Source organism: Panthera tigris, chromosome A1, assembly GCF_018350195.1.
Source record: "Panthera tigris isolate Pti1 chromosome A1, P.tigris_Pti1_mat1.1, whole genome shotgun sequence".
Taxonomy (NCBI): domain Eukaryota; kingdom Metazoa; phylum Chordata; class Mammalia; order Carnivora; family Felidae; genus Panthera; species Panthera tigris.
In genome coordinates, this window is record NC_056660.1 from 158009579 (window position 1) to 158153757 (window position 144179).

The 144179-nt window shown below is 36.9% G+C and overlaps 2 protein-coding genes and 1 pseudogene across 3 annotated transcripts; 1 reads left to right on the forward strand and 2 right to left on the reverse strand.

Moving 5' to 3' along the window:
• Window positions 1-12350: 12350 nt before the first annotated feature.
• LIX1 (limb and CNS expressed 1) lies at window positions 12351-72258 on the reverse strand. The gene is made up of 12 exons (XM_015536083.2): window positions 71201-72258; window positions 69614-69679; window positions 69296-69398; window positions 66959-67445; window positions 65913-65961; window positions 64362-64492; window positions 64012-64157; window positions 45344-45507; window positions 27875-28015; window positions 25491-25586; window positions 17129-17206; window positions 12351-15222 (listed from the first exon to the last, which is right to left on the reverse strand). Exons 6-12 carry the CDS (start codon window positions 64472-64474, stop codon window positions 14935-14937), a joined length of 1026 nt encoding a protein of 341 aa, XP_015391569.1. The 5' UTR covers window positions 64475-64492; window positions 65913-65961; window positions 66959-67445; window positions 69296-69398; window positions 69614-69679; window positions 71201-72258; the 3' UTR covers window positions 12351-14934.
• A 1939-nt stretch (window positions 72259-74197) lies between these two features.
• On the reverse strand, window positions 74198-96280 carry RIOK2 (RIO kinase 2). 2 transcript variants are annotated; one of them, XM_042990707.1, is made up of 10 exons: window positions 95830-96280; window positions 93360-93498; window positions 92416-92556; window positions 89934-90109; window positions 86640-86728; window positions 84487-84678; window positions 82087-82179; window positions 80374-80898; window positions 78785-78881; window positions 74198-74484 (listed from the first exon to the last, which is right to left on the reverse strand). In XM_042990707.1, exons 1-10 carry the CDS (start codon window positions 95893-95895, stop codon window positions 74320-74322), a joined length of 1683 nt encoding a protein of 560 aa, XP_042846641.1. In that variant the 5' UTR covers window positions 95896-96280; the 3' UTR covers window positions 74198-74319. The 2 variants fall into 2 exon arrangements, with proteins under 2 accessions (XP_042846641.1, XP_007078954.2); XM_007078892.3 differs by having other exon boundaries at window positions 92416-92532; window positions 95830-96277.
• Window positions 83643-83769, forward strand: LOC122231976 (annotated as a pseudogene).
• Window positions 96281-144179: the final 47899 nt, after the last annotated feature.

Sequence of the window (144179 nt, forward strand, 5' to 3'; positions counted from 1 at the left end):
GCTTTTGTATTTGTGCAAATTAATTCTTTCTCTTGTGTGCAGACTTCAAAAGCACAATTGTTAGCCAACAGCAGTTCGTTGGAAATTGTCTTGAGGATTTGAGGCTGTATCAGTAGCTCTTGAGCTAAAATGTCTCCCAGAGGAGATAAACATATTTTTACACTGGCTTCTAAGTCCCCTAAGTTCTTGAGCACAGCTGTGTGAAATGAACTGAAAAATCCTGAAATTGTTATGTAACCCTGCTTTTCTCCACTGATGATGGGGAGTGGATTTTACAGGACAACAACAATCCAGCAATTCAGACAAATCTTAGGATTCCAAGGAATTTTAGTGGGCAACTAAATGTTGCTAAAAATTGCCAGAGCAAGACTCAGATGATCACATCAAGTTTTCACAGGAATCTTGATGTCATTCCCTGCACACCTTACATAAGTGCTACACAATCAATAGTGTGGCCCATGTGCTACAATGCAGCCCAGAGCCATGAGATCTGACAAGACCATGATTGACAACATTCCTGCCCCAGATGTGATTCTCAGATCAGCACTATCAGCATCACTTAGGAACTTGCTAGATACAGAATCTTGGGTTCCATCCCAGACCTACTAAATCAGAAATTGCATTTCAAAAGATCCCCACAAGATTCTTGTGCTCATTAAAGTCTGAGAACCATTGAATTAGCCACTAATTAGGCGTTTGGGCTCAGATCTAACATGCAATAGAAGATAGTAGGGTGACAATAGATGGTTTAACTTCTTGGCCATGCTGACTTTGAGCCACCTACTTAACCTCTCTGACTCTCCTCCTCCTTTGCAAGCTGGAGAGAATAATAGTTCCTTTATCTCAGGGATGTTAAAGAGTAAATGTGTTAATAATTATAAAGCACTTAGAATAGTACTTGATTCAAAGCAAGGGAGCTAAGTGTTCCTGTATTTCAAATAATGGTGATGATGTGATAATGCTAAACTAAAGTTTCTTAAACTGACCTAAGTCACACAGAGTAGAAATAGAAGACCATAAGCATTAAAAATAAGTTAGGGACCACAAACTTGGGTTCTTGTCAGTGAAGACCTTTGAAGGAGGGGAAATGTTCATATACCAGTGGCTTTGAGTAGATTATCCCCAGGTCAGCCATGACATCTCATCAGATAAATAGAGTAAGTCATCAAGTATCTGGCACACTTATTGAATATCAAAATTTGAGTTAAATTATTGTTTCTTTTATCTTTTATGATCATAAATCTGAGCTTCTGGCCAAGTCTGATTGCTAAGAAAGGCAGAGAAAAGCTCCGAGTAAAACTGAAAGGTCTTTTTTAATAGTTCAAATGACTATTGCTTGGAAGTTTGGGACTAGAATATGTTTGTTATAATATGCCCTTATAAGATATGTGCCATATACAACTCTATTTATTTGCTTATGTTTATCATAGTAATTTGATTTTACTCTCTAACCTGTTGATAATCAACCTACTATTGTATCTCTGATTTGGCCATAAACAACTGGACCAGGATAAAAGGACTGCACAGATATGCTTGAGATTAGGGATCCAGATAAAGGCACATCAGTATTTTACTTTATGTAAAATATATTTTATAACTAACATAAAGTTACTAACCAATTAACTTTAAAATACGTATTGTAGATGTGAAATTTTCCATGATTAACAAGTGTATCATTGTGTGCAATTTAGTTGGGCAGAAGGATAGGTATGTGTAAGGGCTGTCTAAAATAAATTCATATTAGAACTTCCAATTGTTTTGAATTGGGAAAATTTAAATAGATTATGATAAAAGGTACTAAACATTTATATTTCATACATTGAGAATAAGCATGACCTGAGTAGATGTTTTATAAGGTTGTAGTATTAAGCTATTGATGGTCCTTCTTGCCATTTAATCTCATTTTCCTCCCTCATTAGTGGACTATTTGTTTTAAATTTGACCCGAATACATCTTTAAAATCATTTCTACCTTTATAAATACAATTAATTCCCTCGTGTCCAGGTGGTAGAATCTCTTCTGCAAGTATATATACAAATAAGAACAATTTAGATATTGAACAAGGGGAATTACACAGGTTATTGTTCAGAGAGTCTGATGACATTTAGTTTATATGTAGATGATATTTGCCTAAGGTACTGAAATCTGCTTCTGGGAAATAAACTTCCAGTGTGAATAGACAGAAAATCTGCCTCATCAGATTTTCTTATATCAGAGTTTGCTCACTTGAATTGCTCAGGCATCATGATGTTGAAGCTCTCTCTTTTAATTACTTGAGTAAACTGGAATAACTTTCCTAAAAAGAAAAAAAAAAAAACCAACTTTCGTTTTAAACGATCAAGATCTAATTAATCAGAGAAACATAGCTCATTTGTATTGGGGAAGCCAAAAAAGAAGAGGGAGCAAATTCCCACAATGGTCTTTGTTCCTTGGTGTTAACAGATTTAAAACACCTTTACCGCAAACTTTACCTCTGTAACGACAGTGACTCAGCACAGCTGTGTGCCTTGGCCCTCTTGCCGTACCAAGTGGATTTTGTCAAGGCATCTGTGGTGAGGGTGAAGGAGCTCATTCGTTTAATGATACATTGGTTCAAGACGTCATTTGCCAAGTCCACCGAGGAAAATAAGTATGTAACCAGCACATGGGCACCATGTGAGCCTTCCTCTTTTCATATCCCTTTCCTTTATACTTCCAGGCCCCACCTCTTACCTTGGTAAGCAGAGGAGAGGGAAATATAGGGAGAGAGGGAGAGAGAGAGAAAGAGAGAGAGAGAGAGAGAAGAAAGGGCTGTCTAGAATATGGAACATCTGTATTACATTATTCTGAAACAATATAATGGTTTGGTAGGAACCAAAGAATAGAAACAAAAATATTCAGTGGCATAGCCAGAGGGATTGATGCAAAGAACGAAGCCACAGGAAAAAGAAAGGGGAAACTACCAGCACAATTTGAGCTTCAAGTGTTCCTTCTGCTGTAGCCAATTCTATCAGAGGCAGAGTTGTCTTTCAAAGAAGGGGGATCCTCAAAAGTTGCTATGTGCATGTTCTTGATTCTTTCCTTGCGTTTGCTGGGAATAAGCTCTAACTTATAATGATCGGAGGTGAGGGAGACAGTGACTGGTTTGAGTATTTTAAGATAAACTTTTGATAAATAAAGACATAGAATATATCTGTTTGAATTCTCCTTTTGGCAGAAATAGCAGAGACAGGAGATTTACTATAACATATTTATATATGGCCACTTTCTACAAAGAGTATGTCTTCTTTGTCTTTGTATAAAGTTACTAATAATCTTGACTTATTCATCTGAATCACCCACTGTTTACTTTGTATATTTTTATGTTTACCATAGAAAACATTAGTCACTTTGTAAACATATATTTCTATATAATTACTTCCTGTATCTAAACATCTCTGAACAGTCTATATGTTTTTTCTCATTTGATTGAGCAAAAATTTATTATTAAAAATAGAAGAACAGAAGACCAAGAAAGAAAGTTTCTTGCCTGAGTAGATCCTTGGTCAGATTATAGGCCTGGTTTTGAAATCTAACACTGTTTTTTTTTTGTTTGTTTGTTTGTTTTTAACGGAGAGCATTTAGAGGCCTGCAAAGTAGCTTATCTCTTAGCGTAGCAGAACAATAATTCTAATACTTAAAAAGGTGCTATTGTGGGGGAAATTGGACCACATATGTTATAATATGGTAATTGGTTTTCTATTTTGGGAAAGTAATCTGGTAGTGTTGTATTAAATATTTATTATGTGTTAAGGATTTTAAAATATTCAAACCATTTGTCAAGGTAATTCCTTTATAGGTTAAAAAAGTGATAATAAAAAGTGAAAAAAAAGAGTTTATTTATTAGTTGGTTTCAAAAAAGAGTTGAGGTCATTTATATTAAAAATATGTCCTAAAAAAGTACTAAAAATAGAGATTTTTAAGAAAAGAGATGAGAAATACTTCGAGAACTAACCTTACAGCAAATAAATGCATTTAAAGAAGTAATTTGTGTAAATATATTCAGAATAGTACTGCTTAAGATAAAGAACAACAAAAATGCCCCTGAAGAACAAATAAACTTGCACACAAATATGATGAAATACTATTCAAGACAAATTTGGGAAGCACGGTAATTAATATGTGGAAGAAGTTACATGAAACAATGTTAAACGACTAAAACATAACACAGAATAAATAGTATGAACATGTATCAGAAGTATGAAAGTACAGATGTAAATGTGCTGTAAAATGTGAGGGAAAATAGTCTAATGTTTATTAAGTTTTTTCCCCCTAAATTTACTCTCATGTCATATGAGGAGCATCCTCTGCCTGAGTGGTTTTCAACCATGACTTCCTTTTGGCACTTGGGAATACCAGCTGGTTCAAGTGGGGATGGATTTGAAGTCTGGTGTTTGTTGCTGTCAACCCCTCAGGGAGTATTGTAAGAACTAAATTATTGATAGTCTGAAATCTGGTTTGCTATTTCATTACCAGGACAAAAAATTTCGTCTCCTTTTAGTTTTTCCTATTTTCTTTACTGAAATAAAAACGAACAACCAATAATGATAGTAAGAAAATATTTCCATGCTATTAGGGGAAGAACTGCATGATTTTGCAATATGTCCTCAAAAGAGATTGCACTGGCTAATGAATGCCAAGGCAACAAAATATGTGTTTGGATATCAACCAACATGGAATCCTGAGACTATCTGTTTTTTTTTCTCCCATGAGTTTGTTTATAACCCCTAGCTTTAATTTTTATTTTATTTTCCCCTGATGTACATAAGCTGCAGTTTAAAAGACTGATGTAAGAAAATCTTCCTTCTTCACTCCAAATTCCCACCTCCCCAACAATGTTTAGGACATATTCTGCCAAGTTTGTTTTTTACATATGCTTAATTTTTTTTAAAAACAAGGAACAAATGGGTTTGTAGTTTATGTATCACTATGAACATTGTTATTCATTTAATCTATATCTTTTTATAGCTGTACCTAGAGAGCTACCTTCTTTTAATGACTGCAAAGTACAGTGATGTTCAAATACAAGCCACATATGCAATATTAGATATTCTAGTACCCACGTTAAAAGGTAAAATGTAGGAGTGCCTAGGTGACTGAGTTGGTTAAGAACCGACTTTGGATCAGGTCATGATCTCATGTTTGTGAGTTCGAGCCCAGAGTCAGGCTCCGTGCTAACAGCTCAGAGCCTGGAGCCTGCTTCAGATTCTGTCTTTCTCTCTCTTGCTGCCCTTCCCCTACTCATGATCTGTCTCTCTCTCTCTAAAATAATCATTAAAACAATTAAAAAAATAAAAAGGTAAAAAGCACTGATGAAGTTAACTTTTAATAATATATTTAGCCACTATATCCAAAATGTTATCATTTCAACAGGCAATCAATGTAAAACTTATGAGTATTTTCCTTTTTTAAATATGTCTTCAAAATCCAGTGTGTGCCCAAGTCAGACTAGCCACATTCTCTACAGAATGAGTAGAAGTGAAAAATGCTGACCAAAGCGATGGAACATACCAAATTTTAGTAGAGTTGACTGTTTTAATTTAGAAAAAAAGACTGTATTAAATTACATCCTCACCAATAGAATGTGAGAGTGTCTCTTTTCTCACAAACTCACCAATGTTAGATATCATAATTCTTTATATTTGGTCCATCTCATTGGTGGAAAAATTGTTTGATAAACAGTGAGATTGAAAAGAGAATTTCTTGTTTTGTAAACTGTCTTCTGAGCTTAAATTTTTCTCGTAAGTGAATAAATCTGTCTTCATTTTCTGGGTTAAGGGAAGTAGACAACCCTTCGTTCTGTGTGTCTAGATTCCGCAGACTTCCCTCCTCTTACACAGTGGAGCTCCTTACAATTCACATCTGGGAACTGGCAGGAAAGCCGCTGTTGTTCAGCCTGGTGCAGGGAATGAGGGCAGTCCTCAAACTTCTGGTTCGATACACAGAAATTGATGTCGTTTGGCACAGACACTACCATCCCAAGTTCCCCATTTTTGTAAAGGTTAACCAGAAACACACCAGGTAAGTATGTATCTTCTCTATGCCCTTAGGCTATAAGAAGCATGTTTACCATCAAGAAAGTCTGGAGCAAGGAGTTGCTTTATTGTCATTCATTGTAAATGAGAAGGCCTTAATTACCACAAAGCCAATTCCCTTTGATTACTTCTCACAGAATCTTACTTCTCAAGGGTGAATTAAGAATAATTTGAGTAGAATGAATCAAATGTGGATGTAGATGGCAAATGGGGAGGTAACTGAAGACTGAAACCAGGGAAGAAATGCCTCCCGAGGTGAAGAGGAAAAATGAGAGGGAGTCAGAGTTGGAGGGGCAGAAGCAACTTGCTGTTTTCTGATAGGTATTAGTCCCGCGTGGACTTGCTTCCACCCTTCCAAGAGTCCTGTTCTTAACCAAATTCCTTTTTTTTAACTCTGACATTCCCCTTTCTCACTATACTACAAATTGAAATTGAGTTTAGAAATGAATAGTTTTGTGTTCTGTTTTGTTTTGTTGTAGGCCGTTCATTTTAGACCCCGTAAATCCTACTGTCAACGTGTGTGACACCTGCAATGCCTGGGACGAGGTTGCCCTGGTGGCGAGGCATAGCCTGTTGAAGCCTCTTTTCAGCAGAGTAAGAGCTGAGCCCCCTTGGCTTTTCACAAACAACTGGTAAACTGGACAAGGAGCTACTCTCCTCAGATTGTTTTTTTTTAATATTTAAAATGTTTTTTATTTTATTTTTGAGACAGAGGCAGAGACAGAGTGTGAACAGAAAAGAGAGGGAGACAGAATCTGAAGCAGGCTCCAGGCTCTGAGCTGGAAGCACAAAGCCAGATGCAGGGCTCGAACCCATGAATCGTGAGATCAAGACCTGAGCTGAGGTTGGATGCTCAACTGAGTGAGCCATCCAGGCACCCCTGTCCTAGATTTCTATGAAGAAAATATAAAGGACACAAAGCACATTCCCAGTGAGAGTGCTCTGGACGAAAGGCAGCAGGAAGAAAGCTTGTCTTACTCTAATTCACCATATTAGTGACCCAATCTTTAATCAACATACTGATGTAAGTCATCATTTAAGATAAAAGGATCTATTTCAACCTTTAGGAGAATTGAAACATCCTCCCCCATGTTTTGGATTTGTTTGCTTTGGTGGTCTCATGACCAAAAAACATTAAAACAAAATCTAAGTAGCCACAGTGAATAAATAAAACAAAACTCCCAGGTCATTTGAGAGACAATTATCTGAAAGGGTAAAATAACTCCCATTTTTTAGTTTTAATTCACTATCATTTCAGGTTGACTTTTCAATTCTCCTGGTAACCTAGTATTTCATTGGGTCACCTGTGTTTTCAAAATTTCCCTATGAAAACCTGCTTGCATTAAGTATGGTGTATTCGCTTCCAGACATAAACTTACAAATGAATACATGGAAAGATGGAAATATCTGGAAAAAACACAATGGATTGCCTCAAAATAAACTGCTCCCAAATCATTTTATGACTGCCTATGTCACGACTCAGGGGTCAGAGTGGAGCCATTCTTAAGGTTTCAAGGTGCTTAGCCATAAGCAAGGATAAATAAAATACTCGGGCTATTGAACTGTCCAGTTCTGCAACAACTGTTTTCAATTGGTGGTATCAGCTGTTTTCCTTTCTATTAAGTAGCGTTAGCGGCCACTGATAATGAAAGCCAGAGCCCACCAGAAATAGACCAGAGGAAATTTCCTGACTCACTTGCATAGCAACAATTCATCAGCATGGAAGATGTATGAAGTGTGACTTCAGATTAATGCGAGTGATTAGGCTTATCCACATGACAGAACTCTTACATATAAATGAGCACTGGCCCCTTCAGGCGAGTCCTCAGAGAACTTGTATGCTTATATTCCAGTGATGTGATTGGTCTGGAAACACTTTTGGACTTCCCCTCAGGGGAGAATGTTCTTTTGAACATCCTTAATGGTGACAAAATTTGTCCTTTGAGGGTGGATTTGATTTTTGGAAATGGTACAATGTATTCATAGTGGACATCTGTTGTTTTCGTCTACCCAGAATCCTCTTACCCAATTACAGGTTGAAGAGACTGCATTTGTTCTATTGTTCACTCTGCCTCTGAAGACTCTCAAGGAGAAATATTTTTAAAATGTTAGGAGGTGCACTTCGGTGGCTTAGTCGGTTAAGCCTCTGACTCTTGGTTTCAGCTGAGGTCATGATCTTGTGGCTTGTGAGTGTAAGCACTGCCTGGGACTCCACGCTGACAGCGCAGAGCCTGCTTAGGATTCTCTTTCTCCCTCTCTCTCTGCCCTCCCCTACTCATCCTCTCTGTCTCTCTTGAAATAAATAAATACATTTAAAAAAAATAAAAAATAAATAAAATGTCTTGGGAGATGTCCATCTTTCCTCATTTTGGTGACTGCACCCATATCCACCTCAGGTGACTCCTCCCCCTCCTCCACTAGATCTAAGTTGTTTAGATGGGATGACTTAACCACTAGTTCTATGGGGACAGACATGTGATTCGGGCCTGGCACAGTGATTGTTTGAACTGAAACACCACAATAGCGCTCAGTTCTGGGATTTGGGTTTGAACTGCTGGGAAGAGAATTTCTTCTGCTGCTATGAGGGAAGCATGACACTACTGGTCACCATCTTGCCGCTCCAGGGGACAGCAGGCCTAATAATGAGGCCGACACAAAAGAAAGCCGATTTGAGAAATGAGCAATGATACACATGTGCACACTTATGTACATGTCTATATCATGAGAGAGACCAAGTCCCGGTTTGTGCTCCTGGACCCAGATGTACTTGCAGCAAAAACTATCCTGGGACTTTTGTGTCACAAGCCAATAAACTCTCCTTTTGCCTAGTGGTTTCTATTTGGATTTCTACCTTACAATCAAGTGAGTCCTGACTAGTCTAGTAGAAGAGAGAAAGACTGGTGAATGAATTAACTCATCATCAAGGAGTAAGGAAGGCACCAACACACTGTTAACAAATTTCTACTGAAGAGACATTCATTGAGCACCTGCTAAGTAGTTGATCTAAATAGTCCAGTTGCTAAAATAAACTAGTCAGTTCAGGATGGCAAGAAGCTTTCAGCCAACAAAAGAAACTGCTTTTCTTCCTTTGCTTGCATGGATTCAGAGGACCATTTCCAAAGAGGAGTTCATGACAGGAATGTCTTTGCCAAAGACAGCATTCTTGAGGATTGTTAGAGAAGGTAACCAGTTTTTTAAGAAGACAACAGTCATTTGAGATTATGAATTCTGTCTTTTTAAAAATAGAGTTCTATTTTCCCTCTGTGGTCATACCTCCTGTGGAAGGTGAGAACACAGTGCAGCAAGGGCAGGATGATCAGCATAGGATACATAAACTTATTTCAGAGCTGGGAGGACTCCTGGCCACATTGGAGGGGGAAGGGGAGTGAGTGGGGAAAGGTGATCTCTGTCCCAAGTTCTAAATCTACTTTTCTCAGCAGCATGTTTATCATTCGAAGAGGCTCTTTCTGATGTCAGTTTTTTTGGGTCTATGCTGAGGATAAAAAATCCAGAATAATAGAGTATGATTTTGCTCTGAATGGTTTCCTTGGTTGCAAGGTATGTGATCCACTCAGATAAAGAATAAGAAACTTTATTGCAGGGCACTTGAGACACAGCTCTTGCCATCGTCTCATGGGCTTCCTGTGTTCACCTTCTCCTTGCCTCTCCGCCTCTCCCTGCATCTGCTCTCTGCACCAACCAGTGTCCCTTCTTTCTACTGACCAGCTTCCTCTACTGACTCATGGTTCCTTCTCCTCACTTCAGCTTGCACAAACCATCACTTTCATGAACATGACTCTTCCAACTTTACCTCCCAACTCAAACTGGCAAATTCTTTTCATGTTTCTTAGTTCACATTCCTGAGAGGACAGACTGATCAGTCCATTTTGGAGTTTTGAGCCAGATTACTCAGAATCACTGGCTAGTTATGGGGCAGCTGTGATCAGGATGGGGCAGTGTCATGTGGAACCTAATGAGAACACCAAAAAGCAGGAAATCTAGGAGTATGGGGGAATGGGACAGGTTCCATGGCTAGCCTGTCCAAAGCCTGTCCTGCTTTGTGTGTCTATGTTTTTCCCCACCAGCCCTGGTGAAAACAGTCTGCAGAGAAGCTTAGTAACTGACATTTTTAGGTCACAAAAATGTTCCTGTTTCTAGTGATAACACCTCTTAGAAATTTTCAAAGAGTTTGTAAGAGGGCAGTAAAAAGTCACCTCTCTACTTCAGTAAGTCAGAAAGTAGAAGAAACCATGATCATAAGAAGCAGCAAGTGATGGCAGTGGGTGGTGTATTGGCAAGGTAATCTATGGAGGAGCAAGGAGAAAATAAAGAGCCTGGAGAACAAATTTGGGGATGAGAAATATGCCTCGGGAGGTTTTCAATACTATGCCCTAGCCTCAGCTGTCCTTGTTCCACCCTCCCCTGCCCTCTTTCAACCTGGAGAGGTATTAGGTCCAGAGATCAATATTTGGGGTAACCTACTGCTTATGTAGGCTAGTCTGGGAAACTTGCCACCATATATGACATTGCTCCTATAGAAAAATGCGCCTTCAGGGTTGAACAATTGACTTACAAATGTATTTGTGGAACATAATTGCTGCTAAAATGGGAACTGCTAAAAATAGATTGCAATCTGGGATTTTCACTCCTAAACCTCTAGAGACTCAACAGCTTTCAAGAAGCTTCTGCTTGCCTTTCCCACAGCCTACTTTGCTCCAAGGAACAAAGTGCTACCAGGGTTTAGTCAGGTTTAAAGAAGTAGCTTTAACTGTGAGCTAAAAGAGATTTCCACAGTTTCTAGTAAAGGGATTAAAAGTAATTCCAAATGTTAAGGCCAAAGTGATAAAAGAGTGGGAGCTGCTCTTTTGGTAGAGAAAAGGCAGCCATATCTCTGTGCCCCTTCTGTTTTTCTCCATCTTCCTTCCAGAAAGGATAGAGATAACCTTCCCTTCTCTTCTTTATTCCTTTCTGCACTCTACCCCAAGAGGCTAGTTATGTCAGAAGAGGCAGGGCTGTTCTGCCTACTAAAAATGTGTTAGGTAGCTTTAGGCCAAAAGAGCTCAAATTTAAGTGTGATCAGAAACACCTGGTGAAGTGGTAAATAACCCAGACCTTCTCCTGTAATTTGGTCAGCAGGTCCGGGGTGTGGCCCAGCAACTTGAAGTTTTAAATGAGTACCCCCTGATGATTCTGGTGTAGATATTTTACGTACCATATTTGAGAAAGAAAGCCTGGACCCTGGGGCAGAACGTGGATGTACTGCTAAGATACAGTGTATGTGTGTGTGTGTGTGTGTGTGTGTGTGCATGTGTGCGCGTGTGTGTGTACACGCACGCGCATGGATATGCAGGTGCTTGCCCCTCTTTAGTTCTGGGCTCCAGGAGATCCTCTTGCTCAAGCTGAAGGTTTTGGTTCTACCTAGCTCAAAAGAACTCAACATTTGAATTGGGGCCTAGGCCAAGTGGAATAATAGCTTCCACTAGTTAGATCATAGACCTCTGAGCCAGACCTTGGTGGATAGAGCCGTCATTCTCAAACCTCGCTGCACATTGAAACAACCTGGGGAGCTTTAAAAAATACTGATGCCTGGGCCCCACTTCCAGAGAGTTTGATTTCATTGGTCAGGGTATAATCTGGACATTTTGGAATTTTTAAAGCTCCTTGGGTATTTCTAATGTGCAGCCAGAGTTGAGAACCACTGTGGTAGAAAAAAAATGATTTTCTTTTTCCTAGGACCCTGGCTGAAAACAATATTCACTCTTTTACACCATAGACACCATAGAAGAAAACTTGATACTTGCATTTCTGCAAGGCAGAACAAAAAAGTATCAATGATATAAAAGTGATAATATCTTGAATAGTGTTTACTTTTAAATATAGTCAAGGATAATGAAAATATTCTTAGTCTGGCTTCTTTTGTCCATGGCAAGAAAGAAAGACATGGCATGATATAACTCAGAATTCTCTAAAGTATCTTAGAGATGAAGTCAACTATGATAATACTGTTGTCTTCAAAAGCTTCCCCGAAAGAAACAGGGAAGTGTTAAATCTTTATGCTTTCTTTCTCTTTTTCCTGAGACATAGATGATTAGATTCATAGTTGATTATGGTATAGCATTTCAGGACTATCTGTGATTTTATTCTCCTTTTCTAGAGGTAAGTGAATAAATTAAATGGAAAATGTATCAGTGAACTACAGCTTTTGAACAAATGGACAAATTCTGATCATTAGAGGAATACTGTCTTTATTAGATTGACAATATTCTAATAGGTTCACACACTTAGTGACTAGTTTGTTTTAAGCTGTTTTTTCATAGCAATTTGGTATATTTGGACTTTGTGAAGATTAAACCATTCTTGTCAAAATGCAGTACAATTCTGTATTTAAGAATGATAACATTTATCTTAGAAATAGGCTACACAGGGCTGGTCTGAGCTAGTTTGGATCCATGCTTAAAAGTTTGAGACTATAAGTCTGTACTCAAGATTCTAAATTGGAGGTCCTTGGACAGAGCAATCCATGGACGTTGGGGAGGTTCACAAACTCTCTGAAACTGTTTGCATAAATTTGAAGGTATATGCTTCACTCTATTTTCCTAGGAGAAGGTCCATAGCTTTCATCAGATTCTCAAAGGCATTATAACCACAAAAGTTTAGGACCCAGAACTCCATATATTTAAAATAGAGAATCTTCCACTTTAATCCCCTTCAACACAGTGTATCACTGAGAACAAGATACAAAAGAGGAAGAAGAATCTACTTTGCTTTTCAACATGGCTCTTCTTAGGTCTGGAATTATAAATGTTTAAGTGATGTACTGGCAGCCCTTATGTCTTAGCTAAAATTGATTTGCTATAAATGAGCATTAAAAGGCTCCAGCAATGGCAGAGATTCTGAATTTTGTTTCTTTTGCTATAGGTTCCATACCATTCCAGGAAGAGTGGGCAGTTCTGACCAGGTGGGAAAACTGCCATTGGCCAAGGGCAATGCTTTTAGTTCACGTAATAGGTACAGTTTTCTAATTATAGAGCAAAGAATAAATTTTAACATTTTCCTTGCTGATTCCCCTTCTTGGATCTAATTAGATGGTGTCAGCTTTAGGTGGTCATGGTCAAAAGCTGCAAATGCAGCAAAGATGGACCTACCTATAATCACACCCAACATGGGAAATTACGGTTTTATGAAATGATAAAGAGTAATGACTTTATGAAAAAATTGCTTTTAACAGAAAGTTTCCTTAATGTTAAAATTTATTCAACTTGCAAACATTAATTCGAATTTCTTTTTAGGATTATAAGGGAATATAGTTTTAGTTTTATTCTAGGTGACACTTAGCCTCATTTTGGGGAGAAATGTGACATTTGTTAACACAATATTTTTAAATTAAATTTATCTAATATTTATAGTATTACCTTTCATGACAGAGTAAGGCAGTAGGTAAGAAGCTAAATTTTCCCCTGGTGTGAGAAATATGATATCTGAAATTAATTTTTTTATTTTAAAGGCTAATTCCAAAATACATGATCCATATATATAGTTTTCATGGGGACTTAAGGAGTGATAATTACATCTGCACATATTTATATATGAAGTTAAGCTATCATACTTTTGTAAACTTTAATGTAAATATAATGGTTTTAGCCTTCAGGAACGTTAGTTTGCATTCACTTAAACATGAAGAAAAAGAAATCTTACGTAACATTGAAAAAACTGTATCCTTTATTTTGAATTATTGGACTAAATGCAAGATAATCCTTTTTATGTTATAAAGTTGGAAATTCCTACAAATGTCTAAAATTCACACTGCTGCCATTCTTAAATTTGAGTGACCAGAAACCATCTACAGATTGGTCTGTATTTGCTTTTGGTTTTCTAATCAGTTAATTGACCCAAGCCATTTTCAAAGAGAGATGACAATGTCTAATTAAAACTTGGAAATGACACTACATTTGAACTACTCCTGGCTTATGTTCTTGAACAAAAATAAAGACAGTTAAAGACTCCTTCTCTCTAATGCACGAGAAACAATCAAATGCAAGCACTGTTAAAAGCTAATGATTTTTCAAAATCCAGTGACTGTCTCCATGATACATAGATGACTGTGGTGGCAAAAATAAAAACAAATCAACCTGAGTTATCTATTTGCAAGTTAAAAATGAACATCACTGTTTGCAGGACTCATTAAAATTAGATACTAATTCTTCTTGAGGAATAGGAGTACTATTCTAGGTGAAATTTATCCCCATACCGAAGAGTGTGGATTTTTTAAAAATTATCATAACTGGCATTTTAAGCCAAGTTAAATTTATCACGTATTTTCACTATTACCACTTTAGATCTTTGATAGTGGGATGTCCAGATAAAATTGCCACTGGAATTTTGGATTTTACCTAGTAGAGTAGAAGTGTCTCTTAGTTTATAAAGCTTAGGAAGAAATTCTGACCCATGTGTATTTTCTATGTTGTTTATTTAATCCCAACTATTTTTGAAAATTGCTCTCATGCTACTTTCCCCAGTCCCAGCTGGTGTTCTTTTGGGGGATGCTACACTGGCCCATTGTTTAAAACAACATACATAATCTAGGAAGGCACATGTCAACAGGGCTTTAGGTTAGAGCCAAACCTGGGAAATGTTTTTCAAACAATTCTGTCTCCATCCTTTCAGTAAGAGGAGGAACTCTTGAAAGTGTGATGGGAAAATTGTTGGGACCTGTAAGGATCCTATTACTCTGAGAGTCTATGAATGGAATGGGTGGGAAGAATTAGTACAGCCTTCAGGTGGTAGCTGTAGGTGGTAAAGCCTCCAACAACTTCCTTCACTGAGCTTCCTAATGTTAGAGTCCAGCCTCTGCCAACCTCAGGCCAGCTGGAACCTGGCCTTGCTAGTGGTAGCCACAAAGAGCCGTTAGGCTCAGCTGATCATCACTGGGTGAGGAGGTGTCAGGATCGCTGTAGATCTGAGTCAGGGCTAAACTCAGGATTTCTTTCTTTTCTTTGTAAAAACGCAGTTCTTGTCCTGCTTTCCTGGCTTCCTCCAACTCCCTCAGGGCCATCCGTAGCTCTTGAGAGAGAATTCCTGGAGATTCCTTTTCTTTCATGATCCAGTCCAGGGCCATGTGGCTGCGCATCTTTTCATCTAGGGAATACTGTGAATAGTAGGAGATGACTTCCTGGAAGCCAAGAGACAAAGTCCAGAGTGTCAATGAAGAGCAACAAAGGCACCTGTGTTCATGGCTTTCCAACACCTCATTTCCTTTGTCCCTGCCACCCCCCACATCCACATTCATACAGGTTTTACCAATAACTGAACCTCTCTGATGTTTACACATGGAAACAAAATCCCATGATATACTTCTTAAAGCAAATGAAGGGCCAAGCTGGTCAAGCAAAGCAGGGTCACTTCAGGCTAAGTCAAAACACTACCACCAAGAATGACTCAATAATGTTCACAACAGAACTCTGACGTTGCTAGAAAATGTCTTCCTTAGAAAATGCATTCCTTCACACATGGATATTACCTCATTTATTCCTTGAACTCTTCTGCCCAGGATTTTCTCCTTCAGCAAGATGGAGAGATGGAAACAGTTATATGGAAAGATTAGGGTATAATTGGGTTTGGTCTCACCCCCTGCAGAAAGCAGGAGGCTTTGAATCAGGACAAGACTTAGAAACCAGGAGAGCCCACTTCCTAACAAGAGTCAATTTGTTAGCTTAAGGAAGATAGATGACAGTCCAAATGCCTCACAGCAACTACAAATAGAACTTTAAAAGTGTATTGTGGAACATAGGCATTATCATTATTGATATAATGGTAACTTCATGTACAGTATTTCTTCTGCAAACAATTAAAAATTGGCCACTACCTGTCAATTTTCATGTGAAAAAAATTGCCAATACATTGTAACATAATGTATGGGTTTGATGGATACACTTTAAGAAGATCTTGTAGAGTGGATGCTTTGCTTATTTTTATTTTCAAGAACATATGGTATTTATTTATGACCTTAACAAATTAAAAACAACCATGGAAAAGTGTTTATAACTAACCCAGTGAGTTTCAAAGGCCTTTTATAAAATCAAAGGAAAAGAAAAAAAAATAGCCAAAACCATTGTCAGCTACTTATTTCTTTTCCATCTTTGACATTTTGAAAGCCAGACTTTCTAACCAAAGAACAACTAAAAACTCCTGGGGCTGCAGTGCATGGAAAACTCTTATATCCACCCACATCTAGCTGACTAGTAGAGGCTTTATTCCTCATACAAATTCCTGTTAGCAAATTCTCAAAAATAAATGGCCATCTTTCAAAGTCTAATGGTGCATAAAGAAAGCAAAGAAAGCATAAATATTGGAAGATAGCAGGTGAAAGCTGTTCAATACACAGGAGAGGGTTTGCCTTTGCCATTAAAAAAAGGGGGGAAGGGTGCTTCTCATAGGTAACAAAGAAATAGTGAGACCCCATTTCTGAAAAACAAGGAAGAAACTTCCAAACCAAAAAATTGAGGTGACTGAATGCCAGCTTGCCCAGCTTTATAATCATTTCTGTTGCCCTTTGGGGACTTTTAGTGGATAACTTTACCATTCTTCAGTGAAGCAGTTCAGAAACAGTACATTCTCAAATTTCTTTCTGCATTCGAGAACAGAAGAGGGCACAAATTCTTTTTTAATATATATAATTTATTGCCAAGTTGGCTAACATACAGTGTATACAGTGTGCTCTTCGTTTTGGGGGTAGATTCCGGTGAAGGCACAAATTCTAAGGTTGGGCAGGCGTGTAGAGTAGATTTAGCACCTGACTTAGAAATCAAGTCTGTCTTAATGATCCCTCCATTCTGGCATTTAGTACAGGTAGCTAAATGAATCCCATGTCCAGGCAATATTCTCCTTAGCATGCCTAGTTGGTCAGTCCCTGACTCAAATAGATTGTTTTATATATTTTTTTCCTGTATCTTCTGCTCTTAATAAATAAAGTACCAAATTTAAACAGAGAAAAATCCAAATAAAGGAAATCTAGGAAGATGACAAGCCATCTGCTCAGTCTCTATGACATAAACCTGTTCTTGATTGGAAAATCTCACCTGTCGGGAACACTTTGTTTCACGAAGGGCTTTTAGGCTTCCATTCCAGTGCAGTAGTTGGAAAATGGTCATCAGCTCCTACAAAACCCAAACACCTGTCTTTAATCTCAAAGCAGAAATGTGAAAGTGTGAGAGATGGGTAGGGCATAACTCTGATCCCCAACTATCTCAGGAAAATAGAATACACAATATCATCAGAAAATTTTGAGACTTTTCAAACACTAGAGTCTCCAAGATTCTCGAGCATTCTTTCTTCCCTCCTCTGCCACATCCATATTTGCACAATAAAATGACTAAGTAGTTGAAAAATATCTTTCAACATTAAAAATACATATACTGTAACAACTCTACATTCAAGAAGTTATCTAAATATACCAGCATATCTCAGAATGATGTGCAGGCAAAATTATTCATTGTACTGTTTTTGAAATTGCCTGAGGCTGGGAATATGTTAAATGCTCATTTTTAAGGAAATGGTTTTAAAAAGTATGAAACTTAAGGGTAGCAGAATATGCTACTCCAAAATATAAGTTTAGGACATGTCATTCCAAAACATGCCATTTTGGTATATTGATTATTTTAAGCCACTTGAAAAACATCAAATGCAGTGACAGTCTTTCCCTGAACTCCCCTTATCTGCCTAAAGACAAAAGGAACTTGTTTTGATAAATCTCCTCCTGAGGAATTTTATCAACCAGGGAAGACCAACTCTTACTATAGAAAAGGAAACTGGAGGTCCACACCATACCCAAACAAACTCTGTCACAGAGTATTATACATCCTATCTATTCTACTAAGGGCCCATTCATCTTTATTAAAAATCATTTGCTATCCCCTAAGAGGCCTACATCTCCTGCCTCCCCTTTTCCTATCAAGATGGTATTTTATCATAAATTCCAAGCCACCTCAGGAAGATACTTATTTTTCCCTGAGTATCTCTCATATATATGTGAGGTATATATGCTAATAAACTTCTGTTTTTCTTATGTTAATCTGTCTTTGATTGCAGGGGTCTCAGCTAAGAACTCATAAGGGTAGAAGGAAAATTATTTTCCTCCCCTACAATACATTCTTGCTACTGAATACTTTCATTCATGGAGAGAGAATGAGAAGGCACTCCAGGTTCTAGTATAAAGAGTCTTTATGATGTGGTGTTAAAAGAAAAGCAAGATGCATAACACATATACTGTGTGCTGGTATTTGATTTAAAAGAATAGAAAACCCTTATAAATGTTTGCTTGTAAATGCCAGAAGAGTTCTGGCAAGATACAAAAGAACTGGGTAACATAGTTGTCTCTGGGGAGAGAACAGGAATGTCTGGAAGGATGGGGAAGGAGATCTCCCTCTGACATTCTGTGTTACCTATTGAGCTTTGAATCATGTGACAATATTACATATTAAAGAAACCATTTAAATTTTAGCCAAAAAGTAAATATAGATAACATATAATTGACAAACCACAGAAACTGTAAAATTCTCCTATGTTTATAAATTCAGTCAAGAAAATGCATACAAATATGGGTAATAAAGTGTAATTGACCTTAAAACCAATCCACAGTCCCTATACCCAGTGGCTGGGGCTGAGCACATCATTGAGTTTCTATCAGCATCTTTTCCCTTGATGATATGAAGGGCAAGGTAAACTATATGCACATACTGAAGATTTTATTTTCCTAATGCGTCTTCCAGTGAAATTATCTGCATTTTTTTTCATTTTTGGTCAGAGAGACTACCCCCCCCTCATTGTGGATTAACAGCATAAACAACACACACAATGCAATTAAGGAAATTCCTGGTCATGACACTAGTTATGAAAACTTAACTTTGAGACAGATGTCCTACCGACCATTTAAAAAAGCTGATTGTTTTGTCTTTACCTCTGCTTGCTCAGGAAGAAGCTTAAATTATGAAAATGAAGAGACCTAAGGCATTCTAAGATTTCAGATATCTTAAAATTATTGAATTTTAAAGCTATAAGATGATCAGAAGAGCAAATATCACCATTCTTATGTCTAAAATTGCCAGTAGAATGTAATTTTTTTCCCTTCTTTTCAGTTTGGAGTTTTGTCTATATTCTATTATTCAAGTAAGCACTCAAAGGGCCCATAGAGACTTCAGTAAAAGCAAAACCATGTGTTTCTATTAATTAAAATAATTCATGGATACCAGCAGAATTACTCCTCCTACCCCAAACAGAGATGCCACTATCTGCCTAGGGCTCTGGTTCCACTGCTCAGGGAAGCTGCCCCTCTTATGCCCTCTCTTTTCCACTTCTCCCTGGTCCAGATTTTCAGTCTGTCATGTCACTCTGATAATTTGGAAAAGTGAGAGTGGGTTTGTTCTACAGCTAAATCTTATGTAATCTGCTTCTCACCCCTGTGCTTCTCAGCAAGGTAACCCCAGTGACTGAAGAGGGTAAATCTGTGCTACCTTTCTCATTGTACCTTTAAACCTACTCACTAGAGACTTGGTAGCCATAAAAATGAAAAGGAACACTTTTTATGTCCTGATAGGAAACAGTCTCTGTGATATTACAGGAGGGCCACTATTTCCAAATAAGACATCTCTTTCCGTTTCATGTTTTATTTTGTATTCTAGTGTATATATCTGTTTTTTAAAATAATGCATACCACCTCCACTCCTCCACTTTCCCCCCAACCCAAGTTTATAATGGTTACACTCAGTAAAACCCAGAAAGATATAGTGAGTTTCTTCTGTGACTTTCAACAGCCCTCTTGATATTGTCCTTGTCTCCCAGTTTGAGAAACAGCCTACAGGGCTCTTAATTCCACCATCCTACAATTTTTGCCTTAGTAACATATTCTTCCTCCAATGTCTTCTAAGCTCTCATTCTTATCTATACACTAACTACTGCCCCCTTTCCAGATAAACTCTTGGCATTCCACCCAGCAGTCCTCCTAAGACTTTAGCAGCCACAATTCTGCCATGAACAGAGCCAAAAACTGTTCCCATGTCCCTTGGCAACCGACATCTCTCAAAAACTTCCCCACAGAGACTTGAACTGTTTTTCACTGTGGAAGAGCCCTCCTCCTTACCCCTTATGGTTTGTCCAAATTTCTATTCCATCCCCAAGGAGTTTTTGCTGCAGCAGAAACACAACTGCCTCTTTCTCAGTGCTGTTTTTGTTCCTAAAATCCCACAGGGAAGATGACCTTCTTTCTGCCTTCTTACATTACATCCCAATCTAGTCATTGCCTTCCTTTGTAGAGATGCTAATCTTATCATCACTATGTAAAGTATATTGAAATATTTCCACATTCTTCCTGTCCTACTTCTTTATTTTCCTTCATAAGACCACCTTTACTATCCTCAAATCTTCCCGAAGCTGTTTGAGCCCTTCTCTTAACCCCAGGAAATCCTTGTATGCCTCTCGTTGATTCCATCAGAAATCCCTGCATTATTGCAGATTGGCAAGGAGAGCAAGGAGAGGGCTGCTGTGGGCCTCTGTAAGGATTCTCTTCCTAGGCCATCATAATCCCCTGCTGCCTGGTTTTCATGGTTTTGTTTTCTACCTGTCAAAGCCTTATCACTTTAATTTTTTTTTTTTAATGTTTATTACTGAGAGACAGAGAGACACAGAGTGCGAGCAGGGGAGGGGTAGAGAGAGCGGGAGACACAGACTCTGAAGCAGGCTCCAGGCTCTGAGCTGTCAGCACAGAGCCTGATGCAGGGCTCGAACTCACAAACCGTGAGATCAAGACCTGAGCTGAAGTTGGTTGCCCAACCAACTGAGCCACCCAGATGCCCCAAAACCTTATCACTTTAAAGGAAATATGTTTGGTGAGCTATCTGACCTGTTCCTTATTCATGTCTTTGTGCCATGCTTCTTGTTATGTGGCTGACCTAGAAGCCTGGGGAGTCTGGGTAGGCTGACAGGTAAACAAGAAGCTGGCCTATAAGTTGGGTTGGGACTAGGGTGATATTTGTTTGTTATGAATTTTCACACATTCATTTTGAGTTTTTAAAATATTGCATTATAGGGGTGTCTGGGTGGCACAGTATAGTGGTGTCTGGGTGGCACAGTCACTTGAGTAGAATTCTTGGTTTTGGCTCAGGTCATGATCTCAGGGTCATGGGATCAAGCCTCACATTGAGCTCCATGCTGAACGTGGAGCCTGCTTAAGATTCTCTGTCTCCCTCTGCCCCTCTCCCTTGATTGCACTCTCTTTCTCTAAAAAAAAATAAGAAGAATAAAATAAAATAGTGCATTATAATATTGTCTTTGTCATTGAGTTTTTTGAAACTCCTTTAAATTTTGTGCCTGAGGTGAATGCTTAATTCTCCTTTTCTAGTCATCCCTTCTGGTGAGTCTGTCTCAGGGACAAGGCCAGCTTCATGAACTTGTGATCTGTGCAGTCACACAGGACCCCAAGCTTGATTTAAGTCTCCACCGACTTGAAATTCTTAGCAATTTTTTTTTAAAAGGCCCTGCATTTTTATCTTGTATGGGCCCCAAGAATTATGTAGCCAGTCCTGATCAGTAAAATAAATTTGAAATCAAATGGAGAATCGAGCCCTGTGTTTTCTTCATCTTTAGGAAAAAGTGCAAATTGCAGCTTTCATTCTTCAGTTTTCCTGGTTCAATTTGTCATTCATTTAGTTTAAACCACCACCAGCTGGGCTCTGTCCTCAGTGCTTCCTGGTGTTGCCTCCTATTAGGAACAATGTTTGCCCTTTCAGCTACTTTGTGGGGAGAAAATGCATGCTGCTTCTCTCTAGAACTCTGTCTGGGAGACTCTCTTGGTTCTGTGATTCATCAGAAATAAGAAAAACAAACACTGTAAATGGAGAACTTGAAAAACAGGTGGGCACCATCTCCCCACCCAAGAGAATGGATTTAAGAGGAAATTTGTTTATGGGATGAGGTTTTAAAAGGCGACCTGGAGAATTTAGCAAAGATGTAAATAAACAAGTCGTCCTTGGACTGCATTAGGCTTCAGAGTAAATATATTAACCAGCTTCAGTCAAAGTCTGCCTCAAATCTGACCTTGACAAGACCCAGTGGCTAGTGCTGTCGCCATCCCTCCCCCCAAACACCAGGCAATTTTCTGTATGGGAAGGCTACCCAGCTTCCCTCCCACGAAGTGAACGTAAGCAGAAGCCTATCACGTTTCCTCTGAGTGCTGCCTCCTTGACAGCCCCCCTGGAAAGCCTGCAGGCAGTCAGGAGACACCCGCCTTGTTTTTATATGGTATAGTCATCCGTAGCTAGATACAGACATACGTCTATTACCCACCAGGGGTACTGAATTGCTGTGTCGGCTACAAACAGCCCAGGTCTGTGGTCAATTCCCATTATGTGAAGAAACAAGCTGATGCATTTAACCCAGGCCACCAAGGAATGTGCTGGGACCCAGCAGGCAACCTAGAACTGGCGGAAGGAAAAGAGATGTGTTCCACAGCCGTCCTCCTGGGTTGCCAGCATCCCTACTGGGGGAGTGAGTTTGGATTTTTCCTGCCCTCACATCCTCTTCCTTTGTCCCCCATCCTGTCCCCAGCCTCTGTTCTGAGAATTTATGAACCATTTCCACAGTTTGATTCAAGTTATTATTTCACATACTTAAATACCTTACTACATAGACCACACAGAAAACATACAGCCCATTGCAAGGTAATTAAAGTATTACTAAAAGGTGGTTGAGTACAGCCTTTCATAGTATTTGGACAAAATTTTAAGAATTTTTAAAAATCCTGCCTCCCTCATCTTTGCCAGATTAATAACCTAATTGCATTCAAAAATCATTCTTAGTTTTCTGAAAACAGCTACTAAATCACATATGAGCTACTATGTACTAGAGCAGGCAGCATTCATTTTATAGTAAAAGAAGTACAATTTTCTTTGGTTGGGGTTGAGAGGGGAGGAATTAAAATACATGAGGTTCTTCCTTGGGGAAATTACTGTACTAGATGCTGTATAAATGTCACGTTATGTGCATTCCACAAAAATCCTACACAATGGGCATTATGATTCCTATTTTATGGATGAGAAAATTGAGTCTCAGAATACTGAAGTGCCCAGGTGGGAAGTGATAGGGCAGGTGTCACACAGTCTGTCCAATTTTGACAAATTGGTGTTCTTTCTTTTGTGTTATCCTCTTCCCTTTCATTTTTTTCTCTTTGACTTTAGATTATTTATGGGGGAAAAGCACGGACCCTTTACAGTTCCACCCTTTTATCCTACAGCAAGACCCCTGAAATATTTAGTGCAGGGAGGTATCTTTTCCTCATTTGAAACCTTTAGGTTAGATAAAGTTGCCAAGGGAATCCATCTGGTAGCCTTTCAGGTGAAGCAGTCTTTCTTCAGAAGTATATGTAATAACAGTTGTCAATATTCATTATTTTTAAAAAAACATTTTTTTTTAACGTTTATTTATTTTTGAGACAGAGAGAGACAGAGCATGAACGGGGGAGGGTCAGAGAGAGGGAGACACAGAATCCGAAACAGGTTCCAGGCTCCGAGCTGTCAGCACAGAGCCCGACTCGGGGCTTGAACTCCCGGACTGCGAGATCATGACCTGAGCCAAAGTCGGCCGCTCAACCGACTGAGCCACCCAGGCGCCCCAATATTCACTGAGTATTTACCATATGCTAAGAAATGTTCTGGACTCTTTCTATATTGTCCCATCTAACGCTCACCATGGCACTGTGAGGTAGTGCCAGTACTAATAGTCTCCCTAATTTACATACAATGAGGAAACAGATTTAGAGGTGAGAAGCAGAGCCAAGCTAAATTGGGCCAGCCCACTTCAGAGTCTGGGCTCAGAATCACTGAGCTGATGCATGCCCCTGTCTATCCCAGAGGGTATGCTTTAGGGATACCCAGTCTCTTCAAAACCAAGACAATCAGCCTCAAAGGCCAGTGAAACCACTGTCACTTAAAAAGAAAACGGGATGGGCGCCTGAGTGGCTCATTTGGTTAAGCGTCTGACTTCAGTCCAGGTCATGACCTCACAGTTAGTGGGTTCAAGCCCCACATCAGGCTCTGTGCTGACAGTGCAGAGCTGGCTTCAGATCCTCTGCCTCTCTCTCTGCCCCTCCCCGACTCATAAGTACTTACTCTATCTCTCTCAAAAATAAATAAACATTAAAAAAAAAAAAAAAAACAAAACTGGGTGACTGAATGAAGAGAGGGTAATTTTGAGGACAAAACAAATGCCTAATGAAGGAAAATACTGATTTTTTAAAAATGGGCAGGAGGGACGTATCCACCTACAAAGTGGCTATGGCATTGCAGTCCAGAAAATAGTTTGAAAGGTATTTGAAAGCTGGTGGCTTCAGAGCTCAGCTGTAAGACCACTGTAACTACACCATAATGAACATTTGGGTCCATAAAACATTGTATCTTTGATTGCTTCTCGGAATCTAACAACAGAAATACTGGAGGTATAGTGTCTTCATTATAACATTGTGTATTGATTCCTATTAGCATTGCATAAATATGGATATTCAATACCCAAGTTTAGTTTTTTTAGAGGGCACACATTTCATGCCCAATCACTGCTGAATTTTCATCTGCCCAGTCCAATAAAAGATAACAGTTGGGACTGTGAGCTCAGAAATTAGAGTGCGTGGGTCTGAACCCTTGCTCTGCAATTGACTAAATATGGCACATTTCCTTTCCTGATGACATGGGGATAATAAATACTCATATGTTTATTGTGAGTGTTAAATTATGCTATTTGTTAAATGCTCAGCACAGTAAGCACAGTGTCAGACAAAGTAAGCATCCAATAAGTGTCAATGAGTATTATTCTTATTGTTAATGTTATTGATTTGCAAATAATAAGTAATATAGTTCTTCAGCTCTATTATTGCTTGTCAGCAGTGGATGAAACAGAGTTACAGCTTGATAAATGTTTTGATTTAGTTAACAATGGGTGGTGGCAGATCTTGTTTAGTGGAAATGCCAGAAGCGAGGGGGGCATTGTTTAATGTACACTGTAGGCAACTTCATCTATGACTTCCGAAAATTAAGAACCAAATGGTCAAAACCAACACTTCAAAGTGTTCAATTTGGCTTAAAAGGAACTTTGTACTGAAAAGCTGGTGAAATGTTACAAGGTCTTCAAGTGGTGGTGTTCCCCAGCTGTTCGTTAGACTTAAGTCTTTTACTTCCCTTTAAGAAAGCAAAGACTCTGCTTTGTTTGCTTGTTTGTTTTAGTCTACTGAGGTGTGGCTATAATGGAGCTACCATGCTGGATTCTAAGAGGGTTAGGTTAAAAGGCCCAAAACAAAAAAAAAGACTAGACTATTGGGAAAGGAGATGTTAATGATAAGAGTGGCATTCTCACAAGTTTCTGGATTGTGTAGCAAAATTAAACATATAGCAGGAAGTCAGATACCTGAAATTCCAGCATGGTCTTCCCCATGTTTGACTCTAACATGTAGTGGTAGGCTCCAATGCTGGTGCTGGGGTCGTCTGCATCATCCAAAGTGCCCTTGGGAGGAAAGCAGAGAAGGAAAATATTATGGATTTTCCCTCCTCTTCTTTTGGTGTTCACGAATTAATGCCATGGCCCTACAGTGAAATTTCTATTTTCCTGACCTTTCAGGTGTGCATTCTACACCCAAGTGTCCAGTTGATTTGGGATAAAATTCTTAATCTCATCATGACTCAGAGTAAAGAGGAGGATTTTGTAATCAATTTGAATCTAGATTTTGATTAGAATGTTAACTAATTATATACTTGCTAAAAGAATAATTTTCCCAAAGTAGAAATTCCTGTATCTTGCACAAGGTCTTTGCTGTTGATGGTGGTAATGTGTGAATAGTTGCCCTCTGAGGCTGCCTTCATCTGTTATTTGAAACACTGAAATGCTGACCCTGTTCTGATTTGATGGCAACCAGGCAAGATTATATAACTGAGAGGGAAATAATTCTCTGGTTGTACGGACCATTCATATTTTACTGCCATGATTCTTAATGGGAGTTCTTATAATATGTTGGTGTTTGACCTGGAGACATGGATCTTGGTGTATATTTTTTCACTTCTGGACTGCTTAATCTTTAGGAAACAAGGTGGGTGGGTGACGAGTAGAACTGAAATTTCTCTTCAATTTAGTTAGGGGTAGTAACAATAAAAAAAACTAACACAAGCTGTGGGCTGGCATTGGGGCCTGCCCTTTAGTATCCCAGGACGTTGGATTTCTGGGAAAGTGGGCAATGCCTTTGTGAGACTGAACAAACAACTGCCAGCATCAGATACTAGCAAATTTATAGCTTTTGAATGCAATAACATTAACATGCTGCTGCTGAAATATTTATGTTGGCTTTTTAAATATCCCAGAGGAAATCCATCCAGAGCCTGCAAACCTTATATATTCTCTTTCCTGAGAAATTTCCATGAAAAAAATGATAAATTACATTTACACTGAGGGCCCCTCCCTGCTCCTGAGTAAATTCCACACATATAAATCAGGCATCATTTTCCTAACTCTCTTCCTCAAAGGCACTTAAAATTTACAGGGCAAGAAAATAAAGGCTTCCTTTCATCCTGACAGCAGATAGAGAACAGAGCCCCCTGATGTCTTCCTGCCAGGTCAACCACTCTCTGTCCCTTACCCCTTCTCTTATCTCTCTTGGGGGTGACAAGAGCATTTACGAGGGGAAAAGGAACAAAAGGGTCACTGCTAGGGCGATAATGTGTCCTTCATTTTCAGCAGCTTCTCCAAAATGACAGAACCTTTATAACCAGATTAAGGTAATCAGAGAATGTAAATCTCAGATGGGGTTTATCCATGCTAATGGCAAAATCAGGAGGTGGTTAATTCCCTCAGTAATGCCAAGTTCCTGTTTTTGGAGGACACACACAGAGACACCTGCCACAGTAAGAAACCAAGGCTTCGTCCATTGTAGTTTGCAGGTAACAAGTATCAGAAGCTCCACATAATACAAGGGGCAAATCATCTACTCCTGGATTTCTAAGACAGTTTTTGTTCTTACGCATTTTGCATTAATTACGTCCATTATAGAAATTTTCTCTGTAAAAAGTTTTCAGCTCTCTGAAAGAAGTAATTCCTATTAAGCATGATAATTCTAAGAGCTAACAAATATTGGGAATATGGCTTTTCCATATCTGAGCAGTCAGCCTTTCCTTAAAAATACAGATTGCCGGATTCCTACACTGGCTGGGGAATTGGTACTTTTACTAAAGCACTTCAGATAATTTTTATCATCACTCAAGTTTGGGGGAAAAATGAGCTAGTTTATCTCTACATTAAAACAGTATTCAGTTGTATGCATTCCCAAACCCTAAAAGAATCAACGCTTTTCAAACAGCTAACATTCAAGTAAACAAATCAGGATGGATCAAATTATCTACTTTGATTTAAAGTTTGGTTAATGGTGATCTAGGGCGTCTAAAAAATATTTCTGTGATGTGGCATAGGAAGACAGTTCCAATTTCTTGATTTCTAATCCAAGTGTTAGTTTTGTTGAAAATCAATGATTTCATGGGTAAAACTTAAACTTGCACAATTCTTTTTTTTTTTTTTTTTTTTAAGTAAACTCTATGCCCAGTGTGGTGCTTGAACTCACAACTGAGCCAGCCAGGCTCCCCAAGTTCTTTTAAAAAAGTTCCTGCACAAGGAACTCCCCAAGTTCTTTAAAAAAAAAAGTTCCCCAAGTTCCTGCACAGTTCTTAAAGAATTTGCTTATTTGAGTATTTCCCAAGATTGAAATGCCTCAGTGTTTCAGTGCAGCCAGCTCTACCCTAGTGGGTACTCACACTGGTGGAGGCAACTGCTTCCTGCACACTCTCCATAATGAATTCCTTAGTGATCCTTCGAGAGGGCAGCTCATTGAAGAGGGAGTTGATTAGGGCCACTTTAGCTGCATCCCGTCTGGCCTCAGCTCTACTTAGGCAGCACTTAAGAAGAAAAGAGAAAAGGAGTTATTACAGGATTCAGCATCTCACCATTTTTTTCACTGCCTCAGTGGATCTCTGGACATTTCCATTCATACATTTACTCTCTGCACCTATTCTTCCTTACTCATTGCTAATCCCCTGAAGATCATGAGATTATCTTTCTGCCCTAGAGTCCATGAAAATGTCTTGGTTGGTCTTCCATTGATTTTTGTCTTATTTTACTGTGGTTGAATGTCTACTCTGCACCAGAGGCTTTGCAAACTGGTAATAAATAATAATAAAAGTAATAATGGCTACTACTGTGTACTTGGTGATTACATTTGTCTTCAGTGCCTTCCTCAAATCCTTATTTCAGAAGGAGAAAAATGTAAGGAAAGAAGGAAAATGGGAGATATATATTTTTTTAATTTTTATTTTTTTTTTATTTTTGAGAGAGACAGAGAGACAGAACATGAGCAGGGGAGGGGCAGAGAGAGAGGGAGACACAGAATCCGAAGCAGGCTTCAGGTTCTGAGCTGTCAGCACAGAGTCAGATGTGGGACTCAAACCCATGGACCATGAGATCATGACCTGAGCCAAAGATGGACACTTAACCATCTGAGCCACCCAGGTTCCCTGGAGATATTTTTAACAGAATAATTGAAAACACAGTTTCCGGAGTTAGACTGCTTAGATTCAGATTCAAGCTATGGTACTTATTTGCTGAAAGACTATAGGCAAGTTAGCCCTTTCTGTGTCTCAATTTCCTCCTCTGTAAATGGTAATAATAGTAATTCCTATGTCATCACATTGAGGATAGGCACAATTAGTTAATATAGGTAAAATCCTGAGAACACCTGACACATGGGAATATCTGAGTCTTATATGTGCTTACATGTCCAGGTTAGGACAAGGGAGCTAATGTCAAAATCTATTGTTTTTCTTTTCCAGCATTTATCCCCCACTTTCCTTCTAATAACCATTCCCTGATATTCTTGAGGACCACCCTTTCCACCTTGCTCTCAGTCCACACAGTTTGGGTAGGATATGCCCTGTTTGGTCTTTCTGAAGTTAGGAACCATAGGCAGACTATGATTAGCAACTCATTAAAAAAAATAATAACTCCTCCTAAAAGTAATACTGCTCTCCATTCTCCTAACCTCACTTTCCTGTGGCTCACATGGGTCACTCAATGTGTCTTGATTCTTTTCTATCCTGTTTCTTTTGTTGTCAGCTACAACTCCTCTTATTCAAATTCTGGCTTAGCATGGACCCTGGGGGTCCAGGTACAGGGATGAAGCCCTGTGAGAACTGCACTGTCCTTGGAGCTCACTCCTACTGGAGGGTGTGATGCCATTTCTCCCACAGGTTCCTATGAACTGCCAAGGGTCGTAGAACCTACTCCAGAACTCCTGGTGGGAAACAAGCCCTGGGAAGAGAAGCCCAGAAGCAGGTCCTGGTCAACAACGTAGCCAGTCACCTCTGGCTCTGCTACTTCATGATCATGAGACCTGGGCTTCCTAAACTTTGGGACGTATTTCCTCACTGGACAAATGGGGAGGCCAGGCCCTCTGGTCTCCAAGGCTCCTACCACCTAAAATGCATGCTTCTCAGAATCAGTAGTGGTTGGTGACTGATGTGGAAGAACAGGGAAAATACCAAAGATCCCAATTTATTTTGTAGTTTTGTAGCCTCAAGAATTCACTAATTCCACAGGGAAAAAGCCAAACCCCCTCAGTTTGCTTTCCACACCTCCCCACCTCTACCTCATCTGCCCCACTCTGACTATGCGGACACTGACTGAGGAACACTTCAAACTCGTGCTCTTGTATCTTCCAGAGGCTGGCCTCTCCTCTCCATCTCCACAAACCCAGTACAAATCCCCTGAGGTCAGGCCCCAGCCCCTGTGATTTTCCCACTGCAACCTCCCTCTTTGGACAGTTGAGACAACTATTGTAACGATCCCGTACTTGGCTACGGATCACTTCTTCCTGCCCCTCTCCCAACCTCCAGGCCTGGGAAGGCAGCTTGTATACTTCTTGAGCATCCTCCAGAGTGCCTGCTCCCAGGGTCAGCACTTGGAAGTGCTCCACATGGTTAGGGTCCAGATGAAATAACGACAAGACTTCTGAAATAGAAACGTGACCCCAGGGAGGATGGAAAAAACGTGCAGTAGCCTAACAAAACAGCTATTATACACAGCTATTTTAATTTATAACACACAGAGAGTTCCAATATCTCCTTTTAAATAAAGAATGATGCTGGGGTGCCTGGGGGAGGGGCTCAGTTAGTTGAGCATCTGTCTTAAAAAAATTTTTTTTAATGTTTATTTAATTTTGAGAGATAGAGAGAGACAGAGTGTGAGCAAGAGAGGGGCAGAGAGAGAGGGAGACACAGAATCCGAAGAAGGTTCCAGGCTCCGTGGTCAGCACAGAGCCTGACACAGGACTCGAACTCACGAGCCGTGAGACCATGACCTGAGCCGATGTAAGACACTTAACTGACTGAGCCACCCAGGAGACCCTGAGCATCTGTCTCTTGGTTTTGGCTCAGGTTATTATCTCACAATTTGGTTTGTGAGATTGAGTCCTGCATGTCAGGCTCTACACTGACAGCATGGAGCCTACTTGGGACTCCCTCTTTCTCTCTTTCTCTGCCCCTCCCCTGCTCTGTCTCCCTCTCTCTCTTCTTCTTCTCAAAGTAAATAAACTTAAAAAAAAAAAAAAAAAAGAATGGTGCTAGAGTTCTAAAATATATATGAAAGTGATTTGGGGTTTTTCCCCTTAGAGTTGAATGACAAGCAAGAAGGCTTTGGGATAGCTTCAGGCAGCAAAAGTCTTTTAAGATTTAGCTCTCTCCTGAGGTTTAGGCTACTTTATTCAATTAGGGGGGTCTGGACAGATAGGTTGATTTTGTCATATGGACTTGGCTGAGAATTTATGGAACACTGAGTTCTGAATCAGTGGGCTTTCACGGAAGCTCAGGTGTTACCACTTCCAGGAAGTTTTCCCTGACCACTCCAAGGTGAGGGTGGGAGGATCACTGTTCATGAGAGGCATTCACCACACTGCCATGTAATTATCTGCCAGTGCTCTGCCCCATAACCCTAGGCAGTAAGCATCCTAAAGGCAGAGTCGGTGACTAAGTCATTTTTATGTCTCTGTACTTGAAATATAGCTTGTTGAATGACATTCAGCTTGTTGCTGTATTCAATTGAATACAGTCTAGAAAATTCAACAAGCCTTTTTTTTTTTAATTTTTTAAAAATGTTTTTATTTATTTTTGAGAGACAGAGACAGAGCATGAGTGGAGGAGGGGCAGAGAGAGAAGGAGACACAGAATCTGAAGCAGGCTCTAGGCTCTGAGCTGTCAGCACAGAGCCCGATGCAAGGGCTTGAATTCACAAACCCACGAACCGTGAGATCATGAAGTGAAACAAAGTCAAACACTTAACTGACTCAGCCACCCAGGCACCCCAAAAATTCAGTAAGTCTTTAAGGCACCTGACAAAATGCTCAAAAAACCCTCAGAAAGAAGAGAATTAAATACATGTACTTATTATTTTAAAAATCCCATTTCAATATACCCTGTATGGTATGTATAACACAGTAATATAAAAATCTATTAATATGTGAATTTCTGAGGGATAATTGCCATTAGTTCAGGCACTCTAAGATTACCATTTTTGCTTGAATGTAGAATATGTTTATTATTCTTTGTAAAGTCAGTTTCCCATCAGAAAGCAAAGTTTTTGCAAATATTACCTGACATCTGTAGGAGTATCCCATTTTAATAGGAATTTTCTTTACAAAATCTATAATAGAGCCATTGGGGGTTTCAGAGTTTAGAGAAATTAGATTCAGATCTGGGCAATCTTAAGAAACTTTATATAGCTTTCTATCTAAATAATAGCAATTTAAACTGTCTTTCATAGAGAGAGACCTAGTAAACACTACTTAGATAAAAGAAGCTATCTATTTTAAATAAGACCAGCTAAGTAGTAGATCAAAGGCGCCACATACATTTACAACCAAATGGCACTGCTTTTGAGATCAAAGTGCTGCTGGGCTGAGAGAACAGAAGAGCCTTTTCCCAGAAAGCATGAAAAAGGACTACGAAGACTTCACCAATATCAAGATTTTAAAGCAGACACATGTCTTTACTTATTTTATTGTTTCAATGTACAGAATCTTTGGTTAAAATGGGGGAGAAAGTGTACCAATTAATAAGTACATAAAATAAAATAAATTCTGAATCATCAAAAGGCTTTTCTTGCTATTGTTCTTTGCATTTCTAAAAGACAAGTACTTCAAAATGTCTATAATGTTAACCAGCCGCTTTCTTCTAAAATTTAGAGCTACAATTCCAAGCCAGTAAAGGCTGCATATTTTTCTTTAGGGATATTTAAATGGGATCTCTCAAACCATAAGGGCCTGCACTTGGGCAAGAAATGTAGCCAGAAGCAATCTGCTTGGCAAATCTACATCAGAGTGTGGATTCTTTTGTAAGAATAGGCACCATTACGGTTACCATCAGTAGGAAATGCTGCAAGAAAATAAAATAGGGTAAGTGACAGGACACTTGTGTCCTGTCCAAATTGGTCATCAAAGACATCAGTTGGAGAGTGAATGAAGTATGATGTTATTTCAAAACAACTTCCTGCTAGAATTAGACTTCCCAGGTTGTATGGTTTATTCTCAGTTTTTCAGCCAGACCCCAATCATAAATACAGATTCGTAAACCATGCCTTATCCGCTAACCATTCTTACTTGTTAATATAGAGAGACAACTTCTGTCCTTTGCACTTTGTTAAAGTGCAGAGCTGGAATATTTAATAGTTGAGATAGTCAGCTGTGGATTTCTTAGGCATGTGAAGCTACATGATTTTCAAGCAGCTAGTAGACCCCACTCAGACATTTATCTTGATGCTCAGATGCCTTTCATTTGTTGATACATTATAAATCACAATAATCATTTCAAAGCCTCCTGGCTCGAATCTAAAATTAAAGCAAAAAATAAAAAATAAATAAAAGAGTGCGGCAGTGCTGAGGAAAACTATTGGAAGGCAGTGGTACCCAGCCCCAAGATAGCTTCCCATGATCTCTGCTCCTGGCATCCACGCCCTTATGCAGTCCCCTCCCACACTATTCCAGGGCTGGTGTATGTAACCAATAGAATGTGATAGAAGTTATATGGTATGTCACTTTCAATATTAGGTTATAAACGGGACTGTGGTATCTGTCTTGGTAACACTTGCTTTCTCTCTTAGACAGCTTTCTCTGGGAAAAGGCCACTGCCATGTTGTAAGCAGTGCTACAGAGAAACACACATGGTAGGGAACTAATGCCTTCTGCCAACAGACATCTGAGTGATATTGGAAGCTGATCCTCCAGAACAGATCAAGCCTTCAGATGACTTCAGCTCCAACTGACAGCTTGACTATAAACCTCCAGTATGAGACAATGAGTGTAAGTTTTGAGGTAATTTGTTACCCAGCCATAGATCACTGATACAAAGGCATTTCTCTTTGTTATCTTATTTTGCAGATAAGGAAACAGAGGTCATATCCCAAGGTTATATAACTTAAAAAGTGACAAAAAAAAGATTAAACCCCAGGTCTCCCTGACTTGAGAGCCAAGATTTTTAACTACTACACTATTGTGCTTGTCACAGAAATGGTCACACACCTTGGAATAGATGGAATAAATAATTAGCTAAAATCTCATAGCACTCCTCAAATTGATATAGTTCTTTAGCCAAAGCTCCTATTTTGATATTCTATGGGTCATTTTGACAAAAGACTTTAAGATTGTCTCCTCCCATCCCCGCATGACAAATTCAACTTCATTCAGAACAAAAAGCCAAAGAGGAAGCAGTATGCTGTGGCAAGCATCTGTGCTTAGTGAAGAGGGGAATGTGCTGACAATTATTCTATATCTGCTTCCTTTCTACTGTCCTTTTGGTGCTTTCCTCTAACTGGACAATAGGAAGAAGAAAAATGGAGAGAGAGGCCAGCTATGATTAGATGAGAAGATCAAATGTCATCCCTTGTAGGAAATTTCTAATGCTGGCTGGAAGTTACCCCTTGATGAAGTATGGGGCCAAGAGATTTTATAATTCTACCACATATGAGTGCTCAATAATTTTAAGAAGTGTTTGCTAACTCTTCAAGAGAAAAAGTCATTTAAATTAAATGTCCCCAACTCCATTAGATAAGAAATTACCCCAAGACCAGTTCATTCTTGCCTTATATTTTATTTTGCATGCTAGATCACCAACAAGCCACTAAGAGCCCTAGGTACATTGTGAAGATCATTGATAAGCCTAGGCCAGGATCTGAACCAAGAGTTCAGAAACTTTAGTGTTCGTAGTAAGATCACTGGGTGAAATGGTTAAACATGCACGTTTCCAGGCCCCAATCTGACCAATTTAATCAGTTTCTTTAAAAGGATTGCAGTGGGGAGGTCTACATTTTAACTTTCTAGGTGATTCTGAGGCAGGTGAATCCAGGACTTCTCTTGGAGACTTCTGTCCCATTAGTGTCTCACTTGTAAATATCAGGGGCAGAACCATGATTTTGTGGGGCCTGAAGTTCACACAATTTGGTGGACCTTGTTTAAAGAAAATATGAAATTATGAATTTAAAAAGTTGGCACTGTGATTTGGAAGGAACCTAGATAGAAGCTTCACTGGCTTCATGGTTGAAAAGTCGAAGTCTCTCCTCTACTATACCAAAACATTCTACACTTCTATACTCTGGTCACCAACACAACTATTTCCCCCATGCAAACAAATTCTCTGACACCAGCTGGATGTCCTACCTTTTAACATAATTCTTAAACTATCTACCTGGAGATAGCATCACATCCCATAGATTAATGGCTCTGTCCTACAAGACTGCTCCCACTTCAGACATCAATAGCAAGTCCAGATTGTCACCTAGGTTTCTGATTAACCTGTTAAAAATGAGTAGTTCCCATTACTCCCTCCTCTTCTATCATTTGCTAGAACAACTCTCAGAATTCAGGAAAATGGTACATTTATTAGTTTACTCATTTATTATGAAGGGATACAATTCAGGAACAGCCTGAGGAAAAGATGCATAGGGCACAAATGTGGGAAGGGGCTCAGAGTACCATGTCCTTCCCAGGTGTACCACCTTCCCAAAGGTGGTACTTCCATATGTACACTAACCTAGAAGCTCTCCAAGTCCCATCACTTAGGATTTTTGTGGAGGATTCATAACATAGGCATGATTGATTAGATCTTTGACCATCAATGATTAAGTTAATTTTTAGCCCCTCTCCTAAGAGGTCAGTTGCTTGGTCTGAAACTTTCAATCTTCCACTCATTTGGTTGGTTCCTTTGGCAACCAGCCATCATCATTAGGGGCTTTTCAGAAATCACCTCATTAACATAAACTCAGGTGTGGTAGAAAGGGTTTTTTTGTGAGTAATAAAATATACCTTTTTATTCTTACCACTTAAGAAGTTCTCAGCATTTTAGGAGTTTTGCGCTAGGGACCAGGAAGGATAAAGACATATGTGTTGAAGAATAAGAAATATGTATTTCTTATTATAAATCACAATATCACAATAGGAAGTCCACCTCTGCTATCATCAAAATGTTAATTTCTCACTAGTGAAATTGCTTCTACCAAAGAATCAAGGAATGCAGTGTTCAGGTTGAAAAAAAAATTCTTTATGACAGTTCTAAAATTAGGCCCTTAGGAAGTATATAAGCACTGCTGATTTAAGTAAGTGAGGTCTCCATTTTCCTTTTCTGCTCAGCAGTTTTTATTCCTTCCATGATAATTTCCCAAACTGTGGCACTGTACAATGGCAAATTATTCAACCAAGATTAATTTGCGAGTCAGTAGGTTGTCCTGAAATAAAATAGTAACTTATCAACTTTTTAGGATGTACAGAAGTTCTTAAGTAAAATAAAATTTTGGGTGTCATGTACATGTTATTAAAATAGAAATGCCTGGGGTGCCTGTGTGGCTCAGTAGGTTAAGTGTCTGACTTTAGCTCAGGTCGTGATTTCACGGCTCGTGAGTTGGAGCCACGCATCGGGCTCTTTGCTGATGCTGATAGCTCTCGGAGCCTGGAGCCTGCTTCAGATTCTGTGTCTTCCTCTCTCTCTGCACCCCACCCCCCACCTCTCAAAAATAAACATTAAAAAAAAAGGGAAAAAAATAGAAATGCCTAATAAGAAACGAATTTTAATGTTAATTATTTATTAAATACTTTACAAGTATTGATAAATGTGTTACTGTTCCTAGAAACCTGGTTAGGCTGGCACAATTTATACTCTGAACAGTTACTTTCCTGAGAGCCTTCATTTGATTAATAATTTTCCCCATGCTTAGTATGAGAAAATAGGAAGAATACATGGGTTGAATGGCTGTTTCTGGACCTCAAGATGTTACTGTACATACATCTCAACTACAGTGTTTTCCATAGGAAAGCACATGGAAAGACATCCATATAAGTAACTTTTTTCCATCTTAAACATCAGACTTTTTAGGATTTTTCATATTTTTAATTAATTAATTAATTAATTTATTTATTTTAATTCTCTTGTGGCTTCAGGTTTTGTTTTTTGTTTTTTTTTTTGAGAGAGAGAGAGAGACAGATGGACAGACAGACAGCATAAGCAGGAGAGAGGGCAGAGAGAGGGGGGACAGAGGATCTGATGCAGGCTCTGCGAGGACATCAGACTGCTGTCTGCTGGGTGACTGAGCCACCCAGGCACCCCTTTCATATTTGTATTTGAAAGACATCAAGAAAAAAAAATGGTTTGTAGGTCCAAAATGTACAAAACCAAGTTAGGCACACTTAACTCAGTCCCTACTAATGATAGCCAAGGAGTTGAAAAATAGTCTATTTAAGAAATTAGATTTTTGAATAAGAACAGTAATAGCAAATGTGACAGATCGAATCTACGTATGAATTCAGACCTGAAAATGTTGTCCCCCTTGGGGTCAAGGGCAGGTCAGTGTTACTTAGGTGGCATTCCCTGAATGGCACATTTACCCAAGGGATGTCCTGAGGTGGGACTTTGCAGGTGGCAAAACCAAATAAACTGACTGAGAGGTGAGAATTCTTGCCCAAGTCCTTTAGGCTGTCAAGTCTGTCATTCAGGTGGTTGGAAAAATTTTGCTTTTGGGAATCAGAGTTCAAGTCTCAGCAAGAGACTTGCAGAGTTGTGTGTGTATGGCCTGCCAGCTCTGGTCAGTGTCACCAACACCTCTGTTTCATCCTGACAGCAAGGCATCAGCACAAAGAATGCCGCAAGCCAGGCCCTGCTGCTAATTGTCCCCTTTTCAGTTCTTTAAGACCTTGACTGCCCTGGTCTAAGCATGAACATTTGCATGTGTTCCAATTTATCTAATTGTGGATATATTAGGATTTTTTCTCCTTCCAGATGGTGATGTGAAAAAGGGCAACCGTTGAAACTCAGTCACTCAAGTTAATATTGTGTCTCTTTCTCTGTAGGTCAGGCTGGCTGCAAATATGTTGGGAGCAATTTGGAACTCTGTGTGTGCTGGGAATCGGGGTCTTTGCTAGGTATGGGGGAGGGGAGTGGTCTGGGAGTCCAATTTTCAGAGAAAACTCACCAGTTCCTGTCAACTGAAAGAAACGTTTCATGCACATGGTGGGTCAGAATGTTATTTTTATAATATAAACCACCTGGCCTCCTCCTAGTTTACCTCTGCTGCAAATGCTATTCTACACACATACCTAGACCAAGGTCCCTGGTAACTATTACAAAACCATGTTGTGTTTTGCTCCTTGCGTTTTTTTCTTTCCCCTTTTTTCTTTTATTCCTTTGCTTTTTTCAAGTTCAGGTGAAGACAAGATGAATTGATCAGGGCTCAAAGTTTTGGTTTATTTTTATAGTTGCTTTGATGTAAAAGGACTTGGCTCTGATTGCACTGAGAGGGATGGAGGGGGGACGGGGCAAGATGGAGTCAGCTTTTCTTCCCCACTCAGCAACTCGAGAGACAGTATCTTCCTAAAGCTCATTCAACTAGGGGCTTGGAGACTCCTGTGAAGATAGTCCCAAGTCTTTATTTACTGTGGATTCTCTTCCCAAGCATTTCTTTCACTGCACTCTGCTCTATTTGGAGGCCAAGCATCTCTGTTCACTTCGCTCACTAAGAAAAGACATAGATTAAAGTCAGGGAACAGGGCTGGGGAATAAATACAACATCTCATTAAAACAACATGCACTCCTGGGATGCCTGGGTGGCTCAGTCGGTTAAACATCAGACTTCGGCTCAGGTCATGATCTTGCAGTTTGTGAGTTCGAGCCCCACGTCTGGCCCTGTGCTGACAGCTCAGAGCCTGGAGCCTGCTTTGGATTTTGTGTCTCGTCTCTCCCTGCCCCTCCCCCACGTCTGCTCTGTCTCTATCAAAAATAAATAAAATGTAAAAAAATAAAAATAAAAAAAAAACCAATATGCACTCCCAGTTTTATGGGCAAGTCATTAAAGTCTTGACATATGACTTTCAAATGGGAAGGGGCTATAACTAGCCTTCCTATCTTTGGGTCTCATTAGTTGCAACACAGGATGCTTTCCTGTGGAGATTTCTACCAGGAAATGCCTCCTTTAGAAGTTACGTTACATTGCATGGTGTGTTGTGCATTTGGGTCAAGGTGTACAAGTCTGGAGACAGAGAGGTCATGGATGATTTCAAATAGAAATACTTTGCATTAAAACAGCTTTAGTGTAGGGTAAGAGTCTCAATTTTCTGGCAGGAACTAAATCTCTATTTGGGACACAGAATGTTAAGGCTAGGCCTTATTTAATAAACAGTGAAATAAACGTTATGATTCCATTTCACCAAGTCTATGAATTAATAATATTTTCTATTAGTTCATGTCTCCTGGTAAAAATTTACTTTTATAACTTAGTTTGTTGTGATTTAAATATACTTTTAATTCCGTGGACTTTGAGAAGAATCATTCAATGCATGAAAGTGTAAAACATGTGTTTTATATCTGATAATACAGGGGAAGTATGCTTACTGCCACAAGTAACTAAAACACAATAAAATCAAACAGTCCTCTCCTTCTTTTAGGCCATATATATCTTGGAAAAGTAGTTTTTCTAGGTATCTTCACAGGCAAAAGTTTTGGTGTGAAAACTAAGAGGCATAAAAATGAAAAGCCTTTTAGAGACAGAGCTTTGCTAGGAGCTCATCTGCTCTGTGTGTTCCTCTCACATCTCTCAACTGTGCAGCGTGTTATGCAACACCAAATACTTGTTGAAAAAAAATCAATCACTGGGTTGCCTCTGGAAATATGAAATGTCTCAGTTCTGTGGGGTGATTGGCAATACACAAAACAGCCTAAATACCCGAACCGTGTTTAACACCTATATTTATTTTCTGTGAAGAAATTTTAACAACAGCAAAATGTTTATGTGAAAAAAGATATGATACCCGAATGGCTTAGTGTCCTGTACTTCAAATAAATCGAGCTATCACATCAGTGTTTTAGCCAGGGGACACATTTTTTATTCAATCCCAACTTATGCACATAAATAATCGCATGGTCTAGTACTACACTCAAAGGAATTTTTGGTTTTTATTTCAAATAAGAATGAAGTTTCATTAATCCAAATCACTCTAGCAGGCTACCTGGAAGGCCACGTCACTGGCCGGAAAACAAAATTTGAATCAAACCTTTTAATCAAAATAGAAAATAAGATAAAATACTCAAATAAGTTCTCCTTTTGCATTTGAAAACAGAAACAGCTGCTGAAGCAGTGAGTGGCTTTCCTTCTGAGTTCATCAAAAGGGGAGCCAGACGTTGATCTGATGGCCTCTGTGTTGCTCTTATTGTAAAAAAATGGAAATTACTGCAAGTTTTCATGGTCATGATATGTGGCTAGGGAAGGATTAACTGCCTAGACGAAAATGGCATAAAGAAAATATGTCCAAAATGCATGAATTCCTACCTAATGCCTGTAATATTAGAGGATGGTTTCTGTTATAAAAGACACAATAAGAACTAATGTGTTTCAATATAACTTTCTAAAAGAAAAATAATTTAATATCAATAGGTCATTTATTCATTGTTTTGAAATTCAAAAATGAATCATATTTTCACTTCTCTTTTTCTAATACATAGTAATTTAGGAAGGCATAGTTTAAACAAGATTATGGCTGCCGTCTTTCCCTCCGGCTCTTTATTTTTTTGTGGCTTGTGGTGTCAAGACTAACTGAAAGTTCTTTAATTAGTCTTCTTGGACACAAGCCTCCCATTTACTTCAGTGGGAGGTTTCTTTGCATAAAACCAGTGGTTTGTGTCCATCAGAGCCTTTTGACTGCTTTCCTTTGATTAATCAGAAAACTAAAGCTAAGTCTGAATACCATTTTTCTAAAGAATGAATGGGCATAATCTCTTACAGCTTTCATGAAACCAGAAGGATTAATCCTTCAATCCAGTCCCATACTCCACTTCAAGTATTTTCAATTACTTGGCACCATTGGAGGTGACGTCCATGGCTCAGTAAGAAGGCTACTGCTGGCATAATGGTTTCTCCATGTCTCAGCACAGGGTCTTGGCATTAATAATCCATCATGAAATGATTTGCAGTGCACAAGGGTGACATTTGATTATGTGAAAAGCATTGCAGGAATGAGCATGTAGGCTCTTACTGGCCAACTGCTGGCAAAAACATGATGAAATGTTATATGGTGAAAATAACATTTAAGATGGTTTCTGAACTGACAAAGAAAAGGGTAAGGACATTGCTTTAGGAGAAATTTTCTTTCTTTTTTCTATTTCCTGGTTTTCCTTTCTCAAATCATATTTTGGAAGGCCAAATGGGTTAAGGGACCAGATTTGTCAGCCAATCACCCAAACACATTTTCAAAACATTTGATTCAGGAAATTCTGCATCTTTTAAAGCAACGATGTTAACAATCCTCCTGAGAACCTTAAAATATAATGATTTAAACATAAGGTAAAGGAGACTCTGAAATGATTAGAGAAATCACCAAGAGGCTTCCCTATTGAAGAGTTCAGTTTTCTCATTTTGTCTTCTATTTTTTAAAGACCACAAGGAGGATGTTGAATGTACTATCTAGGGGAAGCCCTATCATTTTAAGTAGAAATTTATGAGATGATTGGGAAATTCATAATTCTCAGTGTAGTGAAAGCAAAAAACAAAAACAAGAAAATTTGAGTTTCTTAAACTCATGTGCTCTAGACCCATGCACTGATCTGTCATATACATTATATTCTAGATAGATTATAATGAATGCACTTATTACATAAGGACAGACATAATGAACACTTGGGTGAGAGGATGGCCAAATCTTGCTTATTCATGGCATGGGTATAGGGTGGAAGGAAAGTTATTACGCATAAATTAAAGTCAGAGAGACTTAGATGGTTTTTTACATCAATATTTTTAAATTAAGCCACAGATATGAACATAATAATATTATTTGATTTTAATGTTTCTGACTTTTCCTTGCCAGCCCACCATCTTATAGTTAGGTAAAATACCTTATTTGATATACTGTATTGCATATAATAATATATGTACTATTTTATATATCAATGAATAGTGATCGTATACAATAATGGACAAATATAAACTTCAGTGATTTCTTTAAGTTTATTTATTTATTTTTGAGACAAGAGTGTGAGAAGGGGAGAGGCAGAAAAAGAGAGAGAGAGAGAGAGGGAGAGAATCCCAAGCAGGCTCCACACTGTCAGTGTAGAGCCCAACGTGTGGGTTGAACTCACAAAGTGTGAGATCATGACTTGAGCCTAAATCAAAAGTTAAATGCTTAACCTACTGAGCCAGCGAGGCGCCCTTAAATTTCAGTGATTTTTGAGATTTTTTATTCATTTATTTAGCTATTCCTTCAACAAAATTTATTAGGCATTACTATATGCAAAGCACAGTGCTTGGAGTCATAGGGATAGGATACAGAGCCTATCTCTGAGGCATTTACATTTTATTATAGACTATGCATATGCATATAAGTATATGCATATAAGTAATAGCTAGAAGAGGTCAAGATATAAATGAAGAACAGTTAGGCTGAAGCATTGAGTGTCAGAAGAGGAATTCAGGGAGATAAAGTTGAAAGGGAAAGTTGGGGTCCAGTTTAAGGAATTTAAACTTTAATAAGAAGGTAATAGGGAGCCACTGAAAACATTTTTTAAATTTTAATTTTGAAATAATTGTAGACTTATAGAAGAGTTTCAAAGATAATACAGAGACTTCCCAAAACGTAGTCAATATCATCTAAGTTTTTTTAATATCATCTAAGTTTTCATGTTTTTCAATATAATTGTTTATGTAGTATTCTTATATTATACTCCTATGATTGCATTCCTTTTATCACGCTTAGTGTAGTATATGCTTTGTATTGTTTCTTACTCAGAAATGCCAAAAATGTTTTTTATTAATCTTTTCAAAAGAATAGTTCAGTTTTATTGACCAGGTTTGCCATTTTTTGCCCTATGACATCAGTTCCTCCAAACATATCTTACATAGAAATTCAATCTACATTAAAATAAAACCAAAAACTAAAACCCAAACCAGTGAGATCAATTACAAATCTAGTATCAAAAAAAAAGGCTCTTGATCCATCTGTTAAGCAGAATATTTTCTCTAAGTCCCACAGAACTCTGTGATTCTTTCATCATGATCCTGTTTGGAATATGGTAGGGCATTTCCATATTATAGAAATTTTACATTATAGGAATGTAAAATAAATTTTCATAAATTTCCATATTATAGAAATTTTAAATTATAGAAATGTAAAATAAATTTTCATTTCTATATGAAAATTTGTGATTTCTTTAACTCAAAGAAAATTGTTTCTGTTATATATTTATTCACCACTATTTCCTTTGTCTCTTTCTAGAACCCTTATGAGATTAACGTTTGCCTCCAGGATTTATCCCCATATCTTCTGTATTAATTTTTTTCCCGTCTCTTTGTCTTTTTGCTCTATGTTGTAGAACATTTACTTTACTAATAAAATTTTTACTTTGTCATCCTTCACTAATTTGGCTGTGACCTATGTCCACTCATCTATTTACTCCTCTTTTATTTATTTATTTTTATTATTCTAATTTGGCAACCATATTTTTAAATTTCTTGTTCCCTGCCTTGTTTCATAGCTATTTCAAGGATAAATATCTTTCCACAATTTTCTGAGGATACTCACTGGAATCCTCTCTTATGTCATCTGTTGCTTGAATTCTTTATATTCTTATGTTTGTTTGACTTGGCCTTTCTCTTCTGTTTTTAGTTTTCCTCAGATGTTTGGTGGTCTTTAGACCATTTACATTCATGGACAAAGAGATTCATTCAGGTGGCTGGCAAGACCTTGTTCTGTGGCTGAGTAGTTCTGCCACAGAGCAAGTTCTGCCTAGAAGGTCTCCTCTGAATGAGAAGTCTGATGGAAGCTCTGTATGAATAGGCAGACTTCACCTTAGAATGCTCAATGATGGGCCTGCAGGTTCACATGGTTTGGGAATCCCTTTCTCAGTTGCTGCCTTTCTTCCCCTTCCCCTCTCCCTCATCCTTGTCTAAGTATCTGTGGTTATGTTAAACTCTGTTTTGAGGCTTCTAGACCTGCCTTCAAATCATCTTCATTAGGCAACTCACTGTCATTAGTCAGAGGTCAAATAGAGGTCCACTGTTGATCAATGTTCAGGGTAGGAGAAAGCAAGACCTCCGTAGCGGGCTGGGCCAGAAGTTTTGAAAACAGTTCTTTTATTAGCCTGAAAATTACTGTCATGCTACTGTCAGAATAATCCTTCTGAAACACATTTGAATGTATCAGTCTCCTGCTCAGAATCCTTCAGGGGTTCTGATTGTACACAGAATAGAACCTGTTCTCCTTTGCAAAGTATGAAGAAAATTTATTGTTTGATATGAGTGCCTATTCCATCATCTCCTACAATTTCCCTGCCACAGACACACTTAGGCTTCCCAAAGTCTGAAAGTGCTTGTGGTTTTCTCTTCCTCCAGACCTTTCCACATACTGTTCTGTATGCTAGGAATGTCATGTCCCCTGTATTGACTGGCAAAGACACCCTCATGGTTTGGGTCTATTTATTAGACTCACTCCATAAAGGTTTGAAATAACATGTAATAGATACACAGTAGCAGGATAAAATAAATGAGTAAGGCACACTAGGTTCAAAGGGAGAGTAAAGGTAGAAATATAAATAATATCAAGTATAATGTTAGTCCTTAATTACGTGACATTAAGTTTTGTAGACTCACACTGCAAAGAGGTACACTGTAAATTGCCTCTGGGGTTCCTAGTTGTCAAACCTAAGAGGGAAACTTGAATGCTTGTTGAGCATATAGTTCATAAACTATAATTAAAGTATTTTTGCCAGTTATGGAAAATTGAGAGAGAGAGTTACTGCATTAAAGGAGTACTTAGAAAGGTGATTGGTAAACTGAGAAGTTTCTTCTTTATGCTTTCATTGACCCTCATCTATAACTATTTGATTACTATAATTTTTTTGCACCCTTATTTCTTCAAGGTATGGACTATATCCTCATCATTTGGCCCAACGCTTGATATTTCCTAGTCAATGAATATTTGTCATATACACTGGACAATCATAAGTTGATGGTTAATATAGGCAATGTTTTTGTGTGAGTTGATATACAACTAGAAATGCATCATCATTTACGTTAATCATAAACAAAATAAAGATTTAACCAACTAGAAGAGCCTTTATAATAATTACCAAAAAATACTTAGAATACCTAGTATGTGCATATAAGTATATTGCATATATATCTGATATGACTCCCAACTAACACCATGGATATTATTCCCCATTTCAAAATCAGTGAAATCAAGAAGTTAAAATCAGCTTCCCAAGGATATACAGCTATTCAGAGGCAGAACTTGGGCTTAGTACAAGTGCCTGAACTCAGACCTGTGAGTCTCAACCTTTGCTGTTGGTTCGTGCTTTGGTGTGTAGTAGATTGATTAGCATTTGATTACAAAATTGATGGAAGGCCCCTGATGGAAGGACTTTGCAAGAGTTTCCTTGTTCCGTATGGTTTATTCTAAAATATTCTGAGGGGAAAGGCAGCAGCTATCAGCAAATAAAATGCTATAAAATTAATTTTCCACAAAGAAACATCACTTAATTTAAAACACTTACATTTAAAAAAAATTGGAACACCTGACCAACCTGTATATATAATGGAATGTGACACAACTTATTTTTCACTACGACCAAGAAAGCTTATAATGTTACCATTTTATGAAACGACTTACTCTCTTAACCCAATTAACTTTTCCTGACCAATTTATGGTTGTTTCTTACCTGAAAGTTGCCAAAACAGCTTCCCCCTGGGAGGGTCACATAACTCACAAAGGGCGGTCCTGGAGATGGCAGTGACTCATAGACCACCACGCCTTCACTTGGGAATGCAGCCCTCTGCTGCTGCTTGCTTTCCCAAAATTCCTGTAACATTGACACAACATTCACTGAAAAACACAAAAAAACACAATCGGTTATTAAGGAAGGATGTACTCTGGCAAAAACAAAATTTTATTTGCATGCTGGATTGTGTAACATGTCATTTCCAATTTAGGCAGAACAGTATGTACTGTGGGAGTGGGAGGGAGTGCTTTCCTATTTAATGCAAATGTGTTTATCTCTTTATGAGTATGGCTCAAGCGGTTTGGTACCCTAATTCTAATAATGTTGCAGTATATTAAATTTACTTTATAAATTAATTTTTAATATCAAATTAAAAACGTCACTCTTTCTTCTTTGAAAATTTGTTTCAATAAACTTTGTTTAGAGCTATGGTTATCCATGGCCCCTGCTCCCATTTCTCATAGATTCTTACACCTACAAAGTGAAAGCCAAATTTGGAGGTAAAGATATAAACAATGGAATTTTAATTGGGACCCACCTATTATAAGATTTAAGAGGAGAAAGGCAGAAAGAAGAAAACTCTTTCATGCTCCTCTCCATCCCAATCTAAAGGAGAATGAAAGGCAATTGTGTAATAAGCAGGAGGCTGGAAAAAGCCATAAGTGAAACTAATAACATGGAGACCTTGTTAAGGACTACGTCTGTTAGATGACTTCAGAAAACATAGTAATGGCTATAGCCATGTGTTTTAGATTAAATGACCTGTGATAGCCTGCAGAAGTTTCAGATCAAATTTGGTTGGTTTGTTTATCCTGTACTGCAAATTGAATTGTGGAAATTAACAAGGATAATAGAATTGTAGCATCAAAAGAGACCTTACAGGTCATGCAGGCAAAGTTCTGCCTAATGTAGGAATGTCTTACACAACACTATTGACAGCTGCCTATCTGGCTTGCGCCTTAACATAGGGAAGGAGCTGGCACTTGGCACACCTTGAGGCAGCCCGTTTCAACTCTTAATGGTTCTGTGAAAAGATCCTTTTTGGGAGTAAGCTGAAATCTGCTTTCCTGTAAGGTTCCTGCAAGTGGTCTATTTCTCATTTCTGGGGCCTCACAGAAGTTTATCCCCTAATCCACATGAAAGTCCACCACATGCATGAAGGCAATATAGGACATCTGTTGTTTTTGCCTGCCTGGCATTTGCTTCCCCTCTTTGTGGGAATAGCACAAAGGTTTTCTTTAAACAATCATCTTTCCTTCAACCATGTCTTCTTCAGGGTTGAGGGATGGAGATTTGACCAAAGCCAAGTCATTTAGAACCAATGAGTGCAGGACTTCTGTTGGAAATGTTGGAAGACTAGATTCTCCCCTTTTTCACTAGGTTGCTGGGAGGATAGGAGGTAAGTGTGGCACTGCCCAAGCAAGGGAGAAACGTGGCTGAGAAGAAAGCCAACACAGAGAAGTGTAAAACCAAGAGATGGAGAAAGAAAGACTAAGTTCCAAAGAAATACTTTGAGCCCCTGAGTCAATGCATCTGCTTTTTCCTTAAATCATTTTGTATTGGTGTCTTTCACTTGTATATGAAAGTATACTAATACAGACAACTCTCAGGTTTCCTCAAGTTCTGGATTAAATAGTTTTTGTTCTTCCAAACAGTCTTTGCATAATATTGTGCCTATGTCCTTTGCATTCTCCTAAATACATTCCTAACTGTGCTTCAAAATGTTGGGCTTCAGTAGTTTTCAGGGAGTCAGGAAAGTCACAGAGTTTAACCTGGAGGCAAAAACAATGCACAACCACCTTCTAAGTTGTTTACTAGAGCACGTGGCGCCTTTACCTCATTCCTAGGTCGTGGATTAGTTTCATAGTGTGCAGTTCAGGCAAATTCTCAAGATGCCTAAGGAATCAGATGCCTGAGTATATTTTAAAACTGTAATGGTTAGTATTTAAGAAGTGTTTTGAAAAAAAAAAAAGGAAAACATAAGACTATCAGAAGGTGTAGGTGAATTAACTAAAAAGTACATGTTGAAGTGGTCAAGGTGAGATTGGTCATTACAGAATTTTTCATTTATTCAAAAATATTTGAATAATATTTTCTACCAGTTGATGTACTTCTAAATAGAACTTTTATATCCTAAACTGCATTTTTGCTACTCATCTTCCCTGGCCTCCCAGCTCTAAGAAAGCAAGGATTTTTGAGCCCTCTGGTTTGCATTTCTACTTGCATGTGACCACCAGAATTCAGCAGGATGTCTTAAAGACTGAAGCCTAAAACAAAAGCCAGTAAACTGTTGCTCTGATAGTCCACAAGGCACAATAGACTGCTATTTTAAGTCAGTTCATTGTTGGATGAATTTAAGCTGAGAACTGAAGTTGGAAGATGAAGACTCATGATAGTCTAGGTAAAATGAACACAAGAATTTTGGCATGCAAAGCTATGTGGATTACAGAGTTCAAAGGTATGTAATAAGTAGATTTCTATATGAACACGAGTAGCAGTTTTCAAATTTTTCATTCTGCAACCTTGGAAGACTTCTTTGATAGTTCTGTGTATGTCATCACCTCTAAAGAGTACAACATATGTACATGCACACACACAATCCATCTTTCTATCTCTATCTCCTCTTGTCGACTGGAAAACCTGATGAATGGAGTGCAAAGGGAAGAAGGCCAGCTTGCTATTTGAAATTCCAAAGAATCAGTATAGCAGAGGATACTCTATTTATGAAACATATGATCCTTTATTTTTTTTGAAGTAGTAGCAACAAGGTTTATGGGCAATGTCAAAGGAAATGCAAGCAGAGGCTTAACTTCTGCTGAAGAAAACCACCCAAGTTTGAGGATAGGCCTCACTACACAATTTAGTCCCTAGCCACAATTGCCCTTTGATGCTCAGTTAATGATCCTGTCTCCCTTATTACAGAAAAAAATTGGGCTACCAAGCATGTGATATCCATCCCCACATCTAGTGACCCATCTGCTCAAGTGCCCAGATCCACATTATTTCTTCCAGTCTCAAATGGCATTGTTCTGGTAGTAATTCTCTTCACCTCCTATTTTTAAAGGTTTCCTCTTTATTCACAACTTCTCAGCAGCCATAGGCATGATCAAGATAATGAATCAATCAATCAGTCAATTAAATGAAACACTCAACCTTGGAACTATTTTTGGCTATTAGTTATTAATATTTTCCTGTTGTGGCTAAGCTACTAGAAAGAATATCTTATATTACTATCTCGGATTCTTTATCTTCCATTCATTTTTAACTCTCCACAATCTGACTTTATTCTTCTGCACTTTATTCCGCTGAAACTGCTCTAGCAAATATCAACAAATCTTAATTTTCAGTTCTTATGTATTTGACCTCTAACTGTATTTGACATAGCTGGTCAGTTTCTTCTAGAAATGTTCATATCTCTAGTCTTTTCTGACAGCATTCATCCTGATTCTGCTTTTCTATTTTTAACCATTTGCTCTCAGTTTCTTTTTTGGGTTTCTCTTCCTCCGTTACCCCTCACGTTGATCTGAATAAAAATCTTGTCTTTTCTTGCTTTCTACCATTTTCCTTAAATGACAGAACCTATCTCCATGACTGCATCTACCATAATATAAGCCAACGGTTCCCACACCATTCTCCTATAGCTCCAACTTTGTTAATAGATACTTGCTTATTAGATGTCACACAAATTCAACATTTTCCAAACTCAACTAATTTTCTTTCCCAAAAACTCTTCTCTTCCTCCTGAAGTATTTAGAAAGTAATATTATAACCTACTCAGTCACCTACATCAAAAACCTGGCAGGAACCTTAAATTTCATGTCCTCTTTCCATTCTAATAAATGCCCAAGTTTTACCAATTCCATATCCTAATGTCTTGCATAATCTCCACTTCCTCTCAATCTGTACTGCCATTGCTGCATTGGTTCATATCTCATCCAGTATACCATAATATCCTCCTGACTTCCATTATTCTCCTATCCAACCCATCCTCCAATTGTTTCCAGGGTAATCTTCTAAATCTCACAGTTCATTAAATCATTAACATTTTTTTTTAATTTTTAACGTTTATTTATTTTTTATTTGAGAGAGAGAGACAGAGAGAGACAGAGTGTGAGCGGGGAGGGGCAGAGAGACAGGGAGACACAGAATCTGAAGCAGGCTCCAGGCTCTGAGCTGTCAGCACAGAGTCTAACTCGGGGCTTGAACTCACAAACCACAAGTTCATGACCTGGGCCGAAGTTGGATGCTTAACCAACTGAGCCACCCAGGCGCCTCTCATTCACATCTTCTTAAAATCCCTCTGTGAGTCCCTCATTAACTATAAGATAAATAACTCCTTGGCAAGGCATAGAAGACTCCATGTCTTGATACTCTCTTGTTCCATACAAGCCACCTCCCTCCTCTCTCCTCAAGACACCTTCCAGGCCCCTTACACTTCCTTGAGTTTTATGTTAATGGCAAGCGTCTTACTTCCATTCCTCTTCTTAGAATGCCCTTTTCCCCAGTGGCTGTTGACTTCTTGCATGGTCTAGTTATATTTTAAGATTCACTTTCAGCATCAACTACTTAAAAATAAAAACAAAGCCAAAATAATCACGAAATCCTTGTTTCAAAAACTTCAATTCTCTGAGAAGCAGCATGGATATCACTTGGGGACTGGTTAGAAATGCAGGATCATAGGCCCCACCCCAGGCCTAGCGAACCAGAATCTGCATTTAAAAAAAAAATTTTTTTTTAACCTTTATTTATTTTTGAGACAGAGAGAGACAGAGCATGAATGGGGGAGGGTCAGAGAGAGGGAGACACAGAATCTGAAACAGGCTCCAGGCTCTGAGCTGTCAGCACAGAGCCCGTCGCGGGGCTCGAACTCACGGACCACGAGATCACAACCTGAGCTGAAGTCGGACACTTAACCTACTGAGCCACCCAGGCGCCCCCAGAATCTGCATTTTTAACAAGATTCTCAGGCAATCTGATGCACATTAAAGTTTGAGAAGTCCTGTTATAGGAAGAAGTTGCTATTCTGATATCCATGTGTACCTATTATAAGCCAGGCACTATGCATTTTCTCATTTACTCTTTATTTTTTTTAATGTTTTTATTTATTTTTGAGACAGAGAGAGACAGAGCATGAGCAGGGGAGGGGCAGAGAGAGACGGAGACACAGAATCCGAAGCAGACTCCAGGCTCTGAGCTGTCAGCACAGAGCTTGACGTGGGGCCCAAACTCACGGACTGTGAGATCATGACCTGAGCCAAAGTCAGACGCTTAACTGACTGAGCTACCCAGGTACCTTGTCTCTTTTAATCTTTATAACATCCCCTACAACTGGGCATTATCATCCACAACTTATAGATTAGACATTAAAGATGCTCAAGGTACAATCAAACAGCTACTAAGTCTTAAACTTGGGATTTTTAACCTAGTGCTGAGTTTATAATCTATGCTCTTTGTTCATTCTGAGACACTCTCTAATTATGGCAGAGTTTAAGTTGTTTTCATGTGTGCCTACCTCTACTGAAGACAGTGCTCTTTAGAGGAAGAATTACATCATTTTTTCTTTCCACTGAGTCTGGAACATAGTATGAGCATAATTAATATTAGTTGAGTATTTGAATATCATCAAAGCATAAAAGATGTGCTGCATTTGTGAGGCTGTTGGCAATGTGAGGCTCTCCACAAGAATTACCTCACCTATGTTTTCCCAGAGGGCATTTTTTTTTTTTTGACACATTCTTGACAAAGTCAAATAAAGCAAAGGCCAATATTTGTATTTTTTCATTCAGGTTATATGACATGTTTCCAGCTTGGAACTGTCATAATGAATGAGCAGCCAGGATGTGAATAGGTATCCTGATGACCAATCTTCAACCAACACTTTGCTCTGGTTTAAAGCAATGGTGTAAATACCCACTGATTGTATACCTCAGAGAGGGCAGTGACTGGGCCTCCCATTCTAGTCCCTTCTTTCAAGTAAGGATGACTAACGGAGAAACAAGAGGAAGAAGAGGAAATGATAAAAGACTGATGAGGAGCTTGGACAGGCTTCCTGGGCAGAGGGCCATGAGCAAAAGTCAAGGTCAATTCTCTGCCTGATTATGCCCTCCATCTTAATGTCAAGAAGCTATAGTTTGGAACATATCATTTTTGGTTATGCATTATTCCTCTCAAAGTTTAGTAAAGTTTGTTTTTTTTTTTTTTTTTAACTTTCTACTTTGTTTTAATGGACACTAAAGAAAAAGGTCTTTATCCACAGCCAGGACAAGATAAATTGGTCATCCACAGTGAATCTGGACACAATATGAGAGAGGTAGTGCATCCTCAGCTAGACTGGGATAAGGTAGATGGTTAACAATTTGCCTGATGCTGGAGTCAGGACAAACTGAGCATCCCTCCTAGTTCACAGTATAATACCCACAGGTCATCAGTGGTTTTATGTTTTTCAAGGTAACTGATGTTAAACTGGTAAAATTACTACAAAGAAATAGAATATCAAATGGCTGAGACTAGGGGTGTGAGAGGAGTAGAAGGAGAGAGAAATGTTGGGGAGGGCCTAAGAATAATAGCATGAAATTTAGTTCTTTTTTGTGACTTCTATCAGTTTATAACATCTGAGAGTAAAGAAAGGAATTAAACCTCTGAATTTACTGTGCACATCGAACTTCTTAATCCTTTGCATTTCCCCAAATTGCTTTCTCAGACACAAGTGATCGACCCTGATATGGACTAAATATTTGTGCCTCCTACCTATCCTTCCTTCCCCCAATCACCAAATCCATATGTTGAAGACCTAACCCCCAGGATGATGGTATTAGAAGATGGGGCTTTGGGGAGGTAATTAGGTTTAAATTAGGTCATTGGGTTGGGGTCCCCATGATGGGGTTAGTGCCCTTCTAAGAACAGAAAGAGACACCAGAGCTTCCTATTTTGGCGATGTGAATATACAGCAAGAAGGCAGCCATCTGCAAGCCAGGAAGAGTGCTATCACCAGGAAGCAAATATGCTGAAAACTTGATCTTGGACATCCCAGCCTTCAGAACTATGAGAAAATAAATTTCTGTTGTTTAAGCCAACCAGTCTATGGTATTTTGTTGCAATAGCCTGACTAACATAAACCACTTTGGAAGTTTTGATTTTTTTGTGTATCAACAAGACAATTTGCATTGTAATTTATAGGCATTATTAGTATGGCTACTTTCTTTGTCATTGTGTTTTGAAACTTGAATATGACAGAGTTTTCAGAGTGGTAATTCAATCTCCAAAAAAATCTTTCATAAATGAGGATTTCATTTTTCCCTTCCTCAAGCTTTCTTTTTGATTATAAAAAGATGAGCATTAAGGATTTCACAGAAGGCAGATGACCAGTGAAGACATCCAACAATGTGGAATACCTTGACCATCCAACCTTTGATCCTTTCTATAGAAACCCCCACTCAGTTTCAGCAAAGCAGTGTCTTTACTTGTTCCTGAACATATAGTTCTTATTTTTTACCTGTCCTTTGGTTCAAGTTCTCCCAGGAGTGTTGTTTCTGCTCCTCCCCTCTATCCATCCAACTTACTCCCATACTTCAGAGGAAATACCACCTATTCTATCATGCCTTACTCATGGGTTCCAGCCCATATGGATCTCCTTTTCTGAGCTCTCATTCCATTAGTGGCCTTGTGTCTTAGCACTTAATCTCCTCTAAACCATGCTAATGAAATGGATGTGGTGTTCCAGGCTAAACTGATAAAGTCAGACTTGGCTGGACTTCTTTCTGGCTAGAGGAATGAAATGCATTCATCTTACAGAATACAGTTTTCTGTTATTTAACTCACAGCAGACTGTGAGATTCTGGAGGGCAGGGACTCTGGTTCATTCTTTTCTGTAGCCTTCTTGGTATACACCACAGGGCTATTCATCTGGAAGCAATTGTGGAATTCACTTGGAATATAAGAAAACTCTACCTTTCTGAACCATTTGAGTGCAACTGAATGAGTGTGTAGAAGGTAAGTGAAGTCACTAAAATTCCTAGAGAGGTCAAGACTTCCTTCTAGAATAGGAGGTTTCATGTATGAACCACTGTGGTGCTCACACAGCATGGATATGGTGGTGGCAGCCATGCCTCAGCTGGAGATGGTGGAGTAGGGGCAGAAAGATGAAGCCTGGTCAGAGTAGACACATGATTGTTACTCACTTTGTAACAAGGTCTTCACTTTCTTAAAAAGTAGAGTTTAGAAAACCCCTGAATAGAGATGGTAAGTAATTTTGTCTTAGAGTGCCAACTCAAACACACTTAGGCTGACTTGCCTAGAGCAATGTGTTGAAAAGGATTTGAAAGTAGCTTCTGGCATTAGTGGAACATAATTAACCAACAATGTGTACTGACTGGCATAGTTTATCTGATGACCATGACCTTGATGATATGGATTTAAAAAAGAAGTTCATAACAGGCTTCTTCCCATAAAAATTTACAGTTTGATTGCAGAAATAATATATGATAATATAATTGGTGAAGAAAATATTAGAGTGCTATATTGTAGAACAGAGATGTTTTTAAAGTAATATTTAAAACCTAAAAATTTATGGCACAAGAATTCAATCCACACAGGGGGAAAGCAAATGAATGTGGACTGAAAAGTTCAGGAAAAGTCTGCCCTGGAGGAAGGCCTAAGCTGAGCCACTTCAGAAGAATGAGATATAGACCATGATGAGAAAGAAGCTGTGCTCTCCAAGGAGTAAGGATGGCTTGACAAACAGAGTAAGAAAAATAATGTGTCAGCCAAGGAATTGTTTAAGAGGGCATAGGAAAGGGTGCCATTAGGAAAGGGGTATGATTTGATAGGAGACAGGGTAAGAGGACTTAGCTTCCTTTAATAACTGGAAATGAACCCCACTGGCCTAGTGCCCCAGCTTTACCCAAGTGGGTGAGAAAGGCAGGAGCACAGAGTCCCTTGCCCTTTGTCTTTGCCTAAGGTGCTGTGCTGCTTGTGGTGACTCCATCCATGAAGACACAAGCACAGACACTTGGAGAGAATGTATGGCTGCTCTTGTACATCTGAGTGAACCAAAGAGAGGGTTTCTGGGAGGAGTTCAGGCATAAAAATCTATGAGAAGTGGGTAAGAGATGAGGCAGGCAAGAGAGGGCTCATTCTGCAGCCTGGAAGGAGCACAAATCCCCTTCAGATAAGATCATCAATCACCAGACACTCAGAGGGCTTTTATCCTACAAATTTGGAGCTTGTCATTTTCACGGATTGGATGCGTGTGATGCAGATGCCAATAGGGAGAAATGATCTATGTTTTCATATGGGCATTTTGAGATGTATAGAATGTAAATGTCCAAGGATTATAGAGCGTGTTATAGAAGAATCCTCAAATACAGACACTGGTTCAAACACAAAAAAATGTATACTGTGTCTTCTCTCTCCACCTTTTATCAACTGGCAGGCAGTTTACTCAGTAGTTAAAAGCATGGAACCTGGAGTCAGAATGCCTGGGTTTGAATCCTGTCTTTACCACTCAAAGGTACCTACTTAACTACTCCAGTTCTAACTGTAACATGCAGTACTTACTACACAGTTTCTGTTAGGCTTAAGTGGGAAATGTCAGAATAGAGCCTCACACATAGTAAGCACTAGAGCATTAGCTATTATTTGTGGTTAGAGAAGGTGATGGAAGAAAGAAAAAGGCATGATTATATGCGTGCATGTGGCATCTTTGAAACTGATTGTTCCTGGGTTGGAAACCACATCATTAAACATTCTAAAAAAAAGTCTGCAAGTCTGAAAATTCTCTAATTGTACACATTGTGCTATTTATTTCCAAAATATGCAAAAAGTTCAGAAATGGTAAAGGGAGGCCTCTTTTGATACTATTTGCTGGTAAAGACAAAGCTTCATAATAGCCAGAAAATAAATGGATGAAATACTACATCTCAAAATCTGGAAACAGAGATGTTTGTCCATATTATTCACTTTATAATGGATGCTAAAGGCAATACAACTGCTTTTAGCAAACATGACAGGGGCTAACTTTCACTTAAAATTAATGCTTAATGACTGTTTATGCTTCAGGAAAATAGAAACATTATAGTTTGTTGCCCAGTTCAACTACCTAATAAGAGATAAGTCCTAAGTGGAAAAGATTCATTTTCTAGCAAAAAGGGATCTTAAAAGTATGTTATAAATCTACCAGAAAAAAAGAACCAATTTCTTTTCTGCCTTACAGAGAAAAAATTCTAGCTGGGTAAAATATCACTTGCCAAAAACAGTTTAAGACAAATTGGAAAGGCTACCATTTAAGGATAAATCATTAAGAGGCTTTCAAGATGACTAACATATTTTTAAATTGATTCTCTGCCTCTAAACAGATGGATTTATGTTATGCAATATTTTAATATAATCTTTAATTAAATTAGCCTTAGCAGGTGATATTTTAAAATAAAGTTAATTAGTATTTTCTATTCTAGCAGTTCAATCACGTACAGCTTGCTCTTGCCAAATGTGATTTCTTAGTTTTTTTGAGGACAAATAGAAAAAGATCCCCCAAATAATCTAAGGGGCAAGCTCAAGGTGTGATGCCAATTTATGATTCGTGCCAAATGGGTAATAAAATGGGATACCTTTGGGTCTTGCATTTGGCTTGGTAAACTCCAGGACACTGACCAACAGACCTAGTTGTCTCATTATTTATAACCATCCTCAGGTTCTGCCGGGTTTTGATCTGGCCAGGGGAATCTTGCTGGCACAGCTTGTGTGTCAGGTTGGGTACAACGTGTAGGAATCCTGGGCCCCTTTTTCTTATGTGTAGACACTCTTTCAAAGGTAGCCACAGCTACACAGCAGGACTGAGACAACTTGGAGTATTACTTTGTTCCCAGGAGAGGAACTTTCTTTTAGGAATGCACTTGAATCAGTGCCTAGCTCCTTCAGCAGCTGGAAAGCTGGTTTGTTTCTCCTTTTGTTGGCTTTTTCTTTTCTTCTGCTGTGGTCCCCATGCTCTTCCCTGAACATTTTTCTTGAAATGATCCTTTGGGTTGTTTTACAAAGTTAACCTCTTGGGAGATTGTCCAAAATGTACAAAAAAAGTATCTCATTCTTTTTGGCTTAATTTTGACCTTCAGAATTTTTTTTTTTAATTTTTTTTAACCTTTTATTTATTTTTGAGACAGGGAGAGACAGAGCATGAACAGGGGAGGGTCAGAGAGAGGGAGACACAGAATCTGAAACAGGCTTCAGGCTCTGAGCTGTCAGCACAGAGCCCGACGCGGGGCTCGAACTCACAGACCACGAGATCATGACCCGAGCTGAAGTCAGCTGCTCAACCGACTGAGCCACCCAGGCGCCCCAACCTTCAGAATTTAAAGTTACTGAACTGTATATGATTTGGGGAGACATTTAAATGGCATTTATTTTGGGGGCACCTGGGTGGCTCAGTTGGTTAAGCATCTGACTTCGGCTCAGGTCATGATCTCATAGTTTGTGACTTCAAGCCCCACATTGGGCTCTGTGGTGACAGCTTGGAGCCTGGAGCCTGCTTCAGATTCTGTGTTTCCCTCTCTCTCTCTGCTCACACTCTGTCTCTCTTTCTCAAAAATAATTAAACAAAAATAAATAAACATTAAAAAAATTTTAAAGTAAATTACATTTATTTTTTATATCTTTGGAAGTACTGAGTAATTTTTTTAAAGAAGGCAAAGGGGAAAGACTATGAAGGAGCAAAAGGGAATCACAAAGACAAATTAAAATAAAATAAAAGATCATGAAGTATACCAGAATTAAACAGCATCAGCAGCATGCCTGAGTTCCCATGTGTGGTTTATATGTGCATCATGGTCAGATGATGTCATCTAATCACAAAGCTACATAGAATAAAAACCTGATGTAATCTATTTAATCAATCAGGAAGTATATATCTTTCTCATGTTCCATTAGGCACTGACATTACACTGTATTTAAGAGACTTTGTAGGACTATTAATTTTAGATAACTAATCAAAGATTTAAAAAAAAACACTGGTTGCTTTGCTGACCAATTCTGTTTAGTTAAAATGCTCAATCTGTGCATATGTGGCTTTAGGTGTATAATGTACTTTTCCTAGATATAGTCATTATAAGAATGCTTTCACGGGGCATCTGGGTGGCTCAGCTGGTTATTTGGCTCTGGTCATGATCTTACGGCTCTTAGTTCAAGCTCTCCATCAGACTCTGTGCTGACCGCTCAGAGCCTGGAGCCTGCTTCCGATTCTGTGTCTCCCTTTCTCTTGCCCCTTTCCACTCCTCTCTCTCTCAAAAGTAAATAATCATAAAAAAAAAAAAAAAGCCTTTCACGACTCTGCAATAGCTGTCTAACTAGGGTTTATGTAAAGTATGAGGCATAGACAGAGTTTGGCCCTAAAGAGCATGGTGCAAGGCCTTTGGTGACCCAGGGTTGAGGTTAGACCCTGAGGATGAATATAAGGATTGGTAATCTAAGTTATTGTGCCAATGTGGAATATGGAATGATTGGAGGTGCTCTACCATGACCAACCCCAGGCAGTGCTCTGGGGAAGTTGTTTGAAGAGGGTGTTTATTTCCAGAGTCCTTTTTTCCTCCATCCTATTTCATATGGTTGTCAGTTTAGCCATGCATGCAATTAGGCTGTGTTTCAGGTATCACTGTATGATGTTTTAGAAGGTTCAGGTACAGTTTATTTTATAATAAAGGAGAACACCTGACAATAGGAAAAATATTCTCTTTTTGTGAGGAAGAAAACAAATCAATCAGCAACCAAAAATGTCTTTTGTGCACCTGTTAGGTGCCTGACCCTGTGGGAGAGCACATGGAAGTGCAAGGTATGGCTTTGCCCTCCTGGGACATCCAACCTAGGTGTGGACAAAAACATGCTAGCAAAGCTACAACTCATATTGCACAAGAGAAATGTAAACTATATAATATAGGCCATAAGGGTCAAAGGACTGGTGACTAAATGACGGGTTCCCACAGCTGCCTGATGGGATGAGATCAAAATAGGGATCAACTGATTATCATCGCAGCAGGAAAAAAAAAAAAAAAGCCAAACCATAATTCAAATAGCATTCCATGAACACAAGAGAAAGAATATAGAGAACTACAGGGAGTGTAATATTTTGTCAATGTTATTGACAATTGTCAATATTAAACTTTCAATAAAAATCTTTTTATTTCTTTTTAATTTAAAATAAGATTGTTTTAACTACCTTGACAGACTAAATGTATATGAGCATTTGAACATGGAGGCAAAGAAGTAAGAGCCTTTGGGGTTAAAACTTCAATATGAAATGTATTAAATACAGAAGATTCTTTTATGAAAGGCTTCTAAAGTTGTCTTACATTTCTTAAATCAATCTGTAGCACATAATCAGTAAAACCGTATCATTTAAACAGAAAAATCATGACTTAGAAACTCACCCTTGTGCAGCTGTATCCTATTATGGGCTGTAACTTAACACATGAGTTTCAGAAGTTGTTAAAGTTGAGATCAGGCTAACAAATCTTAACTGCTACAAAAAAAAACCTATGTTGAGATGAGACAGCAGACCATGAAGAAGTTCTAGATTTGATCACAGGATGGATATAGATCATATTTTGTTTTGATTTGTTAAATCTTACTTATGTATTAAGAAATAAATGTATTAAGACAGATGGCCATTAAGTGATCAAGAAGCCACTTTTTTTTTTTCCCATTTTGAAAAGTTTTCCTCTGGGGCTGATACTTTTAGTATTTAAATTCTACCAAATGTATATATACTGAAAAAAGAGTTAGGAAACAGTGTTTATGCCACTGATAGCTGAACCAAAATCTGCATTTGTTTCTTAGTATAGTTATATAATTGTTTCTAGTTGTATCCTGTAATAAAGTAAAATTAGCATTTCAATAGGCTTCAACAGGCTTCACAGTTTAGATGCTAAAATTATTGTAATTAAGATTCAATCATTAATCTGAAATAAGCTAGTGAGCAGTGAGATTTTTTTTTAACCATATTCTTTTAGGCACACTTTGTGGTGGAATGCAGTGCAATATGTGTAGAGATTTTACTGCATAAGTACCTTCATCCCTTACATCCTACTCCATTTCTTTCTGTGAAATGCAAAACCCATAAATGTATCATCAAATTTATAGATTTCAGATAACTCCACTAAAAAACATGGGATAGAGAAAATACTTTACTCTTGAGAATTTTTGCTCTCTTGGGTTGCATACAGCCAGAACCATGATTACTAACATGGTTTTAATAACTTTATAGTCTGGTCCAATTTTTTCAAAGGGTAAAAATGAACCTTTTGAAGTATTCACCTATCTGATATAAATAAAACCTTTCATGCCGAAAAACGTTTCCCAAATGGAAGTTAATGCACCTCAAATACGTGAGACATTTTCTAATTGTGCAATGATTAGGAAGGAAACGTCTCATTTTTTCACGATGAAATTTGGGCGTAAAACATATTAATGAAATCTAACATCACTTTATCAGTCAATGCTGGAAACTAACACATTCTCATGGCTTAAATGATAACTAAGATAGTTTTTTTAACAATCTATTTTAATAAAGTTTGCCTTGATTTGGGCTTTCAGTTAAGTCAAAGTGATTTCTCACTACAGGCATGTTTATATTCACACATCTTGCATCTTGCCTGAATAGGCAAAAGGATTTTCGCCATTGAAAAAGTTAAATTCTCCCTAACTTAGCATGAGGAAGTGTGCCTCCAAAAGATGTCAATATAATATTTTTCCCAATGCAACATAAAACCATAAAGTTGCATAACTAATCTAGGATCACTGCTAACTCTGAAGACTCCCTGTTGCCTGCACTTCTGCATCATTCCACCTGCCTTTACCACCTTGTCTCCACCTCCCCTAATGCCTTGTTCTTGTATTGCCTTAGCTTCTATGGACAAGCTGTTCTTTCTCATCAAACATGCCCTTCCCCTCTGACCCTCCTGTCATATTCCTGTTCAGATGTGCCTATTTAGTGGGTTCCCTCCATACTTCCAAAAGAGGTCATTTCAATCCTCCTCCCTGTCCCCTCCCTCGTTTTCCTATAACAGCACAAATGACATGGTTATATAACACCTCTGGGAGCCAATAGTTGTCTTGTAGTTTTGTAGTGGCTAAAGGTGAGGAATTGGAATACAGTACTTGAATTCTGGCTGTATCACTCATTTAACAGTATGACCTTGGGCAAGTCACCTTAACTTCATGAGACTCAGTTCCCTCATCTATAATTAACAATAGTACCTACATTACTGGTTTGTTGTGAATAAACGTTCCTAGCATAGTGCCTGTCATCACATGATGAGAACTTGATACCCTAGCATTACTATGCATGGATAAAGAGAGAGCCCAAAGATGGCAGATAAACATATTATGGTATTGTCATGTGAAAAGTTAACACTCAGAAGAATCTGAATGTTCAGCCATCTTGAAATCATGTGGATTTCCTTTGAGAAAGCACATGAGGAACTGTCAAACAGTGGTAAATAAATAGTAAGCTCGCACACACTCTCAAAAGAGCTGACAAGGGCTGCTCTTAGGATAGCTCATCTTTGGTTGTGACATATGACAAATGAAAAGAAACTGAATGTTACACAAAGCCAAGAATGGAAGGCAACATGGATATATGCCTTAATTTCTCAGCAAAGAGATTCTGTATGGTGGTGTAGAGATTCCTAGTGCTACTTGTTACAAATGTGAGACATTTAGGTAGTGGAGAACAGTCCAGTGTCAGCTTAGATGAGCAAATTTCAAATTGAGAGCTGACCTTATTTAAATGTCTTTGCATTGTTTTTTATTTGAAACGTGAAATAGGGGGAAACAGAAAAAAAATTGTTATGGAATTCATTTCTTTCCAGGAAAGAAAATTAAAAAAAAATTGCAACTATTGCTGGATGAACACCTTGTCTAAAACAAATGAGAGATTTAATTCATTGCAAAATGCCACTTGGGATGCTAAGAAAAGCATCCAAATAATATTTCTTTAAATGAATATAACTATCCCCATGTGTATCCATCTCAGACCAGAAAATTCTCTGGGTGCTTTTCCTGACCAACTTGAAGAGAAAATTAAATTTACAATTGCTTGTTTTTAAACAAACCAAAAGCCACTGAAGGCATAAAATTAATCGAATGGATCATTTACATTCCTTGTATTATGTGTTTCTGAAGAATGAAGAGAAAAAAAAAATTTCTTTGCATTTATAGAAGAGAAATTAAGAAAAACATTTTTAGAGTATGTGGTGTGTGTGTGTATGTGTGTGTGTGTGTGTGTGTGTGTGTGTGTGTGTTTTAATGCTCCTTTGTTCAACTGTTCTGGGTTTTAAAAATTCTTGGATTGGCTTTTCATCTTGCAGGAAAGCAAGGTAGCAATTTTTCTTAAGGATTTGGCAGTGATGTGCTCAAGTGCTTAGCCCTTTCCTTATATCAGGAAGAGACTGGACTGGGTTGGGGGAAAGGGGGCCAGGAGTGACTAGGAGGAGAGGAGGCTGCTCAGAACCTGCTGTTCAAGGCTGATGGCAGCTTTTTACAAGCTGTGTAAAAGATGAGTGTGGTGGCAGCAGTTTTTGGGTGTGCCAAAGAAAATGAGTCCACGTGCTAAACTCTGGCACGTGCGTGATAGGTTGCCAAGGCATGGCATAACCCCCAGGCAGACTTTTGATGTCCTGCTCCAGAAAGTGTGTAAGCCTGTTCCCATTTATTCCATGAGGATGGTAAGTGGTTGGATGTTTCAATGTTATAAAAAACCGCTGGCATAGAAATTTGCCATTTGGCTTACTTTCATTTAGTCATTTTTCAGATTAGAAACACCTGAAGGGAGAGGATCAGCAGTTTAATACTCACACCTATTAAGCCATGCAAGCAGTTGCAGAGTACAGCTTATTCCAGGGTAAACAGGCAATGCTATCTGATCAATTTTAGGTTCTATGTTAAAGAATGAAATATATAAAATTGGACACTTCTTTATTTTTCCATAGAAAAGAGTTCCTGCAAAGGTCTGGATGACAGAACATAATGCATATTTTATTTTAACCCTTTTTCTATTTTATTCTCTTGGCTAAACTGTAAACAATTCCTGGGATTTAGTTCAACTTAAAAAGTAGACCATATAATTTCAGAGTTAACTTCTTGAATTGACAAGAAATTTGGTGAAAAATTGCTCCTCTATTTCTTTTTCTTTCTTTCTTTCTTTCTTTCTTTCTTTCTTTCTTTCTTTTTTTCTTTCTTTCTTTTATTTTATTTTATTTTTTTTTTCTGCTTCCATTCTCCAAATCCACAGTATAAGACCCCTGGCTCTATACAATTTATCCAAAGCTTTGAGCAGGTCAAGGGCCCTTTTACCCTTCACTAGTGAATTCAGTGCTATTGTAAGAGAAAGACATTCTTTCCTTCCCTTTTCACTTAAAGAAACACACCAAACCTGAATAGACTCCAGGCTAGACTGGGGGAGGGAGTGATTTTCATTAGTCTAGCATAGCTATTGACATATGCTTGAAGAAAATATTAAAAAAAAAAAAAGACAGAAGGAAGAAAGGTAGGAAGGTAGAGAGGAAGGAAATAAAGGGCTTCCACTATGCATTAAAGGGCATACTGGTTACAATTTTATTTCTAAGAAGAAAATTTTATAGGATAAAATGGCCCAACATTTCTTTTTCTTCATCACACATATGAGAAATATAAACTAAAAGGACATCTGGAAACTAACATTATTCAGCAATCAGAGAGCAAAAATCCAAAGCATTGATGTTTTGATGGAGACAAACATAACAAGATTCACAAAGAAAGCTGTAACTTATTGAAGAAAAAAAAAATTCCATATGCATTTTACCTTTTGGGCAGTTCCATAGCAAAATTCTATTTCAGAAGCCCTTTGTAATATGAAACTCACTGTAGATAAGATACAACATGAAGATAGTCTGTTTTGCAGCAGCAGGAAATCAAATTGGTTCCAGAAACTAAGTTACATGACAAATGGTATAATAGTATTGCTAGAATTGGGAAGCTTGATTGAATTATTTTTCATAATCATTAAAAAAGATTTTGAAATAACTTTGCCATAGCTGTTTAGATTTTGGGGGGATAGGGACATTGCAGATATGGGAAGGCTAATTTTATTGGCCTTTTAACTAAAGTGTTATAATTTGTTACCAAAATTTAAGAGCTCACTGGTGATTTATTGTTGTTTGTTTGCAATAAAAATTTTCAGACAAACACAATATTTGACTTAACACAGTTAACATGTTATGGAGGGTGAAACAGGTTAACAAATATAGAGTATTTATCATTTCTAAGTTATTTTTAGTTTTAATCTCATCAGCAATCAGCCGTGTTTTATTTAAAAAAGCATCTGGAAGAGTTCATTAAGTCTTAGGCAAGGCTTATATTTTAGGAAAGACTTCCAAACAGTTAGCAAGATGTATCACTGACAAAATAACCCAGCAACTAATACCCGTAGGTGAAATGAAATCATTCTCCTGACTGAAGTCAGGAACAAGTTAAATATCACTTAGACCACAGCACACGACTACAGAGATTTAGGAGAAATCATACTTAAATAGGATGTGACTAGACGTTTAGGACTATTTTCAGAAAACTTTTTTCCCTTCAGTACTTACAGTCTTTGAAGACTAGAGCCGGGTCTCTGTGAGGCAAGACTTGGGCAATGATGTGTCTCAGGGATTCCAAGGTTCTGTCCATCTTGGGTCTGCCTGTGTGAGCCTGCTGCACAGTGTCCTCATGCCTGAATTCTTGCAGTCCTGGACTGAATTTGTGCAGCTCATTGATGCACAGGATTACCAAAGAATCCCTTTTAACATCTGCCAATCAGACATTTCCCAGAATCTAAAGACCCCTCAGGGGGCCCTCCTCCCAGGCTCACTTATCTTTGTTGTATGCTGAGCTAATTAGCTCTAAAGGCTGGCTGACAGGCGGGTTCCCATTGCTTCCTTCTGTTAAACACACCCACCTACAGGCTAGCTGGGGAAGCTCGCTAATCATGAGACCAGTTTTCCTCTCCAACCAGATTCTGCCTGAATGGTGTGCAGCTTTCCGACTTGGGTATTTCTTTTGGTCCTCCATCTTCAAATGTGCTGTCCCCTGGTATAAAATCAAGAAGGTTATTTGTCAAAGAAATTACCTTAGTAACAAAGAAATTTCCAGCTCAGGACTTTCAGTTCAGAATTAGTATAATCTAAATTCTTCTTTGGTAAAGGAAGTGCTATAAAGAGTATGGATATAGCCAGGGACCAGATTATGCTATTTGAATTCAGGGGCATCTCTCTGGGAGCCAAGTTTAAAAGTTGTTTTTCTTTTTTTTTTTTCCCCATCACCCATGTTATTGTCACTTATGATGGGTAGTGGCAAATAAAACCTTGGTACTGTCTTTTGGCTTGCCTAGGAATGTTTGTTTTTGTTTTGACTCTTCAAGGAAAATCATTCCCAAGATTGAGTTTAATGAATTCTGATATCATTCACTTCCTTTTATTTCGTGGTAATTCTTTCTATTAAAATTTCAGAAGAAGCAAAAATATATATTTTTTTCAATAGAATATAGGTAGTTACTAACATACCTTAACAGATTCTTTCTCTATTTCCCATACCACTCACGACAAGGTTAAATAGTCTTTCCACAGGAGACATAAACATGTCATGAGATTACATTGCAATAATTAGGATTCATAACACATATAAAAGAACTGATTTTAATGGCTATAACCTATGATAGTTTATTGAAGACTTGTTAAGGACTACTTTACTTTTATTTAAAATACTTTTTCGGAGTTGGCACAAGAGATTGCTCTCCCATTTCCAGATTCCATAACTATGTTGTGTTGCATGATTAACTGAAAACAGTCCTTTAACGACAAAATAAAAGTAAAATGTTTTCCATGCAATAGGCTTCTTCAGCTAGATGGTAGAAGAGTGGGCTTAATAAAAGGAAACAGAGGAAATGGCGCTGTCACAATAAGTCTTATCATAATGACTATTACTTAGTAAATGTCCACAGGGAATATATGTCACATATGACAGAGACATGGGGCTGCCCCACTGTGAAAAGATATTATTATAAAAAAGGATGTGAAAGAAGTAGCACTACATGTTAAGACACTTATTTAGGGTTCCAAAGTGTACTTTACTTTACATGGGCTGCACCAAATAGGAAATCATCAGCATCTTTGCCATTCATGAGCTTATAATTTAAAAGAGAAGCTAGATGGTTTGTAGATAAAAAAAAAAAATTATACATTGATTGGACACAAAGTATAAATGAATGAAAGTACTTTCAGTGTGATACTGAATTGGAAACCAAAACATATAAGGTTCCCATTAGAGAGCCAGGAATTCTTAAAGGAGCGAATCTGATAATGTAAAACTGGTCGATGCCGAGATTTTGGTCAATAAATAGACTTCTTATGGGCTTATCTTTAGTAGTACATAAAAATATTTTGGTTGTGTATTGTGATGGAAAGAATACTGAATTTTGTATTAGTAAAATCTAGGATTTGATATTTGTTACCTGTATAACTTTGAAGAAGTCATGTCTTCTCTGGGCTCACAGTCCTCATCTAGAAAATTAGGGGATTGAGCTGAATGCTTTCTTTCAGATCTAACATTTATGATTCTGTAGCTATATTACAAATGGCCACAAATATTATCACACACTTTATAGCTTTCTGAAAACTCTTACACTTATTTCCTAAAAGCTGGACTGGTCTTCAAACAGATCACTTCTAATACCATAGTAAACTTCATATCCTTTCAACAATATGAGAAACACAAATTAATATGGTGAGTTCAAAGATACTCATCACACACACACACACACACACACACACACACTAAAAATCCAAAAACAAACAAAATAAAACAAAACAAAAAAGCCCAAAGATACTCATTATTAATGCTATCTAAAATGAAAGGTAAGAATTTGTTAAGAAAATTAACTTTCAACTTCCACAAGATTTTTCTAAAGACAAACTGAGGGTCTGCTTAGAGAACTCCAAAACGGCTTTGCAAAGATAACTTTGTAAAAATATCATGATACTTACTGAGTTATATTTTAAAAAATGAAAAAAGAATTCTAGTTGGATAGTATAGTTTCTTCTTTCTGATCAGGCCCAATGCTTCAACAGAAGTTTTCCAAATCCTCTGCTAAGCATTTATTCCTTGCCCATCCATAAAGACTTCTCACTCTAGAGTGTTACTGTAAGACAGTTTAAACTAACAACTCAGGGGTTTCTCACCCTTTTATGTCTTTAATGCAGAAAGTATATGAGGGAGGTGGGAAAACCTAAGATACCCCTGTCTATTTAGTACAGATTCTACAGTTCACATGTTAGATTTCACTGTCAACCTCAGCCAACTGTAGGCATATGCCAAAAGCAAAACTTAGGTATTAAAACAAGGGTAGAGGACTACAGTGAAAACCAAAATGATGTTTTTACAAATCCTGTTAGAATGCTACTCAGATGTGTGAGAAATGCCATCCAACTGATATATTTAGTGATCAAAACTTATCACCCAATGGTAAAAAGGAAAGACTCAGTGCAATAGCACACTTACTAAGCTCCCAGGGAGTACAGAACTCTTTGAGAAGATGAGAAATCAAGGTGGTATATTTTGTACCGTTTCATGCACAATGCAGCAAAAACGTCTATGGAAACAATCATTTTGCTGGTAAGGAAAAGAAAATTTATTCCTATCATTATAGTAATATATTTGTTAAGTAGTTCATTACAGGTACAAAAATGATAAGAAAGTGGGGGTCACCAATTGAAATAACACCCAGAATGTTAAAACACATAATAAATGCATGAAAAGAATCATCTTTAGTTAAAAACAGGAAAGAACCTCCACTATCCTCTGTGCCCCCTCACTTCATGATCTGTTCTGTCCTGGAGGAGGCTGGGGTAGGTGAAACAGGAGAATGGGCCTGTAGGTGAGGCTGTAGTGAAGATGGTGAGATTCCAGGCATGTAGGCATGCAGACTCCACTGCAGTAACTGAGCCTGAGCCAACTTATAGCTACTCATCTCTAGAGGATCAAGTACCTAAAGAAGGGAGAAGACACTGATTGAAATTCAGGAAGATTATCTTCTCTGAAATAATTTCTTCACTTACTTGCTAATGCTTTGATTCTTAAAAATTTACAATTTAAGATAAAGTAAATAAAATGAAAAATAATTCAAGTCATGCAGTTAAATAAACAGAGACAGTAAATCCTTTACAAAAACAATGGGGAACATAGCAGATCCATCCAGATTCCAATGGGAGATGGGTGGAAGGCCCTAAGAGCTGGATTGGCACAAGAGGGTCAACGGTTGCCTATGTGCAGGACCGTTTCTAGGGGTGTTCTGGAGGGTGAAGAAGGGCAAGGCCCTGAAGAAAGTGACTTTGCTGAGGTAATAACTAATGACTGTTTAGTGTTAGCTAAACAAAACTAAAGACACCAGTGTGAAGAATGAATAGCTGGTTAACATCAACTTTGTTAACTCTTAACTGGGAAAGGTCAGTGAGATATTTGAATCAAGGTATTCATGAGAGGGTCAGTTGGAAAGGCAACTTCTGACAAAAGTTCTGACAAATTCAAAAGACACAGGTAACATAAAATAACTTTATTTCAGACATATTTACCCTGATATTTCACTACATTTAGGAAATCACCAGTAAGTACTAATCTGTTTAACTACATGAAAAGGTAAGTAGAAAATTGATTAATATCCCATTTACAGATTAAAAGAATATACATCTCTTCATTTTCATACAATATTATAAAAAATGCTTTCTTAAAATAATATCCTTCCCCACAAGATAAAACTGCTAGTGAACTGCTCTTTATCTGTGTCAGGGCAGTTAGAATCAACACTTTTAACCAAAAAGCACAATGAAGTACATCCATTTATCCAAACCTTCTGTTACATATATATATTTGGGGGCCTGAATGAGCCCATGTCATCTTGACTATTTTAAGTAACCAATTACCCAGCTCTGTCTTGGTATTTGGTCCTGGAAGAGAAGTAAAAATTGATTCTTTAAGAAATACTTTAGAGGCCAAAGATATCACCAGAGGAGGTTTTACTAGTAAGGTGAGAGAATTTGAATGTTCATTTACAAGACTGGAGATACTGATGCCAAACCCTTGGGTCATTAGGTATGTGTTCTGTGGAAAACTGAACATATTACTGTTAACTGTGGCTGGCTGACTTCCAGCATAATATATATTTTGAAAGAAAAAGAAAAACAGTTTAACATTTTTTTGTTTTGGGAGTGACTTTTTCCAGTGGATTTTACAACAATATTTTCTTTCATAAAAGTTTATCTAGTAATAACTAGGGCTCCTCTCCCTCTCCTTGCATTTTCTCACAGGAACCATCCCCTCCCCCTACCTTCTGCTATCCAGTACAGGAGTTTATTTTGCTGCATGTTGAAGAAAAAATTTACACAGGTTGTGGCTATAAGTGATCAGATTGATCCTAAAAAAGGTGTCTGAACTCCTGCTGAGTCTTTGAGCCTCTCATCAAACGCAAAGAGTTGAGGTCTCCTTTAAAGAAAGGATAGACTAATTGAAGCTAACATTTTTTTTTTTTTTTCCTTTAGATGGTCATGTTTCTGGGGTATGAGTTCTTTGGAATGTTTAAATCTTTGCAACAGTAATGAGCAAAGTAAAATGAAAACCTAGACTACAAAAAAAATATTAATATTAGATTAAAACAAACCCAGGAAGAATGTTTATTGGCTGTAAATAAATGACTTAAACCTGAGATTAGTTGATGGCTATCAACTAAGTTCAAGCAAGCCACTAACTTCATAGCTCCATATATTTTAGATGAAACTTCCTGTAAAGATTGCATCATTAATATACTCTTAATTCAATTCAGGCTATATTTATGGATATGCTTACATTAAGATAAAAGCCTCGCGCCCATCCATTTCACACTGTAAACTATAATTTCCATTTCACTTCCTTTGCAGTCACTATCAGAGTACTGCACTTAGCATGTATCCTGTTGACACAGAAGAAATATTTCTTTTCAAAATTTGTTTGAAAGAGGAATAGAAAACTGCATACAAAGGGGGCCTAAGTTTCTACGAATTGAAAACTAGAGAAAGACCAAGTTAGAGAATGATATATTCTTCTGATCCTCCCCAGGTACCTCAGTAGCTTTGAGCTCAAGGAAAAAGTACTACTCCCCACCTCACCACCTTAATCCCCTCCTACCTCCTCATGAACAACCAGAAATATTCCAGGCAGAGCTTCAGTCTACTGAGATCGGTTTTCTTGGGCCTGTGAGAAAAATGAAAGGCTTATCATGGAAAAAAAACCAAAAAACAAAAAAACCCAACATGTTTTCTAAAAAGGGAGGAAATTTTGTGGAGAATAGGACTCAAAACCTGGACCTGGTTGTAAGGACTGTCTCCTCTCATACCTCTACAACACCAGGAAGACAAGTCAAAGTTTGTGGACCTTAGTGACTTTGCAAAAGAGACCCCTGGGCTGGATACAAAGTTCTAAACCACAGATACTCTGGTTTTTCTACCTTTCACCTTCCTGGTACTTACCAATTCCATTTTTTCCTCCCACTTACTCCCAACCCTATTCACTCCATGTGATTTTGGGCAAGTAATTTTACATCTAAAAATGTTTTCTCATCTCTAAAATAAAAACAAACTAATCAAGAATGTTTGCACCTCCAGTGTAATAGTAAGATTCTATCTCAGATTGTCTAAACCTTAATACTTACGCAGACTGGGCAACATTTTAGCTTCTGTTCAAGATTCCTTCCAATCTACTAACACTGACAAAGTTTCCCTAGTTCCCCTTTGTTTTTAGTTTTTAATTAATTTTTCTTTTTAATTTTTAAATAATATCTGCACCCAATGTGGGACTTGAACTCATGATCCCAAGATCAAGAGTTGCATGCTCTACCAACAGAGCCAGCCAGGTGCCTCACCACCCCCTTTAAAATCAAATCATTACACTGCTCAAAATCTACAATTGCTCCTTTCCAATACATCAAGGTAAATTCTAACAAAAATTTTAAAATAATCTTTAATTTGGTCATTTGCTGCACAATACCCCCTTCCCAACCATAGCACACTACATTTATTTGTCTTCTGCATGATTTCCTCTTTGCAAGCTCTTTTTTTTAATCTACCTATTCAACCAAATCCCTCTTCCCTATAATTCACCAAATCACTCTGAACTTTCACTTATCCACTGTCCTTGGAGGTTCCTCAGTGAGATCAATGGTGTCAGGCTTTCAGTACAGTTGACTTTGTACCTTTAATTGTTATGTGTTTAATCTTGTTTCTTCAAATATAGTGGACGCTTTAGGTCAACAAAAATTTTATCTTAAAAGTCTGTATACTTCCTCAGTATCTTTAGACAACATCAAGCACGTGCAAAATGTACGGGTTAATATTGTATTTTTCTTCCTAATGTAAGCTGAACCTCTTCCACTAAAAGCAGTTATAGTGATCACCCTTATTGGATTCATTCATTTCAAGTGGTTACTTTTTTTAAAATGGAACCATGTAATATTGTGACAAATATTCCAAGGATTATATTTTATTTGTATTATGAGGCACACTCTTATTTATGGAATTAAGCCTACATAATCTGATTCTAAATGTTACATAAAATACTAATTTTAATGTCATCATTATTTACAATAGTAAGACAAAAGAAAAACTTACATTTAAAATGTAACAATATTAGTCCCTCACTGTGTTGTAGACCTTGGAGTTATTCCTACACTCCTTGTTATTACACAACTGTGTAACTCACGGTTATTTTGAACTTTACCTCATTCCCAGCCTTCTACAGTTGCATAAGATGGTTCCAGACCTTCATATAGCAAATCAAGGTCAAACTAAGATATGGCCTGATGCTCTCTAGGGAGATGTTCTGAAGAGAGATGAAGAATAATGGAGATGGTGAGCCTTAGCCACCCAGAATATTGAATGCGACTTGAAATAAACTTACACCTCAGGGAAGTGTTCTGAGAACCTAATGAACTCATACCTCCACCTTGTGGAAGTGGCTGATAAACCTCTGGGCTGCAGGTTTACCTGTTAAGTTCTTTAACTAGACAACTATGTTTTGTCATAACATTTACTGAGTACTTGACTAAAAAAATGATTATCTTCTAGTTAGTAACCTTAAAAGATCTTTAAGGTTCTGGAGAAAGCTCAAAGACAGCCAGCTAGGCACCAAAGAACAGACCCATGGCTACCAATATCACAAAGTTATTTAGCACAAGTATAAACTGCATTATCTTGTAGGAAAAACTTATTTAGTGGGAGCAACAAGTAGAGGATGCAAGGTTACAAGCAAAGCATTTGTACGTTGAGATGAAAACAGCACCAAAAAGATCACAGGTGAAATATCAGTGACCTTGGAAATAGAAAAGATTCCTCCCGAATCTTCCTTTTGGTAATCTGAAATCATTTGGGAAATACTTCCTAATATATAACATGTATCACGTACTGTGCTAAGCTCCTTACAGGTGTTATTTAATTTTTATAATAATTCTAAGACAGGCACTATTAAATGTCCTCATCTCACAAATCAAAAAAGTGAGGTTAGAGAGGTTACAGAAGGCACTTGAGGTCTGGGAAGTGGTTGAACCAGGATCTAAATTTGGAACTCGCAGACTCAAAGTGTTTTACTAACCACAGTACATGCCTTGACTACATTAGTAGTACACTTAAATTGTTTTTGCTCATTGTTCACTATGGACGTTTTAAATGTGAGGGTTACATCTTGTTTGATAGACCAAATTCTAATTTCTAATTGAGGACTACTCAAAAACATCTTTTAAAAATTGTGAGTAGGGGTACCTGGGTGGCTCAGTCAGTTAATCATCTGACTTCAGCTTAGGTCATGATCTCATGGTTCGGGAGTTTGAGCCCCATATGGGGGGGCTCTCTGCTGTCAGCAGAGTCCACTTCAGATCTCTGTCTCTCTCTCTGCCCCTCCCTGGCTCACGCTCTCTCTCAAAAATAAATATTAAAAAAATATTAGACACTGATTAGACACTGAATAATTTGCTTAGATTTATGCATTTGATATATCTGTTCTGCCAACCACAAGAAACCTGAGGCTATTCAGGATAAGAACTGCTTACTTAGATTTCAAAGTTCCTAGAGTAATAGTGTTTATGTAGTAGGTACCCAAAAGTGGACTGCATCAACTGAATAAAAATTGAGTAGGAAGATGTCATATAGTTTCATTCCCAGTTTACCTTTGATACTCTAATATGTATTGCAAGATAAATATTCTATGGTTCTATTAAGATGTCTTCAACATTATTTTACTGAAACGCTTTAAAGTAGATCTATTTAGTAAATGCTGTGAAGACACACCTAAAATTCGAAGCTAGGTAAACACTTTCCAAATTAGCGTAAGTTAATTTTCAAGGGAATTGGACATTTTCTTGTGTCTATATAATTAAAGGTATTTATTAATGATAGGTCTTGCAAATAGAAGAATGAATTTTACAAAGGTGAAAGGGAATCTGCTGTCTTTATCATTCTTGGAAATAAATATGCTGTTATTTCCTCTAGTAGATCATTACCACTGATGCAAGTAATTTTAGGACATTCTGGCTGGTGACTGTGGAGTGACATTGCCATCTAGTGGTCATTTTTTTTTCCCATAGGTGATGCCCCTCTTCTGGCCTACTGGGTGATGCTGAGACTTGAATATCATCAGGTAGATGTACTTAAGCACCCATCTTCCAATCTCACTGGATTACAAAGTCTTTGTATTACAATGCCTTATGTATTTTCTTTCCCCTGCACTATTTACTTGTTAAGTGAAAACATGTTTTGGACCCACCCAAGAATATTAGAAAGAGGTTTTCATTCTTTATCCCTTCTACCTCCTTATACTCCTAACTCTTCTGTTCAGGCCTGCATAAAAACGAACAAGTATGGAAACTGGTGAGACTACGGCAACTTTCTGTTCCCATGACCACATTACCAATTTAAATAGTGGAAAACAAAATTATGCATCACCGGCTGATCCTTAATACTGGAGCCTTGGGGCACCTGGATGGCTCAGTCAATTAAGTGTCCAACTCTTGATACCGGTTCAGGTCATGATCTCATAGTTATTAGTGAGATTGAGCCTTGCGTTGGACTCTATGCTGACAGCATGGAACCTGCTTGGAATTCTCTCTTTCCCTCTCTCTCTGACCCTCTCCAGATCGCGCCCATATTCTCTCTCAAATAAATGCTAAAAAAAAAAAAAAAATACTGGAGCCTAAGAAAAACAGGTGGCAGTAAATTCTCCCAGTGGTTAAATAAAATAAAAACAAATTGTTAGCAGAGTATCAGAAAGCTAAACATGATTACAATCATTGTATCATTCTAAAAGCTATACTTTAATGAATGTTTACAAAGTGCTGGGCATTGTTCTTAGTGCTTCTGTGTATTATCTCACCTAGTCCTAAAAACAACCCTATTAAATAGTTACAAATCCAACTGTAATAGTAAGAAAATTGAGGTGGAAAAGGAGAGAGACACATATACGACTTGCTTAAAGTTCTTTTCATTAGCAAGTGGAAAAACTGGGATTTGATACCATGGAATCTACTTGTTTTTGGTAGAGAACAAAAAGCAACACAAATAGTGAAATTTAGTTTTTTTTTAAATACCCAAATATTCCTAATAAAGATTATTTTAAAAAACAGATTTTAGCAGATTGACTAATCATCTAAAATATTTAGAAGAATTAAATTGGTTTAGCAGAATTACTAAAATTATTCTTTAGAAGACACATACCAAAGGAGTCAAATTAATATATGAAAGAGAGTTTATTTATCTATTTATGTATCTGCCTTGGTCTAGAAAAGACTAAAGATGGCTTAAAAGGGGATCATACTAATGTTTTGGAAAACATTCAAAATCTTAAATATATTACTCTCCCCAAAAGTTAGCTGCTTCCAAGCTTGACTTAATATTTTGCATGTTTTCTCTCCGTTGTTTTGTAAATATATTTGCTTCTCCTTTCTGTAATCGACGTCTGGCAGCTGATTTTTGCTGTTTTGTCAACTGACGTTTCACCTTCTGTTTCACCAATTCCTGGAAAGAGTTCATGAATTAGTATTACTGATTACTGAACATTTTAATAAGGAGACAATATTCAATAAAACAAAGATTTACATTGTTAATATTTTTCATATTTGTTAACAAGCATGAATTTCTTAAATTCCAAACACTGACAGTACCATATGAACCAGCAACAAAATAAGCCACAAATTAATGGTTATAAAATAGAAGAAATTAAATTCCTAATGGAAATACAGATTATAGCAAAAAGTAGTAGTCACAATTCTTTGAATAACAAACCACAACAGTGCCACCTAGTGTCCATGAGGAAAACTGAAAACAAAAAAAAAATTTACCCAACAAGATAAAAAACTGCTTGTTCCTCTGCTTTTGAGGTAAAAGTAGACATGGCTTTGTAGTAGAAAATTATGTTTGAAAGCATTCACTACTGGCCAAAATTTATCCAAGAGTGCCTTCATAACTTCAGGTGTAGAGACGACCTGATGGCAGCAGTTACATGGTAAAGTCTTCACACAGTTTCTGGGAGATGTAGAATGTTTTCTCAGTGAATAATCATAACTTCAAATTATTTCTTATTAAGACCCAGGCTGCCAATGTCACTTACAAGATGAATAAGTTTGAATATTCTGCTCCCAATAATCTTGTCTTCCTCTGAAGCACTACAGCCTGTTATTTAATTGTATATACCCTTGTACCACCCTACTTATTTCCTAAAAAAGAAATAAACACTGCAAGCATTGAAGGAAGGGTCTCTTGTTAATATGCCCTACACTCTGCTAGGCACAAAGAAACATTTATTAAAACCTGTCAAGTTAAAAAAAATTAAAGAATAATCAATCTGAGGTAAAAATGGCCTATAAGAACTAGTTGGCTTATGTTTCTTGAATTGCACATGTGTATTATAAAACTTGGACCAGATGAGTTAAAAGCAGACTTTGCATTTTTACATAGTTAAGCAGACTACATTCAATTAACAGGCTTTAACAAGTCATCCCTCTTGATTTTAGTCTACTGATTCCCAATGGGAAAAAAGGTTAAGAAAATAAACAGATGGAACATTCAGTTTTCAATTCCCTGCAGAGGCTGATATCCCATGAGATGTAGTTCCCCAAACCCAGTAAGGCAGGAGACTTAGAAGGAACTGGTACCTCAGAAGTTTCAGAACTGAAAGCTGTAGGACTGGCTAAAAAGTTTAGAACAAGTATGACTGGGCTCTAGCACCCCTCCCTATCCTAGGAAGAAGACAGGCAATTATCATAGCCTACTCACCCCAGCAAGAGACCAGAACCCTGAATGAGAAAAACATCTTAACTACAACAAAGATAAGAGAGCAATACTTTCAAAATTCTGAAGGAAAATCATTTCCAAACTACAACTCGAACACTTAAAACTCCCAATCCAGTGTGAGAACAGGATAAAAAGACATTTTTAGCAATAAAAAGTACTGCTTTTACCATTCACTCAAATAATTACTGGAATCTATACTGCCAAATAGAGATGGAACTAGAAAAGAGGCAACCAAACAAATAGGAAAAGAGAGATCATCCCAGGAAGACAACAGTAGAGCATGTACCACACTTAAAACCAGAGGAATTCAGAGGCCTCCAGAATATTTTCAAGAAAAAAAAAATCAATTTCTTTTCTAAATATTCTGTGTGAATTTCCCCTTGGTTCTTCACTTTGATGAGACCACAGGATAATCATATCAAGAAGCTCAAGAAAATAAGGAAAGAATGGATTATTATGCATGCTCCTCCTTCTAATCCAGGACAATTTATGAATCCTACAAGGTTAATTTTTTTCATGTTAAAAAAAAGTGGAAGGGGTGCCTGGGTGGCTCAGCAGGTTAAGTATCCAACTGTTGATTTCAGCTCAGGTCATGATCATGGTTCAGGAGTTTGAGCCCTGCATCTGGCTCCATGCAACAGTGTAGAGCCTGCTTAAGATATTCTCTCTCTCTCTCTCTCTCTCTCTCTCATTCTCTCTCAAAAAAAAAAAAAAAAAAAAAGGCAGGAGAAAAATCTCATTTAGTATTTATTTTTATTTTTTAAAAAATACCTGTGTATTATTTCAGGGAGTACATAAAAAATTAAACAAAAATCATGCATTTTGTTGATTCTGTTGTTTGGTTGTTGTGGGCCATATGTTTATTAAAAAGCAATATACCTAAATGTTTAATAAGAATTTGTTGCATATTAGAAAGAACAGGGTTTACAGGTGACAACTTCGCCAATAAATAGAGAACGACAGAAGTATTTATATGGAGAAAACAGATCTTACAATTACAGTTTCAAAGAACAGAGAAAATCTTTTACCATATAGGAAAATAATCATCAAATTAACAGAGGTAAAAAAATAAAGTTTCTTTTCTTATGACTTTTTAACAAAATGAAATGTGACCTCAAGGAAAAAAGGGTGACCAAATTTTCAAAAGAATGTAGAGTTAAGATCATCAATTTGTTTCCAATGATTAGAGGGAAATCTTTTTGATCAAGCTGGCTGAAGAGATCTTTTTCCTCTTAGAAGGCAAATTTGTATTTTATAATGCAATTCATTATAGGTTTGACCCCATTTTAAGCTTTAAGCTCCTATTAGCTATAAAGGAAATGAGGTAAAGTCAAGACTTACAGACAATGTCAGTGTCATCTTTTATATACAAAAGACAGTATAACTTAGCATGAGTTAGTAATCTAAATTTTTCTTTATATGTGGTTGCCAATTTTATGCCACTAATTGTATAAAAGCACTTATGTTTAGAATCTGAGAAATCAAAGAAAAGAGTGTAAATAAAACTCAAGTATAGAAAATATCAAAGCCAAGGGTGGACAGACAATCATAAAGTGTGAGAAATTCTTAATAAAGACGGGTTGATAATACTTAAAGGGAAATGTTTATCTTTTAATATAATTAATAGATGTTTCAAAAATTCCAAACATTTATAGTTTTCATCTAGAATATCAAGTAAATTATAAGCTCCGCAGAAAATAGTATATAAAAAATCAATACATTTATAGAATTTTACTTTTATTTTGGTCTCACAACTCTGAATGTTCATATTATCAAGAAAGTTCCTAGAACCATTAAAAATGTGTTATGTTATAGAATACAGTATGTTCTTTTTAGCCTATCTTTTATAATTCTGATTTAATTTTGTAAATATCCCATGTTATATCCATAGGACACACATTTTAACTTATTGGACAATATATATGAATTTGGAAATCATAAGTTCAGTAAAAACAAAATTCTTTTATTTTGAATTCATATTCCACATAATTTTATTTCTTCCTGTTTTTTTTTCTAAATTTTTTAATGTTCCCTTTTATTTTTTAAATTTTAACTCCATTTATTTTTGAGAGTGAGTGTAAGAGAGAGTGAGCAGGGGAGGGGCAGAGAGAGAGGGAGAGAAAGAGGCAGAAACAATGTCAAGCAGGCACCATGCTGTCAGGAGAGTCTGATGCAGAGCTCGAACTCAAAAACCATGAGATCATGACCTGAGCCGAAACCAAGAGTCAGATGCTTAACCTCCTGAGCCACCCAGGTGCCCCTTTTAATGTTTATTTTTGACAAAGAGAGAGAGACATAGGAGAGCACTAATGGGAGAGGGGCACAGAGAGAGGGAGAGAGAGAATCCAAAGCAGCCTCTGAGCTATCAGCGCAAAGCCTGATGTGGGGCTTGAACACATGAACTGTGATATCATGACTTCAGCTGAAGTAGGATGCTCAGCCAACTGAGCCATCCAGGTGCCCCTATTGCCTCCTTTCTAACTTCTAAATTGATTTTCTTCTTTTGTTTATATTAAATGAAGTTATCACTAAAAACTGGTTTTAAGGGTATGCAGCTTAATGGCTTTAAGTACAAGGGAAGTCCCCAATACACCAAGTATGTAATTTTATCTCTTTCCTTAAAATCTACAAAGGAAATAAACTGATTCTTCCTCTTGGGCAGCCTGGAGAGTATGGCAGGCAGTAAAATCCAGGAGCTGGACTATTTGTGTTCACTATCCTGCACAGAAAATGTCCCTTAAGAAATTCTTTTGAACATTGCTGCTAAATGTCTAACAAAACCTTTAGGTCAAAAATTTTTAAATTACTTATTTTTCTCCTTCAAAATTTAGTGAAGCTGGCACATCTTCACACTGTAGCTGCATTGCTGTCACTAGCTAGGTAATCTTGAGCAAAGTCATGTAACCTATCTGGGCCTCAATTTCCTCATTGTTAAAATGCAAGGACTAGACCATATCTGAGTATCTACAATCCAACCAGGGTAGTGACCTAATCAACATTTGGAAAATGTTGAATGAATAGTTACCGGAGGAATTGTTGAACAGCTTAAAACACTGCCCACAGAAGTAACACTCAGAGTTCTTGTTCTGTACTGTTTAGTATCTTCCATACTTTCTTCATCTCTAAAATTAAAACAAAGTCACAAATTACCTAACTTTTTTATAGTTAATTATGTGTCATTTATACTTATCCTTACATAATAAAATATCGTTATATTTAAAATTTCTGTGAAGGTAAAACTTCACACATTTCACAATTCAGCCCAATATATTAATAATTTCCATTTTTCAGCATTCTAATAGTCACCATCAAAACTGCAAAACTGAATGTTTCAGCCATCAAAATTTGTTACCACTTCCCCAGAATTTATATCTCTTTTCCGCTAATCTCTTGTTCTTTCATTGAACTTTACACATATCTGCCTCTTACATTTAAATTCTTAGAACACTTCCCTGCCATCTCCTAAACAACAAAAGATGTAATGGGACCAGAGGCAGTATTCTTAATCTGTATCATCTGCCCTGCTAAGGGAGAAAAACTGCAATGATGGAAACAAACTTGTTTTACACATTGCTCAAAGTTTTAATATATACAAAGTTTAAGATACTCAGACCATATTAACACTGAAAAGTCAATATTTTTCAGCAACATCTCTTATCTTATGTTTCTACTCTGAATAATAAAAATTTTGCCCAACATGTGTTTAAAGAGAACAAGTTATTCTGTGGTAAGACTCTTTAACCTCTGTAGATTTTCTTCAATTACTTAAAATCCTCAGTCCCTGCCACTCTTGATTTTAACTTATAATTTTAATTTTACAAATTTATTATTTGAGTTGTAAATGCCCCGAGACTCCAGATACAGTTTTACAGAAAAGGCACAAAATTTTCATGTTTTGTTTCACGATAAAACTCTAAAGACAGCCTTAGGATGTACTGAGAAATGCCTAATAAATGTACTACTGATATAGTTTTGTCTTATTACTATTTTGAAATAATTAAAACTCCTTTCATGATTCAGGATAAACTATTCCAAATATAAAAATTAAATTTTTTATCTTTTGCTAAGTTCAGGCTGCCAATTCATTAATATTTGCAAGAAAAAAAAAAAAACTCTTAGAAAAAAAACCATATAATGTTAAATAATTTTAACTATACATGAACAAATATTGATAGAAGGTTCAAAGTACCAGAGAAAATTCACTGTAAGTAGATATCTTAAGAGACCACATTTACTACATGTTTACTGGACTACATATAAACCAAACACATAAACAACTACAAAAATATATGAACATTCGTACATCTAGAACTTGACCAATTTACCAATTATTGTAAATAATTCTTTTAAAGTAATCAGTTTGCATTTTTAAGGCAGAACTGTTTAAAAACGAATCAATAAATTGCTGAGGATTAGGTCCATTGTAGAAGGTAATCTAAATTTTAATAAAAGGGTTATTTGCTTTCTCATTTTTTAAACATAATGGGACAGAATACAGCTCTGTTATATCATTTGAAAAACAAGAACAAAACGCCACTCATTTATCAGAATTGAAGAAAGTATAGGTCTCCACATTAAAGTAAAAAAAAAAAATCAATCAACAGAAATCTATACCTGAAAGACCTGAATTCTTTGTTTACTGACGACAAGGCAATCAGATGAGGGCATGCATCTTCATAGTCTTCAGAGCTCATGGGGATTCCTCCTTGACCTGTTTTACCATTTTGCCTAGTGTCATTTTCAATTCTGTCTGTCTCCTCAGAACATTCAGTTACAGAATTGTTGTCAATAACTTGACCTTTTATTTCTTCTAAAGCTTGACTGAATTCAGGTAATTCAAAATTTTGTGCATCAGCACTCTCCTCTGACGAATCCTCTCCCTTTATTTGTTCAAGGTGTCCAGATGATATGCAACAGTAGTCAGCGGATTCATCTGCAGACTTCTGATCACTTTGATTTTTTGATTTATGAAACTTTGCTTTTTCTGCCAACTCTTCATCAGAAGGTGAGAATTCAGATCCGTCTTCTGTTTCAGTATTTTCATCATCTGGACCTAATGGATGAAGCAATTCATCATCTGTCTGCATTTCCTTTGTGTAGCCGCTGGCAGAAACCTCTACATCAAGAGAGTCCTCCCTCCTAGAAAAAAGAATGACAAACATTAGGAAAAAATGCACCTGACATGGGTAAGTATTTATTATTCTGATAAATTATAATTCTGAAATGAGTTTAATAGTTTACGTATTTTAAAGATTTTTCTTTGCCTAAAATGTAATACTTAAATATACAAATGTAAAAGATACATTTTTGTTGTCACTTAAGAACAAAATGACTATGGGGATGACTGCCTGGCTCATTTGGTTAAGAGTCCGAATTTTGGTTTTGGCTCAGGTCACAATCTCAAGGTTTATGAGATCGAGCCCTGGACTGGGCTGTGCTTACAGTACAGAGCCTGATTGGGATTCTCTCTCCTTCTCTTTCTGCTCCTCCTTAGTTCGCATGTGTGTGCGCACATGCAAAGACTATTAAAAGCAACAAATATTAGCAGAAAGGTTACAGAAACTTCAGTTGATAATGATTTAATAAATTGACTTTACTGGGCACTAAAGATTTCTTCTTTGAAGTTCTATCATCCCAAAGCACAAAAGTGTCATAATTAAGGATATAAAATAAATGAAAAAGTTTTGCTTTGAAAATTTACATATAATTATGTTCTATGAATCAAGTAAATATAGCTTCTGTTCTGTATAAAGGAAAAACATAAATTCCAATATGAATAAAAGTTCATGAATTTATTTCACAAACATTCACAAACATTGCCTTAATAGACCTAAGGCACAAAGGCAGGATTTTCTAGTTTTTAAGTTTCATTTATACACTAGACAGCAATGATACTCAACAATGATTATGTGTCAATGGTTACTATTTGGAAATTTTTTAGATGAAACTGTTAAACTTTTCAGAACTAAGTAAATCAAGTATTATTTATTTATTTATTTTTATTTTAGAGAGAGGCAGAGAGGGAGAGGGAGGGAGGGAGGGAGGGGCGGAGGGAGACAGGGAGGGGGAAAGGTAGAAGGAGAGAGACAGAGAGAGATGAGAGAGAGAGACAGAGAGAGAAAGAGAGAGAGAGAGAGAGAGACAGAGACAGAGACAGAAAGAGAGAGAATCCTAAGCAGGCTCCATGCTGAGGTCTATCGTACGACCTTGGGATGATGACCTGAACCAAAATCGAGTTGGATGCTCAACTGACTGAGCCATCCAGGTGCCCCAATAAATCATATATTTAAACAGTTTTTATTATTTTAAGCAAAGCAGAGTACAAACCTGATATCACTAAAAGTTGGGTAAAGCTCACTTTCATAGCTGAAACGTTTCATGAAGAAATCTCTAATGCATTTAACATCTCTGTCAAAATACCTGCAAAAGGAACAATCATTTTTGATATAGCCTTTGTTGCTCATGTTTTTCCTCATTAGCCAATGACAATATACTTATTAATGATATTGCTAATCATTATATGAAAAAAGATGTTACTCACAAGAAAGAAAAGAGACAAATCAGATGCCAGTGTGTTTGAAAAACAAAAACAAAACAAAAAAGCAGAGGAACTAATAGAAAATATAAGCTTTCAAAGGCATATGGTCCCTATAGTTAGAAAACCAGAGGCCTTCCCATACTGTAATAGACATACTAAGAGAAAATAACATGCATCTGAATCTCAGAAAAAAAAAGACTGGGTCTGCAGTTAGGGGCAGGTTTCCACTTTTCCTCTTTAGTCTCCAGCCTGTCTGGTTATACTTCTCATCAGCTATACCCACTAGAACCCCATCTAGAGAAGCTTAAAGACGAAACAGATTAGTGACACATAAGAAAAAGTTTGGGGACCATTAAATTATGTTTATATACCTTTATTATCCATTAGCTAATTTGCAAGAACATCCAAAAGAGATAAATAATGCTGTGGCTTATAAACAATGATCTGAAGACACGCTAATCTGGACCAATGGTAGAAGGACCTATATCAGGTTGCTTTTTAGGCCACCATAAAGCAGTGGGAACAGATTAAATTCTCTAGGTTTCTAGATAAGGGAGAATTAAGAAACAGGGTCACACAGAATTCACTATCTGCTTGAATATTAATATTTCAGAGAAAGTCTGGAAACAGATAATGGTGCTAATCTTTCCTAATTTTAGGGCACCCAGGGAAAAACCTCAGTAAATTAAAAATTATCTTTTTATTTATGTCTATGTTTCATCTAATTAGACAAACTCTCAAAATCTTCAAAAGCAGACATAGGTCTTATTTATAGTTATTTATTAATTAATTTACATCTTAATTTCTGCTACATAGTACAACTCCTTTACCCTAGTACTTCTCCATTAAATAGCAAGTTAAATCATACTGTTTCCCTACAGAATAATGCAGCCTACACTTTGAATATCACAATTTGTCATCGTTTCCTTCTCTACTTCTGGTGGTTTCTGAATATTCTTTCATTGTGTGATTGTTACCCCACAGTAATAAAAATGGTGATGAGTCATCATCCAAAGATATGTTAAACACTCAAACACCAGGTGTTAATCTATTAATATTTTTTGGTTAAAAATATTCTTTAAATTTATATTTAAATGACATCTTCTTTTTCTGGAATAAGTATAGACATTTTCTTATGAAAATCTGTAGGAAGAAAAGTTTGACTGAACACAAACTGGTTTGAGTTCAAACTTTCCAAGAATTCATACACTCTTATTTGTAAATGATAGCGATTGTTATCTTCAGGAGAAAGGAGAAGTTTCTCATAACTTGGAAAGGAAGGTAAAAAATATTCAGCTTTGATTACAATCAATTACGTCACGAAATACAAAGTAAAATATTGTCAAGCTTTGTGCAGTGGCAGTATCGTAGCCAATGAGGTTTATCCGAGGCGCGATTATTGCTAATTGAAAACTTTTCCCAAAGTAAAATATTGTCATACTTCATAACTTGGCTGGCTTACATGGTTAAGTAATGTGAAGAGTAAGATTACCACAGTATATAAAGTGATTCTGCCCTATGTTAGGGATGAGGTTCTACATGAGTTATTTTCTAATAATAAAATAAAAACTAAAAATGATAGGAGAGATATTCTTGGTCTGGTAACTGAGTCCACTTCAAGATCATAATTTTTACTAAGGCCATCATGATTATAAAATTATGCTTGGTGAAACACTCTTGGAGGCAACTATGGAGCAGAGAGAGGATGGGGTCCTAGGGTTCCCTTCTCTATGTCCCTACTTCTGGACAGACTTTGTTTTAAAAATTGGGCTTCCACGTAAAAGTCTGTTTGAATAAAGGTTTGCTGAACTTTCCACCTAAGAAAGTTTGACTTTCAGAAGTCTGTCCGATTACACAAGTAATTCAAATTCTTTTGATGGTTTATAAAGCAGGCAGTTTCTTCAGATTTCCCATGTACAGCAAAAACTTAATGACTAGGTTTTAACAACTGGATCAAAGTGCATTTTCCCCCCTTTAAAATACTGAGGAATAAGATAGGTTCTCTAAGGGGGGGAAATCCTAGTTTGTATCCTTTAATAAAAGAACAAATTTTTAGACCATCAACATCAGTCACTTCAAACCAGTTATTGACCCAAATCACGGTATTACAAAGTTAAAAAAAAATTAAGAAAAAAATGACTGCATCACACGTAAACACACCCATATCCAGAATCACTTTTAGCATATACCATTCAGCATTGTGATGAGAAGTTGAAACCATCTGTGGAAAATCAATCATGGTGATGTGGTCATCTTTATCCAAAATGAGATTGAATTCATTGAAATCTCCATGAATCAGTCCATGATTTGCAAGTTTGACAATCAGGTCCATAGCTTCATCATATATGGATGCAGGGTCTTCAACATGGTGTATCTGACATCTGAAAGTATGAAAACAGGTTATTTATATTCATTTATGATTTTCATGAAAGCAGGCATGTGTATTATTTTTTCCATTTCTTAATTCCCTATCAGCTTTCTCTTCATTTCTATTAGCACACAGACAAGATGTAACAGCTCCCACATAAAAAAAAAAAAAAAAAAAAAAAAAAAAAGCCACACCCTGTCTCAACTCTGTATTCTCTTTCTACTACATACTTTCATGGATAATTACAGCCCAACTCCTCTACATTGTACTTACTTCATTTTTTCCCTCCCATTCTAATGAACTCATTTTAAATAGGTTTTTATCTACCTCGTTTGAATGCAATAGGTAGAGTCAAAACTACCAATGATTTCCATGTTGCTAAATCCAGTGGTCAATTCAGACTTCATCATATGAAGTCTCTCAGTTAACCTCTTCCCCGCCCCCCCCCCCCCACACCCCCGCTGAAATGCTTCCTTCACTTGACTCTTGGTACACCAACTCTTCAGGCTGTCCTCTTTCCATGTTTATCATTCCTTCTCAGTCTTTTTCACTAGTTCTTCATCTTTCCCCAGACGTTTAAACTTCGGAGCTCAAAGGTTAATACTAGGAGCCTTTATTTAGAATAATTCTTGGTGATCTCATTTAGGCTGTTGGCTTTAAACACCTCAATCTATACTTCTCTGAACTCCAAGGCATCTCAAACTTAAGCATGTCCCATACTGAACCTCTGATTCTATCCCATCCTCTAACTCCAAGCTGCTCTTCCTGCAGTCTTTCTCATTTCTGTAAATGACAACTTTGTACCTCCAATTAATTTGTTATTCAGGCCCAAAATCTTGGTGTTATCCTCGACTTTCCCTTTCTTCATATTGATATCCAATCCCTAACAAATCGTGTTGGTTCTACCTGCAAAACATATTCAGAATCTAACCACTTTTTATCACCTTCACATCCACAACTCTGATCTAAACAATCATCATCTCTTGACTGGATTATTGCAATAAATTCCTAGCTTTTCTTCCTAATTCTGTCCTTGTCACCTTTCAATCTGTGCTCAAAACAAAAGCCACAGCAATTCTATTAAAACATTAGTCACATCATGTCTCTTCTCAGTTCAAATTCCTCCAATGGATTCCTATCCAAAACAAAATAAAAAAGCCTTGTGCTATTGCTATAATGACAACGACACTGCAATATATAAACATATGAAATCAACATGCTGTACAATTTAAATTTGTATGTCAAATGTACTAAAAAAGAAACTAAAAGTTCCTTGCAATTGCCTACAAACCTTAAATGATCTAGTCCCCTGTTGCCTCTCTGATCTCATCAGTTTTTATCTCTGCCCTCATCCACTCAACTCCAGCCACACTAGCCTCCTCACTGCTTCCTGAACATGCAGGCATGCTCCAATCCTAGGATTTATGTACTTTGCTGGTGCCTCTGCCTGGATCTCTTAGATATCTGCATGGTTTTCTCTCTCACTTATTTTAGGATTATGCTCAAAAATACTTTATCAATGAGACTCTTCCTGACCATTTCATGTAAAATAGCAGTTTCATCCATTCACCTCAGTACTCCCTGTCCCCTTACCTACTTTATTTTTATCTATAACATTTTCTACCATCTGATAATCATGTATTTCCTTGTTTAGCTATTTACTGCATGTCTCTTTCTATCAGAACATAAACTCTATGAAGGCAGAGATTTTGTTTTGTTCACTGGTGGGCCTACTAAAACAGTGCTTAATATATACTAGATTACTAATAAATACATGCTGAATAAATTACAGAGATTACAAAATTCATACTATCAGAACAATATTGAATTTTTAATTTGCATGTGAGACTATTGCTTTGTGTTAATTTCTAACCTTCCAGAAGCAATATTTCATTTAATTAAAAATATTTTTTGAAAACTAAACCTTACATTTATTTATTAGAATCCATAGTTTCAAGAATAATAAATACTTACAGAGGATAGCCACTTATGAGTTCCATTACTACCGCATGGCGATTATAATCAATCGGTTTTGGGACTGGAAATTTCCTCTCATACAATGCCTAAAATACAGCAAAATAGGTATAAACTAAAGAAGAGGTCATTAATATTTAGGGTAAAATAAAAGTAAACATACCTGCCCACAACTAGAAGAAACATACAAGATTTTACAAAATTACACGTGATTATTTATGGCTTATTCACAGCACAAAATGAGCTACACATAAAATAAAATTTTAAACCAGTTAACAATTCACTTTTTCACCAAACGCTAATTTACTGAACATTTACTAAATATTATACATGGTGCTAGGGTTACAGAAATGAATGTAAAAAAGCCTGTCCCCAAGAAGCCTATAATCTCCTAGGATATACCCTCTTCATTTTATTTATTTTTTTATTATACTTATTATTTTTTAATCTTTATTTTAATTAGGCTCCATGTCCAATGTGGGGCTTGAACTCATGATCAACAGTCACACTCTCTACCAACTGAGCCAGCCAGGCACCCCAGGATATATCCTCCTATTTTTTTACATTTCTGCCATCAATTGGGAGTGTGCTTAAAAATTCAAATGGAAATAAACTGTGAGTGAGGAAATACTCTTGTCTTCTGGCAGATTAGAAAATGAAATATCCCAAAAGATCAGGTATTGTAGCTTACAGAGCATTGACCTTTTTCTTCAGACCACAATATACAATGTAAATTATGTAACAAATATACACAGTAGTAGTCTGAGTCATATTACTTCAGATCATCCATAAATCCATCTTTTCTTAACTTCTTATGCTTAACTTCTTCTACCTTTTGCTTACAAAGTCCTGTTATTACTTCCTCCAAAATATGTTAGGTTTATGCTCTCTGTAATTTGGAATGTTACCATTTGAAAGTAGGCCTTTGTTATTTATACCTGATTGCTCTAACAGTGGTTCTAGCTCTTGCCACCATAACTAACCTTTATTTTGGGTACCAATACCAAACTAAAATACTTAGGTCAATGCTCCATTCAGAAAAATCTACAATGTTTATAAATATTGATTTCAGTCTCAACAACTTTTCCTAGTTTTCAGAACTCTCTTTAATCCACATATCAGGTCCTAGTTTTCCCAATACTCTTTTTAAAAAATATATATATTATATGTATATATCATATTTATATTATAAACATAATATATATAATAACAGTCTATGTAATATTTATATTACACATAATATATTACATATATAATATACACATATATAATATAGAATGTAAATATATACTACATATAATATATACATGTCTATATTTATAATATAAATATAGACACATATATAATACATATTATATATATATAATATAATATAATATAATATATATAATACATATTATATATATTATATTATATAATATATATAATATGTATTATATATGATATACATGTATATAATGTACATATATAATGATCATTTATTTTTGAAAGAGAGACAGAGACAGAGGGTGAGCAGGGGAGGGGCAGAGAAAGAGAGAGACAGAATCTGAAGCAAGCTCCAGGCTCTGAGCTGTCAGCACAGAGCTCCTTTGCAAAGAACACTGTCTTACTATCTTATCCTTAGAGACAAATCATATGCATGCTTCATGACTCTACTCAACTCCTACTTGCTTTATGAAACCTCTTTCATCAACTATTCTACTTTACAGAAGTTTCTCTAAGCTTAACATATAATTTAATTTTTAAATGTTTCTTTATGTATATTTGTGTTATATTCCCAACTTACAGATGCTTGACTTCATTACTTATTCCTTTGGTAGCCACACCTTCAGCCCACCCTATGCCAGGTACTTAATACAGTGTGGTAGGCATACAATTCATACTCCGTACATATTTATGAATAGGGTTAATTTCATAAAGCGTTTATTTCCTATCTTCCTTGCTAAGGAACTGAACTCCACTCCCCAAAGATTTTTGTTTGTTTGGCTTTGAAGATTTTTTTCAGTACAAGTAGTTCTGAACATGCTTTGGCAGCTCAACAGCATATAACCTTAACTACTGTCATAATGGTCTAGCTCTTGCACTATGGTTTACTCCCTAATCTTATTTTATCTAATTAAATTTAATCTTACTCCTTCCTAGGAAAAAAGAGAATAAATTTAAGGAGCTATTGATGCACAGTCTGCTTCTATTCTAGTATCTTCATATAAACATCTGAGAAAACACCTAATACAGTTTTAGGAAAATGTGTAATAATCTCTACCAAACTGCTTATTTACTGAATATTATAAGATACAAACCATTAGTATATAAGACAAGAAACACATAACATGTATGGTATCAGTATCAGTTATTTACATTGTCTTCAGAATTCTTCCCCCATAACTACTAAAAATTTAAGCACATGAATTAACCTACTCAACACCAAAATGCAACTTCCAAAACTTTCATTTACAAATCACATACTATAGCATTATGTATGTAAATTATGTACATATGTATGTATGTACTTTTAGTAAACTCCATACCCAATGTGGGGCTCAAACTCATAACCCGGAAATCAAGAGTTGCATGCTCTTTTGACTGAGCCAGCTAGTGCCCCGAGGGTGACTTTTAATTAAAAAGTGAAGTTAAGTAGTAACAAATAAATATTACTGGAGAATAATAAAAATACAGTATTATTTTCTGTTTAATTTAAATGTTATCGAGGATACATATTTTGATTATTAAAGAAACTTAACAAATATATTCTGAACTTAATTTTGAAGTTAAAAGATGAAAACCTAAAGATTTTTACCATTCCTAATATGCATGCAAATTTGTACATCAACATTTCTTCTCCATTAAGTGAAGGAAAGGTACTAGTCAACTTAGCTGAGACACTAAGGTTTCTACAGATAATCACTAGAGGTAATTCCCTGGGGTTTTCAACTGAAGACAAACATAAGCATATTTATGTATACTAAATAGATACATATTCACACACACACTTTTGTGAGGCAATTACATCACTAATTACTTAAAGCTATTTGTTAATTTGCATTGTAATACCTTATTAATACTGTAGAATACTTGTTGCCTTTATGCATTAATAATGATTAAAAATGCCTTCACATAGAAAAAAAAAAAATCACCAGAAAAACAAATAACAAAAATAATTAACAGTTAAAAATAAGTGTAATGACTGGGACTGGGGGTAGAGAGATGTGGGGAAAATAGACTGGTAAATGTCACTACGTCCTTTCAGTTACATGTATTATTTGGTTAAGAGACATAAAATTATTTACAAAATACCTTCATATAAGCAAATTCTTTCATGGCAGAGAGACGAGATAAATAAAGCCAAGACATGTTATGCCTGTGTTTATGATAATCACGCTTGTTTTTCAGATTTCGAAAGGAGGTTCTTCCCAGCCTATGAAGCTTTAATGCATATTGCTGCCCTTCTTCATTTGCAACAACGTAAATATCTAGAGCCAAGATGTAAAAAAGAGCATTATTATACTTTCATTCCAAAAAGTTCACTTGTAATTTCCTAATTTTGATTTTATTTACATCAATTATATCTTTCCTAATAACCATGAATACTTACTACTCAGCAAAATTATTTTAACTGCAATCCAAAATAAAATGACATGTATTAATATCTACTACAAAAGAAAAGAGGGATGTTGTGTGTCAAAGGTTATTACTTCCAAAGGTGCTCAATACTCAATTCAATTTAGTGGGAAAAATGTAATTGTCTTTTAGCATCCTACATGTATAAGAAGCAATTTAATATCTTCTTTTTCAACAACGCAAAGTTCAATTCTTTAACTGCTTCAATAAATAATATTCAGTTGAGGGGCGCCTGGGTGGCGCAGTCGGTTAAGCGTCCGACTTCAGCCAGGTCACGATCTCGCGGTCCGTGAGTTCGAGCCCCGCGTCAGGCTCTGGCCTGATGGCTCGGAGCCTGGAGCCTGTTTCCGATTCTGTGTCTCCCTCTCTCTCTGCCCCTCCCCCGTTCATGCTCTGTCTCTCTCTGTCCCAAAAATAAATAAAAAACGTTGAAAAAAAAATTAAAAAAAAAAAAAAATAATAATATTCAGTTGTTAGCATATAATCCTATAGTAATCAGAATGGAGATATTCCCCTAAGTATTCCAATTATCAATAAAAGTCGATATTTGTTAATACTGACATTTAAAACATGTCCTAATTATTCATAAGGATTTTAATTATTACACATCAACAAACTATCTCTCACATTGGCAGGATTATAAACTGGTGTAAACTTTTGAAGGGAAATCTGATAATATCAAAAATTTAAATGTACCTAACTTTTGTGCTAATAATTCAATTTCTAAGACTGTATTTACAAATTTATTTGTACATGTGCACAGAGGCATGTGTACAAGGGTGTCTACCACATCATTACCTACAAAAGAAAAGGTGAAGTAACATAAATGTCCATAACAGCTGGGACTGGTAAATTCAATTACAGAGCACTCATACCATGTAATACTCTACATAACTATGAGAAAGATCTATCTGTTAACATGAAATGATATCAGAAATGCATCCAGGGACACCTGGCTGGCTCAGTCAGTATGGTATGGGACTCTTGATCTCGGGGTTGTAAGTTTGAGTCCTACATTGGGTGTAGAGATTACTTAAAAATAAAATCTTAAAAAAAAAAAAACCAAATCAAATGAATCAAATGGAAAAAAATCAAGTAATGTTTGCTTTTACCTGTGATTAAAAAGATATATATGTGTATATATACATATTTTCAGTGCATTATATACTATTATTTACATAGACTATTCCAAGAAGGATATATAAGACAGCAGTCAACAGTAACAGCTTTCAAAAGTATGACAACAGATGGAGACCTGGTAAGGATAAAGTTTTACTTTTTATTTTACTTTCTTTTGTACTATTTATGATCTATACAGTGAAGTTCTTATAAACAAAAAAATGTTATTTTTTAAATGAAAAAATTGGACATAAGAGGCAGCCTATCTAAAAAGAGGTGTTAAATTACCTCATTTTAAACATTTCTCTCTCTCTCTCTCTCACACACACACACACACACACTGCTGTATTTAGCAATCTTGCATTATGTATTTGTTCAATGCTATTTTAGAATGTTTTCTGTGTTCTACACATACTTAATTTTGCCATATTTCTGCGGTAGAAAAATGTGATGTAGCTTTTAGTCACTGTCTTCTAATAATTCCTTGTGTTACATATTTTAACTGTTACAAATGTCCATTTATAACATATAAAAGAACAAATAATATATTTGCCAAAGATGTCAGTTATTAGTGGAAAATGAATTCTTGGTATAACTGAATTTTCAATGAGAGACTTATGAAAAACAATAACCTACCAAACTAAGAGTAATTTCATCAACTTTACTGCTTCCAACTAACTTTTCAATTCACTGCTTAGCTGAAAAAAATGGAAAAATTTAAAAGATATGTTTTCTCAGGGCACCTGGGTGGTTCAGTTGGATAAATGTCTGACTCTTGGTTTTGGCCCAGGTCATGATCTCAAACTTTCGTTCATGGGATGCAACACCACATCAGGCTCTGTGCTAACAGTGGCAGAGTCTGCTTGGGATTTTCTCTTTCACTCTCTCTGGCCCTCCCCCTGCTCATGCTGGCAGGCGCACTCTCTCAAAATAAATAAATAAACATTAAAAAAAAAAAAAAGATAATGCTTTCTCAAAGAGAAATATAAAGAGAAACTAAAGCAAAGAAAATGAGTTCAGTAGTACTGTTAGCACTTACCAGATTCTTTGCCAACACCTATCTGGTTTCCAACAGATTCAACTACCTGTCTAGAAGAAAGTGTTTTCAAAGCTAGGTAATCATATCCTGCATTTGTCAACCGATAGCCCTGGACAGCTAGACAAAATAAAATGAGAAAGACTGTATTTTAGTTACATCGCACAATCAAGTCACATTAATTCAAGTCATGAGAAGAATTTAAACAGTAAGAAGTCTTAGCTGAAAAGATTAGCTTACCCAGTCCTATGAGTTTGGCATTTCTTCCTATAATTTGTATTTTCTCTCTAGAGAGGTGTTACTCAAAGCTTAACTCACAGACTGACACCAGTCTATATATACTACTAGTTTGTGATAAGACACAGAAACTGAATGAAGTGGTTAAGTTCAGTATTTTTTAAATCACTTTCACCAAGCTTTTTTTTTATGTCTTTAGCTCCAATAAGGAATTTGTGCCTGTATTTTATCAGTTTTTAAATTTCATTTTTCTAGTAATTACTTTTTAACTGTTATTTTATAATAAAGTATGGCTCCATGGCAGGTTGAAAGAAACAAACTCATTCCTCACCATGGATAATTTGAGAGTTAATGCTCTAGAGTCCTGTGGCAAATTTTCCAAAGATTGTGGCAACAATTATCTCTATCCTATTTGCTCTTCTGAAATTGGAATTTGTTATGAGGAGATAGAGACTATTTCTTTACTCTGTTTATCTGGGTGGGCCCTGTGACTACTCTAATAAAACATGGTAAAAGTATGTGGGTTTTCGGGTCTAGATAGAGTGCTTTGCTGTTCTTGCAACTTTGATTTTCTACCTTTTTAAATGCCTGCTCTGCAAATAAAATAAAATAAAATAAAATAAAATAAAATAAAATAAAATAAAATAAAATAACTGCTCTGGGGAAAGCCAGTTATATGAAAAATCACAAATGGTGCCATAAATACTTACTTTTGGTACGCTCCCAAGCTATGAGTTTATGTTTCACTAATTCTCTTAAAACTTTATTACAGCCACCATGTTTAAGGCTGGCTATAGAAGCAACCAAACTGCAGGGAACTATTTCATGGTTCTTCATGCCCATTTCAACCTGAAATTAAAGGAATTATATGCAATCATAATCAACACAGAGCTACTATCAAAACCTTACTAAGAAGTTAACTTCTCCTTCAAATTTCTCTGATCATGCAGTTCCCCAACCAATTAGAGACATAAGTGATACCTTCTCTGGACATATATTAAATCATAATTTGATATATAATCACTGACATTCATATTCTGCCTCTATACTAAACTATACAGGTAAAAACTGTGAGTGCTTAACAATTACTGACATGTGGCAAATATTAAGATATTTGTTGACATCTAAATGTTTATCTGTAAAAACTATAGGTAGTCCAGATATTTATTAAAAAGGTATTTAACATGAAAGTACCATGCAGGAATAGTGGAAGATAGAAAAATATACACAAATAACTCTCAACTCTTTGGAGAATTTATTATCTAATAGTGTAAATAAGAACCGATACATCTAATTTTATTAGAAGGCAAGAAACAGTAAGTGCTAAAAAAGAAGTGGCTCAGGGATGAACAAAAGTAATTCTAGCTGAGGGATCAGTTTCAGGAAGAAGTGGCACTTGAGACTGACTGTGAGATGCAGAAAAACAGAAAAAGTACACAAGGGAATATCAGAGAAAGACAAAAGATTTGGACATGGCACATATGTAAGGCAGTACAGAGCACAACAGCTAGTACAGTGGTAGCTCAGATGCGATATTGAGTTCATGAAAGGAAGGCTGTAAAATGCTTTTAGGTAAACATAAAAAGCCTTGAAATGCAGACCAAAGAGTTCCAGATTTCTTTTTGAGAAACAATGGACCCCCTTGAAGGGTTTACGTACAGGTGATATATGAACAGAGATTTTTTAAGGACACTAATCACGATGCTAAGTTCTGGGAGGTCCTTCACACAAAGATGTTTAAGGTAAAGTGGAAAGATACATCTATACTCAGTAATGAAGTCACAATTAAAGGGAAAAAATTGTCAATTATTTGATAGAGGTAACAGATAAAGCCGCCAAGTGGATGTGATCATCAAGTAAGAGATAATGGAAGACAAAGGAGGGTTGAGAGACAGAATTTGGGGGGGAAGTTCACATTAAAAGGTAAGGGTAGCCAGTCAAAGTAGGGTTATTGATGTAGAAGGCGCCTGAGAAGTAAAGGAAGAGAGAGTCAAGGAAAGATGGCCACTGATAGCAAGGATGGTAAGACTTAACTGAGACTGAAATATTCTATTTAATGAGTAGGTCATTCCTTGGTGAGCCTTAAAGAGTTTAAAATATCACAGAAGTCAAGTTTAGGAAGATAAATCTGGCACTGTTTTGATGTCCCAATCAAAACCTCGTACCTTAACTCATTTTCCATGCTTTGTTCCATCTCTCCTAGTCTCTAACATTCTTTCTCTTGACTCCCCTATTTCTGTCAGAGGCATTAAGGATTAAGTGAACATGCTGATGAAGCAAAGAAGGAAGGTTATCTACCAGAAGTGACAGATGTTTAGAGAAAGTACAGCTGAATTAAATAATCTATGGGAAGAGAAACGTGTCTTCCAAACTTCATAATGAATTTGCATTTGACAGTTTAATCCTTAAGTATTGCCTATTTAAGCAAAAGATAGTATCTTCTAAAAAAAAGTCATTGTTTTATTCTGGGAATGCCTAATCTATGTGTTGCTGATATTTGTGCCATAAGACTATGACCAGTAAAATCAGTTTTTGTCACTTCCGTGTTTAAAACATTCAGTGGACTACGCCATTTACCGAAGGCATCGATGCGCCCCATCCCAAACGTGCACAAAGTCTCTATTCTATTATTCTCGTTATCATCTCCGTAGCACTTAATATCTGATACTATCCTCCTTATTTATTTATTTATTTATTCATTTATTCGTTTACTCGATGATCTGTCACCCTTGTCTCGTACCCCGGTGAATTCCCTAAGATTGTCACTAAAAACCAGATAAATAAGCGTTGAGTGAATGAAACTGAATAAATGCTACGTAAGTGAATCTGGGAGTGAGGAACTCAGCGCTATCAATTCTCAAGAGTCTTAAACTCTTGCTCGGGTGGTGGGAAGCCGAGCGTTCAGAGGCTTTCCAGGCCACAGCGATCCAAGTGTGGCTCTGGAGTACAAGACGGGAGCAGAAAGGAAGGAAATGATTAGAAGAGGGGCCTCTGCTCTGTTTTAGGGGAGACGAAAGCTTCCGACCAAAAGCTTCTGAAAAACCCGACAGTCGGGTCTTTTCCCCGTGCCCAGTCTGGGTCTCCTTGGAGGGCCTACAGCGTGCTCGGCTGAGAGCCGAGTTAGAGGAGCAGAGAAGAACCGCGGTGGGAAAGGACAGGGAGAAACGACGAACTTCTTACCGCGGTCAGAACCCTGAAGTCATCCCGGCTCATGTAACGTAACTTGGCCACATTCACTCGCCCCATGGCGGCCCAAGATCAAGCCACAAGTCCCCCTCACAACAGATGAGGAGCACAACGCAAGCCCATACACCAGCCTCTCTCAAGCCTCTCCACCGCCGCTGCCGGATGGTTCGCGCATGCGCTGATCCTTCCTGAAGGTCCTTGTTAATAAATAGAACTAGTCTGGCGTGGGAAAATGAAATGCCTTCTGAGTTTTATGATGCATATAGTATGGGTCAGTGAAGAATATTTTTTGTATAGTGACTTTTTTATGTAAACTAACGGACTTGAAAAATTCTCTACAATACTTCCTTTCATTTTTCATATCTGTCAGGATTGGCTGCCTAAAGGACGCCATCCATCTGTAAGAACAGAATGGCAATTTAACGGGAGGAGCAAATTTTACCCACAAACAGCAATTCCTCCTTTAGGCAAAGTGAGTTCCAATAAGGGTGGTTGGAAAATGAACCAAAGCGCGGTTAAAAGTAACAATAGTAATTATACAGACATGCCTCCCCTAACAGGACCTGCTGAGAAAAGTGGAAGGCGTGGCTAGAGTGAGAACTCCGTTGCGTTTGCTCAGTATTGGTTTTAGGTTGGTGCACGAGACTCGGGAGTGCGCTTGCGCCTGGCGGGGGTGGAGTTTAGGCTGTGTGGAACCCAGGCTGTCTTGGTCGCTTCTCCCGCGCATTTCCAGAGAAAGTGGGCCATTTTGACAGGTGGTAACGAATCTCCGAGGATGTTTATCCAAGGCCAAGGAGTAATTTCAGGGCTTTAGGAGAGCCACCCACACTGACCCTGGAACTTTCTACGTCAACAAAAATGATAACCGGAGCAGGACCTTAAACAACTTGCACCTCAGAGGGTGGGTACTCTACCTTCCCTACTAAAGCAACAGGGGTAACAAAACTTGTGTGATAGTTTGTGTTTATACCTCGTTTCATGAACTACAGTTTAAACCTATTTTGGTATCCCTGTCCCGCATTAAGGTGTGGGTGCTACATATGGCCACGAAGGACTGTGGCCTATTTCAGCTTTGACTCCATTTCCAGCCACTGCTGTTTAGCCTCTCTCTGGATTTGAGTCTTATAACTTTGCAAGTAAACTTTGGAGTCCATTTTTTACAGAGTCCGCTTTTTCCTGCTGGGGTTCCACGGGCCAATGTGTCCATTTTCCAACTCTCCAAGGCCTTAGTGAGTATGTTGCTTTGTCCAAACACAGAGTTAGCCTTTTCATAAAACATGCACTGCTGTTCGAAGACAAGCAGTTGAATGTGTGCTTTCATTCCAGTCAGAATAGTTAATAGTCTGAAACCATAGAATACAGGCAGCAGAGCAGTCCTCTGTCCCCTCTACACCACAACCTTTGGCTTCTTTTTTCACTTGAATGCAGTAAGTCTTGGATTAACCATGCTCAACTAATGGAAACCTCCATTGAAATGGAATTTTTCTTTCTGTACTTCACATTAGAAGACATAAAAATGAAAAGTTTTTAAATAAACCAAATGACTAACCAAATGAGTAAGAGTGAGATGGGAAACACAAGTCGTTTGGTGGCTATTCCTAATTCAACATTTTAGCAGACATTGCTAATCTATTACGGCACAAGCCTTATGTTACTTCTCAACTCTGCCCCAGACAGCCACCACTAGTTGACTGGATTTGGCTACACTTGCTGCCCTGGTTCTTGGGTAGTCCTTGGGGTTGATCACACTGAGGCTAAATCTCTTCTACTTTCAATATTAAAATATTTTTTTAATATAATCATCTTAATCAGACCCTGGAAGAGTAAAAGTGATGCAAGTACTGTTCAATATTCTGTTCTCTATTGTACCATGCCTAGTAATGACAAACAAAAAATATACAGTATTCTGTCTTCGCTCATTTACCATTTATGAAATGTATATGCCAGAACTTTTGCTTGGTCCTGGGGAAAGAATCCCAGACCATAAGCCTTGGGGTAGAAGGAGATGAATAAAAAATAAGAGAATAGTGTGACAGAGAGGTATGAAAAGGATTTAGCACATCATTATTACCTATGCCCATATCTCACCACTATGCCCCCTCTTCCCTCTGCCCCCCTCCCCTCTGGTACCCAGAGTTTGTCCTAACAAGCTGCAGGGCGTCTTGATTGTCTATGGATAAAAGTTCAGACTTCTTAGATTAATTCAGACTTCTTAGGCTGGCAGTCACCATCTTCTACAATCTGTATCGCTGCTTACTTGCAAGTAGCATATACTCTTAACTAATTGAACTGCTTTCTTTTCTCTTGTACAATTACCTTGATTTCCTGTCTCACTGCCTTTTCCGTTCATCTGTAATGCTCACCTTCCCACCTCTTTTTTCATCTTCTTTTTAGTTACTACATATGTAAATCTGACCTATCACTCTTAATACACTACACATCCCATGAAGCTTTTCTTTTTATTAGATCTATATTATTTTTCTAGGGTTGCTGTAATAGGCATAAATTTGGTAGTTTAAAACCATAGAAATTTAGTTTTTTACAGTAATGGACCATGCTCCCTCCAGAGGCTCTAAGGGGCAATCTGTTTTTTGCCTCTTTCAGCTTTTGTTGCCATTTGTTGCCGACTGGCATTTCTTGGCTTATAGTTGCATCACTCCATCTCTGCCTCTGTAGTCACATTGTGTCCTCCATTTCTGTGTGTTTCCCTCTGTTGCTACCTTACAAAAATACATGTCATTGCATTTAGGGCCCTTTCAGATCTTTAATCACATCTGCAAAGTTTTTTTTTTTGTTTTTTTTTTTTTGTTTTTTGTTTTGTTTTTGTTTTTCCCTAGAGGGTAAATTCATAGATTCTAGGGATTAGAACATGTATATCTTTTTTTGGGGGTGGGGTCATTATTCAACCTATCATAACTTCAAAGGCAAGTAAACTTCCTCCTCTAATCTTCTGTAGCTCTTTATCTTTAATGATCCTGGCCACTTTTTAATGACCCCCCCCTTAGCTAGAAATTAGATTAACTGGACAAAATTTGAAACAAAGAGATTGAATAAAAAGTTTAGAGTCAAGGAAAATAAAAATGATATATTTATGATTATAATGATTATAATTTAAGATATTATACTCAATGTCAGAAAAAATTGTGATAGACTTTACTGCACATGGGCTATAGTGCCATATATGTTTGGGTATTGAAACTATCAGTGGTGGGAAAACACATAGTATGGGATATATGGATATGTGGAATTTATGGAAAATTCCAATGAGAAACTCACAGGTGGACTTGAAGGGTTCTGGAGCATGGCATAATATGCAGCAGAGATACATATAAATTTTGAAAAGCAGCTTTGTGCATATGCAGATCCCTGAGAGAGATGGAGTGCCTGACATTGAGATACTACGTGATATTGTACCCACAACTGTCCTTCACAAACTGATTTGTTGGTCAGCCATGTTATGAGTTTGGGCAAGCTCAGCAACAGTCCATTATAGGGATAAAGTGGTACATTCGGGAGTGAACACAAGCAAGACCAGAGGGCACAAATAAGCTGCATGACCAGGTAGCCTGGATTCCCCTGCCCAAGTGCCTCTCCCTCAGCTCATGCCTCAGTAGGTGATCCCTTAAGATCAACTAGTGAAGGAAAAATAAGGCCACATTTGGTTCATGTATGAATTGGTTTGATATTGTTGAACCGTAGCCCTAATTGGGTGGCCTTAAAAGCTAAGTAAGAGGATATCTTCCTAATGGTCAGAGCCTTGGGAGATGCATCTGGTACTCCACTTTGTTTAGCAAGAGAAATAATCCAAGGTTAGAATACACATGGATTGAGGAATAGTGGTGATTAGCCTGGCTGGTTGGTCAATGGCCTGGAAAGGACAAAAATTGTTAGATTGGGGATAAGGAATTCTGAGATAGAGGCATGAGAATGAGCATATTAGAATAGACAAGAAGGGTGAAGAACTTTGGATTGCATAGTAACACCCTCCAGAAAGCATCTAACACAGAAGAGGCACTGAACAACCAGGTAGACTAAAACCATGTCTAGTTGTTGACAGCCAGCCTCTGTCATTGCAACCTGCCACCACAGTGAAGTCACAATTGGTAAACAAATGAATTAGTGAAGGTAGCAGTGATGGAGGAGGCTAAGCATGGGCTTAACAACATGGACTCTAAATTACGAAGGCTAAAATGGCTACTGCTGTTCCTGAATACCCAATCCACATTCAGACACCAATGCTGAGTATAATGCCATCCCTTGAAGAGACTCATCAGTCACTTGGTATCAGAATGACTACATTGGGTCCCTTCTACCATAAAAGGGCCAGAGACACAGATTCCTCTTGACAGTAATAGATATATATTATGGTCATAGGTTTGCTTTTCCTGTCTGCAGAGCCTCAGCTTGCACCAGTATCATAAGGCTTACAGAATGTTTGCTCTTACAGCATGGGACTGCACTTTACTTCAAAGGAGATACCTCAGTATGTATATGACCATGGGATCCCAGCTTATATCACATTCTACACCATTCAGAAGCTGCTGGTATGATGCAATAATGGGGAAGTCTATTGAATGAACAGCCTGTAGAAGGCATTGCTGAAGAGGCAGATCAGAGGTAATACCCTGTGAATTTGGTTGCCATCCTCTTAGAGATCAGTGATATGGTCCTCAGTAGGTAGAATATATAGGCCCAGAAATCAAGGAATGGACACAGTATTGGCTCTACCCACTGTCATTCCCAATAATATGCTTGTGGAATTTCCATCTCAGCAACTCTGGGCTCTGAGGGTTTAGGAGTTTTGGTTTTCAATGGGGAATATTTCTGCCAAGGGACATAGCCAGAGTTCAAATGAATAATTAGCTGTGGCTGCTACCTGCTCTTCAGACTACTTGTTGCAAGAAGACATGGCATGGGAAACCATTGAGACCTTAAGGCAAGTAACTGGATCATGCCACCAGACAAGTCATGGAGATCAGCAGGCATGCCAACTGAAGGTGAGAGTAATCTAAAATGGATAGTAAATGAAGGTAGTATCACTTATAACCCAAGACTAGCTGCAGTGATGTGGGCTATAGTTTTTCCCATTAATCTCCCCGAGAAGAGAAGTTCATTGGAATCCTGAAGTTGCTTCCAGAATTTGAAGTAGATCCAAGTAGCATACGGGTTGGACTGTGGTGGACACTGTGATGTACCACCCAGCTATCCCCCTCCAGGAATGAAGAACTTACTCCCCCCAGCTCCTGGAAGTGCTGCCAGCAGAAAATGCTCAGCAGTCAGCCTCCACTTGGATTGCATAGGCTGTAGGATCCATCTCACCCAAGGTCATACTTCCTTTCTGGGTTTGCATAGATTCAGTGACTGATTGACATAGACGTCTAAGTGCTCAAATTCTTTGCACCAATTCAGCATAACTCTGAAGGATCATCCTATCTTTAAAACTCCTTGTAGAATCAATTGCAGCCTCCTTTGGTACTGCATCCCATATCAGCCTCTTTCTTTGCTTACTCCTGCTCTTTCCCTGCTCTCTTCCAAGGGTTGATTATAAGAGCACTTCTTATTAATACCCCTAATATAGTACAGATCTGCTTTCTAAGGAATTTAACTTTTACCATTTCTGGCCCCTCAGCTTAGTGTTAATAGGACCCTGCTATAAAAATGGGATAGGCAGGATAAGACCGCTAAGCTAGAGGTCATTGGATTAATTCTGCCACTAACTAGCTTTTTGACCTTGGGTACACTCTTTAACTTCTCTTATTCATACAAGTTTTTTTTTGTTTGTTTTTTTTGTTTTTTTGTTTAACTGTACCTCCCAAGCCATGGTGATTTTTATAGCACCTTAGGAACTACTGGACACTCACTTTGAGTTCAGTTAGGACAGAAACCATGATAGATATTTAAACATGGAATTTAATATTAAGAATCATGAATTTGACATAAAGCTAAAGAAAACTGAAATGGTGGGGGGGGGGCGCCTAGGTGGCTCAGTCGATTAAGCCTCTGACTTCAGCTCGGGTCATGATCTTGCAGTTCGTGGGTTCAAGCCCCTCATCAGGCTCTGTGCTGACAGCTCAGAGCCTGGAGTCTGCTTTGGATACTGTGTCTCCCTCTCTTTCTGCCCCTCCTCTGCTCACGCTCTGTCTCTCTGTCTCTCTCAAAAATAAACATTAAAATTAAAAAAAAAAAAAGAAAAAACTGAAATGGGAGAGGAGAATACTAAAGCATCATAACTACCACTACTAAGCTTTGAGCAACTAAAATAAGAGGTTTGAAATGACTCAGAAGCTTAGAAAAGAGGCCCTGTGGACCTGAGCCCCAGACACTCTGAGGAGTGCTAATAACCCTGGGGCAGGAAGACTCAATAAAACTGGTTCAGCAAGACTGGTTTGGTTGGAAGAACTGCAAACTACACTCAGATGTTGCTATGCAAGGATGTTGCTGATGGCTGAGGTAGGTTGGGACAATGCTAACAAAAATGACATACCTAGGAAGCCTCAAGGAAACAAACAGGAAACAGACAGAGGAACAAATTGATTCTTCCTCCTTTAAGATTACTTTTCAGCAGAGTACAATGTAGAGCCAGCTGGCAAAGCAGAAATGGTTCCAGTCCTGGCATCAGAAAGTGGAGTGTAGTGGTCTGGGTTTTGGAGGTAAGAGGCAATAGCCTAATAAGGGGCACAATCTCTAAGAGATTTTTGAGATTTGATACTGTACTTGTCTGCCTTAAAGACTTGTACAGGGTTATCAAGTAAAGTTCTTTATGGTTTCCCTTTTTTTTTTTTTTTTTTGGTATGTTTTCTTTATATGTACCTTGATTCAGAGAATAAATAACTTGTTTTAGATTTTTGTTCTTCCATTTCATTGCCTTAATTAATGGATGTACCAATTTTAGTCTTGTTCTTGTTTTGATATTTTGTTGTTATATTTTTTGTTTACAAGAATGAAAAATAATCCCATTATTCTGTTAGATATTTTTAATAAATAAGGGCTTTTGAGTTCCCCCAAATAGTGTAATTATCTTTATTACAAGTTAGAGCATTTGGCCTACTTTTCCAAGTTAATCTTTCAAATTTTAATTGTTTCCACACACTAAATTTTAGTTTTTTAATTTTTTCTTTGAATAGTGAATCTGGGTTCTAAAAACATTCTCCAGACTATGGAGAACTAAATGGTCCTCTGTTAGAATAGCTTTTTTTAGGCTAAGCTACTGCTTGACTTCCAAACTTGGTTAAGCATTCTTATTCTTTCCCCTTTAACATGGCTTAATATGCTACTCTTTAATGTGAAAACATTATTTGCTTACAAACAAGGAGTTCTCATGAAAGTAGACTTTATATAAAATGTGGTATTAAACTTTCAGTAGGAAATGGTCAATAAATAGAAAATATTAAAAATGAAGTGTTCAAGGGGCGCCTGGGTGGCTCAGTAGGTTGAGTGTCTGACTTCGGTTCAGGCTGTGATCTCACAGTTCGTTAGTTGGAGCCCTCCATTGGGTTCTGTGCTGACAGCTCAGAGCCTGGAGCCTGCTTTGGATTCTGTGTCACCCTCTCTCTCTCTGCCTCTCCCCTGCTCGTGCTGTGTCTCTGTCTCTCAAAAATAAATAAACATTTAAAAAAAAAGAATAATCAATAAAACACTTTTATTTTCTGTATAAAATACAGGTGATGGTCCAAAAATACACATTCTCTAGGATCCAACTTGTGAAAATGGGTTCTGGTTAAGCTTAATGGAAGGAAGTACCTGTGCCAGACCCCCACATACTGCAAATTCTTTTCCTTAGGTAAATTTATAAATACCTTCACATGTTTGCTGAAAGTCCACCCTGAACAGAGCAGTTCATATACTGGATCCTTTCATCCTCATTTTGGGAAATCACTGTTCTTGAGACATGTTCAAATGATTCATTACTTTTATGACTACAGGTGTCCTTTTTCAAACAGGTCTCCAAGGATAAGATTGTTTAGTTCTCTTTGAATTCCTAGCTTTATTAAGCTGCCATCTATAGTCAGAGGACATTGGGAAATGTTAGAATTAGCTTTTAAAAAGTGATTAGGGTTACCATAGTCCCTAATACTCTGATATTCCAAACTCATTTATTAACCTACTAGGGAGTTCTTGTCAAGGCAGTTGGAAGTTGGCTTTAACTTATCTAGTTGCCACCTGATTATTAGTTCATGTTGAACTGGTTTGTTTATCTGAACATATCTAACATATATTAAGCCTGTATGGAATAAAGCTCATACAGTGTAGTTTAGCCTAAAATAACCTATTGGCTGGTAATTGCTAGAAGTTTCACTATTTGTATAAATATTAGAGGTGGTGTCTTCTAGTACTTAACACATGCCCTGTTTATAGTCACTGGAGCAATTATTTAGTTTGTGAATAAACAGAACCCCTCTCTTGGGTTTTTTCCTTATGGTTCCTGCTCTGGGCATTTTCCTACCTAACTCAGGGTAGGTGGATAAAAGAAAGTGAGATGAAATAAAAACTGTTATTTTTATTGTTGTTTTTATTTTATTAGCTCAGATAAACTATTTCATAAGAGTTTTAAGGCATTACATTGAAGGTCCTGGCTTATCTAAGGATTTTTTTCCCCACCATTTTCAGTATTTCTCTAGATCACTGACAATAGATTTCAATGATCTCAACATTAGTTTCTTAAATGTCAAGATAGATTATGATTTATGATGTTTAAGGTATTTTAGGACTAAATTTTTAAGGAAAACTTTTTTTATTTTTATTTATTTTTCTTTTAACTTTTAAATGTTTATTTATTTTGAGAGTGAGCACGAGTGGGGTAGAGGCAGAAAGAGAAGGGGACAGAGGATCTGGAGTGGGCTCCATGATATGGGGCTTGAACTCACCAACTGTGAGATCATGTCTGAGCCGAAATTGGACACTTACCTGACTGAGCCACCCAGGTGCCCCCATTTTTATTTTTAAAAGTATATTCTGAAAAAAAAATTCTGAATATAGAATTTCATGTTAAACTTTTTCAGCAATTTCTTTTTCAATATTCATTTTTAAATTTGAATTTATTTATGAATGATTCTTAGCAGAGTCTGCTAATTATCCCCAGTGCCCATTCTTCCCTTTTTTCTTTTATCAATAGAAGCTGCTGATTTCCAACTGAGCACATGGTCCCTAAGCTAGAGATTATATTTCCCAGCCTGTTAGAACTAGATGTGGGTACATGTCTAAATTTTTACCTATGGAGTGTGAGTAGAAATTATAAATGCACCTTCTGAGTCTTGCCTTTTAAAAATTGAGTATGCAGATCCTTCTTTTATTCCATTCTTCCATAGACTGGACCTTAACTGTCATGGTAGTGAGCTAGCTTCAACCACACAGATAAAGGTGATTCTCTGAAGGAAATGTCTGAAAAATAATGTGGAAGGGCCCTGGTCCCTGGGTGACATCAAGGAGCAGGTTGCCTTCCCATTTTATTCCACCTGTCTAGCTCTGAATGTTACATGAGAGAGCAATAAACTTCTGCTGTATTAGGGGGTCTTTTGTTACAAAAGATTACTTCTTAACCTAATTAATATATACAGGATTTTATGTGAATATTTTTCTGATTATTTGGAGCTTCAAAGGAGGCTCTAGAGGTCAAGGCTCATAGATGCTAATTATCTTCATTCTACACTTAAGCATTACCCATTTATGTGAGATTGGAAAGGGGGGCTTCCAAAGCTCAGTTCTGCTCTCATTAACCTGTTACTTACCTCCTTTCTGTGTAAAAGGAGACTGGATATTATTGAAGACTGAAAGATGGAAGCCTATAATTGAGTATTTCTTGGCAGAGAGAGGTCAGTGTTTTCTAATGTTTCCTCCCCTACCTTTCCAAGAAGAAAATGGTGCTGGCCTCTACCTCAAGCCAAATGATAGGACCTTAAATAGGTACAATTACAGAACTTCACATGGGGCACTGGAAATTTAGGGGATATAGGGGCTGTCAGCTCTCTCACTCCTAAGAGTCTTAAGTCAAGACTGGCTGGAGGGGCCTACTGGGAAAAAAGCAAATGGAGAGGGTTGTATTGAGATCATCCAATGCTTCCACAATTTGGTTGGGCAACCCTCAAAGAGGTTAAAGAATTTTGCTCATTTATAGTGGGTGACTAAGTGTAAAGTTTTTATAGACACTTGTGTCATACCAGGGGGTTTCCTTGTGGTCACTACCTGTTGAGCATGAGCTTCAGGATAAATTCTGCAGTGTCATATTCATGAGTTATGCATTAGGTTTTACCCAGGACAGTGAAACTTACAAGGTGAATTACTCCGAGTCTACTCAGGAAACAGGAAACATATAAATTATTTTAATTTAGAGAATTTTATATAAAGAACTATTTACCAGGTTCTTTATATCCTAGAGAACAGATATCCTCCCTAAGTCTGGGGATACAAGAAGGAAATTTGTCAATATTTTTAAATCTGAGAGGCTTGGAGGAAGGATTTTAAAAGCTGGGAGTCAGATTTCTAAGGATGAGTCATTGCCTGATTATTGTTGGTACTTCAGGAATATGGATGCTGCACTGAGAACTCTGGGAGGGCCACTGGCCATCTGGCACTGGTATCGCTGAGGGGCACAATGAAGGTGGTTTTGGGAGTGAAACTGCAGCTTACTGCTGCTTTAGGATCAACTGTTTGTCAGGGGTAAAGTGTCATTGCTGGGTGACACTGACAGAAATAGGAAGAATACAGGAAGGGGCAAGACCTTTTCCCCTCTTCCTTTTTTCTTACCTCCTTTAAGTGATCCTATTGAGAGAATACAACAGGGAGCCAGGTGTTCCTTTTAGATATGATTTTGTTTTGAATGATCCTAGACCAACATACCAACCATGAGTTCCATATTTTGTCTTCAGGATTCACACATTTCTATCAGCAATTGTAGGGGAGTACAGTCACTTCCCAGATGCATCCCTGTCTATTCTGCCATAATGTACTTTATTTTTTTAAAGTTTGTTTATTTATTTTTTGGGGAGATGGGCAGAGGAGGGGCAGAAAGAGAGGGAGATAGAGAGAATCCCAAGCAGGGTCTGCACTGTCAGCATGGAGTCTGAACACAAGAACTGGGAGATCATGACCTGAGCCAAAACCAAGAGTCAGACACTTAACTGAATGAACCACCCAGGAACCCCTCTGCCATTATCTACTTAAGTTTTCTCAGGACCAAGTCATTTAATAGATGATGTTGTTCCCACTGCAGGGAATATATGTGAAGTTTTATAATTCTTGTTTTCTTTAAGTTACTCCTTCTAGGCTTGGGTGAAATGGTGAAGTGAAGATAATACACACAGTCTCTCTGCAGAGGGTTGAAATTATAGCTTTCTTCATGGAAATCTTCTGTACATATACTTTTGTAATTCCCATCAACAAATCCTTTATAGCCTTGGTAAAGGTGAATTGTCTATCCATTTCTCAGCCACCTATTTGGTCTCTACCTCTGCTTTTCAAACCTCTAATGTAGAATGTGTATCATGAATATATGGTTAATATTTTAATAGCTTTAAATAGCTGGCATTTAAAACTTAATTTTGGTGAAGTACTTTTTGTTTTTTTTTTGATATTGCATGGTTGATAATGTTTATTTGCTTTTAAAGGGTCTTTTGAATAATGATCATTCTAATTTAACTTGTACTCAGACACATTAGCTTACTAATCTGAATCTTTCATCATTTTTGTTACTTTGATTTAATCTTTAAGAATTTTAACAGTTATAATTTAGAAATATATGACAATGTTTATTATTATAGTTCTCTTACTGACTTAAATTTTATAAATGTGTGTGTCTGTCTACCTACCTTCTAGAATTCCAACTGAATCTTTTAAAAATAGTTTCCATTTCTATGTAGAACTTCCTTATATGTTTACTTATCAGGTCTTTTTCTTAGGTATTTGAAGATATTTGTCACAGCCTCTTTAATGTCTTTTTTTGCTACTTCCAACATCTGGGACATTTTGAGACATTTTTCTATTGACTCCTTTTTATCTTAATATGGGCCAGGTTTTATTTTCTTAAATGTAACATTTAAAAAAATTTATACTGGACATTGTGGATAACAGGTTGTAGGGATTCTGTGTTGTCTTCCTTTGGGTGTTGAGTATCTTTTCTCTGACAAATTAAATTTTCCAGTTAAATTACTAGAAAATCCTTTTATCTGTTAGAATTTTGATTTGTTAATGTAGGTCTATTTCTGTCTTGTCCTTAGTCCTAGGATTTGTCACTTCTTTTAGGGTCTGGATTTTACTGTTAAGGAATATCTTTTTGGGAGTTGCATCTGAGTACCTGAAGAACTCTGCAAGATTTTCATTCCCTCTGGCCTGAATACAACAGTTTCCATTTTTGTGCAACTTCTCTTTTTTTTTTCCATTCAACTCTCAGCAATTACTGTCTTTGACCTCATGGAATCTCAGTTTGAAATGCTTGGTTTGCATGTTGGCCAGAGCCTTGAAGAAACTCTTATTCATACTTCTATGTAACCCCCTTATCACAACTCTCTCCTCTGTGAATCATGCCCCATTACACCTAGTTGGTTCAAAACCTCAGCCACCAATCTTTGCCTTGGCATCTCAGTCAGACAGATAACTTTCTACTAGAGCTCTTCCTCACTGCACTATAGTGCAGAAAGAGTCCTATAGCTCCTCTGATATGTTTCTCTTTTATACCATCAGCTGGTCAAATTTATAAAAGCAGTAAATCATATATTTTGCCCAATTTTGTAATTGTTTATAGCAGAGGTTAAGTCCAATGCTAGTTTCTATACCATGGCCAAAAGTAGAAGTCCATGCTCGTGCAAATCCTTTCTATAATTATCTTTTTTTCCCCACTCAAAATTTGATTGCTAAATAACCGTATAAAATCTTGTAAAGCTTTTTTTTTAAATTTATTCTTCTTTTACAAAAGGTAGAAGAGAAGGAACAACTTTCCAAGTGATTTTATGAAGCCAGTATTCTCTGATACCAAAACCAGATAAAGACATTATAAGAAAAGAAAACCACAGACCAATATCTTTGTGAATGTGGAGTCAAAATTTCCTCAACATGTTAACCAACTGAATTTAGCAAACATATAAAAAGGATTGTACACTTTAATAAATGGGGTTTATTCCAGGAATGCAAAGCTGATTCAGCATATAAAAACCAGTCAGTATAATAGACCATATTAATAAGATATACATAATAAAGACCTGTGATCACTTCAGAAGGTACAGAAAAAGCATTTGAAGAAAATCCAGCACCTCATCATATTAGAAATACAGGAAACTTCTTCAACCTTATAAAGGGTATCTATGAAAAATACAAGGCTAACATCTCAATTAGTGGTGAAAAACTGATAATTTTACTCCTAAGATTAGGAACAAGATAGAGATGTCCACTTTAATCACTTCTGTTCGCCATTGTACTGAAGGAACAAGCTAGGACAATTAGATAAGAAAAAGAAATATAATTAATCTAGATCGGAAAGAAAGAAATAAAATCTGTATTCACAGATGACATAATGTTGTATATAGAAAATCCTAAGGAATGCACACACATACAAATTATCAGAATTTATTAATGAGTTCAAGGCTGCAGTATAAATGATCAATATGAAAAACCATATCCTATATCTATCTGTTCATTTAGCAGTAAATAATTCAAAAATGAAATTAAGACAGTTTTATTTATTGTAACATAAACAAAGATAAATATTTAGGGATAAATTTAACAAAATAAATGTAAGATTTTTACACTGAAAACTACAAAACATTGAAAAAATGAAAAAAGACCTAAATAAATACAAATACAGGGATGGGAAGACTTAATATTGATAAGATGGAAATCCTTTCTAAATTGATCAAGAGAGTCAGTGCAATCCCTTTTAAAATCCAAAATGACTGTTCTTTTGTTTTTTGTGTTTTTTTTGCTAGAATTGACAGGATGATTTTCAAATTCATATGGAAAGTAAAGGAACCCAGAATAGTCAAACAATGTTGAAAAAGAAATGGTTGAAGCAGAGATACTTCTTAATTTCAAAACTTACCTCAAGGTAATAGTTGTGAAAATGGTATGAGTGATGATGAAGTTTTGGGGTGGTGGTGGGGTTTGGAGCCAAAGGCCAAGAAAGAATTCTTGAAGACGTCTTTGGCACAAAAAGATGATTTTATGAAAGTACAGGGACAGGACCTGTGCTGGGCAGAAAGAGCTGCACTGGGGCTGTGAAGAATGGTTATACACTATGGATTTGGGGGAGGTAAAGTCAAAAGGGAGGCCTCCAGGAGGACTTTGATATGCTAAAGAGGACTCCTAAAATACCTGAGGCGTTCCTATTGTCAAGCTAGGGTGGTTATTCCTCTAGTAAGGCATAAACATTAGGACAGTAGGGGGTTCCTGTAGAAATGTTATACCCTGTATTTGCCTCTGTATTTGCCTCAAGTCAATGGGCTGTAGGTTATAAGGAAATTTAATTTTACCTGCCATTTCCTTCTTGCCTCTGTTCCCCACATCACTATGTTAGGGCTCCAGGAAACTGAGTCTATAGGTTTCTGGAGATTAGGTTATTGATAAGATTGCCTTTTTCTTGTAATTTACTATGATATCTGTAAACTGATGGAGACTCATGTTCTGTATGACTGTGATTCTCTATCCATTAACCATTTGTTTTCATTCCTTTCGTTTGTTCTTGGGCAGCCAGGAGTGCCTGAGGAATATCACACCTATCCCATCTTGGGGGAGGGAGGTGGGTGTGCTACCTTGTGCTTTGCCCTCACCTTGTATTATGCTCCCTCATCATGAGACTGCGTGAAGATTGATGTGGTAGAATTGAGAATCCAGAAGTGTGCTGGGACAAGTGGATATTTACATGTAAACAATGAAGTTGGACCCCTACCTCACATTACATACAAAAATGTAACTCAAAATGTATCAAAGACCTAGATATAAGAGCTCAAACTCTGAAATTGTTAGAAGAAAACAGACATAAACCTTTGAAACCTTGGATTACATAATTGTTTCCTAGGTATGACACTAAAAGCACAGTGTAAAGGAAAAACATAAATTGGATTTCATAAAAATTTTACACTAATATTAATAGTAGCATTTCTTATAATAGTCAAAAGATGGATACAATCCAAATATTCATCACTTGACTCTTGGATAAATAAAATGTGTTAATATCCATACTATTGATGAGGGAGCATAAGGCAAGCTGAGGGCAAAGTACAAGCTAGCGCACCTCCCTCCCCCCAGATGGGATAGGTGTGATATTCCTCAGGCACTCCTGGCTGCCCAAGAACAAACGAAAGGAATGAAAACAAATGGTTAATGGATAGAGAATCACAGTCATACAGAACATGAGTCTCCATCAGTTTACAGATATCATAGTAAATTACAAGAAAAAGGCAATCTTATCAATAACCTAATCTCCAGAAACCTATAGACTCAGTTTCCTGGAGCCCTAACATAGTGATGTGGGGAACAGAGGCAAGAAGGAAATGGCAGGTAAAATTAAATTTCCTTATAACCTACAGCCCATTGACTTGAGGCAAATACAGAGGCAAATACAGGGTATAACATTTCTACAGGAACCCCCTACTGTCCTAATGTTTATGCCTTACTAGAGGAATAACCACCCTAGCTTGACAATAGGAACGCCTCAGGTATTTTAGGAGTCCTCTTTAGCATATCAAAGTCCTCCTGGAGGCCTCCCTTTTGACTTTACCTCCCCCAAATCCACAGTATATAACCATTCTTCACAGCCCCAGTGCAGCTCTTTCTGCCCAGCACAGGTCCTGTCCCTGTACTTTCATAAAATCGCCTTTTTGCGCCAAAGACGTCTTCAAGAATTCTTTCTTGGCCTTTGGCTCTGGACCCCCATTACTCCAAAACCCCATCACTATGGAAAAATATTTTGATAAAAAAAGGAATGAAGTACTGATCGTTCTATAACATGGATGAACCTTGAAAACATTATACTAAAGGAAAGAAACAGGTATAACAGACCACATATTGTATGATTCCTTTTGTCAGAAATGTCCAAAACCTGCAAATCCATAGGAACAAAATGTAGGTTAGTGATTGCCAGAGGTTGGAGGAAGGGGAATGTGGAATGACTTCTAATTGGCACAGGATTTTGTGGTATAATAAAAAAATAAACATTTGGCGTTTTTCCTGAGTTCTTAGCATAGAGCTCCTAAAAGTCTTGGAATTTACTGTTGTCAAAAGAAAATTCACAGAACTTTACTTGATACAAATATTATATTGAGTGAGAAACAAACTCTTTGTGAACAGGGAGACTTCAAACCCAAATGTGATATGAAGCTCAGAGTCATAACATTACAGGATGGCTTGTAAAGTGAAAATAAGGAAGTTGTTTAACCTTTACAATAATTGTTTACTACAGTGGAGATTTCCAGATGGCAGAGGATTGGTTAAAAGTGATTATCATGTACTGTCTTAGGAAGATGACTTAAGTTTTATTTATGATTATCGGAGGCATTTACAAGAAATAATACGTTAAATTTTGCTTGCATTCATGAAATAAACTAGATTAAATTTTGCTCCTGTGGTCTCACTGGTTTTGTCTGCTGCTTGAGGGAATCTTCACTCCTGGTCTACATTTTATTTTATTTTATTTGACACTGTCTTTTATATGGTAATGAAATGATTCATGAGGGAAGTCTAGATGGCTTTACCATGGGAGCTGGTTGCCAGAGGGTTAGAACTTTCAACCCCACCCACTGACTTTTCCAGGAGGGAGAGAGGGAGGGGAGAGGGGCTGGAGATGGAATTCAATCAACAACTGGCCAGTGATTTAGTTAGCAATGCCTACAATATGAAATCTCCATTAAAAACCCCTAAATGGATAGAGTTCGGAGAGTTTCCAGGTTCGTAAGCACATTAATGTTCTGAGTGTGGCATCCCTGAGAGTGCTTTGAAGCTTTGTGCCAGCGCTCCTCCTCCATACCTTGTTCTATGGATTTCTTCCATTTGGCAGTTTCTGAATTGTATCCTTTATAATAAACCAGAAAATGTAAGTAATTTTTTTTTTATTTCTGTTAACTATTTTAGTGAATTATTGAATGTGATAGGTTGTGGGAACCTCTGAATTTGTAGTTGGCTAGAAAGAACTGTAGATAGGCTGAGCACCCAGTTTGCAGCCAGCATCTGACATAGAGATGGTCTTGTGCAACTGGGCTCATAACCTGTGGGGTCTGCACTAACTCTGGGAGTTTGTGTCAGAATTGAATTGATTGTTGGACACCCAGTTGATGTTGGAGAATTTATTGTTGGTATGGAGAAAACTCCGCATAGTTGGTGTCAAAAATGTCAGGAGAAAACCACGCGTTTCTTTTGGGGATGGTGAAAATGCTCTGGAATCACATAGAGGTGATAATTGTGTAACTTTTAGAATATACTAAAAGGCAATGAACTGTACACTTAAAAAAAAAAACTACTCTGCCTTGTCATTCACAACACAGTCGTGTACAGAGCAGTCACCAACCCGCTTATTCCCCTCATGTCCTCTTGTTTTAAGGACCTGTAAGGACCAGTTGACACCTAGCCTGGCTGTTCCCAGGCCTTGGGTTCTATGGCCAAGCCAGACAAATACTTCTACCTCCTTGTGTGAGATGAGGTAATGGTATAATTTCCCCCAGGTCCCAGGCTCTCCAGACACAGCTCTGTGGGAATAACCATCCTTTTCCCGTTCTTGACATCCAAAAAAAGAAATAAAAATTTTACTGCTTTGAGGATGCAGAAGACAACCTGAAAGAACCAACAGTCAAAGCTGGAATAATTTCAGCAACGAAGTAAATAGCAGTAGTATTGAATTATAACCCCCAAAATAAAATAGGTATCTGTGAGTCCATACTAACACAAATAAATAATTGAATAGATAAGTAAAATGGAGGACAAGAGATAAATCTCTTACAAATGAATTCCAAATAATAAATACAAAAATAATGAGGGAAATAGAAAATCATAGCATAGCACAGCACAGTAATGATTCCTATAAGCAAATCTGATGAATGCTAAAGTTAAGGGGTAACACTTTAAGGAGAAGTAGGATATTTGCATTGCCTGAAAGTATCTGTTCCCAAAATTTATTAATTATTTTGATGACTTAACATCCCAGAGGTCTCGAGGTTCAGTTCCTGAGTTTGAGCCCTACATCTGGCTCTCTGCTGTTGGTGCAGATGGGCTTCTTCAGATCCTCTGATCCCCTCTCTTTCTGCCCCTTACCTGCTTGAGTGAAGGTCTGTGTGGGTTCTCTCTCTCTCTCTCAAAAATAAATTAACATTAAAAAAAAAATCAAGCAAGCCTAAATAGAGGAATATTCTGAAAGTACCATACAAGTACTTTTCAAAAGTATCAAGGTCATGAAAAACAAAGAAAGACTAAGGAATTCACAGATATTGGAGGAGACTAAGACAACCATACTTGTTTTGTATCCTGGTTTGGATCCTGGAACAAAAAAAGAGCGTTACTGGAAAACTGGTGAAATGTGAATTTTAGTTAATAGTGTTGCACCAATTTTTACTTCCTAGTTTTGATAGATTTATCATGCTTATATGTTAAGATTGGGAGGTTAAAGGAAGCTGTACCTTCTTTATAATATTTCTGTAAATATAAAATTATTTCAAACTAAAGTTTTAAATATTACTATAATTTGCATGCTCTGAATTTCCTTATTCTTTATTGGGTAAATCTCTCATAAATAATCCTCTTAAGGGGCACTTGGGTGGCTCAGTTAGTTAAACAGCTATGTCTTAATCTCAGCCCAGGTCTTGATCTCAGGGTTGTGAGGTCAAGCCCTGTGTTGGGCTCCATGCTGGGTGTGGAGCCTACTTTGGAGAAAAAAAAAAAAAAAAAAAAAAAAGAAAAAAAGAAGCCTTTTAAAAATAATATGTGAGTGATCCTGAATTCTGTGGGCTATTTATTATTGTTATTTAAAAGAATAGTCTTTACAATCCTGATCAAACTAATTATTGTATTTTAAAACTTGTGACAAAATATTTTTGTTTCCATGATTCCCAAATATCATATTGGTTGAACAATTTGAATGTTAGAGTTCTTGATCCATGAAATAATTTGAACATATATTTAAATTCATGTGTGATATTTCAATTTATTTTAATTTAAAATATAATGTAGATTATTTTGCCTTTCAATAATGATAAAAATCAGATTAAACTAATGTTATACTATGAGAGTTAATGTTTATTTACATTTTGTATTCTACCAATTTCCAAAAGGTTCTTGAATTAGGTTACAGTAAAAACACACATATAGTTATTTAAAAGCCCTGTTTTAAAAAAAATATTTAAGGATGTAGAAAGGTAATTGTTACATTAAAAATAGTTACACAGTTTCTACAATATTATCATAGTTTTGTTAGAATAAATATATAACCTGGAAGAACATATACCAAAATTTTAAGAGGAGTGATCCTCTGAGTTGTGGTATTTAAAATTTGTCTTTTCTCTTTTTTGCATTTTCAAAGTATGTACAATGTATGTAATTACTTTTGCAGTCAGTAAAACATAGTAAATATTAAAAACATGCATGCATACATATAATAGGATAGTTAAAGACTGATTTGAGCACAGAGAAAAGAAAGTAAATACATTATGTTTTCCTGAATAAATGAACCTAAAATTTACAACGTTTGTTTACTTCCTGGGTTTTGTAAAAACAGCTACAAATTGTTCATGCTTAGTGTTTTAATTTATATACATACATGTTCAAACACAGATACAAATCTCACAAATGTCTCCATTAGTACAATAGAGTCATGCCATATATTTAGGGCAGTGAATTCTCAGTCCTCTAAGAAATTTTATTTTGAATATTTTAATATATGACTGGCTGTTATATTGTACAATCACACCCCATTTAGGCAGTATTTTAGAGATAATGTAGACTTTAAAAAATAACTGAAGCTTCAATATATAAGTATCAAAGCTTTTGTTTTAGTTTTTTAGAATGAGAATATTTGTACTATGCTTGATGGACTTCCCTGACTTAAATCCTATTTAAATCTCAAATATCAAACTAATCTGTGATGCATTGACACATTGTTGAGTATGTTGTGTTATCATTCATTAAAATTGAAAGGCTTCAGATTGTTTAGAAAAACCAAAAAGAAAATAAAATCTGGTCTACTCTTCTACTTCTCACTGGCTATTGTGTCCACATATAATACCATGATGTGGTTTACTTAATTGTTGGAGTCTATGTGTAATTCTTCTTATCTTGTCATATAAAGTTCATGAATTTCATGACAGGCTTTCAGACATTTTTTCTTAAGCCAACTTTTAGTACAAGATTAGAGATTATCAAAGGTCTGACCTAAGTGGAGGCATTATTGTGTTTTTATAGCTACTTTGTTCTTCTTTTAAGAAAAAAAAAATTGAATAACTTGAGACTAGTGCTTTTTGTGATCTGGAAAAAAATATTTATATTTTACAAGTCATTATTGCAGACACTTTAGTTGAAGTACATGTAGTGAAGCCTTTTATTTATTAGACATCATACTTGGCTTTTCCATGATCAGGTACTTACTTCTATTGTGGACATGGTAACTGCACCTATTCTATAAGGTTTAGAGGGGATTAAATTAATTGTAAATGTAAAGTGTTAAACACACCACCTGGGGCATAACAAGTGCACAAGGATTATTATGTGAGAGAGAAAGAGAATCTGCAAGGAAGTCAGTGTGGATGGAGAGTGAGACAGAATGCTATGCCATTGGAGGAGGAAAAGTAGACAAGGGCCAGGTCAGACTGTGTTAGAATTTTGGACTTTATTCTGGGCTAGGGTAGGAAACACTGAAGGGTTTTAAGCAGGTTTGACATAGTCACAGTTGCTTTTGAGAAGAATATACAGGCTGCTGTTTGGAGACTGGGAAACAGAGGAGCCAAGGTACATGGTCTTTCCCTTGGGCTGTATGTTTATGATTTAAACATCTTTGATTTAAACCAATGTTTTAAAATCCTTCCCATGAATACACAGTTAGAATCTTAGCTTCTTAACTTTTATTTTCACATATTCATAGCACACTTGCAAGCCATGCAACAACTTTGTTTTTCTTTTTCTTTTTTTTTTCTTTCTTTTAAAAATTTTAAGTAATCTTTACACCCAAGTGGAGCTCAAACCCACAACCCTGATATCAAGAGTTGCATGCTCCTGGGACACCTGGGTGTCTCAGTTGGTTAAGTGGTTAAGCATCTGACTCTTGATTCTGCTGAGGTCATGATCTCAAAGTTTGTGGGATTGAGCCCTGTGTAGGGTTCTGTGCTGACATCCTCTCTCTCCCCCTTTTTCTTCCCCTCGCCCCCCACCCCCCCGCAAAGAAAGAAAGAAAGAAAGAAAGAAAGAAAGAAAGAAAAAGAAAAAGAAAGAAACTTGGAAAAAGAAAAGAGTTGTGTGCTCCACCAATTGAGCCAGCCAGGAGCCCCTGTTGTTGACATTTTTTGAACAAACTTGTCAGTGTAGGGCCACACACATTTGGTAAAGATACGCAGGATGCCAACAAGCAGACCGGTCTTTCATGTGGCTCTGCAGTATGATGCATGTTACTTTTGATTTCCTTTTTCTGGACCCCTAGAGTCTCAGGTGATGCCTGCCTTTCACATGGAAGCTTTGTTTCCTCTCCATGTTTTATTACTGTAGCTCCCAGAAATGACAACACTGTAACATAGGTGCTACCATTTGTCTATTCCCCACCCATATTGGATTTTTTTTTTCCTTCCTCGGATTGTCAGAGTCTTTATAAAAGCACTCTAGATAGCTATCAGATACTTAGAATTAGCAACAGCATTGGGACCTATTAAGATTCTTGATTCAAACACTTGGTTCATTGCTGGCATCTATGTGATAGCATCTCACTACTGCCTTACTCTACATGCAAGTCCTAACTAACTGATCTGCATCTGACTGCAGCTGCTATAAACACCATCTTTGCTTTTACCATCTTTTGGTGTACAGCCCTTGGCTTCTTGTAGCCTTGGCTTCTTGTTCTACTTCATGCCTGATCTGGCCCCTCCCATTCCCTCTTCACTTTATCTAATTTACCTCATTTTATTGTTGCCCACTTTCAGGGTGATCATATCCAGGTCATCCTGAATATCTTTCTTCAGGGGTAAACATATAGGGAGAAATACTCATTGGTAAAATAATGTGGTGTCTGAGATTTGCCTTTATTTTTTTTTAAGTTATTTATTTATACTGAAAGAGAGAGAGAGAGAGAGAGAGAGAATGAATGGGGGAAGGGCAGAGAGGGGGGAGCTAGAACCCGAAGCAGGCTCCGTGCCGCCAATGCAGAGCCCAATTCAGGGCTCAAACCCACGAACCATGAGATCATGACCTGAGCAGAAATCAAGAGTGTGAAGCCCAACCAACTGAGCCACCTATGTGCCCCTGAGATTTGCTTTTAAATACTCCATCAAAACCATTCAATAAGAGTGGTAGAATCAAGATGAAAGATGACAGAGTAAAAAATGACAGCATGTTGATACTTGTTAAAGTTGGGTGATGGCTAATTAAACTATTCTCTGTTGGGTATGTATGGGTTTTGCATATTAAAAAATGAAAAAGACACATGGAGGATTTGAACATATTGACTTTCAAAGAAGTAGAGATTCTGGACAGGTGGGACAGAAATATTGGAAGCAATTGCATGAAGGTGGACAAGAAGGTGTTCTGTGTTTTGTCAACATAGGAGATAGACCAATCATATTGCCTTCTCATATATTGCTCTTTTCTGAGGTATTCTTTATGGAGATCACTGTCCTTTGTTCCACCTGGTCCCACTATCCTGCTTATAGTTGACTGACCCAGGGATGAGGTCTTAAAAAAAAGCTTCTATGTAAATAGCAGTATGTCTCAACTTGGGCACTATTGACATTGTGAACAATATAATTTTTTATGTGGGTGCTGTGCTCTACAGTAAGGATGTGTAGCAGCATTGAGTACCCACCGGATGCCAGTAGTATTGCCTCCCCTACCCCCAGTTGTGATATCCAAAAATGTCTCCAGATATTGCCAGATGTCCTGGAAGGGGAGGAGGAGGGCACAGAATCACCCCTTGTATATCAGTGAAATGTAGGGATATGAATTTTAGTTAGGTTCCATTCTTACAGGTTCTGGCTGACTTGATTTGGGTATTTAGATGTCATAATTTTTCCATGCTATATTAAAAGGCTGATTGTAAGTATTATAAATAAATAATAATTTAAAAATAGAAAACTTCAGGTCTTCTTACATTTGTTACAATTACAATAATATAACTTGTTTTAAGCTCAGGCCCCCTGATTTTTCATCTTTATCAAATGCAATCTTAATTTTTTTTGCATTTAATGTTCTTAAGATCATCATTTCCCCAACTTCTGCATATTTTACAAAATCGCTAATATATTATACTTTTCGTATTTTACAGAATACTGTATTTTCTTTTTTTGTTTTCAGATATAATTATGTAGTACTAATTTTTATTTTTAAAATTAATGTGAATTTTACAGTGTCTTTGGAAATGTAGCCTTCACATGGATGGGAGAGTGTGGAAATTTATTTGATAAATTTTGTGGTTCTGGGCACAGTGTAAATGAAACATTTTCAGGTGCTACAGTATATAAATAAATGAATGTTTTTCCTGGCACAATTTTATACCATAACTAGCCAACAATTCTTGTATTAACTTCTTCAACTGAATGGAAGCGTACTAGTATATACTTCTGATTTAATAAAATACTCAAAATAGGTTTTTGTGCTAATATATTTATAACATGCAGGTGTTTGACATAGAAACATAAATTACATGTACATAAAATTGGTTCAGGGAAATACTGAAATGTGCTAGGGAGGATATTAAAATATATATTTGAATGTTTATTTTATAATTCAGCTTGAACATTTTTCAGAACTGTTAGGGTTCATAGCTCTATTATATGATTCGTTTTGTTTCTATTAAACATTTCTAATCGTGTATGGTTTTTATAATTTCTCTATTTTTCTTTAAGTGATTTTTATTTAGTCTGGTTGTTTAATTTGTTCTTTTCTTGGAGCACACACAGAGATCTGATTAGTGAAAAATTAGTAATTTATTCCCTAGAATCTTATTTATCAGCTTTTTTTTATTATGCTTTCCTGTAGAAACTTGTATAGTTTATGGTTATCTTGCTCCACAAGAACTGCACATCTACTGGTCTACTTCGAATGACAATAATACTTGTCTGTTATGCTAAAAAGTACTGGTTACATTTTTAAGTGATTTTAGGGAGACAATGCTATTAAATGCATTATTTTTAAGATACTACTGGGTGAAGGGTCATCTCTGAAATTTAAGCATGCTACTTTAATTTGCCTCTTAAAAGATACTTATTAAAAATGTGGTTTTTAACAAAAGTTTATTTATTTTGAGAGAGAGAGGGAGAAAGAGCGAGAGCAGGGGAGGGGCAGAGAGAGAGGGAAAGAATCCCAAGCAGGCTCCACCCTGTCAATGCAGAGCCCAATGCAGGGCTTGAACCCAGGAACCATGAGTTCATGACCTGAGCAGAAGTCAAGAGTTGGCTGCTTAACCAACTGAGCCACCCAGGCGCCCCTATTAAAAATCTGTTTATTGGGGCGCCTGGGAGGCTCATTTGGTTAAGTAGCCAACTTCAGCTCGGTCATGATCTTGCAGTTTCTGGTTTGAAACCCTACGTGGGGCTCTGTTCTGACAGTTGGGAGCCTGGAGCCTGCTTGGGATTCGGTGTCTCCCTCTCTCTCTGCCTCTCCCCTGCTCTCTCTCTCTCTCTCTCTCTCTCTCTCAAAATTAATAAGCATTAAAAAAATGTGCTTATTGAGTGCTTATTCAATAACGGTTTTCTTTTTGATCATTGTTTCACACCCATGACCTGAAATGGAGTTTTCAAGTAAAAAAGAGTAAGAAAATATTGATATGATTAAAAAGAGGATTAACAATTAGAGAATTAAGTAGAATAAATAAAAAATCAATAGCATATAAACTAAGAAAATTATTGAATATGCATTTATTTTTAGAATACTACCCACATAGCTAAGTTCCTTGCCTCTTTCAGGTTTTTATTAAATATTCTTTTCCCAGACATCTACTCCAACTGCCAAATTTGAAATTATAATTCTCATCCCCACCCGCCCTGTACTCCCAATCTTCTCCTAGTCCACTCTCTATTTTAATAGCACTAATCACTTGCTGAAATACCATATTTATAATGTTTATTATTAACTGTCTGTCTCCTGGCCCATCCCCCCAAATCCCACAAAATATAAGTTCTTGGGGAGTTTTGTCTGTTCAGTATGCTTTTCGTACAGATGCCTGCTACATAGTAGTAGTTTAGTACATTAGGAGGATGTTTAATTATCTGGAATTCTAGCAGTTAAGTCTCTGTTAAGTGCCATTTCTGCTATTTTTGTTTTATTATCCATTCAAACAGAACTCTGAAAGATCTTGAAGTATGACCTAAATGAGCAAAAAACACCCCAAACTCTGGAATGGATTTTAGGGTTTAGTATTTTAATAAAATTATTATTTCTTAAAAATGATAATAGTTACCAGTTTTGACCAAATGCCCATGCCATGTACTTTACATGTTCTTTGTGTTTGCCCTCTTACCATCTTTAACAAGGTGAACAGTATTACTCCTGGTGTTGCTCATAGATGAAGAAACACACTCAGAGAGGTTAAGTTAATTCTAAATGGCAGATGTAGAAATTGAATTCAAGTCAGGTTGAATTCAAAATCCGTGTGTGTGTGTGTGTGTGTGTGTGTGTGTGTGTGTGTGTGTGTGTTTTAAGCTGCTTCTAATTGCAAGAAGACTTCTCTATTAATAGTATTCTTTAACCAAAAAAAGTATTATTTTATTAATCAGAAATTCCACTCCGTAACCATATGGAATAAAATATATAGCAAAGTTTACAGTATAATTATCAGATAACACACTGTATACTTACTTATTTTACTCATTTATTAAAATGCTTGTGTACTACCATGTGCTAGGTGCTGGGTATGCCACAATGAGAAAAAAAGACACAGTTTCTGCCTTCAAGGACCTTGCAGTCTCCTGGAGAATACAGATGTATCACTCAAGAGTCAGAACTCTGTCCCCACTCTCCGTATACCCCATGTTATCATAAAAAGTAGAAAGTATTCTGATAACATCTAGATTTTATTCTGTGTTTGTAGAAGATATGGCTAATTTTTGTTTTATCAAGAGGTATCACCAGGGTTGTATGGTCTGATAACCCTCCAAATCCTTTCTTCTCACCTTCTTGAGTCTTCACACACCCTGGATCCATAAAGAAAAGTCCAAGCAATAGCACTACTTTGTGTTCAATATTTTCTTCTATTCTATTTTGATGAGAGTAAAGTTGGTTGTATAATCTGTTTCTGAAAATATCCTGAATTCTGAAACACCACATTGAGCTAAAAACAGACATTTGATCATTTTTAGGTCTTTCACACATTGATTTGTTCATCCTATTTGTGATAATTTATTAATAATTTGATTTTGAATATGTTTAGTTTTATTTATTTTTAAAATTACCTTCATAAAACTTTTTCAAGGCCAATATTGTCATTTTTAGTAGATTTTGACTAAGTCTTATATATAGATGAATTCTGAGTAATAGGGAAAATTAATCATGAAATGCAGATATTAATAAAGAATTCTTGATTTTTCATTCCAATGTAGTATCTGAAGTTGCAGTGTACTAAATGGTATACTTAGTCTTAAGATAACTTGGTGTTTCTTTATTTCACAAATATCCCACATGTTTACTTTTTCTTTTTCTTTTTTTTTTTTTTAACGTTTATTTATTTTTGAGACAGAAAGAGACAGAGCATGAACAGGTGAGGAGCAGAGAGAGGGAGACACAGAATCTGAAACAGGCTCCAGGCTCTGAGCTGTCAGCACAGAGCCCGACGTGGGGCTCGAACTCACGGACCGTGAGATCATGACCTGAGCTGAAGTCGGACGCTTAACTGACCAAGCCACCCAGGTGCCCCATGTTTACTTTTTCTATGAAACAAAGATAAATTGCAGGAAGAAAAACCAAGGCATTCATCATCAGCTTTTGAATAACTGGTATCTTTGACCACTTCTCTCTTTCTCCTTGTGCTTGATGATCATAATCCTTTCAGAGTTAATTTGCTTTAGAGATTATGGTTTTTAAAAGGACTTTTAAATAGTCTCTTCTTAATAAAATGTAGATCTTAAAACTAGAATATCCTGATCATTTGGACTTTGACATCCAATACACAATTCATATCAGATATTCTAACAGAGTGTTTTATCTTTGTTCTGTTAGTATGATTTAAGATTGGAAGCATGCCTACTTTAATGTTCCTTAAGAACCACATGAAATAGTAAGAGGAAACTGAAAGATTTCTTTGTACATGCATCACCAGGGTTTTCCAACCTGGGAAAATCAAGGGTTAAGAGAAAATACAATTAAACATCCCAGTGGTTTTGAGAACTTGTATTCATTTGAATGCTTGGATACTGAATTCCTAAATGTCTAGTGCAGGGGTTAGAGAGAACTATAGGTGTGGATAATTTAAATAACAAATTGGTGTGTTGAATCTGGCCTACAGATATATTTTGTTTGGCCTGCATGGTGTTTTTTAGAAGTGTGAATTAATAGCAAGTGTTTAACATCTGAGTATTTTCACACAAAAATTCAGATTTCTAACCTCTGGGAAATTAGAATATCTGACAGTGATCTTGCTTTCCACATAGCAACAATTAGCTGTGTTGATTGAGGGCACCTTTTGGATCGTTTTCCAGTTTGCCATATTTCCCATCACCCTCTGTTCTTGCACAGTGAACATGTAGTGTCAGTTACTAGTTACCATTGTGTATGCACTGTCGCTTTTTCTTATATTTGATCTATAGTGATGAATTTGTATCTCCTACCATAGAAGGTATGTTCTTTCTAGAAAGCCTTTCCCAGAACCCTCTTCCTAATCTTCACTGTTAGGCTCTCTCTTCCTAATGCCCCTATAGCACCTAGTTTATTCCTCCCGTTAGTACTTACCAATTTTGTGGTAAGTGTTCATTTGGTAATTTTCCTTGCTCAGCATGACCATTTTAAAAGTAAGGATCTTATGTTGTTTCTTCATGGGATTCAGTAATATCTGACACTTAAGTAGAAGGTATGCTGAATTTATGTTTGTTGATAAATGAGGTGAACTTTGTTTCCTGAAAAAGATAGATTATAGGATATAAGTGCATCTCCAGGAATAGTTTCTTATGAGACTGTAATATTCATTATTAAAACTAACAGAGGTCTTCTGATGGTTGTTGCAGAGCAAGGCCAGGACTATGGGAAAGCATGAGAGGCTCCTAGGATGAAAGTTTAAGAGATACTTCCTTTTAGGGTCAGGCAAGTGCCTCCTTAAATTTTAGGCCATAGGAGCCTCTTTTGCCTCCACACTCCCAGCACTGTTTCTGAATTTTAGCTTCTAGCTTAAAAATAAAATATTTGTCCTGATTGCAAGGACTATAAATTTTTTTTAATGTTTATTTATTTTTGAGAGAGAAAGAGTAGGAGCAGGAGAGGGGTGGGGGGGTGGGGGGAGACACAGAATCCGAAGCAGGATCCTGGCTCAGAGCTGTCAGCAGAGAACCAGACGTGGGGTCACACCCACGAACCTGAGATCATGACCTGAGCTGAAGTCAGACGCTTATCCAGCTGAGCCACCCAGGCACCCCTGGAAGGACTAGAGAAATAGGAATCTAGATTAGTTTTAAATGAGAAGAAGACCACAAGAGAATATATTTTATTATTATTTTGAAAATTTATACTCTGCTTTAAAGATTATCTCTTTGTCATTGGTTTTAAGCAACTTGATCATGATGTGCTTGGGTGTAGTTTCTTCATGTTTCTTTTGCTTGGGGTTGTTGAACTTCTTAGATCTGTGAGTTTATAGTTTCCATCACATTTGTAAAAATTTCAGACTTTATTTCTTCAAATATGTTTTCTCTCCTTTCTCTTTTCTCTTTAGACATTCTAATTAGACATATATTGGGTTACTAGAAGTTAACTTACGGTTTACTGATGCTCTATTCATTTTTTTTTCAGTCTTTTTTCTTTTTGTGTTTCCTTTTGGATGGTTTCTATTGATATGTATGTCTTCAGGTTCACTAATATTTTCATCTGAAGTATCTAGTCTGCCATTAGTCTAATCTGAAATATATTTCAGATATTTTTAGTTTTTATATCTAGAGTTTGATTTGGGTTTGGCATATCTTTTATATCTAAACATAACATGTGCAGTTTTCCTGTAGTTTATTTATATATGGGATATAGTAATGACAGCTGATTTAATGTCCTTATGTCTTAAATTTATCATCTGTGTCAGTTCTGGGCTATTTTTGATGATTAATTTTTCTCTGCTTTATGGTTTATACTCTCCTGCTTCTTTGTCTGTCTGGTAATTTTTGATTAGATGCCAGACATTGTAATTATAGTTTATTGGGTATTGTATATTTTTGTACCTAAAATAGTCTTGAGCTTTGTCTGTGACTCAGTTAAGTTTCTTATGGATAGTTTCATTTTTTTCTGGGTGACATGGACATTTAAGATGGTGAACAGAAAGGAAGGAAATATCAGGGAATAAAGCTGTAAGGAGAGAATTATCTTGGAAGCCAAAGGGATAATTTTAAGAGATAGAGGAAGTATACAGGTCACACACTGTTTTTATTTGATGGAGAGAATATTCTGCAATCTTGTGAGCAAAAATAGGATTATAAAGGGTTGAGGAGTTAGTGAAGGGATGTAGTGGAGCAGAGAGTAGATGATGATGGTGATTCTTCTTCATCTTTTTCTCCTTCTCCTCTTCCTTCTTATCTCTTAGATTCTTTTTCTTCTTATATTTTTCTCCATTCCTTTAACAAATAGATCAACAGCCTTAAGATGAAATATACTCTATTTTTAAAACATATACTTTAAAAATTCAGACATTATGCAGAGATTTAAATATTTTTACTTTAGGAAGTTGTTGGTAAGTACCAGCCTTTATTTAATTGAGTATATTTTTAGAGATTGGAACTATAGCTTTAGGTTTCAAAGTATAGAGGAAAATCCTAAGTAAGTTTCACATTGTTACTGTGTGCAGAGTTTCTGGTCCAAAATAGCAGCTTCAGTTCCTTTCTATATAACATATTATTATAATTTCATATATAGCATCAGCCTTTACTGTTAGCAGCAAAATAGGAATTGGTGACAGCCATAGAAGACCAAAGAATTCCTTTATATATTTCTTCACTAAAAAAATTTAAAAAAATTTTTTAAATAGATACAGTAGAACAATAAGAGTGGAATTTTAAAAAATTAGGGGAATTTATCAGAGGGCATTTTCTTTTGATAAGGAAATAGTGAAGATTTGTGCATGGTCTTGAGCATGGCATAACCACATAATGGATAGTTTATTGCAAATGTGTTTAGTAATAAATAGGTTGTGAAATTAGATCTAAGGAGATGGATTCACTAGTGTTAAAAATAGTTCTAAAAGCCTTATTAACAATTTTTGCTTCTGACTTTTTCTATTACTAATATTATTAGCCTGTGATCTTAAGCAAGTTACTTAAATTCTCTAATCTTCACTTTTTTACTTGTAAATTATAATAAACTTTGACCATGAAGTTACATAGGCTGGTTTCATGCAAAGCAAATGATAAACAAAAGTGTGACATATCTTGAACTAGTCATGGTATTTCATTGCTATTAAATATCCTTTGTTATGACTGAAACTAATTGGGTTATAATTGTTTTATTAACTTATTTTATCCTGAATAACATCCTGTTACTGATTTTTTCCCCTAAATGTACAGAACAGGGTTATTTTAAGATAACAATTCTACTTGAAGAGAATATAGGCAATGCAGAGCTGTTCCTGGAATGCGATACTATTGGGGAATAAATGGGTACATATTAGGGGCTTTGGCCACATTCTTGAGATCTTTGTGATCAGCCACTTTATAAAATAGAGTTATAATCTCATACCCTATTGAGAGTGAGTAAAGATGATTATTAGTGAAATAGAAATGTTGACTCTCTTTGCTTTACTGCCTGTGTACATTCTGTGAAGAAAGGAGAAATAAGGAAGAAGGACATGGTGATATTAGAGTGCTTTACTGGTGAATAATTTGTTCTTGTGATTTATTTGGTAATAGAAGGATTTACTTTAATAATTTTCTATTTTATTTTGATGCTTTCTAAAGCCAATTCATTCCTAGTACTTTAAAGAATTACAAAAAATATTTACTAAAATTGTAAATGATAAATTCATGCATTATAAGGAATTGAGAACTTAATGTTACAGAAAAACTAGGATCACAGAATTTTATGAGGAAATGTTTGATTAGAAATAACACTGGCATTACATAGAGCAGACATTGTATATGTTAATTTATAGTAAATAAAAAAAGGTAGATGCTATTATGGATCACATGAATAGTCTATTTTGTGTTTAAACCTTTTCTGGGAAAAATATTAGTAATCTTTCCCAAGAAACTGAAGTAATTTTGTTACTCTGCCCACAGAGTGTAATTCTCATTTTATTTTTTACATGATAAAGGCAAAAGTGTCAGGAAAAATTTTACAAAGCTATCATGATACCTTGGAAGTCAGGAATATCAGAATTTCACAAGTCTAATAAGGTAGACACTGTAATGTCAATATTTGCATACTGGTGAATGTGAGTTGTGAAACTTGGCTCCAGTTGCCAGCTGCATTAGAGCATTACAATTTAAAATTACATTAGTAATGAAAATTAATGAACATAAAATTTCCACTTTTGAAAAACAGCCCTACCCAACTTGCACTTTTTTTGAGAAAAATAATTTTAGATAATTTTGGCAAGTGCTGATTAAATATTTGAATCTGATTTGGTTCACATAGGGCACAATTTATTCATTATATTAACTGCAATGTAAATAAATGAATACTACAGTCATTTACTTTGTTTAGTATAACTAAAAAATTAAGTATAAAGTGAAATACATTTGTAGAAATGGAAAGGTAATGAGGAATCCTATGCACAAAACACAACATTCTTGTGTCTGACCTTCACATTTTTCTGAAATTTAATTACATTATCTGAATTTTATTTCTTGTCTAATTATATAAAATGTAATGTTTTAAATATAATTTTTGCTCATGGTTTCATTTCCTTAAAGTATTCATGTATTCCTTTAGTTTCTAAGTCAAAACTTGTACTTTAATCACCTTTGTTGATAAGGATATTTTTAAAATAATATTGAGAGAAGCTGTAATTCTCTGTCAGTGACTTCAGATCATTTTCCTTCTGACATAAAACTATTGTAGATATTATTACAAATTTGACAGTAAATAGACTAAATCACAGTTTTAACTGTTACATAAAAATAATGTATTACCTGAGCTTTAATCAAGTGGCATTTATTTCACTGTTGTTTTCTCACTTTTCAATGTTTTTTATACCTTGTTGGTGGGTATATATCAAAAAGAATGAGAAGTGTGTCTTTGATAGACATCTGGGCATAGATAGGTTCTTTTAGCCTTTCATTAAAACTTAAAAATTAGGATTTCAAATGACATTTTCAATGATAATTAAATTTCATATTTACTACCTTAAATACATTTATGTATATTTTTCACATACAATTGAAAATGTGTGGATGACACCAAAAGCACAAAATGGAAACTTTGATATATTGGACCCCACCAAAATTTAAAACTTCTACCCTGTGAAAGACCCCGTTAAAAGGATTAAATTACAAATTACAAACTGGGAGAAAATATTACAAATTGCAAATTTAACAAATGACTTCTATTTAAACAAATAGCTCTCAAAACTCACATTAGAAAAAATCTAATTAGGGGAACCTGGGTGGCTCAGTCAGTTAACTGTCCCAGTCTTGATTTTGATCTTATGGTCATGGGATCAAGACCTGCATCAGGCTCCGTGCTGAGTGTGGGGCCTGCTTGGGATTCTCTCTCTCCCTCTCTCCCTGCCCTCCCCCACTCATGCGCTCATGCGCTCTCTCTTCTCTCTCAAAATAAATAAATGAACATTTAAAAAAACAGAAAAAGAAAAAATCCAATTAGAACATGGGCATAACATATAGAGACATCTTACTAGAAAAGACTTACAAATATCAAATAAGCACATAAGATGATCAACATTGACTTCATGTCTACTAGAGAAATGCATTTTAAAATCACAAGATACCATTACACAGATTTTAAAGGCTAAAATAAAAAAAAAAATTCAAAATGGGAGGTGAGTTATTTGGAGGGAAGATTGATAGCTATAGTTACTGAATGCAAATAAAATAGATGATATAAAATTAAATAAATGACATACATCTAAAATTAAATTGATAACATACTAAAGAACTCTAAATAAGCATGCATATAATACTTTATATCTGTGTAGTAACCACAGATGATAAACTTTTCTTTAGGCCCATATTGTAATGGAAAGACTTATCAGGATCTCGATGCTTAGAGAAAATGTTAAAATTAGACACATTTCCTTATATATTTTCACTGGTAGCCATTATTGGAATATAGCACAGTACATGATATGTACCTTTCTTTTCTGCAGTAATTATGAAGAGCTATAGTTCAGTAGTCCTTTTTGTTTCAAATGTCTATAATACTTTTACTGAAGGGTGAAGTAAAAAACATCATCTTTGCTTTTCCTTTCAAGAGGAGAATTAGAAAATTTGGCCTGATATGAAATCAATGATCAGAATATTATTATGCTTTAAAATTTTCCAATAGAATGGAAATGGAAATTATTTAGTATGGAAAAGTTAAATTTGGAGTTGAGTTCTTAAGGCAAAAAAAAATTATTTGAAAAAGAGTTGAGGGGAATATCAGATCAAAATCATGGCAAGAAGCTATGTGCAGTTACGTACATAGTTTCTATGTACAAATGTATGTCAAAAAGAGGTGTATTTACAGGTAAAATAATGAAACTTAAACTTTAGGGCCTCACATTAAGGGCTTACATTAAGGCTGACGTGTTGGAAAAAAGACTAAATTAGCCTTTTGTCAATAGAAAATGATATTTCAAATAATTAATATTTTAAGAAGTGGTCAGAGAGTATGCAGCCAAAAATGTAAGAAGAAAATGTATTACAGCAATTGTTAGATAATAAAATTATTATCTTGATATTTGTGAAGTCTTTGTTCTACCTTTCGGCTTTTTTTTTTTTTTTTTTTTTTTTTTTTTTTTTTCTTTTCTGAGAGGGAGAGAGAGAGAATCTCAGGAATCTCAAGCAGGCTCCAAACCCAGCATGAAGCCCCACACGAAGCCCCACATGGGACCTCTATCTAATGACTGTGAGGTTATGACCTGAGCCGAAATCAAGAGTTGAGCACTTAACTGGCAGACCCACCCAGGTGCCCCTATTTTTCAGCTTTTTAACATGTCTGACTTGTTTTTGCTTTCTTTTCTTTTTTTTTTTATATTATTTCTTTAATGTTTATTGATTTACTTTTGAGAGAGAGAGAGAGAGAGAGCGCAAGCACGAGTGGGGGAGGGGCAGAGAGAGAGGGAGCACACAATCTGAAGCAAGCTCCAGGCTCTGAGCTGTCAGCACAGAGCCCGACGTGGGGCTCGAACTCATGGACTGCGAGATCATGACCTGAGAGGAAGTTGGATGCTCAACCAACTGAGCCACCCAGGCACCCTGGCTTTCTTTTCTTAAAGCTTATTTATTTATGTTGAGAGAGAGAGGAAGAGGGAGAGAGAATCCCAAGCCGTCTCAGTCTCAACTCAGGGCTCAAACTCAAGAACCTTGAGATCATGACCTGAGCCAAAACCAAGAGTCGGGTGCTTAACTGACTGCACCACCCAGGCGCCCCTCTTCTCATTTCTTTAAACAAAGTATTTATTGCCATTCTAAAGAACACTAGCATGGCACTGTAAAATCTTAGGACAGCTTGCTATGAGGGGGAAATCTCTGCAGTGTCCTGCAGAGATACCACTTTTCCTCCCTAGACTTTTTGGAGGCATTTCAGTGTAGCTGGGGCCTGCAGCCAGATTGCTGGGATTTAAATCCTGGCTTTGTCTCTCATTAGCTGGTGAATTTAGGCAGATCATTAACCTGTCTGTGCTTCTCTTTTTTGTCTGTAAAATGCCAATAATAATCATACACTTAAGATTGGCGAATACATTAAAAAGTGCTTTTACAGAATGTGACATATAGTAAATACACAGTAGATGTGTTATTACTATAATGGTAGAAGAATAATAGATAATTTGGGGACCTTTGTTTCTCAACAGGGGATGTAGCAGGTCTTGTTTCTCTCCAGGAAGCTTCAGGTATTTTTGGAACATCATTTCACCTGTCTGCAGTCAGACAGACATAAGAGGATTTGATCATATTTATGGGGACCTTTAAAAGTATGATTTCCTCATGAAAATGATTTATTGAAGGTAGTTAACCTTATGGCAGTATTAAGTCTTCCAAGTTTGTGTGAAAGAAAATCATGGATAGGATTTGGATTGTGAACTTGATTGTGAGCACTAATTATTGACTAATTTTAAACAATTTCTACTCTGAAATGTTTTTTATAGAAATTTCTGTGTAGCATCTTATTGTTGTATAATTCTGTATCTCTTCTAAATGTATTTCTGCTTAGTTATATCAGACATTTTAAGTGAGAAAGTTGTTTTTAAACCCTATTATATGATTACATGTTGTTTGGCAGTAGGCAAAGATGAAGTGACTGAGTTGAGGGGAAGAAAGTATTTAGAGTCTACCAGGTAGGTTTGGAGGAGAGGATAGATGAGTTTGGACGTAGAGCAATGATGGAATTTGGCTCAAGTGGATGGGTAAGTGCTTCTGAAGTGCTTGCTGATTTCAAGTTCAGGGTAGTAAGCAACCTTGGTGAGTGTCCAAAGAAAGTGGAAGAGCTGTTCTGAGACTTATTCAAGAAGAATTTCATTTCTTCTGTGGTGGTGCCACCACATGTGGTAACTGCCTTTTGAAAAGGGGATGAAAACAAGCCAGGATTGTGTGGTAAACCTGGTCAATTTGGATTCTATGACTAAATGAACACAGGTAGTTTGTGTCATAAAGTTTCTCATGCACAGGTCAAAGAATCTTTGCATTCAAAACAAGTGACTGAGAATTTTATAATATGGTTGAATCTCAAGATGCAAAGAAGATTGTAGTTTCCAGATCCTATCCTAAAGAATAGTTTAATCCTCTGCTTGTGGAAAAACAAGAGGCCAACTAGAAACTTCTATTGGCAATTTTCCTTAATAGTTCATTAAAACCTCTCATTTTTCTATTTTGTGAAACATTTATATATACTATGGTGATTTGGAGTAAAATAGGAAGCAAGAGTTATATCTCTAGTTATGACAGTCAGTGTGAGATGGCTGTCAGGTATGTGCTGATGATGAAAAATGCTACATCATGCAAAGAAATTTTCTGTGTCATAGTATGTTTAGACCCCCATTGCAAAATGCTCTACTAGTATGTATGTTTTGCAGGAGTCTTCTAAAGTGTAGAATCTATGCTAAGAACGTATAATATCCTATTCTGTTTTCATCCCTTTGCTTCAGGTTTGAGTTTGCATTCCTTATGATCTCTCATTTTAGGAACTAGCCTTAAGCAACCAGGCCCTTGCTGCTGCCACTCTTGGAGAGAGGAAAAACAAAGGAAATAGAGTTATACAATTTAAAAAGGGAATTTAACAATACAGCAGATTTCAAGCTATTTTAATTCCTCCCTCCCTTCCTTCCTTCCTTCCTTCCTTCCTTCCTTCCTTCCTTCCGTCCTTCCTTCCTTCCTTCCTTCCCTTCCTTTCCTTCCTTCCTTTCCTTCTTTTCCTTTCTTCCTTCCCTTCCCTTCCTTTCCTTCCTTCCTTTCTTCCTTCCCTTCCTTTCCTTCCCTCCTTCCTTCCTTCCTTCCTTCCTTCCTTCCTTCCTTCCTTCCACTTAGGTTTATATGGAACCCTAACAGGAAGATGAGAAATGCTGCTTTGGTGGAAGCATGAATGAGGCAGTGCTTTATCTTCTTCCTAGTTGTGATTCTGGGGAAAATAATTTGAAAACAAATAATTTGATTAATTATATTTAAGAATGAGATCTAGATGTTTAAACAACTTGCTTCTGTTTCTGATTTTCACCCCTAGGATAATGTGAGTGTGCTTAAAACTCTTTTGATAATGGGGAAGTTCTTGACATGGATTGCCAAATCTAGCCTTTGAAGTTTTAAATTTTCTTCTATTTCTCACTTGCTTTTGAACTATCTAAATATTATATTTGAAAATGGTAGCAAAATTATATGAGTCAGTTTTGTTACCCACTTTTATTTTTTTTTTAATTTTTAAAAAATATTCACTTTTGACAGAGAGAGAGAGAGAGAGAGAGAGCGAGCGCATGAGCGGGGGAGGGGTGGAGAGAGAGGGAGACACAGAATCCAAAGCAGGCTCCAGGCTCTGAGCTGTCATCACAGAGCCTGACGCAGGGCTTGAACTCACAGTTGGGGAGATCATGACCTGAGCCAAAGTCGGACGCTCAACAGACTGAACCACCCTGGTGCCTCTACCCACTTTTCTTTGTAATTTAATTTAAGATCATATGTATTGTATATTCTCTTGCTATAGTAAGTGAGGGAAAAGTTGGTGGATTTAAATTGACAAATTTTAGAAAAACCAAAACCTTTTTATTTTCTAAGACAAACCTTTATTGCATAATTGGAGTACAAATACATTAGTTGAAGGTTTATAAATTAACGTACCAGAAATGAAAGAGTTTACCAAATTCTTAAGAAATCATAAATTTGTGAAAAAAAAATTTGGTGCATCTTATGCCAAAGCTATTTTCTGTTTCTTTTCTATGTTCTTAAGAACATAAACCTGAAATTAGCTTGGCAGTATGTCTATAGTAACGTTACATTATCATGAAATAGTTGCCTGCTCTAGAAAGCTCTTGTTCCTCTAGAGGGCAATGCTTCACTTTTATATTACTAATCTAGGCAGAAATTTAAGAATAGCTTTCTTTCTTAAGAGACGGGAGATGGTTTATTCTGCTCATTCTCTCTCTTTAAAAATATATTGTATAGCTGAGAGATTTAACAAGATATGTTTTTAACCAGAAAATATCCAAAATAATTAGAACTTCCATAAACTAATATTTAATTTGGAATTTTAGGGAAGATTTCTTTGGCTTTCCTTCTTTATTTTCTAAGAAAACATAGAGAGAACTTGACCTATGCTCTAAATTTAGTTATAATTGAGTTCTCTTTTTCTGAAAGATAAACTTTCTTTCCCTCTTAAAAAACATTTCGATTAAGGCTTCCAGATTGGCCACTTGACTTGCTAAAAACCAGAATAAAACAAAAACCAAAACCCAAAATAAGAACCAAAACAACCTAAAGACCAAAAGACCTTTCTTCTTTGTTCTACTTTTCTATTTGTGTTTTTCATGCTACTTTACGTTTTAGACTATTTCTCTTTTGCAATAGGTTTCTTTTTTTGTGGTATTTCCACAAAACAAATGACTTTATTAAGAAAGCAAAAGCCATCTCCATTCAGTACAGCCTTTTTTCCTAATGATAATTTGAACATTAAATAATATTTTTGAGAGGGAGAGGGAGAGGGAGAGGGAGAGGGAGAGGGAGAGGGAGGGAGAGGGAGAGGGAGAGAGAGAGAGAGAGAGAGAGAGAGAGAGAGAGAATCTCAAGCAGGCTGTGCACTGTCAGTGCAGATCCCTGCATGGGGCTCTATTCCATGAATTGCAAGATAATGACCTGAGCCAAAATCAAGAGTCAGACACTTAACTGAGCCACCCAGGCACCCCACCTACAGCCTACTTTTATCCCATCTCCTTTAAAAGCAAAACCAAATATATTAGTGTGGTAGGCAGAACTCTAAGATGGTCCCTAAGATTTCTGGCCCCTGGTGTACATACATACCTCCACCCAATTGTTCAAACACTGCTATGAAGGCATTCTGCAGATGTAATTAAGATGCCAAGTAGTTAATACGTCTTAAAATAGGGAAATTGTCTGGGTGAGTGAGATCTAATCACACGAGTCCTTTAAACATGTGTTTAGAGATCAGAGACAAGTGAGACAGATTTGAAATGTCTGAGGGATTCAATGTGAGAGAGGTTCTCCATTGGTGATTTTGAGAAGGAAAGGGCTGTGGTGCAAGGACCTGAGACTGGCCTCTAGTTACTGAGACTGATCTCCAGTTGATAGTCAGCAAGAAAACCAGGACTTCAGTCCTACAACCACAAGAAACTGAATTCTGAAAGTAGATCTGAGCTCAGTTGAGAATGAAGCCCAGGCAACACCTTGATTTTAACTTTGTAAGATCCTGAATAGAGGCCCAGTCAAGCTGTGCACAGACTTCTGACTGACAGAGGTGTAGGATAATAAATGAAAGTTGTTTAAAGCCTCTAAGTTTCAGTTTATTTGTTTTACAGCGGTAGAAAACTAACAAATTGGGATACCTAAGTGGCTCAGTCGGTTAAGCGTCTGACTCTTGATTTCGGCTCAGGTCAAGATCTCATGGTTGGTGAGTTTGAGCCCTGTGTCGGGCTCAATTCTGGAAGTAGACCTGAGCTCATATGAGAATGAAGCCCAGGCAACACCTTGATTTCAACTTTGTAAGTGGGAGGAAATACAGTTCAGCCCATAACAGACATGTTTACTTCAAGTTGTCTATGAACTTAGCCTCATACGGTGGCTGTAGGGATAGAAGGGGACAGATTAGCCAATAAAAATAAGAATCATTAAGATGAGTTATTTATATTGCAGGATAACATCTTTTTAAAACTTTTAAAAAAGGAAAAAAACTTTGTTCTGAACAGGAGGGTATATTTGAACCTGTTACTTTTGAAACAATGAAAGAGTTCAAGTTGTTCCATAGGTAAATGGTATTGGAGGCCTGCAGAAATGGATCTAGGACAGATTTAAACCGAGGGCCTCCTGTGGAATGTTATATCTTCATTTCTTCTAGTTTCACAGTGAACAGTCAGGAATGGGCTAGAGCTTTTAACATCAGTCACTAGCTTATATAGCAAATAAGCACAGTGAAGACTCATGTGAGGTAGTAATGAGGATGGCAAGACTGAACTACTCACCCTCTGTGGAACCCCTACTTGCACTATTTGTTTTTAGGGGGACTTGAGGGTGTGGGAAGCCTATTTCTTTATCTGGGGTTATGCTGTGTTATTTCTTGCTTTGTGTTACTCTTTCTGTAAGTTTCCATATTCTTTGGTGGTTTGCATTTTATATTTCTTATCTTTTTCTATTGGCATATTTTTAATCAATATCTCATAATCTCATGTGATAAATACAATAGGCTTGATGACAGGCCAGAATAGGAATCATTCATTCTAGCAAACAGTCACCCAGTGTCATATGGTACCTGTTCCAAGAATACTCTCTAGTAGGTAATAGTGCAAGAATGTGTGAGCTGTCAATGGAAATAAAAGAAAAAAAAAAAAAAAAAGAAAATTTGGTTTCATGGGATGACTTCACTGAGAAGGGGTGTGAAATATCTCAGAAGATCTGTTTATAACAGCAGGGAAATATCTGGGGTTGTGGAGTGCCACCTAAACTTAGAGAGTAAAAATCATGAAATGCTGGCCGAAGAATAATTACAAAGAGGATCTGTCAAGAAGGATGTCATTGATGTCTTTAAGACAATACTTTCTTGTGTGGTGAAAATGGGGGTGATGGAGAGGATTGAAGTCAGTATATGTTGAGATGGAGAGGTATTGTAATTAGTGAGAAGAGGTTCAATTTTACCCCTCACAAAATTTATCATAATCTTTTATAAGATGTTTAATGTCCTCATTTTTTATTTATAGCTTACCAAACATTTTGAATTATCCTTATATTTCAATAGGCTATAGATCATATTTCAAATGATATTTAATGACCAAATTATGATTAAACCAAAAATTGCAGTTGTGCTTTACATTGGTTACTTCAAAATCCAATGCTTGGGTAAGCAGAGAGAATATAGGAATTCTTCTTTAAAAATTCTGTTTTATTAAAAAAAAATTCTTTTAACGTTTATTCAGAGAGAGACAGAGCATGAGTGGGGGATGGGCAGAGAGAGAGAGGGAGACACAGCATCCAAAGCAGGCTCCAGGCTCTGAGCTGTCAGCACACAGCCCAATGTGGGGCTCAAATCCACAAACTGCAAGATCATGACCTGAGCTGAAGTTGGCACTTAACTGACTGAGCCACCCAGGTGCCCCAAGAACATAGAAATTCTTACAGTCTCAAACCGTGTCTAATTTTTTGGCTCTAAGCCTTATTCAGATCTGTTTCCAGGACTTTAAGGAGCTAAACATTTAATCCATGTATATTTCCTTAAATAAGTAGCAGTATACATTTTATAGTAGAATCAGTTCAGATGCAAAGTACCAGAGCCCTGTATGGGATTTACTACCTCAAGAGTGGTGAACTAGGGCCAAGGTCTATAGGGTGGTGAGACCCAGGCAGTAAGACTTGGTCACCACGGAAAGGGCTTTCTCCAGCTGAGGGTGATGCCAGAGGGTCTGGTTGTATGACACCCTTTCTTTAAAGAGAACAAAATAACTCTTGGAGATTATTTTAAAAAGTAATATCTAATTCTGTTGTACTGTAAAGTGTTTTCAGTGGAATTATTTTCCTTTTAATTTTTACTTTTATATTTTAGTTATACATTTCACAATTTTTGTGGAATGTGCCAGGCACTGTTCTACATGTTTGTGAACAACTATGAAAATCTCTGCCATACTAGAGCCTACATTTCAGCAGGAGAGAAGAATGATAATAATATAATGATATTAATTTAATTATTTAAATTTTTCTAGAGAGAGTTAGTAAGTAAATAGTGTAGTCTACTGGAAGGTGATAAGTGCTCTTACCTTCTTTGGTCACAAAAAGGTGCATTTTATTTTTCCAGATATAAGCTTTGATTTTGAACACTATGTTGGCAAATAAAAAATCAGGTATAAACTTAAAACAGCCAAATTTATAAGCCTGAGCAATTGAAACCTGTGATTCTCTTCAGTGTTTATATTTAGTCCCTATATGCAATTGGTTTTCAAATTCAATAGCCTTCTTCCAAATAATGTAGCTTGCATCTATTAGTTTGTCTTTTAAAATACCAAGTCATTTGCCCAGCATTCTAGTTAACCTGAACCTCCGTTTCATGAGATCTTTGAACACTGAGGCCTGCTGGAAAGGTGCTTTTTAAATATTCACCAGGATATAATTCTCCCTTCACCTGATAAGAGATGAGGCAGATAAAGTGCCTTCTCCCCCCCACCCCCCCCCGGAGTCATGGTACAGCAGAGCCTTTACTATTCTGCCCTAAGAGAAAATTGTTGCTTGTGCAAAAAAGAGAAGGAAAAAGAAACAAACATAGATAACTCTATGCAAGTCTTAAATTTTTCTCCTTCTCTCTCTGGAGTCTATGTATGTATGCTATTTGAAATATTTCTACTGGGGCGCCTGGGTGGTGCAGTCGGTTAAGCCTCTGACTTTAGCCAGGTCACGATCTCACGGTCCGTGAGTTCGAGCCCCGCGTCAGGCTCTGGGCTGATGGCTCGGAGCCTGGAGCCTGTTTCCGGTTCTGTGTCTCCCTCTCTGTCTGCCCCTCCCCCGTTCATGCTCTGTCTCTCTCTGTCCCCAAAATAAATAAAAAATGTTGAAAAAAAAATGAAATATTTCTACTAAAAACAACAAAAACCCCACTTCATAGTGTCCTAATTTCCTAATTGGGAAAATGAATGTATAATTCTCAATGCCTCAATTCGATAAAGCTGAAATCATTGGGTTCAGATGTATTTTAGAATACAGAATTTTTCATCATTTAGAAACTAATACAATGCCTATACTAGATACTTATTTTTTTCAGTGCTCTTTATTTAAAATTTCTAACTCCATTTCTTGATTTTAATACTATTTTGGGTGGTTTATGTATTTTATTTACTTAGGATTTGTAATTCTTTAAATGCATCTTTTAGCAAATGCAATTAATATTTTATTACTCAGTCAAGAGTTTTTATACCTTCTAAACAAATAGTGGAACACAACTCTGCATTACTAGAATGTGTAAAACATTCCTATTTTTATATATAGAATATGTATATATAATGTATATATGTATGTATATATCTCAGTTTGTAAATATCCTGGAAGGCTTGGGTATTTTAGGTTTAACAAGTTCAGTAGGTAAAGTAGGGGAAACCAATGATTAAGTTTATTAAAGAATGCATGTTGTTTTGATGAACAATCAAAAATGAGTATTTTTTTCCCCAGATTCAATTTTATTAAATAAAAGTCAGGGTACATTTATTCTTTTACTCCTTAGAGTTTGTGCAGTTAAGAGTAAAAAGTCATGTATTCAAGCAACTTTTGAGAACAGTAGTAATTTTTTAGATTAGAAGAGAAGAGGAATATGTTCTCATTTACTTAGGGTTTGGATCCTTGGCTTGGACATCATACTTGGTAATTCTAACCACTGAATGTTTATGTTTGCTAATGAACTTTTAGCCTTTAAAATGAGACTAGTCTCTGATCTTCAGAGAAGTTTCCAGATGTTGCCTTATCATAAAAGTTGGTATCTAGGAATAGTTTTCAGAGAATTTATCTTCTCCACCAAGTCTTCTATTTTCTTTAAAGTAATTCAACCAAATAATATGCCCTATCAAATTGTTTTTTCTCTTAATTCAGGGACAAAAGAGAAATGCTGCTCTGGAGGACGCTAGCATATATCAAGTATTTTCTCCTTTTTTGCCAAGTGTACAGTTCATTGTTCGGTCATCTGTGTCTGTCCATTTAGGGCATTTAAGGCAGTTCTCAGCAACCCCCATTTTTCTCTAAAACTTGCATGGAGGCTTCAAACATTGTCCGGCTCATTATTTCCTGAGGAAGGTTAAGCCCTTTACTGTCAGACCGGAACCCTTCACTAATTAGAGCCCTTGCTTTGGCACTGAATGTGTCATGTCTGTGAGCCTTCCCACTGTGATCAGGGGCACTTTGCTTGTTCACTAAGTGTCCAGCACTGGGAAGGACTGCCTGCTATTTTTTTTTATGTGACAAATTTTCAACTTGCTAAAATTCTAACTTCTCTTTAACAAGCTCTAAATAGAATTGGATGAGATATTTACTAGTTTGCCAAGAGGATTTTGCTTAATACTGTCCTGTTTATCTTCTTCAGTTTTAGTAAAGTTGAGTCCACACTAGAACAATGAAAGAAATACTTTTAAATGTGGAAAAAAAATGGTAACATTTCCCACTCTTTTAAAAAGGAATATGTCAAAATATCATGTTAGGTTAATGCCCTACCCCCAAAACAAACCTTTGGCTCTTTTTGATTTAATTAGTAGGAATAACCCAAGATTCATTTAAACTATTAAAATGATCTCATAAAACTATATTACTTCCTTGATTTTATCTTTGCTTCAGGTAATATATAATTTATGGTTTCTTTTTCAGTTGATAGGGTTTTATCAGCTGCATGGATAGAAAGACGGAATCCACTGGCAGATCTCATGTCTTTGAATTGTCAGAGAATGCTTTTTGGTGTAAGTCAGGCTTCTCCATTTGTATTCATAGGAGTGCTTCCGTGTCTTCTGTTTGATCATTGCTTCTTTCTTCCATTTCCAGCTTTCCTTGTTCAGAGCAGGGAGCTAGTCTGAATGATACAAGTGTCTTGGTGTTTGATTTTGTTATGGGTTAGCTTCTTGAAGAAAATTCTTTACCATGGAAACATGGATATAGACCATACTCATTTTGTTAATTGAGTCTCAGGTTAATTTTACACACAAGATTAGCTCTACAAGCTTAGTGCATTTTTCTTTCTGAAATAAAATGCATTATAAAAGTTCTTAAAAAATTATAGTTCACTTATTCTTAGGGAAATATACTATGTAAGGTTATTCATGTTTCATGACTGCAATGAATGTATTGAGATTTCATTATACTTATTCTATAAATAGATTGACATTTTAATTTTGTAATATATGATATCTTTGGTTTTAGTAGTCCATTCCCTCATATAAAAATTAAGTGAAGGCAGAAAAAGCAGATATAGTTTTTAAATAAAAAAAAAAAAAGAAACGGTTATATCAAATGTCACAATTATTGAAGGAGAGAAATTTTCCTTCTCACCAAAATGGAGTTTTAGTATGCTAATTTTGGGGGGGATGGGAAGGTAGGGCTCGGCAGTTGTTTTCCTCCTGATTTTTAAAAGATAGGTGTTTGGGGCGCCTGGGTGGCTCAGTCGGTTGAGCGTCCGACTTTGGCTCAGGTCATGATCTCGAGGTCTGTGGGTTCGAGCCCCGCGTTGGGCTCTGTGCTGACAGCTCAGAGCCTGGAGCCTGCTTCAGATTCTGTGTCTCTCTCTCTGCCCCTCCCCTGCTCAGGCTCTGTCTCTCTCTCTCTGTCAAAAATAAATAAACATTAAAATTAAATAAAAGATAGATGTTCATTGTAGAAGTTTTATAAAAAAAAAAAAAGGAGGGGAGAAATCTCACCAATAATCCAATATCCTAAGACAACCAGTAGATACTGATTAATTCTCAAATTTAGTTAGACATGTCTTTCATCTTTTATGAATAGTTGAATCATGTTTCTAACTCATTTTCCCATTAGGGTTTTAATGTTTAAAAAATGTATTTATATGATATATATATGTGTGTGTGTGTGTGTGTGTGTGTGTGCGCGCGTGTGTGTGTAATTTACTTATATGGGCAGGTCTGTTCATATTTTAATTTTCTTTATTGATTTTTATGGTGACAAAGCCTATTCTATGATTTATATTCACTATTATGTTCTTTTTGACAATGATTACTTTTTAAACTTTTCATTGCTTTTGATTTATTTCAAATTACACTAGTGTTACATGAATATAGTCTTGGAAAAGATTTAGATAGTACCTATGTACGTTCTCTTTTTTCTATTTTTTCATGCCAGTCCCCTACTGAATTTTAACCATGGTCACCAGATTTGCGTGTATATTTCCTGACATTTTTCTTTACATTAACGTATGTGTTAGGTTCTTGAATGTGGGACTTTTCCTGTTGCTCTGGACTAGGGCGCAAAACCAACAACATACCTGACATTCAGTATCTCATATTCTAAAGGGAGCAGAAGTGTGACAGTCCCTCCAGGGCTCAAACCAGACCTGCAATTTGCAACCGTATAAAACACCCTCCTTTTGACTCTATGCCACCCCTCCCTCCAGGGTTTGTAAAAGAACTCTAGGGAGGGAGTACATATATATACATATATCTGGGGGTGGGGAGAGAGAGAGAGAGAGGGAATGAGATATTTGGCTTCCAAGTGAATTGCTTATAGAGCATGGGAATTACTGCAAGAACAATTGATTTGCAGCTGAGGCTGATTTACTATGTCTATTTGAGCAAGAGAACTAGGGAGAGACAATGAACACAGACAAGAGGCTGTAGGAGTCAGCCTGTATTCCTGTGGTTTGGTGTGGCAGGGGTATGTGTGCATTCTGTGGGGGACCTGGACACCATAGTGGATGGATGGGCTTAAGCCATCCTGCCATTACCTCCTCAGATGATGGTCTGCTCATTGAGGAGAGTGCTGTAACACTTAGCACTCAGGCAAAGGCTTGATATACGGCTTGATATACGTGCCCAGTACTACAGGGTGTGGGGCCAGAGAGGAGGGGGAGGTGGAAGAAGGTAAAGCCACCCTAGATCTCCTCAGGTCAGGACCTACCACCTTTAGTGAATTATCATCCCTCCCCACTATTTTTGAATCTTTATATCAAAGCTTTAAATATACGAAAACTGGGGCATCTGGGTGGTTCCAGTTGGCTAAGCTTCCAACTTAGGCTCAGGTCATGATCTTATGGTTCATGGGTTCGGACTCCATGTAGGGGTCTGTGCTGACAGTTGGAGCCTGGAACCTGTTTCAATTCTGTCTCCCTCTCTCTCTGCCCCTTCCCCGCTTGTGCTTTGTCTCTCTTTCAAAAATAAATAAATATAAAAAAATAAAAGTAAATAAATATACTAAGATTAATATGCCATGTAATATTTAAATTTTATATTATTTAAAATATACTATAATTAATATTTAAAGTATGCTAATAATCAGTTCCTCGGATTATTTTAAAATTTAGAACAATTTTAAGCTATACTTGCCCATTTAGTCTCCCAGATAAATTTTGATTCCAAAACAAAATTCCTCAGGTTTCATTTAAGTTTTGGCATCTTCTGTATTTGTTACTTTTCATCAACAATGAGAAACTTGGCTCCCATTATAATTATTACAACTTTGTTCACTTTATTTGTTTGTTCAATTCTTTTGGACATAACCAACATCACTGCTTCCTATGTGGATGCCTTGCTCACCACATCCATGTTCCAACAATGCAGGCCAGGTCTTAGCATCCAGTACTCAAGGGACCTGGCCAGCACCTCTCAACCTCCATGCTTAAGCAGCACCTCACATCCAGCTCCTTACTTGGTAGCCTCACCTCTCCCTGCTCAGGCTCAGAACTCCCGTGCCTTATTACCACCCCTCTTGCCCTGCTCACTGGCTTTGCTGCTTTGATCTCTGATCTCTGCATTGTGCTACACATTGTGCTGCAGAGATTCCCTCATCATAGGACTTGGGCTCAGCCTCTCTACAGGAATGCCCTCCTCACTTTGCCAGAGCTCTGATACTCCATGCCAGGACACCCTCCTTACCCTACCAGGGCTCTGATAATCTGAGTTTGGTGGATGCTTCCTTTATTCTCTTTGGGTTCTGACTTTTCATACTGGGCTTCCACAACCCATGGACTCCTTCCTAACCCTGCTTTGACTCTGATATCCTACCTTGAATTGAACCTTCTGCAGGGACTCCTGTGTCACCACAGTTGGCTTCTGACCTCCTGTCCCTGGTTACCCACTTACCCCACTCAGGTAATGAGTAGTCCTCAGGAACCTTCTGAGCAGCCCTTCTACCTGGACACTTTCCTCACCCCACTTGATTTTGTACCTAGATGCCTGTCTTGTTTTGCCCCATATAATAATTGTCTGAAATGTTCAGAAAAGAAAGAAGATGAAAGGAAAAAAGGAAAGAGCTATATTTGATTTTAATAACTTCTTTTCTTCCAAATACATTTATTAAATGCAGTTAAAAGGCAAATAAGATAAAGTTCCTTCCTTTCAGAGGTTTACATTCTGGAAGTGGGGATAAACATGTAAAGGTATTAGTACAGTATAGTATGATAACACAGAGCTTTTCCTAGGACGTTGTGGTGGCAGGTTGGAAGTACACCTATCCCATCTAGCAGAGGCCTTTGGGAAGTTTTGATGAAAGGGCTTGGTTTTGAAGAAATAGGAGAATCTAAACCGGTAA

What these genes read in the sequence shown, in the direction of transcription:
- LIX1 (XM_015536083.2), bottom strand. Translation starts at nt 64,474, where the DNA reads ATGGAGGACCAAAAGAAATACCCAAGTCGGAAAGCTGCACACCATTCA. An exon ending in GGCTCTAGTCTTCAAAGACT is followed by an intron (nt 45,508 to 64,011) that starts GTAAGTACTGAA and finishes TGTGTTTTTCAG; the next exon opens with TGAATGTTGTGTCAATGTTA. An exon ending in AAACAAAGTGTTCCCGACAG is followed by an intron (nt 15,223 to 17,128) that starts GTGAGATTTTCC and finishes CTTGGCTTCCAG; the next exon opens with GAAGTCATCTCCTACTATTC.
- RIOK2 (XM_042990707.1), bottom strand. Translation starts at nt 95,895, where the DNA reads ATGGGGCGAGTGAATGTGGCCAAGTTACGTTACATGAGCCGGGATGAC. An exon ending in ACTTCAGGGTTCTGACCGCG is followed by an intron (nt 93,499 to 95,829) that starts GTAAGAAGTTCG and finishes CTTTAATTTCAG; the next exon opens with GTTGAAATGGGCATGAAGAA. An exon ending in GCTGTTCAACAATTCCTCCG is followed by an intron (nt 74,485 to 78,784) that starts GTAACTATTCAT and finishes AACTCTTTCCAG; the next exon opens with GAATTGGTGAAACAGAAGGT.